Genomic DNA, 103,398 nt, shown 5'->3' on the forward strand with positions numbered 1-103,398 from the left:
GGCTCGCTGACCTACTCCTGCCCCACTGAAACCTGGGCCGGGCCAGGGCGTGAGATGGGTGGGGGTGAAGCCCCAGATCCTTGTCCCCGGACACTGGCGGGGGTCCCGCCCTCAGCTGCATGCGGAAAGCAGGGCCCTGGGTGGCCCCACCTCAGTTCAGGGAGCGTGCTCTGGGCCCCTCCCCCTGTGCCTCAGTTTCCCCTCCCCGTGTGGGTGTGCCGTGAGGTGTCTGGGACGCTGGGAAGGGGGGCTGGGTGAGAGAGGGTAGATGCAAGCCCTAAGGTTTCCCCCCTCCGGAAAGGATCCGGGACCTGGAGCCGGTCGAGGTGGCGTCGTGGTGGGAGGCGCTGGCCGGGCCCAGGCTGGCAGCGGGGCGGCGAGCAGAACCAGGCCGGACAAGCGGGGCAGAGGCTCTGCTGAGGGGCGCGGAGCAGGTAGGAGAGGGCAGGGGACCAGCCAGCGCCCCGGTAACAACCCCGCCCCTGGGCCAGCCGCTGGGGGCGTGGGACTCACCCTGCCCTGGGGCCGACTCTCCGAGCCAAGGGTGGGTTTCCCTTTCCTGCTCCACCTGGCACCGCACCCCGGGACGGGCAGCCCCGCTGGGCCTGCTCTGCCCCCTCCTGTCTTCCCACGGCAGGTGTTCCTGGATGGGCTGCTGTCGCCGCAGGGCAGGGGCCGCACCCGCTGTGCCCGGGAGGAGGTGCCCGCTGTCAGAGGTCCCCTGGGCGAGGCGGCCGGGCTGGCAGCAGGTACGTCGGGGAAGGGGGTGGCTGGGTGGGTGCGAGCTGCTCTCAGCGCCTGGCGCGTTGCCCTGCTGCAGGCTGCGCCTGGCGCCCCCTGGTGGCAGCGAGCCCCGTGGGTAAAAGCTCTACTACTGCTGCCAAGCGTATGGGCACTGGAGATCCCCTGTCCCTGCCCTGTGCCATGCGCCCGGCACCCGTCCCGGGCTCCCTCCCGCCCCCTGCTGCTTCGGCGACTCCGGCTCCTTCTCTGCAGGCGGCTTTGGGGACCTTCCGGCCGCCCCACGGGAGAGCTGCCCCCGCAGCTGGGGGCCGGCCCAGGAGCAGCTGGAGGCCACTGCCCAGGATCTGCAGCGTTCACCGGAGGCTGGGCCGGGCGACGCCGGCCGGGGGCTGGTGAGTGGGCACCAGGTCGCGGGGCATGGCCGAGGGAGGCACTGGCACCGGTGCCTGGGCAGGGCCACGGGCTGGGTCGCTCCCTGGCCTGGCCATCCTGTGTCCCGAAGGCAGAGCCAATAGCAGCTACTGGGGGCGGGCAGCGAGTGCCCAGCTGCACCTGCCCAGTGGTACCCGCTGTGGAGCGCAGTGCGTGGCCATGCTGGGGGAAGGGCGATGGGCAGCCTCCTTTCGTGGGGGGGGCAAGTGCCGGGAGAGCAGCCCCTCCCTCCAGCCGGCTCAGGGCCTGCGGCTGGGGCCCTGCCCACCGCGGCGAGGGCACGCACCCCGGGGAGCCAGGGAGGGGCCGATGGCTTTGCTGCCGGGGAAGACAAGGGGGGGGGCAGGTGCTTTACTGCATGGATGAAACTGGGGCTAGAGGGGCCCAGCCCGCCTGGTTCCCCCCCAGCTCTGTTAGCGGGACCCGGCTGTCTCCTGCCAGGGCATGCAGGCTGGGATGTGAGCTTCTGCCGGGTTTGCTTCCCACAAATCCCCCCTGGCTCCGAGCAGCCAGTTCCCTTGGGGCGAGGGAGCCCTCGGCCCCCCCCTGGCTCTAGCCGGCGTCTGTGGACAGCGTCCCTCTGTCTAACGCATGCCAATGAAAACGCTCTGGGCAGTGCAGGTGGCTCCCGGCCCCTCCTGCCGGTCCATACGGTGGCGATACGGCCCCCGTGACCAGCTCCATCCCCACCCACACTCTCTGTGTCCTTTCGCCACAGGCCGCGACCTCGACCCAGATGGGCCCAGAACCAGCAGCGGCCCGGCCCAGCTCCCGAGGGGCTGAGGGCCCGAGCCAGGAGGGGCTCCGCTGGCAGTCCGAGGGGGAGGAGGCCCGGGATGGTGCCGGAGGCGGCTGCTGGCAGGTGAATGACGGGCCGGTCCCAGCCAGCGGCCACATCCCAGCCTGGCATGTTGATGCCAGCCTCGAGTGACCCCCTGGCTTCGCGGGGGGCAGGGGTGGCACACGTGCCCTGTGTCATCAGAGCAGCCACTAGGGGGCGCTGTGTCCAGCCTGGCCCCCACGGGCTGCCCCCCCACATGCACTGCTCTGGGGCAGGGCTCCCCACAGCTGAGCGGGGGGGCGGAGGGGACCCCGCAGCCCCAGGCAGGGCCGCCGTGAGCTCCTCTGGGCTGGGCTGCGGGGTCCATGTGGTGCCTCTGACCGTGTCCTCTTGTGCCCAGGGGCGCCCAGGCAGCGCGGCCGGGGGGCAGCGGGAGACGCGGGCCCCTGACGCTCGGCAGAGGGAGCCGTGGGCCCTGCAGCCCCAAGAGAAGGGCGAGCTTTGCGCCCGGGACGCACCACAGGCCCGGGAACAGCTCCGGGGACCTCCGCCGACAGCCCGCGGGGGGCTGCGAAGGGAGCTGGGGGCCCTGCCGCCCAGGGAGACGCCGCCGGGGCTGTCGGAGGTGCTGGCCCCGCCGAGGGAGCAGGACGTGGACGCGGGGGCCCTTCCAGCCCAGGCGCCGCACCGGCCCCCAGATCTCAGCACTGCCCGGGAGCCTACGGGGCTGGAAACACCTGAGCCGCCGCGGGGGACCTGCCAGGCCCCGGGGGGGCTGCAAAGGGAGCTGGGGGTCACTGAGCACCCCAGAGACCCTCAGCCCCAGGAGGTTCTGCTGAGGGAGCCCCCAGGACCGAGGGGGCCGCGGGCCCAGGGGCTCCAGGGCGCGCCGCAGACAGAGCGGGCGGCCTTGGGGCCCCCAGGGTGCCCACAGGGGGGGCAGGGGCCCCTTCAGATACAGGGGCCCCCACCCAGGGACCCAGAGGCGCTGGAACCCCCCGAATGGAGGGAGCCACCGGCCCTTCGGCCCCGGAGCGCTCAGCAGGGGCAGGCAGAGGCCCTTGGACCCCCGGAGCCGAGGGAGGCCCTGGCCTCCGAGCTCCAGAAATCGGCCCAGAGAGAGTCCGAGGCCCAGCAGCCCCAGGAGCCTCCCCCGAGTGAGCCGCTGGAGCCCCGTGGGGCCCAGGGGAGCCTGCGAGGGGGGCCAGAGCCTCCAGAGCCCTCAGCGGCCCGGCAGCCCCCGGGAGCCCCAGTCCAGCCGGGGGAACCCCACGGACAGGGGGAGCTGCCGGCCTGTGAGCTCCGGCCCGGGGAAACGCTGGCGCTCCGGGAGCTGGCGGCCGAGGGAGTGAGAGAGCCAGGGACCCCTCAGCTCCGGGACGCCCCACTGCAGGCGCCGGCAGCCCCCCCGCCCTGTGGGGTGCCGCCGAGGGAGCCGGGAGCCGGGGAGATGAAGGAGCCGGATGAGGCTGCAGAGCCCCGGGAGCCGCCGGTGGAGGAACTGGAGGAACTGGAGGCCCAGGGCCCTGCCCCGATGGCGCTGGAGCCCTGCCGGGAACCCCATGGACAGGGGGAGCTGCTGGCCTGTGGGCTCCGGCCCGGGGAAACGCTAGCGCTCCGGGAGCTGGAGGAAGGAGGGGCTCCGGAGCCCCCCGGCCCCGGGGATCCCCAGGTCCCTCAGCTCAAGGGATGGAGGGGGCCCGGGGCCCGTCCGCCCAAGGGGGAGCTGCTAAGGGAGGATCTTGCGCCCCAGGGACTTGCGGGTCGCCAGGTTCTTCTGCCCCAGGCACAGAGGGGACCGGAGGCAGCTCAGCCCCAGCTGCGCCGGGAGCTGGATGCCCTGGAGCCCATGGAGCCGAGGGAGCTGGTGGCCGAGCGGGTGAGAGAGCCAAGGATGCCCCAGCTCCGGGACGCCCCACCGTGGGCTCCGACAGCCCCCCCGCCCTGTGCGGTGCCGCCGAGGGGGCCGGGAGCCGGGGAGATGAAGGAGCCGGTTGAGGCTACAGAGCCCCTGGAGCCGCCAGCGAAGGCACTGGAGGCCCAGGGCCCTGCCCCGATGGCGCTGGAGCCCGGCCGGAGCCGGGGGACGCTGCAGAGGGAGCCAGCAGGTCTCGGGCTCCAGGAGCTGCGGGCCCAGGAACCCCCGCATGGGAAACGGGGGGCGCGACAGCCCCAGGAGAATCCGCACCAGGGCGGGGAGGGGCCGCGGGCCCGTCGGCTCCTGGAGCCCCTGGAAGGCGGCGTGCCTTCCTCAGCCAGCCCCGGGCCTCCTGGCCGCAGCCCCTGGGACACCCCGGCGTGGGAGCAGGCGGCCCTCGGCGCTGGAGGCGAGCCTGGTGGGGGAGCTACGGGGCCATGCTGGGTAAGGAGGGGCGGTGGGGCCCACGGGAGGATGCCAGCCCTATGGCAGGGGAGGGGGCGTGGCCTGTGCCATAAGAGGGGGCGTGGCCTGTGCCAGGAGGGGGAGGGGCGTGGTCCATGGTGGGGAGGGGGCGTGGCCTGTTCCTGGGAATGGGAGTTCTCGTGCTGGGAGGAGGGATTGGGGGCCAGGGTGGGGCCAGGGCCGGGGCTCTCCCCTTGTGACCCGCTGTCCGTGCCCACGCAGGACACCTGGCGGCTCGCGTGGGTGGCTCGGGCAGATCATGGGAGACTGGCATTGGTCACACACCAGAGCACAGGGCACCGGGCGGGAAGAGGGGGCTGTGAGCTCGCCATGGGGGGGGGGGGGAAGCGGGACCCCAGGCCGTGCAGAGCAGGGGGGAGGCGGGCCACGAGCCCTCGTCACAGCGGCTGTGAGCCTGCTGCTGCACCCCAGAGGTGGCTGCATTTCAAGGCTGGGCAAGTGAGCCCTGGGCAGCATTGCTGGGGGGGGGGCCAGCTGCTGCACCTCTGGGGAGGGCAAGCTGTCTGATCCGGTGTTCCCCACAGCACCACAGCCCTGCGCCCCCCTGCCGGGAGCCCCCCCTCTCACGGGGAGGAGAGCGGGGGTCCACGCGGCCCCAGGCAGGTAACGCAAGGAGAGCTGGGGGGCAGGATCTGCCGCCGGAGCCTGACACCCCCCCTGCCTTGGAGACAAGAGGGGTACGCAGCCGCCCCCCACCGCAGCGGGGGGTCCATCATGTCCTGACTCCGTAGTGTCCCCTTGTTCTGGGGGGGTAGGACCTCGTTCTGGGGGGGGGAGGTGTCATGGATCCACCGGGTGGGGGCGAGCCCCCAGCTTAGGAACAGGCTCTAGGAGGAGCTCTCCAGTGGGCCTGGGGTCCTGTTCTCCCCCCCACCCCGCCGGGGGCCGAGACTGACCCTCTGCACCCCCCCCCCCCACTTCACGCCTTGGGCTCTGCCAGCAAGGCCCAGCCCCAGCGACTTGGACACTCGTCAGGGAAGATCACCGCCCCCACACCCCACCCCGGCCTGCATTCCCCCCCCCCCCCCCCGCCCCAGACTCTGAGCCTGCGCTGAGAGCAAATGTAGGGGGGAAACTGAGGCACCCGGGGGGGGTAATAAAATCTCACACGGGTCCCACAGCGGAGGGGGAGGGGGGCGATGCAAGGTTCCGCGGCGGGGCCCGGAGCTGGTAGCATTGGGCGATTCGCCCTGCCTGCCCCCCCCCCCCCCGGATCGGGCCCGCTCGGGGGGGGGGGGGGGCCTGGGTCGCCTGTTGCGGGCGAGGCATGGGGGGGCAGGGTCACCGGGGCGGGGGGGGGGCTCCCCGTCTCGCGTGGCTAACCCCGCGGATGCCCCCGCAGCCCGGCCTGGCCCCCCCGCCCGGCCGGCCCCACGGCAGCCCCCTGCGCCGGGAGAAGGTTTTCCTGCGCCCCTCCCGGGCGGAGCAGCGGGCGGCGGTCCGCAGACTGGTGCAGCTGCAGGCGGAGGGGGGGCGCAGGCAGCAGCGGGACAAGGAGCGGCAGCGGCTGCGGGTGAGGCTGGGGGGGGCTCGGCGGGGGGGGGTAGGGGGCACCCCCTGGGGGTGAGGCTGCGGGGATCCGGCGGGGGGGGCAGGGGGGCACCCCCTGGGGGTGAGGCTGCGGGGGTCCGGCGGGGGGGGGGCAGGGTGAGCCCCTGGCTGCCCCCTGGCACTGCCCTGTAGACGGGGCGGGATCCCTGGGGCACGGACTGCTCCCCACACGCCGCTGTGTCCCCTGCCCTGTCCCGTCCAGACCTGAGAACCCCAGTGCCGCCCCCCCCCCTGGGTCTCCCCCAGGCTCCCATTCACGGCCCCCCCCCTTCCCCGCAGGTCCAGGCGCGACTCTCCATCGCCAGGCACAGGTCGGCCGAGGAGCTGCCGGGCCTTCGCCAGCCCCCCACAGAGCCCCCGCAGCAGGCAAGGCCCCTGTGCCGAGGGGTCCAGCCCATGGGGGGGGGCGATTGCCCCGGGGTGGGGAGGCAAGGGGGGGACCAGCCGCGGGGGGCGTGGTGGTCAGCTGGGGGGGGTGGCTGGGGGGGGGTCCAGCCCAGCATGGGGGGCCGGAGGGGGTGATCGCCCCAGGGGCCAGGGCCCGGCGGCACCAGCAGCGTGCGATGGAAGAGCCCCGTTGGCGCTTCCCTGCTCGGGGCAGGGGGCTGCTGGGCCGGGGCACCGGGGGGGCTGCCTGGGTCCCACGGAAGTGGCCTGCCCCCCTGCCCTGCTCCTCCAGGGGTGCCCCCCGCAACGCCCCCGGGCCCTGGCTGGCCCAGTGCGGCTGACCATGCCTGGGGGAGGGGACTCAGCCATGCCCGGGGGAGCTCAGCTGTGCCGGGGGGGCTCAGCCATGCCCGGGGGGCTCAGCAGTGCCCGGGGGGGGCTCAGCCGTGCCGGGGGGGCTCAGCGGTGCCCGGGGGGCTCAGCGGTGCCCGTTCCCCTGGCAGGAGGCCCGGGCACAGCAGAGGCTGGCGCTGAAGCAGCAGCTGGAGCAGGTGAAGTGGGCGCGGACCCAAGGCCTGCAGGCCCGGCGCCAGAGGCAGGTGTCTGTGGGGCAAGGCGGTGGGGCAGAGGGGTGGCCTGGGGTCGCAGCTGTTGCTCCAGCCAGCTGGCTGCTCCCAACCAGGGCAGGGGTCCCTGCCCTCCTCCCTGCCCCACGGACATCTCACTCACCCCCTGTGGGGCCTGCCTGGAGCAGGGGTGGGGGTGAGCAGAGCAGCAGGGCATGTGGGGGAGGGGTGGGGCCAAGGCCCCCAGGGCTGGCCTGGGCCATCTCACCCCCTGTGCAGGCCGTTCCCCCCCCCTCCCGGGCTTTTTATGGCCCTGGGCCATCCCCCCCCCCCTCGCTTGCCCCAGCTCTGGCCCACCACAACCCCCCCCATTACCCTGCTCACCCTGGGCTAGCTACCTCCTCCCCCCCCTGCTGGCCCAGGGCTAGCTGCCCCTCCCCCTCGGCTGGCCTCGGGCTGGCCCTGTGTCCCTCCCCCACACCCCCGCTGGCGAGGGGGGGTGCTGTCCAGGCTCTCCAGTGCCAGGCTGACCCTCGCTGGTCTCTCCCCAGGAACACGCTGAGTTTCCAGGAGCTCTTGGAGCCGCTGGTGGTGCCGGGCCAGGAAGGCAATGAGCCGAGCCGAGCTGGGCAGGCCTGAGCGCAGGGGGTGGACCGAGCCGAGCCGAGCCGAGCCAAGCCGCCCTCTCCACTTGTTCCCACCTAGGCACTGCCCCAGAGGCTGCCTGGACACAGCCTGTGACGAAGCAGGGGGGTTTCTTCCTGTGTTGGACTAATAGCGTGTGTGCCTCAGTTTCCCCTGTGTGCCGCACATTGCCCCAGGTGGTGTGGGGGGGCTGATCTTTGTGGCGGCCCCGCAACGCTCAGGCGTGGCTGCCCCTACAGCCTTCGTGTGACTTGGCACCTGGTAGCCGGGGCCCCCCCCTTGGCAAGGAGCCGGCGGGCCAAGGCAGAGGTGAAGGCCAGGTGAGCGGTTTTGCCCATGACAGACAAGAGAGGATGGAGGGGGATGTCTGGCGTGACTGAGGGGGCTGCTGGAAGCAGGACCCTCTGCTCTTGGGATGGGGAGGAGCCCCGGGCTCGCTGGATCCCCCCAAGATGGACTCTGCTGAATGGCCCAAATTTCTGTGCTACCAAGACCTGTTGTCCGCTGGGTTCCCGACGGTCACTGCTGACTGTGCCGTGGTGCCTGGCCCGTTAGGGGCACGTAGGGCTGCCCTGGTGTCTTAGCGGGGCGCTGCCAGCGGGAGCAGGGGTGCTGACCGCACCGAGGGCCGAGCCAGGCGGTGGGGCAGCCGAGGAGCCGTGCCCCACAGAGCGTGTGCCCGCAGGTGGGTCACCCGGCCAGAGCCTCACCCCAAGCGGTACCAGAGCGTGACGAAGTGGAGCTCATCTTGGGGTTTTCTCTCTGAATGCCGGGTGTGTGCCTCAGTTTCCTCATAGGTTACTCCTGTATGTCGGGGATGGGACCCGGGCGTGTGATCGTGGCAGAGGCCATTGGGGGGGGAGGGGCCTTCCCCGGCTACACGTCCGCAGACCTGGCTGGGACCCCCTGCCCCGGCCTAACCAGCTGGAACAGCTTGGGGCAGACAGATCCCAGGAGGAGCCGCCACCTAGGCTGGGAAGGAGACAAAGCACCGGGGAGGGGCTAGGGGACGGGGCTGGGGCTGGCTGGGGGGAAGAGGCAGTGCCCTGTGGGGCGGGTCAAGGGGACTAGGACCTCCAAGCGTGGCCCTGAGTTTCCACTGTTGGTCGCTGCTATAACCTCTAATTAAGCTGCCAGCAATGTCCGTCTGCGCTGTGACCCCGAGAGCTAATAACCCCCGACTCCCTGGCTGGCTGGGTACTGCTGCTGATGGGGGGCGGGGGGTGCCGCAGGGGGGGGGTCCAGGCGGAGCAGGACGCTGCGGAGCAGGACGCTGCGGGGGTCTAGGAGTTGTGTGCCCGGGTTCCTGCCTGGCTCTGTTGTGAGGGGACCCGCGCAGGATCCCTGGGGAGCTCTGTCACGTGTGGGGGCCGCAGTGGGCTCTCCCCCCACGGATGAGAGCGTCTGGCAGTAGGTGATTCGGGAGCAGTGGGGCTAGGGGAGCGTTGGGGGAGCAGCGGGATGGGGGGCACCTCTGGCTCCGTAAGGACATTGCAGCGCCGAGCAGAGACAGGTTTGCGCACTGGAAAGCTGACCAGGAGCAGCTGATCACCCACCCATCTGGAGCAGAGCCACTGCGCCGAGGGATGGACCTCCCCCAAACGGGGTGTCCTGGGAGGCTGGGAGCAGCTGGAGTGGTAGCTGGACATCCTCTGGACTCACATCCCCAGCCAGCAGGGGGGGCCTCATGGCCAAGTCCCCCCCCCCCGGAGGTGGGGCGCTTGGAGATTGAGCTGAGAACAGCAAAGACAATCCGAGAGCAAGGAAAAGGAGACACGGAGGCAGCGCGACGTAGCGTTGGCCGAGCGGAGGGGCAGGGAGATCCCCCCAGGCAGGTGTGGGGCAGCCTCCGGGGTACCCGCTCCGCTGGGCACAGAGACGCTAGTCAAGGAGGGAGGGGACATAGGTGCCGACTTCACTGCCCTCCAGAAGGCTCCTAACTTCCACCAGCTGGACCCCCCAGTGTGGCTGTGTCACCTGTTACCCCTCCTGCCATGGGCATGTTCAGCCAGATGGATGGACGGACGGGGTGGAGACCGGGGGCTACGAGTGGTCCAAGGAGACTGCTGCTCAGCTTTGAGCTGACCCCTGGTACCGGAAGAGATGCTGGGCCGGGCGAAAGACCCTGGGGGTGACCTGCCTGGGAACCAGCACCCTGGTAGGAGATCACTGCCTCGCGGGCTGGCTTGGGGGGTGGGTTACTGTGTTGTGTAACATCAGTGTGTCAAAATCATCATAATTCATGCCAGATACGCCACGTCCGGTCCTGTTCGAGAGGATGTGATGCGCTGAGAAAGCTGGCGATGGGTATGTTCCTGTGTTCTGGCTGTAATGGACGTTATGGACATAGCTGATGTAGCTGTGTTTCAAACTGTGCTGGCTAAGACACACCCCAGGCAGAGGCGGCAGGACAATAGGTGCTTAATGGCCCATCAAAACCTTTACGGATACAAGGGACCCAGGAGGAAACTAAAGGCAACCTGAAGAGTTCCCAGGATTGGCCCATGTGACGCTGGACTCCATTTTAGTTCTTGTGACATCCCACAAACAGCATGGCCAGGGCCAGGGGGTAGATAAGACCAAGCCACAGAATCCATCTTGTCTTTGTTCCTGTCCATCTGCAGACACACACCTGCCTCTGGATCTATTCATTGTGCAACTGAACCGAAGGGCTTAGACCCATCCAGGTGTTGGATGTGAACCAGATGAACTGTACCAGCTGCAACTCCACAATTCTCCCAGAAACCAGATGTATCTGGACTTTCAATCATCTGTATGTATCTGATTTGCTTTGGCCCTTTAACATTTCTCTCATGGTTTGTTTCTTTCTTTTCACAATAAACCTTTAGTGTTAGTTACTGCAGGATTGGCTGCCAGCGTGGGATTTTGGGTAAGATCCAAACTTACATTGCTCTGGTGCTGTGGCTGACCCCTTGGGGTCAGAGGGAACCTTTGTAGTAAAGAGCAGAGAGTTTAAGTAACTGGTCTCTTTACTGGACCTGGTCCTGATTTGGGAGCCAGAGGCTGACATGCAGTAAAGGGGGCTGTGTGCATTTGTGGACTGGCTTCTGTGGGGATTCAGAAGTGCAGTTTGTGGCTGTTTGGGATGCCTGGCCTCAGTGCCACCCACCAGTGCAGGGTGAATCTGCTCTCCTTTTACAGCCTGCCCTGCCCTTGGCATTTTCAGGCGGCTGCCCTGGGCACGGACGGGTCACCCTGGGTTCCCCCGGGAGGTCCTTACAGCCCAGGGGTCCAACGTCATGTCAGTCCTGTCATGTCTGTCCTGCTCCGGTGCTTGTGGGAGAAGTGTGGGGTCCGGCACGCCTGGGCCTCGGCCTGTCACCTTCATCCAACGGGCGGGTGGGGAAGTTTAATGGGACCCTGAAGATGCTGACGACTTTTATGGCCCAGCACCGCAGGCCTGGGACAAGTACCTGCCTCTCCTGCTGTTTGCCTACAGAGAAGTGCCCCAGGAAGCCACAGGGCTCTCCCTGTTCAAGTTGCTGTGTGGGAGGCGAGTGAGGGGACCCCTGGGCGTGGTGAGGGGTGAATGGGCGGGGAAGGCCTCTCCCGAGGCGGAATTGGGGGTGCAGAACATACTAGGCTTTCCGGGAAAAGCTCACTGAACTCACGGGCCTGGCCAGGCAGAACTTAGCCAGGGCCCAGGAGAAGCAGGGCTGGTACGACCGCACCGCGCATGCCCGCTCCTCTGGCGTCGGAGACCAGGTGATAGTTCTCAAACAGCCGAGTGAGGTGAGCTGTGTGGTGGAGCTGGCTAGCCGGGCTCACAGCCACCGGCTGAACCATGTCTACATGATGAAGCCGTAATGTGACAGGGAGGGCCGTGTGTGGCCAGTGGGAGGAGAAGATCCCTTGGTGGGTCTCTGCCCTGAGACGGGAGCCACCTCGCACTGGAATCGATTCCCCTCTGGGCCGGGGGGCTCTTACCAGCTCCTGTTCTCCAGCTGGCTGGGGCCGGGGCTCACTAACCTGTCTGCACACGGGGTGGAGATGGGAGCAAACCCTCCCAGCAGGTGTTCCCCTTCCAGAGTCACTGGGAAAGTAGCCCAGGCCCTGGAGAAGGAGGTCCAAGATATGCTGGCTCTGGGGGGTGATCCAGCCCTCTCCGGCAGTGCTGGGCCCCAAGAAAGATGGGATGATCCGGTTCTGTGTGGACTATCAGGACCTGAATGCCATCACTATGTCTAACGCCTGCCCCATGCCCCGGACGGACGAGATCCTAGATAAGCTGGGGGGAGCTCCTTACCTCACCACCATGGATTGGGGAAGGTGCCCTTAGACCCGGATGCTAGACACAAATCTGCCCTCATCGCCCCCTAGGACTCGTTGAGTTCCTGGTGCTGCCTTTCGGCCTCATGGGGGCGCCTGCCACCTTTCAGCGCCTGGTGGGCCAGTTACTGAGGGGGACGGAGCGCTTCACCCTGGCGCACATCCACGCTATCTACATCTTTAGCCAGACCTGGGGAGACCCTGTGTCCTGGGCAAAGAAGGTGCTGGGTCGCCGGAAGGAGGCAGGGCTGGCAGAGCCGTGTGAGGTGGGGCTGGCCGAGGTTACAGCCCATAGGTTACGCCTGTATGTTGGGGCTGGGACCAGGGCGTGTGATCATGGCAGAACCCACTAGAGGGCGGAGGGGCCTTCCCCGGCCACATGTCTGCAGACAGTAGCCAGACCCCTCTGCCCCGGCCCAACCAGCTGTAACAGCCTGGGGCAGGCAGAGACCAGGAGGAGCCGCCACCTAGCCCGGAATGAGACAAAGCACCGGGGAGGGGCTAGGGGACGGGTCTGGGGCTGGCTGGGGGGGAGAGGCAGTGCCCCACTGTGGGGGGGTGTCAAAGGGAGTAGGACCCCCAAGGGTGGCCCCGAGTTTCCACTGTTGGTCGCTGCTATAACCTCTAAGTAGCCTGCCAGCAACGTCCTTCTGCGCTGTGACCCCGGGAGCTAATAACCCCCCGACTCCCCGGCTGGCTGGGCATCGCCACTGACGGGGCTTGGCCCTTTGGATGTGGAGGGACTCCCCAGACCCCATCCGGGGGGGCGCTGCAGGGGGAGTCCAGGCGGAGCAGGGCGCTGGACGCTGCGGGGCCAGATCGAGGAGTTGGCTGCCCAGGTGTGTGGAGAGCTGCTCCTGCCTGGCTGTGTGGAGAGGGGACCGCGCAGGACCCCGGGGGCTCCGTCACACAGAGCACCAGGCCTGGGCACCCACCAGAGCCACCCCACAGCACGGGGGGAGGGGCAGCTGTGGGGGGCCGTGTCCCTGAAAGGGTTAAGCAGGCTGCAGGCCTGGTGTGTGCATCACAGCCCCAGAGGTGAGCCCTATGGCTGGCTGCCCTGGGCATTGCCTGGGGGGGGGTCAGAGCCCACAGCTGGGTGTATGCAAGGCTGGCCCTGCCCGTCCCTAGTTACCCCTGGCTGGGGGATGGGGGACTCGAGCCCTGCTAGAACCGGGCGCTGGCGCCACGGCGGGCGTGGAGGTGGCTCAGGAAGCCCCCGGGCTCCGTGTTTGGGCAGTGCCCAGCCAGTGGGCGAAGGATGTGCGGGGCCAGCCAGCTGGGCAGCATCAGGCGGTCGTGTTTGGAGCCCCACGGCCGGGGGGGGGGGGGAGGGGGTCACACGGCCACGTCGCGGGGGTCCAGCAGCGAGAAGGCCCCGTTCTTGCGGAAGAAGCTCTCGATGCGGCACTTGGGCGATGGCGGCACGTAGACGTTGGTGATTTTCCCTGAGCAGACACAAAAGGGGAGGGGGGCGGTGAGCGGGGTGGGGGGGGGGGCAGCCCAGAACCTGGGGCACTCCAACCCCCCCCAAGACCTGACTCATTGCCAGCATTTCCCCCCGGCAGTGCTGGGCTCCTGATATCCCGCACCAGGGAGGGGAACCCGCCCCCTGCACGGGTGGTGACACGGCCCTGCACAGGGGGTGGCAGGCCCGGTGAGCCAGGAGGGGACCCCGGTTTTAACCCGAGCCCTGGGCAGAGCCGCTCCCCAGGCTACCAGCCTCTGGGTGGAGGAGCGCTGCCAAGGCCGGGCTGGACGCCCACTATGACGAGGGCAGAGGAGGTGGTCGGGGGGGGGGGGCGATGCTCCCTACGACAGCTGGGGGAAGCTGTTGAGCCAGGCCAGCTGGGCACTGCCCCCCGGAAGCAGATTCAGCACATGTGAGGGCCAAGGGACACGGCACCCCCCGTATGGCCGTGAAATGCTGAGAGCCGGCTACAAAGGGGTTAACTTGGGGAGGGGGGGGCCAGGCTGGGCCCCCTCAGCACCACACAGCCCCAACGCTAGAGCCTCCTGGCTAAGAACCATGACCCTGCCTGCTGAGCCAGAGGGGAATCTCCATCACATCCCAGCACTATAGGGCCTATGACACACCACAGAGCAAACCTAAGCCCATCCAGCAGAGGGCAGCGCCGCCTCGCGCCCAGGTCAGTGCACTATTAGGGGACCCAGCCAGGTGACCCGCTCCCGGGAACCCCCAGCCAAGGCGGCCAGCTGCTCACACCCTAGCTTCGCCCTGTGCCAATGGGCACAGGTCAGCGGCTCTGATTGGCCCAGCACCCTGTGAGGTCACAAGCCGCGTCACGGGGCCATTCCGGAGGCACAAGGCATTGCCCCAAGAGGACAGCGCCCCCTAGTGGAAGCCCCGCCCCAGCATCTGCTGTGCACACCCCAGGGCGAGATGAGCACGGAGCCCACGTGGGCACAGACTGGAGCCACGGGCAGGGCTGGACCGAGCCGGGGCACCCCCCACCCCGCCGTGCCCGGCTCACCCATCTGCCAGCCATAGAGGAAGTTGGTGGTGACGGGGCTGTAGTACTTGTCCTCGGGCTGGCAGGCCTGGCGCAGGCGCAGGTAGCGCCAGCGGCCCTCGCCATCGTGGGAGTTGCCCTGGTACAGCAGCCGCCGCACCTCCGGCGCCACAGGCTTCATCTCCCCCTCCTGGAGGGCCACGGGCCCGGCGGGCGGCTCGGCGGCGGGCGGCTCGGCCTTGGGCACGGGCGCCGGCGGCTGGATGGCGGGCAGCTTGAGCGGCTCCTTGGCGGCCTTCCGCTGCTGGCGCAGCTGCTCCTGCCGGGCCTTGACGCCCGCCCCGTAGCGCTGGTGCCAGCGGAAACGCACCATCAGCTCCTTGAGGTACGCCTCCTTCCAGAAGTCCTGCTGCTGCGTGCCCATGCTCAGCTGGCGCGCCATCCCGGCGCCGGCTCTCCGCGGGCCCTGCCCCACGGGCTAAAGCACTGCCAGGCGTCCCCCTGGGCAAGGCCGAGCTGTGCTCCAAGAGCCTCCCCGGACCGGGCGCCCCTGGGCTCCTCCGGCCACGAGTCTGGGGTCCCGGCCCGGCCGAGGGGCAGCTGGTGCCATTGTCAGCTGTGTTGCCGTGACAGCCGCCTCATGCCCCTGAGCTCACAGAGGCTGGGGGCCAGGGCCTGGCTGGCGCTGCCCCAGCAACGGCTACAGGGGTCCCAGGGCTGCCCACGCCCCCTGCCAGCCAGCCCAGGAGGGGAGGGGGGTGTTGCTGTCACCTTAGCCCCTCTGCTTGCCAACCCCCGTAGGTGGCAGATGCCAGCAGAGGGCACGGGAGGCTGCAGCCATGGCACCTCTGCTCCCTGGGTGGGCAGCTCTGGGAGTCACTCCCCCCCCAAAAGCAAAGCCCAGGGGGAAGGCTCCGGGCCCCACTGAATTAAACCATGGGCCTGCACCCAGGGCTGCTGGAACAACCCCCAACAACCCAGGACTTGCAGAGGGGACTCAGTGCAGACAGGACCAGCCCGCAGATGCCAGCCCCACTGCATGCCCAGTAAGGCAGGACTCCTGGGTTCCCAGCTGTGCCCCACACTCGGATCCTGGGGGGGTCCTTGCCTGGCTCTGCATGGTCAGTGCCTGGGGAATGGGCAAGAGCAGGGACTCGGGGCCAGGATCCAAGGCCCTGCTGGGGGCTCAGCAGCGGCCTCAGTCTGGCAGGAAGCGAGCTGCATGGGGGGCAGGGGATCCCCCAGAGAAGGCACTGCCAGCTGGGCAGGGGGCAGCAGCCTGAGGTGGGGGCAGATCAGTGGCGTGTAGGAAGCAGCACAGGGGGGAGAGGGGGGGTCACCTCAGAAATCAGGGCGACAGCAGATGGAAAGGGAGGGGCTGAACTGAGCCAAGGTCACCCACTAGGTCAGTGCCAACCCCAGGAGCTGCCCGCCAGGCTCAGGGCCGGGCACGGCTCGCCTGGCTCCCCCGCCGGCCAGGCAGACGAGTGCAGACGGGATGGCCAGCCCCACGGGGCTGACGGGAGGGCCGCAGAAGGGTTGCCTGACTCTGGCCACAGGAGTTAATACCCCACCGGCGCCGGCAGGGCAGGAGAGGGGCTCTGTGGCGATGAACCAGCACCGTGGGAACAGCGAAGGCTCCTGGCTGGCGGGCAATGCCCACGGTTGAATGTGCCCCGGCCAGCGCAGGGAGCGAGAAGCCGGGGGCTCTGGGCACCTCATTGCACCCAAAGCCGGCCACGTACCTGGGGGCTACGGGGAGGGCTGAGCCAGAGCTGCCTGGGCCAGAAGGGCCCCTTGCGACTGCCTCGCCAGCCCCCAGCTGGAGAACAGCCCCACGGCAGCTTGGCTAGAGAAAGCTGAGCTCGTTGTGCAAGGGATGCCCACACCCGGCCCTGCCACATTGTGCCCATGGTTCATTCTCCTCCCTGGCAAGCACTGAACTGGCCCCCGGCCCCCCGCAGCGCTAGCCCAGCCCCACGCCCTCCCGGCTCATGCTACGTAACCCAGCACCCCCAGTGCAGCAGGGCGGGCTGCCAAGTGCCCCGGATCACCCCCGCCCGCCCTCTGCTCTGAGCCGGCCAGCCTAGTCCTTCCCCGGCCCCTGCAGGTTCCTGCTGGCTGCATCAGGCTGGGCTGCGTGGAGCCAGGCCCGGCCAGGGCCCAGAGCCAGAGCTGCCCGCAGGTCGGGGGGGTAGGCGGGCTGGGACTGGCTGCAGCTGTCCCAGGCAGGCGGGGAGCCAGCTGGGAGGGGGCAAAACCAAAGCTGGAAGGCAGGAAGCAGCCGCTGGCAAGGAGACAAGCAGGCAGGTTCCAGGGGTGCTCGGCCCTTCCCCAAGGTCAGGCCCAGAGCGAGGGAGACAGCAGCACCCCATGTCAATGACACCCCCTCCCTCCCAGCTTCAGAGCTGCAGAGGCACCAGCCACCCACGCTCCCCCCCAGCTCCTGCATTCCTGAACTAGCTGGTGCCAGGGGCTCTGCCAGCCTGGAAGGGCAGAGGGCACAAGGGCCTGGGAAGCTGCCAGTCAAGCCCCTGCCCTGCCCAGCCATGACTCCCCCGTCCAGTTCCCCAGGCCACCGTGCAGAGCAAGCACCACATGCGGCCTGGTGCGGGTGCCCGCTGCCCTCCCCTCCCCCACCCTGGGGCAGGGCAGGGCCACTAGCCGGGCCAGCCCGGATGCTGCCACGCCACCTGCCAGTTGCTCAGAGCCGCGTGGGGGTGAGTTGCAGCCACTTCCCCTTTTGCTGTGATGGGACGGGCTACTCAGCCCCCCCCTTCCCTCCGGGCCAAGCCAGCGCCCGCCTGGAGACAGGGAAGATGTGCGTCAGTGTCACTGGGAGTGAAGGCTGCTGGCTGCTGAGAGCCGGCAGGGCCCCCAAGGGCAGGTGCCCACAGCCAGCAGCCAGGACAGGCTGCACCCCAGCAGCAGTTGCAGGTGACAGGGGGAAAGGGGGCAGGGCAGGATTCCCCCCACCCCAGTATCCCCACTGCAGGCAAGTGACCTGCATGGCCAGAGAGCCCCCAGCAGGCAGGAGAGGCCAGCGAGCTGAGCTGGCAGCAGGCCGGCCCGTATGGGCAGGGAGACAAGCAGAGGACAGCTCCTCCGCCCAGGGCAGGCTCCCGGATAGGATCCAAGCCTGGCTTCCCCCCCGCTGGCTCCATGCCCCCACAGTGGGTTTGGGGCACAGCCTCCCTCCCCCCCAATGAAGGACAGGAATCAGGGTCTCCTCTGCTTTAATGTAACATAGCTCGGCCCTCACACAAGGTGGCTCCATGGGCAGCACGGGGGCGTGGGCTCTGGGAAACAGGAGGGCTGGGGCCAGTTCCAGCACCAGCCTTGCTGCCGCCCCCACACGCCCCTGCTCCCCAGCACACAGGGCTCGGGGAGGGCAGCAGCAGAAACGAGATGCAGTGGGCCACAGCCTGAAGGGCTGCAGGCCATTGCATCAGCTGGTGGGAGCCTCATGGAGCCCCCAGAGGGTTTTAGAGGAAAGAGAGGAGGAGAAGGAGCCTCAACATCCATCCCCCGGGGGCGAGCCTGTGCCTGGATCCCACAGCACGGGTGGGGTGCTGCAGGTGGCATGGAGAGGGCCCAGCTTTTCATTGCCCCTGGGCCAGGAGATGAGGTGAGGCTGGCCGGGCCGGGCTGGGCTGAGGGTCGAGGGAAGGCGTGCGGGCGCTACACAGCAGGCGGGCGGGCACTGGCCGGGCTGGGGGTCGAGGCGAGGTGTGCGGGCGCTGCCCTATCGCAGGTCTTCGGCGGTGAACATGCCCTTGGCGCGGCGCAGGATGGAGTCCTTGGTGGCGTCGTAGGGGTGCTCCTTGGAGGGGATCTCCAGCACGGCGGGCAGCGAGCGGGTGTGCGCGTCCAGCGCGTGCCGGATCAGCTCCGCCACGAACTGGTTGATGAGCACGATGCCGATGTCCTCCCGGTTCAGGAAGCTCCTGCGGGGAGGGGGGGGGAGGGAAGGGAGGAAGCGGGGATGGGCCAGGGGTCAGGGGGGCTTTGCCTGCCGCCTCCCCAGCCAAGCACAGCCAGACTCCTGCGTCCTCCGCAGCCCGGTCCCGGCCCCCTAGCCCATCCTGGCCTGAGCTCCCCCCCCCCGATGGTCTCGTCCGGCCTGCTCTGCTCCCCCGCCCCCGTGCCCGGTGGTCCAGCCCGCTCTGCTCCCCCCCGTGCCCGGTGGTCCCGCCCGGCCCGCGCGCACCGCTCCCCCCCCACCCGTGCCCGGTGGTCCCGCCCGGCCCGCGCGCACCGGAAGGTCTCCTCGATCTCCGTCAGGCTCGTCTCCTTCTCCACCACCAGGAAGTTGGGCTTGCGGTGCTTGTTGAGCTCGCCCACCCCGCCCAGCAGGAAGCCCGTCACCGTGTCCTCGTCCCCCAGCACCGCGATCAGCTTCCCCCGCCCGGCCATGGCTCCGTCCGCCGCCGCCGCCCGCCGACTCTTTAACCCCGGCCTCGGCGCGCACGGCGCATGCGCGACCGGCCCGGCACCTGCATCAACCGACGGCGCGTGCGCGGCCGTCTGCCCCCCTCCCCCCCGCAGCCCGCCCCAACGAGCATGCGCATGGGGCACCCACCGCTCTGAGCCCGGCCGAGCCATTCTACGCATGCGTCTCGGCTCTGGAGGCTGGCCAGTCTCCTGCGCCTGTGGGCGGGACCCCTGGGGCCCCTCCCTCCTCCCGCGTGAGCCCCGCCCCCTGCACACCAGACCCCACCCCACAGCCAGGGGAGAACCCAGGAGTCCTGGCCCCACCCCCATACACCAGACCCCACCCCCCAGCCAGGGGAGAACCCAGGAGTCCTGGCCCTGCCCCCCACACATCAGACCCCCCCCCCATCTGGGAGAGAACCCAGGAGTCCTGCCCCCCCCCCCGCAAACCAGGCCTGGAGTCAGCCCAAGGAGGGACAGATGGACGGACAGATGTCCTGTGAACGTGGGGCTCCCAGCTGGGCTCCGGGCTGCCCCCAGTGGACCCGTAGGCCGGGCGCCAGCGAACCACTAAACATGCTGTCCTGCCAGGCTGGGGTGCCCCCAGCTGAGCGGGGGGAGCCGGGGGCTGCAGGCCCAGAGCTCCAGGTGGGGCAGCAGGGCTTATCCTGGAGGATGAGCAAGACCCCTTGGGGGTCCAGCGCACTGAAGGGCTCCTCCCCAGAGACTGATGCAAAGCAGAGGCCACAGCACCGGCCCCGTGGAACTGCAATTGACCCCGCTCCCCTCCCAGAGCCAGGAGAGAACCCAGGCGTCCTGGCTCCCAGCCCGGCTCTCACCACCAGACCCCCCTGTGACACGCCGTACCCCATGTAGACCTTTACGCTGTGATTTGTGTAGCATTCGTGTTCACCCTTGCCGTGTCACTGTGTGTGGTCTGATGCGACGTGTGTCACAGCAGGTGTTTCTGGAATGCTCCTGGCACACTGACCATTACTGTTGTGGTTGCGCGTTTCCTGCAATGTCACGGCTGTGGCGTATCCCCAGAGGCGCGTTTCACGTGGTTTGAACAGAGCCAGGCAATCCCCAAGCAGAGTGCGGGGCCGGGCCTGGCAGAGACAGGCCGACAGGAACAATGGCCTGGCCTGAGAAGGCGCCGCTCATTTGACTCACGTGGAAGAAATCACGCCCCTGTCTGGACAGGGCCGATCCCCTGAGCCCAGGGGCTGGCGGGGAAACATGTTAAAGGCGGAAGCGTCTTTGTCTCTGGAGCTATCCCTTGGAATCCAGCTACCAGCAACTGACAGACAGACTGACGGCCGGGAGGGGGTGGTGGGACTGCAGGAGTCAGCCCAGCCAGCCTGTGGGGTCAGCTGACATCAAAGGCCGAAAGGCTGCTAACAATTTGACTTTTGCGTAGGACGCGCTTTATCTTTGAAGGAATTGTGATCAAACCTTGAGTCATATTTTTCTGGCTTATAATCGCTTAGCATCTGGCTGTGCTCAGTAAACTTGTTTTCTCTAAAGCAGTGCCCGTGGAGTGCGTGCGTGCAGAGACCTCACTCAGCGCGCCGGGGCTGGTGTGTATCAATCTCTGATAAATGGACGGCCGAGTGTAAATGAGCGTGTCGGGTGCAGCACTGAACCCCGCAAGAGGGCAGTTCCCGGGGTCGCACCTGGGACTGGGGGTGTTTGCTGGGGGTCTATCCCATGAGCGGCTGGCCAGAAACGCTGCTTCACTGGGTCAGGGACCCGCCGGAGGCTGGGCGTGGGCTAACCCTGGAGTGGGTGGTTCACACAGCAAAGCAGAGTGAGTCAGGGCCCAGGCACGGGGGATCAGGGTGACTCAGGCCGGATGGCAGGGGGGGAATATCACACTCGCGCTCCGCCCACAGCCGGAAAGAACCCAGGTGTCCTGGCTCCCACCACCAGACCCTGCTCCCCTCCCAGAGCTGGGCTGGGGCCCAGGTCCACGTGGGGCTGATCTGTGGGGGCTCAGCCGCCCTGGGGGACGGTTACGGAGGCTTAGTGTATAGCCAGGGCCTCCTTCTGGGCCCCACGTGGTGATGCTGTCCCGGGTGAACGGGCTGGCAACCCCGGAGAGCACCCCCCCGGGAGCCTGGCGTGCCCGCTGTGCCAGGGGGGCATTGATGCCTGGCAGCTCCCCGAGCCTGAGGCGGAAGAGCTGGGCCCAACCCTGGCAGATGGGGAGAGAGGCAGCGACAGCAGCATGCTACGGCCCAGGGCCCCTCACCCTCCTGGGTGGGGGGTTCAGACCAACCCGCCAGAGCCCAGAGGCTCCTGGATCTTCTCTGCCCCCCACCTCCCGGCAGCTCAGTGGGTGCTGGTGCGTTGGGGGGACCCCACTGGCTGTGTGAGGTCTGGTGGGGTCTCCTGTGATTGGCATAGGGCTGGACACGCCTGGCACTGGGGAGCCACATCCCCAGGGCAGGGGGGCAGCCCCGGTGCTGGAGACAGAGTGAGGTGCTGCCAGAGGAGGGCTGGGGGGAGGGGGGGGGCTTTCCCGTCACCGCATGGTGGCCCTGGGGGGTGCGCACGGCGCAGGACAGAGACAGCAGCACGGGGCACATCAGCAAGTCACTTTATTTCCCCAGCAGCTTGGCTGGCCCTGGCGCTTGGCAGAGAACAAGGCCGGGGGTGCCAGGGGCTCCCCTCCCACGTAGACCCGGAGGCACCCTGCAGATCGCGGGCCGGGGGGGGGGGGCCTTTGTAGGGGGCTTTTCTTTTTTAAAAAGCGTCAGGAGCCCTGCTTCGCCCCCAGGGGTCACACGCGGGCCCCTTTCCCACGCCGATCTAGCCCGTCGCCAGCCTCCTCTGCCCTGCCATGTCCTTCGCCCCGGCCATGCCCCCTGCCGCTCTGCACCCTAACCAGGCCCTGGCTGTGCCCCAGCCATGCCCTGCACCCCACCTGCACCCTGGTCACACCCTCTGCCCCTCTGTGCCCCATCTATGCCATGCACCCTGCCCTCTGCCTGTCTGTGCCCTGGCTATGCCCTGCACCCCATCTGCATCCTAGCCATGCCCTCTGCCCATCTGTGCCCCATCTATGCCCCATCTATGCCCTGTGCCCTGGCTGTGCCCCAGCCATGCCCGCCGCCCCTCCAACGGCGCTGGAGGAAAGAAAGAGAAAATGCTGAGAAACAACTATAAAAAGTGCCTCTCTTCCCTTCGCCCAGCGCGGGGGCCCCCGGCACGGCCCTGCAGCAGAGCATTGTGGGTAGCCGGTGGGGGCCCCGGCCTGGCACCGTTGGGCACGACCAGGCTCCGGTGCAGGGCAGCCCCGTGGAGTCTGTGGTTGAGCCGGTTCTTCCCCCGCAGGCCGGCCGGGCGGGGCACGGGGGGCGGAAGCGTGCGCGTGCGAGCGTGCGTGTGAGAGGGGAAGGGGGGGGCGGGCGCGGCCTAGGGCACGGTGACCTGGAAGGGGCTGCCCGGCACGCCCTCCTCGCCCCACTTGAGGATGAGGACGTAGTCGCCCGTCTCCTTGACGGTGTAGGTGACGTTGTACACCCGGTTGCCCACGTGCTTGACGTACACCTCCTCGCACGGCGTCTTGGGGCCGTGCACGCCCACCATCAGCATGTTGGTGCCTGTGGGGGGGGGCAGAGAATGCATGGGGGTGGGGCCAGGGAGCACGTAGGAGGGGGTGAAGAGGCCGGGGTGGAGCCCAGCGGTGCCCAACGGGGAGCAGCTCGGACCAGGATCCCGCAGGGCATGGTGCCCCCGTCACCAGAAACCCCATAGAAACTGGGGTCCCCCACAACCCTCATTCCCCAACTCTCAGGGACTTACACTGACCCCCAGTGGAGCCCAAAGAGACCTGGGGGCTGAGGGTTACCTCCTGCACCCCACGCTGCTCGCCCCACGGATGCCCGCATTGGCACCCCCTCCCCCGCCCCGTGACCGGCTGGCCCCGCCCCCTGCTGGCCAGGCCCCTCCCCTCTCCCCAGGCCCCGCCCCTCCCGTACCAGCCTTGCTGCAGTCCACGGTGAAGGTGTTCTTCTGGCCCACGAAGGCCTTCGTGAGCCCGGGGCCCCGGGCCACCACCTTGCTGGCGTCGGAGGAGAACTTGGGCACGGCCCCGTAGCTGCCGGCCACGGAGGACGACGACTTGGTGACCGTCTCCACCAGCACGGTGGACGTCTCGTGGAGGCTGTGGCCGCCGGAGAGACGTGGCCCTGGGGAGATCAGTGCAGACATGTCACCAACCCCATGTGCGCGCTTCCAGCCCCCAGCCAGCCAGCCCCTGCCGGGGAGGGGCTCCAGGGAGGGGCACAGTGAGGGCAGCAGGATTTGGGGGCGCAGGGGGACAGGTGCTCAGAGACCTAGATCCACAGCGGGGGCAGCCGGTTCATGCCAGACATCGGGATGTCGTCAGCACAGAGCATCGGGCATGGCAGGGGGGACGAAGAGAAGATATTCTTGGGGCTTTCTCTGCGTGCTGTGCGTGTGCCTCAGTTTCCCCACAGGTTACTCCTGTATGTCAGTGATGGGAGCCAGGCGTGGGATCATGGCAGAGCCCACTAGAGGGGGGAGGGGCCTTCCCCGGCCCCACGTCTGCAGACCTGGCCGGGACCCCCTGCCCCGGCCCCAGCAGCTGCAACAGGCTGTGACCAAGAGGAGCGGCTGCCTAGCCCGGGAAGGAGACAAAGGCCTGGGAGGGGCTGGGGGACGGGGCTGGGGGTGGCTGGGGGAAGAGGCCAGTCCCCCCGGGCGGCCTGGGGGGGGAGGGACCCCGAGAATGGGGCTCTGCGGGCGGTTGCTGCTGTAACTCCTAGTTAAGCTGCTAGCAAAGTCCGTGTGCGCCGTGACCCCGAGAACTAACAGCCCCCGGCCCCCGGCTGGCCGGGAATCGCTGCTGAGGGGGGTGCAGGGGGGCAGGGAGGGACTCCCTGAGACCCAGCCGGGGGGTGCTGCAGGGGGAGTCCAAGTGGAACAGGGGCGCTGGACGCTGCGGGGCCAGGGGCAGGAGGCTGCGGCGCTGGGGTGGGGACCCTCGAGAGACCTGGGCTGGCTGCCCCCAGCCCCAGCGTGGCCAGGACCCTCTCCCCACCCCCAGCCGCCAGCACAGCTGGCCCCCCCTTTCCCCCCAGCAGGGCCGTACCTGTGACCTTGGCTTTGAAGGGGCTGCCCACAATGTGCTGGGGCCCTCCGTACTTGATGGAGATGAGGTAGCTGCCGGGCGCCATGGGGGTGTAGGCGACCCTGTGGCCCTCGGGGCACTCCTGGCAATCCAGCTTCACCTTGGAGGGGCCGTCGATGGTGACGGCCAGGGCCCCCGAGCCGGCGTTCAGCGTGTTGACGAAGAACTCCGAGGACACGCCTGGGGGCAGGAAGGAGGGTGAGGGGGCAGCGGAGCAGGGCCTGCCCGAGCCGGCCCCCCTGGAGCAGAGACGGACAGTGCCCAACATGCCCGAGCGTCCCCCTGCTCCGCCGCACCCCGCTTCCCGCGGCAGGGCTCCCTCCTGGCCCGGCCGTTCCCGCGCCCCCCGTCCCGTCCCCAGCTGCCAGAGCCGGCTCCGGCGCCTGGATCCCCTCCCTCCTCTCCAGGGGCGCAAGCTGGGGCCGTGCTCTGCACCCCCGTGCGGCGCAGCCGGGAGCAGGGGGCGGGAAGCCGCAGCCAAGGCCGTTTTAAGACCTTCGTAGGCCCCCGACCGAAATAACTCATTTGATTTGAAGCTATTAATTGAAGCACATGAACTGTGAGGTTTTGTGGCCCCTGGTTATGCTGCTCTGAGCAAAACGTCAAATACAAATTGTTCAGAACTGAAACCTGCATTTAACGCATTCCCTTTGGCTAATATTGTAACCGTATTCCTTCAAAGCGGAGAACACTGTAAATCTGGTCACAGAATTAAACTCACGCTGGATAAATACAATAGCAATTTGTACCGTAGATAAAGAGATTTCCTTTCAGAGGCTATGAATTTCCATTTTATCGTTTGCTTTTCCAGTTTTCGGATACATTGTATTTTAGTTCACAAAACGTTTCTAGGCCCTGCAAGTGTCGTAGGCCCTGGGCACTGCCCCTGTTGCGCCTAATGGATAATACGGCCCTGGCCGCAGCCCTACCTGTGATGCCGCCCTCCAGGCCCGGGCCGTACGCGGAGACGAGGCCCGGGTCGCCGGCCTGGCTCAGCTCCCCCACCCGGATCTTGAAGGGGCTGCCGGGAATGTGGCGCCCGTTGAATTTGACGTCGATGGCGTGCACGCCGTTCTCCCGCGGGATGAAGCGGATGGTGGATTTATCTGTGGGGGGAAGAGGGGGGAGGATCAGAGAGCCCAGCTCGGACCCCTCCACGGCGCCCGCCTGCCCCGGCCCACCCGGCCCAGGCTGCAGGAGCTGCTCACCTTGGTCCGGGCCCCCTCTGGGACCAGGTCAGACTCCGCAATGCCCTGTCTCCGGCCCGTGGCCAGTCCCTCCCGCCCGCTCTGAGCCCCTGGCCCCCTCACCGCTGTCCAGCTCCGAGACGTAGCACTCCTCCACCGCGCCCGAGGGCGTGTGCACCTTGGCGTCGATCACGCCCCGCGCCCCGTTCAGCTGCACCCCGAAGGACGCCGGCTGGTCGACCTTTAAGCCCGTCTCCTGTGACGGCAAAGGGGGGGTGAAGCCGAGGCCGGGGCAGTTCTGGGCATGCCGGGGGCCCTGTCCCAGGGGGAGACTGTCACCCCCCCCAGCTTGGAGGGGAACCGGGGGGCGGACCCGCAAAGCCCAGCCCCCTGCTAGAACTGCACCTCCTCACCCTGGACCCGACGGGCACAGGATCGTGGTTCAGGGATCTTCACAGGCTGCAGGGCCCACGGCTCCACTGCAATCGCCCCATCTGCTGGGGGGCAGGGGCACGCAGGGGGCTGCGGGTCGGGAGTGAGGGGCACCGGCGGGGCCGTGGCTCGCGTTCCTCACGTCTCAGCCCCGTGCGCTGGCCCCTGGCACCGAGCCCCCCCCGGGTGGTACCTGGAGGCTGGTCACGTTCAGCCTGCGGGCGTCGTCGGAGAGCGAGGCCACGGGCACCACGAAGGGGCTGTCGGGGATGTGCTCCTCGTTGAACTTGATCGACACCTCGTAGTCCCCTGCGGAGCCGAGCCCACGGGACGGGGTCAGGCTGGGCCCGGCAGCCCGGTGGGCAGGGCACTGGGGCCAGGAAGCCGAGCTGGGTCCGGTGCCAGGCTCCTGGGGCTGGGGCAGGGGCAGGGGGCAGCTGTGGGGAAAGGCAGAGATCCCCGGGGCCGGGGAGCGATGTGCGCAGGAGGGAGCCTGGGGGTTGTCGGGGGGACCCGCGCCCTTGTGCCCTGTGAAGGTCGGGCCCCCTGGATGGGAGGGGCTGTGGCAGGCCCTGTTGGCCCCACGCAGCTGGGCTGAGGCGGGGGAACGCGGCCCCCTGTCCCGGGGCAGGGGCCGGCTGGAGCCCTGGAGCCGAGCATGGGACGGGGAGGGGGGTGTGGTTGCCCCACAATGGGGCAGGAGGGCTCAGACCCAGGCATGGCACCGGCCCAGGCGGGCAGGCAGGGGGGGCCCCCACCTGGCTCCTGGACGATGTAGGAGACGCCGCAGGAGCCGTCCTTCCTGTCCTCGAAGGAGATCTCGGCCTTGCTGGGCCCCTCGACGGCGATGGAGAGGCCTCCGGCGCCTGCCTCCCGCGTCCAGATGCTGAACTCGGCTGGGGACACAGAGAGCCGTCAGGGGGTCCGGCGCCCCCCCCCCCCACCTCCCTCCTGCCAGCGCCCGGCCCAGCCCCGACCCCCTCTGGTGCCCGCCCGGCGCAGGCCCCGCTACCTGGCACTCCGGCGACGCCGCTCTCCAGGCCGGTGCCCCCCGCCCGCACCTTGTGGGCGCCACCCTCGCCCAGGGGTCCCACGGTGAACTGGAAGGGGCTGCCCGGCACGTGCTGGCCGCGGTACTTGACGTGCACCGTGTGGGCCCCCATCTCCTGGGGCACGAAGCGCACGCTGTAGGCGCTGTCCTCGCCCTCGATGATCTCCGCGTCGGCCGTCTGCCCCGACGGGCTGGTCACCTGGGCCGTCATGGTCGGGGGGCCCGCCTCACCTGGGCGACGAGAGACAGGCGGGGGCATCAGCCAATTGCAGACCTGCATCCTCCCGCCCCCAGCCGGGGCGCTGCACCCAGCATTACCATGCAGCCACCTCTGTGGCAGAGCACTGCCGGCCTGACACCACCCCCTGCACAACGCTGCGGCCCCATCCACCACCACAGCGCCGGCGGGCACAGGGTCTCCCTGCACACGTGGGGGCACTGCACCCGCCCCCCCCCCTCACCCCAGCAGCTTGGGACTGGAAGGGAAGGAGGGTCCTGCACTGAACAGGTCCTGCGCTGCTGGTAGGGGGCAGGGAGCGGGCATGGGGTCACCTGCCCTGGGATCTGGGCTAATGCCCACCTTGGGGTAACGGGGACAGCGCCCCCTGGTGAGCCCCCCTGCTCCCTGCAGCACGGCGCAACCCCCAGCCCCCCGTGGGTCGCGCCCCCGAAAAACGACACGGCCACGCTTGTGTGAGACACGTGTGCAAAACCGACGTGCCCTGAGACACCCCCCCTCCCCTGTTCACACCCCCGTGCCCGGCACGTACCCTCCTGGGGCCGGGCAATGCTGCCGAAGGAGCCGAGGCTGTCGCGGGCCAGGAAGTCGCCGAAGACGTTGTGGAAGGGGTCCCCCCCCACCTGGGTGGACTCCTCCACCCGCACCTCCCGCGTGGTCTCCCCGCCGCGCGTCTTGCTGATCTCCGTCCGCTCGGTGCGCGTGTAGGTGTGGCTGCTGCGCGTGAAGGTCCGCGTCAGCCGCTCCTGCGCCGACACCATCTGGAACCAGTTCCCTGCGCGGCGCCGGGGGTCAGAGGGGAGGGCGCTGGGCCTGGAGCGCCACCCTGCTGTCCCCCCCGGCCGCTCTGCCCCCCTGCGCATCCAGGCTCGGAACGAGTCAGTGACCGGTGCCTGCTCCTCCCCAGAGTCAGCAGCCTCTCACTGGCGGGGAGGAGCCCTGTGCCCCCGCCCCCCGGCCTCTGAGCCCCACGGGGCCAGGCAGGCTGCATGGCTGCAAATCCATGCCCCAGGTGGCCCCCCCCCAGCCATCAGCCTTCCCTCCTGTCTGGGGGTCCAGGGCGTTTCCCCAGGCTGGAGGCAGAGTCCCCGTCCCCCCCATCCCCCAGCCCCGGCTGTACCTGGGATCTTGAGGTTGAGGTCGCAGGTGCTGCCGATGGCGGCGATGGAGGGCGCCTGCCGCCGGCGCGTGATGCTCTCCCTCATGCGCCCCTCGCCCGTCACCTTCACCGTGAAGGGGCTCCCTGCGCACGGACACGCCGGGTCAGCCGCGCCCAGGGCACGCAGCCAGGGCCGCCACACAGCGCCTTCACACCGCTTCAGCTGGGGGCGTGGCCCTGGCACCTCCTACCCCCGCCCCCCGAGGCGGAGGGGAAACTGAGGCACCGTATGTCCTCACCCAGGAGCCATCTGGGAGGGGTATCTCTGCCTTCAATGGCAGAGCTGGGGAAAGAACCCAGGCGTCCTGGCTCCCAGCCCCCCCCACTCTAACCAGTAGACCCCACTCCCCTCCCAGAGGCAGGGAGAGAACCCAGGCGTCCTGGCTCCCGGCCCCGCTGCTCCACCCACTAGACTGACCCGCCTTCACCTTGCCCGGCTGCCCTCCCCGGGGGGCTGGTCCCGGCCTGGCCATGCCCCCTCTTTTCCCCGTACCTGGCACGTGCTTGTCAGCGAATTTGATGTTGATGATGTAGTTGCCCGGCTCGGTGGGGCAGTAGGTCACCTTGCAGGTGCCGTCCTCCACGTCCTCGCAGTTGATGTCCACCTTGCTGGGCCCCTCGATGGACAGGCCCAGCCCGCCATAGCCTGGGGAGGGGGGAGCGGGCGTGAGCGCAAGGGCCCCCAAGACCCCCCCACAGCGCCAGCCCCACTCTGCCCTGCAGGGCTCGGGAATGACTGGCCGGGGCCAGCCTGCGTCGGGGGGGGCCGGGCTCCCCGGCCCGATTTCCCACTCAGGACGTCCCCCGATTGCCCTGCCCGGAGCCCCCCCGGGGCCGCCCCCTCCCCCTCCCGGCCGGCCCCCGCGGCGAGCGCCCACCTGCCGTGCGGGTGTCGACGATGAACTCGGCCACCTCGAAGGTGCGGCCCTCCACCAGCCCCTTGCCCCACACCTTCACCTTGCTGGCGTCCCCGATCTCCGACGGCCCCACCAGGATCTTGAAGGGGCTGTTGGAGACGTGCTTCCCGCTCTTCCGCACGCTCACCACGTGCTCCCCCACCTCCTTGGGCGTGAACGAGATGCCTGGGGGAGATGGGTGGGCTCAGCGCCGGCCCCATAGCCCCCCTGCCAGCCCCCCATGCCGGTGCCACGGCCCGGCCAGCCCCGTATCCCCCCTCCTGGCCCCCATGCTGGAGCCACGGCTCAGCCAGCCCCGTATCTCCCCTCCCAGCGACACGCCGACCCCACGGCCCAACCAGCCCCGTATCCTCCCTCTCAGCCCCACGCCGGCCCCACAGCCCAGCCAGCCCTGTATCCTCTCTCCCAGCCCCATGCCAGCCCCACGGCCCAGCCAGCCCCATATCCCCCCTCCCTGCCCCCCACACCAAAGCCCCGGCCCAGCCAGTCCCGTCTCCCGCGCTGGCACCGATGTGGCGGTTGGGCAGTCTCTTGAGCAGGCAGGGCTCCTCGTGGCCGGAGGGCGCCCGGATGCCGGCCGTCAGCAGGCTCAGGTCGCTCTCGCTGATCTTCAGGGACACGTCGGTGGAGGTGCCCACGTTGAGCTGGGACGTCCGCATGGAGTCGTCCCCTGCGGGCAGGAGGGGGCCTGTGAGTGGGGCTGGGCAGGGGAGAATCCCGGGAGATGGGGGTGTGTGTCAGGGGCAGGTGCTGGGAAATGCAGGGGGCTGGGTGGGGTCACCCTGGGGGTTGGGGGTGTGTGTTCGGGGGGGCAGGGGCTGGGTGGAAGGGCCCTGGGGGCAGGTGGATTGTTGGGGGGCTGGTGGGAAGTTGAGTGGCAGGGGCTGGGCAGGGCGGACCCCAGGGGCCAGGGGTGTGTGTCGGGGGGCAGGGCAGGGGCCCGGTGGGGGGCTCACCGGTGATCTTGGCGGAGAAGGGGCTGCCCAGCACGTGGTGCTGGTCGAAGCGGACGATGACGGTGTATCACCAGGCGTGGTGGGCAGGTGGATTGTCGGGGGGCTGGGTGGGGAGTGTGGGGGGGCTGGGGAGGTGTCAGGGGGCTGGGTGGGGGGGCAGAGGGGGTGTTGGGGGGCTGGGGCCGGGCAGGGGGGCTCACCGGTGATCTTGGCGGAGAAGGGGCTGCCCGGCACGTGGCGCTGGTCGAAGCGGACGATGACGCTGTAGTCGCCGGGCGCGGTGGGCAGGTAGGACACGCTGCAGGTCCCGTCTTTGTTGTCCTTGCAGGTGATCTCGGCCTTGGACGGGCCCTCGACAGCCAGCGACAGCCCCCCTGGGGAACCAGCTGTCAGGGGCGCCGGGACCAGGGCCCCCCCTGGCCCCCTGCCCCTCCCCCACCCACCTCCCCCTGCCTCCCTCCCCCCCCCGTACCTTCGCCGGCGTCCTTGGTGACGATGGTGAAGGTGGCCGGCTTGTTGACCATGCCGTGGCTGAGGCCGGGCCCGTAGGCGCTGACGTGCCGGGTGTGGACGGCGTCGACGTAGAACTGCAGGGGGCTCCCTGGGGGGAAGGGGGGGCAGGGGACCGTGACCGGGGGCTCGTGGGGTGGGGGGGTGCTGGGGGGCAGGGAGCCCGTGAGTGGGACTTGCAGGGGGTTTCCTGGGGGGCAGGAGCTCAGGGGGCTGGGCCAGGCTCTGAGTTCTGGGACCCCAGGCCAGCCGGCTCCAGGGACATGGGGGTCGCTCGGCCCCAGATGCGGGGGCTGTTCTCCAGCCCCACTGCCCCCAAGGCTGGGGTTCTCTGGCCCCCCGAGCAGCCAGTTCCCTGCAAACAGGCCAGTGCTAGGGGCTGCTGGCTCCAGGGTGGGGGCAGGGAGCTGGGGGGCTGGGGACCGGACCCCCCTCTGGCCACACCAGGCAGGGGAGGAAAGAGCCATGGAGAAGGGGGCACCAAGGGGGGGGGACCGTGTGGGGCCAAGGGGGGCACTAAGGCTCTCTGGGGCCTTCTCCCCATGGGCCTGGCATGCAGGACAAATCCCCCCCCCCCCGGCAATAAGGGGCTGGGGTGGGGCAGGGCGGGCGCTCCCATCGCCCCGTGGGGAGCCGCGGGCGGGCGGGCGGCCCCTCACCGGGGATGTGGTTCCCGTCGTATTTGATGTCCATCTCGTGCAGCCCCTTCTCCACGGGGGCGAAGCGCACCGTCACCGTCCCGTCCTTGTTATCCGTGATGCTGGGCCGGGCTGTCTTCCCCGAGGGCATGTGCACCTCGCCTGGGGGGCGGCGCGGCTCCGTCAGCGGGCACCCTCTGCCCTGCCCCGGCCCGCCCTCTCCCCCCTGCGCCAGCCCCCCGACCTCAGATCTCCCATCCCCCAGTCCAGCCCCCCACTCCTCCCAGCCCTCCTTCTCCAACCCACCCTGCACCCCGCCCAGCGCCCGTACCGGTGATCTCCCCTTTCTGCACGGTGAGGGGGATGACCAGGCTGAAGGGCCGCAGCACGGAGTCCAGGCTCTCGGCGGGCACCACGGGCTGGTCGGTGGCCTGGCGGGTGGCGGGAAGGGGCAGAGACAGAGAGCGAGAGAGAAAGAGAGAGAGAGAGAGACGGGGTTGGCGTCGGAGGCAGAGCGCCCGAGGCGGAGCAGGGCAGGAGCAGAGTCAGAGCTGGCAGAGAAGGAAGGCGCGAGGGCGTGGGGCAGGACAGGCGGAGCTCATTACGGGGGGGGGGGGGGGGAATCGCTGTCCCCAGGCTTGGGGGGGCCCCTCATCCCGCCCTGATCCTGTGGCACCGGGAACCCCTTAGTGAGACAGGCGGCCTCTGGCTGCCCCCCGAGCCTGGCACGGCCGCAGCGCCCGGACCCAGCTGGCTGCGAGAGGGGCACAACCCAGGCGCCAGCCCCACACGGCCGTGGCGCACCGGGGGGCCGGGGGATTCGCTGTGCGGGCACCCAGGGAGGGGAGCGACGGAGGCGGGCGGGTGCTCTGCTGGGGGAAGGGGGCGTCCGGCCCGAGAGAGCCCAGGGCTCGGAGCCGAGAAGCGTCCTGGGAGAGGCAGCAGGACAGAGCAGAGAGAGAGGCGAGGGGGCGAGGGCACGCCTGGTACCCAGCGTGCCGGGTAGCCGCCGGCCTGGTGCGGAGAGAAGGGCTGGCGCAACTGCAGCGAGTCGCACGGCTCCTCGATGTGGGGGATGGTCTCGCACGCCTGGCGGGAGGCAAGGAACTGGTTAATGCGGGCGGCCACGCCAGGCTCCGTGTCTGAGGGGGGCGTCTCCTAGGCGGGGAGGGCTGTGCCACCCTGCGGTCCCGCAATGCCTAGATGCAGGGATCGCTTGCCCGGCACCAAAATGCAGCCATCTCTGGGGTGGGACGTGGCAGCTGGCTGACAGCCCCGCAGCAACGGAGGGTCCCTGCAGCGAAGGCAGGGGATGGGGGCAGCTGTAACGCCCGGGACCCCCCCCTCCCACCCACTGCTCCCCCCGCTTGGCTCGCCCGCCCCCCCCGGACCTACCAGCACGTGGAAGGGGCTGTTGGGGATCAGCTCGCCCCCGAAGCGGATGGTGATGACGTATTTGCCCGGCTCGGGGGCCGTGTAGTAGATGTCGAAGGTGCCGTCGTGATTCTCCACCACGTCGACGTCCAGCTCGGCCCCGTCCGGCGTGGACACCGTGCACGTCACCTTCCCTTTGCCCGCCGCCTTGGCGTCCACTGTGATGACCGTCTCCTCCCCGATCTGGATGGTGGGGCCCAGGCAGGCACCTGTGGGGGGGCGGAGGGATGGGGTCGGCCAGGCGGTAGCGAGCACCGGGGCCTGTGCCCCACGCTGTGCCCACGGGCAGGGCCAGCGCCCGGCCCGGCAGCCCTACCGGCACCAGCCTGGCCGAAGGGGGCTGACCCCTGGCGAGGGGTGGGGGGGGGCTGTTGTAGTGGCCGTGGCCAGCCACTAGAGGGAGCCGTGATCCCTGCCCTTATCCAGGGTATTACACCTGGCAGGTCTGGGGTTCAAATCCCGCCCCAGAAGTCGGGTTCACCCCAGCCCCCAGAGGCCCTGGCTCCAGGCCGCGTCTCCCCGTCTAGCCTGGCTGTGCAGGAAGGGGGGGAGGATCGGCCCAGCCCCCCGCCCCCGGGGCTCACGATGGCCAGGCCTGGCCCCCAGCCGCACAGAGCGGGACTTACCCAGTCCATGTCCCCCAATGGACACTGCGAAGAGAGGGGAGGAAAACGTGTGAGAACGAAGCCGGCCACGGGGCCGGGGGGGTCGGGGGCTGCGGGGCGGGAGTGAGGGGCACCGGCAGAGCCGGGGCAGGGGAGCCAGGGCTGGGCTAGCAGGGGGCCGGCGTGGGGGCTCCGCCCCAAGGGACAAGTGGGGTGCGGGGGGGCTGTGATCACACTCCAGTCCCAGGGCAGGCGGAAAGCCGGAGCTGGGGGAGAAGCAGGGTGGGGGCTGGAGGCCGCGTGGGGTGGGGCCGGAGGATGTGTGGGGCAGAGGCAGATGCTGGAGGCCGCGTGGGGCAAGGGAGCGGGAGCCGGAGAACGTGTGGGGCAGAGGCTGGAGGCTGCAGGGGGCCGGACCCACCTGTGAGCAGGCACTTGCTGGCGTCCCCGCTGGGCTGGGCGAGGGTGCGGAAGGGCGAGTAGGGGATCTCGTCGCCCCCGTACTTGATGGTGATGGTGTAGCGCCCCGCCAGGTCGGGCACGTAGGACACCGTGTAGGTGCCGTCGCCGTTGTCCCGGATGTTGGCCTTCTTGGGTTTGCCCTCGGGGTCCTGGCAGGGCACAGACGGGGTCACAGCTGCCCCCCCCCGGCGCCCCCGCCCCGGGCAGAGGGCAGAGCCTGGCCAGGGCGCCTCCCTTCTCCCAGGGGGTGGGGTCTGGGGATGGACCCTCCATCAGAGCCATGGGCCCCCCAGCCCGGCGCCCCCCATTGGAGCCATGGGCCCCCCAGCCCGGCACCCCCCATCGGAGCCATGGGCCCCCCAGCCTGGCGCCCCCCATCAGAGCCATGGGCCCCCCAGCCCGGCGCCCCCCATTGGAGCCATGGGCCCCCCAGCCCGGCGGCCCCCATTGGAGCCATGGCCCCAGCCCCCCAGCGTCCGGCGAGCAGGGCACCCCGGGTCGGTGCTGGGCACTCACCAGGATCTGGACGGTGAGCAGCCCCTCGCCGGCGTCACGGGCGTCGATGGTGAACTCCACGGGCAGGCTGGCGGGGATGCCCGCGGGGCTCAGGCCGGGCCCGCTGGCCCGCACCTTGCTGGCGTCGTGAGCCGGCAGCGCCTTGATCTTAAACGGGCTGGAAACGGAGAGGCCGGAGTGAGAGCCGGGCCGGGCCAGAACCGCCCCGGGAGGAGGGACGGTCCTAGCGGGGCCGCGGCCCAGCCAGAGCCGCAGGCTGGCGTGCGGGGCCGGGGCGGGCCGGGCACGGCTCCGGCAGGGACGAGGGACGGGCACAGCCTCGGTCTGAGGGTTCTCCGGCCCCGGCTCACCTGCGCGGCACCTCCTGGTCGGCGTACTTGACGGCCACGGCGTAGGGCCCGTCGCTGGCCGGGGTGTACCTCACCGTGTGCGTGCTGTCCCCGTTGTCACGCACCTCCACCGGCTCCGCCACACCTGCGGCAGAGGGGCTCAGTGTGGGGCGCCGGGGGCGGGGAGCACCCTGCCCACAGCCCTGGGGGCATGGGGAAGGGCCCTCCGGGGAGGGGGACCGCCCCAAGTCCCCCCACAAGCCATCCCATCCCCCGCCCCCCACGAGCCGCCCCACCCGTGAGCCGAGTTTGATGCCCCGGTCCGGTACCTGAGGGTCCGAGGACCTTCACCTCCAGGGGCGCCAGCCCGGCCTGGCTGCAGTCCACGGTGAAGGTCTGGGGCACGCGGGCCCGGACGCCGGCCCCCAGCCCGGGGCCCGAACACTTCACCTTGCTGGGATCCACCAGCGCCTTCACGGGCACGCGGAACGGGCTCCCTGCGGGGAGAAGGGTCACGCACCGGGGGGCACCGCAGCCAGTCCCCTCCTTCCCCCCAGTCACACCAACATCAGGGGGACGGGGACGGACCGCAAGCCCAAGGGGCCGCCAGCCCGGCCAACTCCGCCACGAAACCCCCCGCCCCGGATCAGAGCCACGGACCACGTGGCAGGACATGGAGGTGACCCCTCACCCTCCGGCCCAGTCGTGAGCCCAGCCCCCCGGCCCAGTGACCCTGTTTCCCGGCCCCGGCTGCGTCCCCCGGCCCGGGTCCTACCGGGGATGGGGCGCCCCCCGAAGCTGATGTTGACGTCGTAGGGGCCGGCGCTGAAGGGGATGTACTCCACGCTGCAGCTCCCATCCTTGTTATCCTTGCACGACATCTTCGCCTCCGAGGGCCCCTCAATCGCCAGGCCCAGCCCGCCGGTGCCCGCGCCCCTGCCAGGAGAGCCCCGGGCCGCTCAGAGCCCGCCCCAGCCCTGCCTCAGCCACGGGCCTGAGTAGAGGTCGTGGGGGAGAGGGGTGTCTGGGGCCATGGCTAGGAGTGCAGCCGGGTTGGACCGCACCGCCCCGTGGGAATGGTGCCAGGGAAGCCCCCGCCTTGCCCCAGGCCCCTGGTTATCTCCAGGGAGGCTGTTCTGAGCCGGGATGGTCTCATTAGCCCCAGGCTCCAACTTGCTAAGATCCTACTCGGTTCCTGGTTGCCAGTGGCAGGGAGTTCCACAGGCCGTTCCACTGGCCGTTACCCAGAATTGCCAGGCCGCAGGGCCCACCGGCAGTGCCGGGATGGTGTCTGCCCCCCCACCGGGCCAGGCCCGTCACCTCTTGGGGATCTCACGCCACGGGGTCTGGCACACGAAGCCGCCCCCCTCGTGGGGCAGGCAGGTGGGAGCCGAGTGGGAACGGGACCTGGGGAGCAGCACCCCCCCACCCCGGACCCCGGCGGGGGGAGGTACCTGGTCTCCACGGTGAAGCGGTTAGACTTGTTCACCAGCCCCCCCTCCAGGCCGGGGCCATAGGCGCGCACGCGGCTGGGATCGCAGCCCTCGGTCACGGCCACGCGGAACGGGCTTTTGGGGACGGGCACCTCGTCGTACGTCACCTCCACGCGGTGCAGGCCTGCCGCGCCAGACGGGGCGGGGGTCAGGGAGCTGCCCCTGCCCCGCCCTGGCCGCCCCCACCCCATCTGAGTTGCCCCCTGCCCCGTCCCAGCCATCCCCACCCCCAGGTCCAAACAGGGATCAGGAAACTCCACCCCAGCCCTCCCACCCCTATGTCAGCTGTTCCCACGGGGTGCTGCACTCCAGGCCCCACTGAGGTTTGGAGCCGGGGGGGTCCTGGTCCCTGCTCCCCTTCCCCATCCCCCCGCAGCCCAGGCTGCCCCACGGGGTACAGGGGCCCCCAGCACAGAGCTCCCAGCTCTCCCGACGGTGCCTTCCTCCTGCTCCTCCACGGATGGGCCAGCACCGAACCGGGCCAGCGAGAAACGGGATCAGATCAGAGTGGCCAGGGGACTCTGGAAAGCACCAGGAGCCAGGACACCTGGGTTCTAGCCCCCACTCAGGGAGGGGAGTGGGGTCTAGTGGTTAGAGCAGGGGGGGCTTGGGGCTAGGACTCCTGGATTCTAGTCCTAGCTCTGACCCGGAGAATGGCCTCAGGCCAGTTGCTGCCCCCCCTTTGTGCCTCAGTTTCCCTCTCAAAGACAGGGATAATGGCCTTGGCCCCTGCCATGCAGTGTTGTATGAACGTGTGGGGTTATGGCACGCTTCCCCCGAGGCAGGGGTGGGCGCCGGTGCCTGTGTGGCTGAGCCGTGGGGGCGCTGGGTGGGAGGGGCCGGGTCGGCAGGCCGGGCTCCTCACCGTCCTCGTAGGCGGTGTACTGGGCGCGGTAGGTCCCGTCGCCGTTGTCCGTGACGTAGGTGTCCGTCTTGGCGCCCGAGGGGTTAATGACGCGCGCCTTGACGTGGCTGCCGCCCGTCTTGGTGAGCGAGCGGGCGTCCACGGTGAACTCTGTGGTGACCTCCCGCAAGACGCCTGGCGGTGGGACAGACAGACAGACGGTGTCTGGGGATAACTAGACAGACAGACAGACAGACAGAGGGCATGTCTGGGGATAGCCAGACAGACAGACGGATGGATGGTGTCTGGGGATAGGTAGACGGACAGACAGACCGAGGGCGTGTCTGGGGATGGATAGTGTCACACGGGTTAGATGGGGGGGGATTTGTCATTGTGTAACATCAGTGTGTCAAAATCATAATAATCCCTGTGAGATTTGCCATGTCGGGCACGGTTAGACAGGATGTGATGCGCTGAGAAAGCTGGCGATGCGTATGTTCCTGTGTTCTGGCTGTAGTGGACGTTATGGACATATCCGATGTAGCTGTGTTTCAAACTGTGCTGGATAAGACACAGCCCAGGCAGAGGCGGCAGGACAATAGCCGCTTAATGGCCCATCAAAACCTTTACAGAAGCAAAGTGCTCAGGAGGAAACAAAAGGCAACCTGAAGAGTTCCCAGGATTGGCCCATGTGACGCTGGACTCCATTTTCGTTCTTGTAACATCCCACAAACAGCATGGCCAGGGCCAGGGGATAGATAAGGCCAAGCCACAGAAACCATTTTGTCTTTGTTTCTGTCCAGCTGCAGACACACACCTACCTCTGGATCTATTCATTGTGCAACTGAACCGAAGGACTAAGACCCATCCAGGTGTTGCAGTTTGTACAGTTCCTCTGGTACACATCCAACTCCACAATTCTCCCTGAAACCGGATGTCTATGGACCTACAATCATCTGTGTGTATCTGATTTGCTTTGACCCTTTAACATTTCTCTCATGGTTTCTTTCTTTCTTTTTGCAATAAAGCTTTAGTGTTAGTTACTAAAGGATTGGCTGGCAGCGTGGGATTTTAGGTAAGATCCAAACTTATATTGCTCTGGTGCTGTGGCTGACCCCTTGGGGTCAGAGGAAACCTTTTTAGCAAAGAGCAGAGAGTTTAAGTAACTGGTCTCTTTACTGGACCTTGTGCTGATTTGGGAGCCAGAGGCTGAAATGCAGTGACGGGGGCTGTGTGCATTTGTGGACTGGCTTCTGTGGGGATTCAGAAGCGCAGTTTGTGGCTGGTTGGGAAGTCTGGCTTCAGCGTCACCCACCAGTGCTGGGAGAATCTGCTCTGCTTTTACAGCCTGCCCTGCCCTTGGCATTATCAGGTGGCTGCCCTGGGCACGGACGGGTCACAGACAGATAGACAGACACACGGTGTCTGGGGATAACCAGTCTGGCAGATGGATGGATGGATGGATAGATAGGGTGTCTAGGGATAGCTAGACAGACAGACGGCGTCTGGGGATAGCCGGACAGACAGACAGACGGTGTCTGGGGATAGCCGGACAGACAGACAGGCAGGGATGAGCGGCCGGGGGACAGGAGTCTCACCTCGCGGCTCCACGCCGGGCCCGAAGACCTTGACGGCGCTGGTGTCGAGGGCGGGGTCGACATTGACGCGGGCGGGGAACTTGGGCACGGCGTGCCCCCCGTACTTGATGGTGATGGTGTAGGTGCCGGGGCAGGCCGGGCTGTAGGTGATGGCGTAGGTGCCGTCCCGGTTGTTCTGGATCACCACCTCAGCCTTGACGCCCGAGTCCGAGATGATCTCGATGGTGAGCTCGGCCTCGCCCGCCTTGGAGCAGTCCACCAGGAAGGTGGCGGCCTCGCCCGCCTTGCCGCGCTCCAGCCCGGGCCCGCTGGCCGTCACCTTGCTGGGGTCGAAGAGCGGCTTGATGTCCGCCTTGAAGGGCGAGCCGGGGATGTGCGCCTCGGCGAAGAGGATGTTGATGGCGTACTCGCCCGGCTCCGTCGGCAGGTAGGACACGGAGCACGAGCCGTCCCCGTTGTCCTGGCACTCGATCTTTGCCTCGCACGGGCCCTCCACCGTCAGGCCCAGCCCGCCCGTGCCCGCGCCCTTGGTGTCGATGGCAAAGGGGGCCGGCTTGCCCACGAAGCCGCCCTTCAGGCCTGGGCCGTAGGCGCACACCTGCAACGGGAGCGGGGCGCACGTCACTGGGGCGCCACTGCCAGCGCCGGCTTCTCTCCCCTCCGGCCACGAGGGGAGACCGAAAGGCTACCCGCTCCTGGGCGGGGACGCGCCTCCCTGCGTGCCAATGGTGGGGCACCCCAGATCCTGCCCCCCCACAAGGCAATCCCGGATCCAGCCCCGGGGATCAGGCTGGGAAGCTGCCTGGCATCTCCTTAGACGGGTGGGGCCCGCCTGTGACCCGTGGTGCCCGCTGCCCGCCTGGCACGGTTCCCCTTGCCCCGAGCACGGGGAGGGGGTGTCACTTCCCAGCCCGCATCCCCGCCGGCGTGCGTCGGATCAGGCCCACGCTCCGGTCTGTGAGAGATGGGGGCTCAGCCCCCCCCAGGGCAGCCCCAGCCCCAGTGCAGACAGGGGCTGACCCGGGGGGCGTCTCGCCCGTGTACGCTAGGCCCCTGGGGGTCACAGGGCGGCAGGAGATGGTTCCCGGCCCGTGGGCAACCCCCGCCGCTCACCTTGGACGGGTCCGGAGGCATCACCCCCTCCACGGCGAAGGGGCTGCCTGGCACGGGGTGCCCGTCGTAGGCCACGTCCACCTTGTAGGGCCCCTCCTCGGGGGGCATGTACTTGACGGTGTGGATCTCGTCGGTGGTGCCCGTCTGCACCTTGCAGGGGATGGGCCGGCGGGAGGGCGAGGTGATCTTCACGTCCACCTGGCCCTGGCCTCCGGCGCCGCGCGTGTTCACCGCGAACTCCTGGTCCTTGCCCACTTCCACCTCTGCGGGGCACGAGTGTCAGGGACACGGAGCCACGCCCCACGGAGCCGCCCACCCACGCCCCCGGTGCCACCCAACTGCCACGGGCCACGGGGCCACCCGCTCGCCTCCCACGCCCCCCCCCCGGTGCCACGCCTCCCCTGCCGCACGTCCTGGTGCCATCTCCCTCTCTACACACTGCTCCCGCAGGCCGTTCATTCACCGGCGCCTCCGCATCCTGCCCCTTCCCATTCACCCGGCCCCCAATCGTCCCCCTGCCGTTTTCCAGTCCCTCCCCGTCCATCCCCCGGGACTCTGGGTGCAGCCTCCCCCCGGCCCCACGGGGCCCTGCCCCACTCACTGGTGTTGAGTCCTTGCACTTTGACCTTGCTGAGGTCCAGGGGGGGTGCCACGCTGACGGGGAAGGGGCTCTTGGGCACGGGGTCGCCCCCGTACGTCACCGTCACGGTCAGAGTGCCCTGCCCGGGGAGAGCAACCGAGTCAGGGGCCGGGCCTGCGGGGGAGGGGGAGGGGCAGACGATGGGGGTGGGCCGGTCCCTCACCTGCTGCACGGCGGTGTACTTGACGGTGTAGGAGTAGTCGTGGTTGTCGATGATCTCGAAGTCCCGCACGGCCGGGCCCTTGGCCGCCCCGGCAAACTGCACGTCCGGCTTGGCTTTGCCGGCGCCCTTGGTGTGCACGGTGAAATGGGTGGGTTTGCCGACCTCCACTCCTGGAAAAAAGGGGGGGGGGGCGAGACGGCAGGTCACTCTCAGCCGCGGCTGCTGGCCCGAGGGGGGCTAGGCCCCTGGCTGGGGGTGGCACCCCAGCCTCCCGCCCTCCCGGATAACCCCTCACCTGTCCGGCTGAGCCCCGGCCCCTCAGCCTTCACCTTGCTGGCGTCGTGGGACGGATCCACCTTGATGCGGAAGGGGCTGGTGGGGATTTCCTAGGGGGGCACAGGAGAGAGGGGGCTGAGCGATGGAACCTGGGGCGGGGGGGGGCCAGATCCCCCGGAGGGCAAGGTGGGGGCAGAACCTCCCGCCCCTCATGCTGGAGCCCCGCCCCCGGCCTGCCTGGCAATTGCCCAGCACCAACATGCAGCCCCCTCTTGGGCGGCACGCAGCAGCTGAGATGGGGCGAGGGTCCCCGGCGCTGCCCTGGCCAGGCCCCTCTGTCCGCACAGACCTGTCCCCCCCCCGCCCGCCACACCTGCTGTCCACCACCCCGCCCCCAGGGCCCGCTCCTGAGCCTGGGAGAGCAGCACGCCCAGCCCTGAGTCTGCCCCACGGCCTCCCTCCCACCCCCCGAGGGCGATGGGGCACCACTGACAGAGTCACGCCCAGCATCCCCCGTGCCGGGCTGGGAGGTCAGAGGGAGAATTCTGCAGGGACCTTGAGCCGGTGACAATGGGGCCTCTGGGACGCTGGTCTGTGCCCCCGCCACCGGGCGGGACCCGGGCAGCTGGAGCTGAGCTAGCCCCAGGCGCCATTGGGCTGCCCTGGGCCCGGCGCCAGACCCATACCTGGCTAGGGAACAGCACCAGGCTGGCGTAGCGCCCGGCACCAGCCCCGTACCTGGTTGGCGAAGAGCACCATGATGGTGTAGCGCCCGGCGGCCGGCGGCAGGTACTTCACGGTGAACGTGTCGTTGTCGTTCTTGATGATGTCGAAGTCGATGTCGGCCTCCAGCGGCCCCACCACGCCGGGGGCGCACTTGATGCCGATGCTGACGTCCCCTGCAACACAGCCCGGGCGCCCCGCGTCACGGGGGAGCCAGCCAAGCCGCTGCGGGGTGGGGGGCAGCAGGAGGGCTGGCACGCAGCGGCCATCCGACCGCAGCCTGTTCCTGCTGAGCGGGACTGGATTCGAACCCCGGCCCCGGTGCCCGGAGCAGAACCGGCGGCCCGTGAGCCGGTGCCATCAGGCGGCCTGGCCGTGGAGGCCGCGTGTTGCCTGGTGGGGGTCATGGGGGAGCAGAGCCCCCCCCCTGCCGCCCGCCCCGGCCCCTCGGCTGGCCCTACCTTGCCCGGCCTCGCTGCAGTCCACGGTGAAGTAGGTGGGCTCGCTGGCCTTGAGCCCCGTCTTCTCCACGCCGGGGCCGTACACCTTCACCTTGTCCGGGTGGCTGCCCTCGCCCACGGCCACCTGCCAGGAGCAACGCGCCGTGTCCATGGGCTCTGGCCAGCCAGGGAGGAGCCCTCCACCCCCCCCCCCCCCGCAACCTCGGTGGGCGGGGAAGGACGCCGGGCCAGCTCCACGGGGAGGGGGAGCCATGCGGGGGGGGCTTGGACCCCCCACCGCCACCCCCAAATCCCGAGCCCCCTCGGCCGAGGGGCAGTGCTCTGCAATGACCTCCCACCAGGCCACCGCCACCCTCGGCGCGCCCCTGCTCGACGGCGCTCCCGGCCCCCCAGCGAGGGGCAGGGGGGTCACTCACCCGGAAGGGGCTCTTGGGCACGTTGACCCCGCCCCAGGAGATGATGATGGTGTGCTTGATGGCCTTGGCGGGCACGTAGACGCAGTGGAAGGTGTTGTCCCCGTTGTCTTTGATCTTGATGTCGATGGGGCAGCCCTCGGCGTCCTGCAGGTGCGAGGGGAGCTCAGCCGCGGGGCGAAGGTCACCTCCCTGCCCCACTCTGCGGGCCAGGAGACGCCCCCCCCATCCTCTGGTTCCCCCCGTTCCCCGGGGAGCCAGGCACCGCACAGGACAGGTCTGTGGCTGGCACCCCACTGGTGCCACGTGGTCTGGGGGATCCGGGACAAAACAGGTCGCATTGGATTGGATTTACGGCGTGTCTGGCTCAATGTCCCCACCCCTCCGCTGCCCCAGATCAGACCATGGGCCCATCTGGCCCGGTATCCTGCCTGCCGGCTGCTTCAGACCATGGGCCTGACGGATTTTACAGTAAAGATTTGATCATTTCCGAGTAAAAAGAATCCTAAATGAATCCAACTGTCTCTCCGGAGAGAAATCCCAGCCTTGACTAATAGGAGAACAGCGGTCGAGATGCAAGTAGGGATGTATCACTGACCACCTGTCCAGGATGGTGACAGCGGCTGTGAAATGCTCTGGGAGATGACAGGGGCTATAAAAATAGAAAACCCAGTAATAATGGGAGATTTCAACTCTCCCCATATTGACTGAGCACGTCACCGCGGGACGGGATACAGAGATAAAATGTCTTGACACCATAAATGTCTGTTTCTTGGAGCAGCTTGTCCTGGAAGCCGTGAGGGGAGAGGCAAGTCTTGATTTAGTCCTCAGTGGAGCACAGGATCTGGTCCAAGAGGTGAATATAACTGAACTGCTCAGGAATCGCGCCCAGAATAGAATTACATTTAACAGCTGTGGTCAGAGGGCCAAAAAAGTGCCACCAGGGCTAAACAACACAGTGAAAGAAGCAGAGGCAAAAAAAGGCATTGGCACTGAAATCCTGCTGAGGAAAATAGAAAGGAGCATAAACTCCGGCAAGTGAAGTGTAAGAGGATAATTAGGCAGGCCAAGAAAGAATTTGAAGAGCAACTAGCCAAAGACTCAAAAATTAACAGCAAAAAATACGTTTCAGTACGTCAGAAGCAGGAAGCTGCTAAACAATCAGCCAGGCCGCTGGACGATCGAGATGCCAGAGGGGCACTCAAGGAAGACAAGGCTATTGTGGAGACATTACATGAACTATTTGCATCAGTCTTCATGGCTGAGGGTGTGAGGGAGAGTCCCAAACCGGAGCCATTCTTTTTAGGTGACAAATCTGAGGAACTGTCCCAGGCTGAGGTGTCACTGGAGGAGGTTTTGGAACAAACTGATAAATTAAACAGTAATAAGTCACCAGGACCAGATGGGATCCACCCAAGAATGCTGAAGGAACTCAGATGTGAAATTGCAGGACTACTAATTGTGGCGTGTAACCTAGCATTTAAATCAGCACCAGATGACTGGAGGATCGCTCATGTGATGCCATTTATAAAAAAGGCTCCAGAGGCGACCCCAGCAATTACAGGCCAGTAAGCCTAATTTCAGTACCAGGCAAATTGGTTGAAACTATCGTGATGAACAGAATTATCAGACACACACATGAACATGATTCATTAAGGAAAAGTTAACATGATTTTTGTAAAGGAAAATCATGCTTCACCAATCTACTAGAATTCTTTGAGGAGGTCATCAAGCATGTGGACAAGGGTGATCCAGTGGATATAGTGTACTTGGACTTTTAGAAAGCCTTTGACAAGGTCCCTTATCTAAGCCTCTTAGTCAAAGTAAGCGATCGTGGCATAAGAGGGAAGGTCTCCTGGATCAGTAACTGGTTAAAAGATAGAAAACAAAGGGTAGGAATAAAGGGTTAGTTTCCACAGTGGAGAGAGGTAAATAGCAGGGTCCCCCAGGGGTCTGTCCTGACCTGTGCTGTTCAACACATTTATAAAAGATCTGGAAAAAGGGGTTAACAATGAAGTGGCAAAGTTTGCAGATGATACAAAAGTACTCAGGACAGATAAGTCCAAAGCAGCCTGCAAAAAGTTACAAAAGGGTCTCGCAAAACGGGGTGACTGGGTAACAAAAAGGCCGGTGAAATTCCATGTTGATAAACGCAAAGTAATGCACATTGGAAAACATAATCCCAACTCTACATATAAAATGATGGGGTCTATATTAGCTGCTACCACCCAAGAAAGAGATCTAGGAGGCCCCGTGGATAGGTCTCTGAAAACATCCAGTCGATGTGCAGCAGCAGCAACAACGCTAACAGAATGATAGGAACCATTAGGAAAAGGATGAGAGAGAAAATATCATAACGCCTCCATATAAATGCATGGAAAAGGTGCTGAGAAAGTTGATAAAAATAGTTAGGGGTGGGGAACAACTTCCATGTGGGGAGAGAGTAAACAGATTGGGGTTGTTCAGCTTGGAAGAGAGCCGACTAAGGGGGGTTATGACAGAGGACCAGGTTGCAGAAAGTGAATAGGGAAATGTCATTTACCCCTTCACATAACCCCAGAACCAGGAGTCACCCGATGAAATGAAGAGGCAGCAGGTTTCAAGCAAATGAAAGGAAGTCTTTCTTCACACAACACACAGTCAACCTGTGGAACTCCTTGCTAGAGGATGCTGTGAAGGCCAAAAATATAACTGGGTTCGGAAAAGAATTAGATACATCCATGGACGGTAGGTCCGTCAGTGGCTATTAGCCATGATAGTCAGGGATGCAACCCCATGCCCGGGGTGTCTCTAAACCTCTGACTGCAGGGGAGGGATCACTTGAGGATCACCTGTTCTGCTCCTTCCCTCTGAAGCACCTGGCGTTGGCCGCTGTCGGCAGACAGGACACTGGGCTGGATGGACCATTGGTCTGACCCAGTCTGGCCATTCTGATGTTCATCTCCCCTGGCCTCCCGCCCCCCTGCTGCACCAGATCAGCCCCTGGCTCCATCTAGTCCAGGCTCCTGGTCTCCAGCAGTGGCCAACGCTGGCTGTGAAATTCCCACCATGCACCCCCCCCGGTGCAGTACGGTCCCCACGGAGAAATCCACCCTCTGGGTGATGCTTCGTTCATCAGCAGGGACCACTGCCCAGGATGCCCTGCCCAGAGCTCCCAGGGCTGGCCCCCGCGCTGAGACCCCCGCCGCGGGGGGCCCTCCTACCTGGGCGTAGATCTTGAGCTCGGCTTTCCCTGCTCCCCGCGCGTCGATGGTGAACTCCGCCGGCTTGTCCACGATGCAGCCGGTGGGCTCCAGGCCTGGCCCAAAGGCCTTCACCTGCCACGGGAAAGTGCCGAGGACTCAGGCAGGCAGCCCGCCAGGAACGCACGGCCGGGAAGGGTGGGCTGGGGTGCACAGGGACCCCCTCACCCCGTGGAGCATCAGTGCTGAGCTGAGAGGGTGTCTGTGCTGGGGTGCATGCGGGGAGGGGAGGGGCTGTATTGGACCTGGCATCCCCTGGAGGGGAAAGTCCCCATGTCCCATTCCCCGCCGCACTAAGCCAGCCAGGGCCCCCAGAGAGGATCTTTCCTCAGTTTCCCATCTCAATTTCAGGCTCCGGAGAGGGGACCCCAACGCCCGGGGAGGCAGGGGGAGAGGGGACCAGCCGGTGTGGGGGAACCGGCAGGCGGCCAAAAGGCGAGACAAACCAGGGACAGCTGGGGGGTTAACGAGAGCCAGGGGCAGGGGGCCAGGCAGCCTGGCATGGCAGCCGCCCTGGCTCCGTGGCCGCCGTGGGGATGGGTGAGCAAGAGCCCCACCAGGGGGAGACGCTCCGGTGGAGGCGAGGGAGCAGAGATCCAGCCCCCGGCGACCCGGGCAGCGGGTGCTCCGTCGTGCCCCTCAGCCAGCATCTCCTGGCAGCCATGGCGGGGCCCAGTGGGGGGCCCACGGGCCAGGGAGCTGCCCAGAGATGGGACGACTGTGAGTGCGGATCTCCCCACAGTGGGCTGGATGGCCGGGAGACACCGGTGACGCCATGAAGGGGCTAGAGATGGATGGGATGGGACCTGCTCGGCTACAGGTCATGGGCCCCGTACTGCACCGAGCTAGTGGAGAGGCTCAAGTGCCAGGGGCCGGGGCGGGGGAGAAGCCCCCCATGGCGGCTGGGGAGGACCGGGCAGGGCCGGGGGCGCCGGTACCTTCTCCGGGAAGTACTCGTTGGTGGCCGGCTTGATGTGGGCGATGAAGGGGCTGTCTTTGATGTCCTCGTCGTCGCAGATGACATGCACGGCATACTCGCCGGGCTCCGTAGGCCAGTAGCGGACGTCGCACGAGCCGTCCCCCTTGTCGTCACACTCGATCTTGGCCTGCGACGGGCCCTCGATGGAGAAGCCTGCCAAGGGAGGCGGGGAGCCGGCATCAGCAGCTGAGATGGGACTCCCCCCCCCCGTGCCACAGCCAGCCCTGGAAGGAGCCGACCGGCCATGCCTGCCCCAGGAGGATGGCTGAGGTCTGCAAAGTCCTTCCGTGCGCCCCGCCCCGGGCCTCGCCACCCGCTCGCTTACCCAGCGTCCCCACTTCGGTGCCAATCGCCTCCACCACGAAGTCGGCCGATTTGCCCACCATGCCGGTCTCCAGGCCCGGGCCCCAGGCCCGCACTTTCTGGGTGCCCGGCTCCGGCGCCACCTGCACCTCGAAGGGGCTGTGGAGGAGACAGAGGGTCAGAGCCCAGGGGCCGTCTGCCTGGCGACCGTGGCGCCACTAGCGTGACGAGCGTGACAGGGCTCAGGCTGCTCCCTGGCTCGGGAGCACAGAAGGAAACGGGGCAGGAACCTGCCAGCTCCCACCCTCTGCTCCCGCTTCACCCGGGCGTGCGAGGCTCCGGCACTAGCCCAGGGGCCCATGATGCGCCGTGGGGATCAGCGTGGGCGCCGAGTGGCCCCTTACCTGCGGGGGATGCTGCAGCCGCCCCAGGAGATGGACACCACGTATTTGCCGGGCACCACGGGGTAGTAGTCACAGGCGTAAACCCCGTCGCCAGCCTCCCGCACCTTCACCGGCTCCTCCGTGCCTTCTGCAGAGAGAGGGGCGCGGCGGCGGTGAGAGCCGAGCTGAGCCGGGCCACGCCCTGCCCTGCCTTGCCCTGCCCTGTCCCGGCAGCTCCCACAAGCCAAGTGCTGGGGGAGCCGGCCAGCTTTTGGGGAACGGGGGGTCAGTGTGACATGTTCCAACCAGCAGGGGGCAGCAGCATCACACAGTGACAGCTCTCCTCCGCCTGCCGCCCAGGTGACTCAGTTTCCCCAGGGCTCTGGCCCGGGTGCTGCTCCGCCCCGGCCTAGGGCAGGCAGAGGGAGCGGGACGGGTCTTTCCCATGATGCTCCAGGGCCCTGGCCCTCCCCACTCCTTTCCCGGCCATGCTTGGCTGGACCCACGGCGCCCGGCACAGCCTCCCCTCCGGCCCGGCACTCACTTGGCCCCTTGACCACGACCTTCAGCTCGCCGCTGCCCGCGCCCTTGGTGTACACCTTGAAGTCGGCCAACTCCTTGACCCGCACGCCCTTGGGCTGCAGCCCGCGCCCCGCGGCCCGGCAGGCGTTGGGGTTGCAGGCTGCAGGGAGAGAGAAAAGACCTTAGTGGGGGGCGGGAGGGGCGGAGTCTCAGGCCCCCAACCGGCCCCAGCGACATGCACACATGGCTGGGACGCTACCCAGGGTCCTCCAAGGCCATGCAGCGCCCCCTCCGGCCCCCAGGGGGGGATCCCTGGCGCTGGTGCCAGTGGTCTACCAATGGGTAAACTGAGGCACGGAGCAAGCCAGGGTGAGGGCGCCCAGCTCTGCTCCGGCTGCTCGGCCTTGCTGCCTTCTGGGAGCGGCTGCATTTCCCTTTGCTCAGTCAGTGCCCCTCATTGCTGCTGGCCCTGCCCCCCAAGCTCTGTGTCCCCCCTGCCCTCGCCAGGATGGGCCCATCTGGATCTGTCTGACTCCCCCCCCGCTGGAAGCTGCAGGGTGGGGGGCGGTTTACTCCTCCTCCAGCCCCTGCTCTGTGCCCATGGCCGCCTGGATCCTGGAACCGGGACACAGCCTCCGTTTCGTGCGATGGGCCAGGCGCCAGGGCCAGCCAGCCACTCTTTACCCCCGGGCACGGGTGCCCTCCCCCGGCCCCCTGCCGGCACCCCTGGGGGCAGGAGGCGTCACGCAGCAGGGCCCGAGGCAGGCTGCCCCCCTCGCATTTGCCCCGGCCTGGCAGCGCCCTTCCCCCTGCTCCTGCCCGTGTCCCCGAGAGCCCCCGGCTCACTGCCCTCCTGCGGCACTGGCGCCGGGCACCACAACCCCAGCCTGGCGCACTGGGCAGGAGCCCAGCTCCCCAAGGCCTGGGGGGGTTGGTATCATCGGGGGCCTGACTACCCCCCCGCCGTGGGGCTGAGTGTGACTGGGGCGCGGGGAAGCCGCTAGAGGCCCCTCCCCTCGGTCTCAGGCGGCCGGGGCAGCAGGAGGAAGCCGCGGTGAGTCAGGGATTCCTGTTTGCGCAGCGGGGCCGGGGCCGGCAGGATACGGGGGGTCACCCGGGGTTTCCAGGTCCCAGCACAGCACCGAGCGCCGCCTCCCAGGGACAGGTGCTTCCTGGCCGGCCAGGGGTCAGCACCCCACGGGGGGGAAGGGGGGATTGTCCATGGCAAGGAGTCCTCCAGCGCAGGGATGGGGAGGGCCCGGCATTGCCAGAGCCCAGATGTGCCCCAGATGTGCCCACCCACCCCTCAGGCTCGGGGGGGGCAGAGGCTGTCTGGGGTACAGAGCCGTGGAGTACCGGGGGGCGGGGAACGTCAATGCTAGCCCGAGGCGGCCCCCCGGCCAGCTGGCGGCTTGGCGCAGAACGCGGGCGGCGGCCGGGCACTCACCTTCCGAGACGTTGACGGCGAAGGGGCTGCGGGGGATCTGGGCGCCGGCGAAGGTCACGCAGACGGTGTGGGGCCCCTCCAGCACCGGCCGGTAGGTGCAGCGGAAGATGCTGTCTCCTTTGTCCTCCAGCACCACCTCCACGGTGTCGGTCCGGCCCTGCGGGTCCACGATCACCACGCCCACATCGCCCGTGCCCGCGCCTGGCGCCAGACACGCAGCGTGAGCACCAGCCCCCGGCCGGGCGGCCCCAGCCCCCTGAGCGCCCGCCAGCCCCCTCCACCCGGCCTGCCCCCCATCCCCGGGCGCCTACCGGCCGTGTAGATGTCGAAGTAGGTGGGCTTGTTGGCCACGTTGCCCACGGGCTCCAGGCCGGGCCCCCGCGCCGTCACCTTGTTGGCGTCTCCCAGCGCCATGCCCACGTTGACGTTGAAGGGGCTCTTGTCGATGTTCTGCCCGGCAAACAGCACCGTGACCTGGGCCGAGAGAGAGCCCCGGGGTGAGCTCGACCGTGCCCGGGGGGGGGGGTACTGTGGCCGGGGGGCACGGCCCCATGGCGAGGAGGGGGCCGGGCTGCTGTTTGCATCGGCCCTTCGGTCCTGGCAGAGCGCTTTCCAGCCTGAACGCTCCTGAATGCAGCCACCTCTGGGGTGGGGGACGGGAACACGGCAACAGGGGCACGAAAACCCTGACCCCGGCACAACTAACCACCCCCACCCCCCTGCACGTGGGGGGTCACCCCCCAACCCTCGCACAGGAGCTGTGTAGCTCTGGATGGTCGGGTGCTGGCCAGAGGGGCCTGATGGTCTGGGGGGCCAGGCCTGATGGTCTGGGGGGCTCTCCGCACCCCCTGGGGCAGGCGGGGGGCTCCGGCCGGGCGGGGGTCTCACCTTGTGGAGCCCGGCCACCTTGGGCACGTAGGTGACGGAGTACGTCCGCTTCTTGTCGTTGTTGGCGACCACCTTGGCCTGCGGAGGAAGGTCCCGGAGGGGTGAGGCTGGCGCCGTGGCCCGGGGGGCTGCAGGGGGGGTCTGGGGGCTGTTCACCCGTTCCCCGCCCCATGGAGAGCCCAGGCAACACCCTGCTGCGTCACAGGGCGCCTCGCGCCACCGTGCCCGGGAGAGAGAGGAGGAAACTGAGGCAGGGAGGTAGAGGAGGGGTTGATCACACGGGGAATCGGGGTCAGAGCTGGGGAGAGAACCCAGGCGTCCTGGCTCCTAGCCCCCCCCCCCCCCGGCTCTAACCAGTCAACCCCACTTCCCCCTCAGAGCTGGGGAGAGAACCCAGGCGTCCTGGTTTCCAGCCCCCCACCACCATCACACCCTGCAGCGTGTCCATGTGCCCCACCCGCTGCAGAGGGGGGATTCCCTGGGAAGGGGGAGGGGGAGCGCGAGGCCGGCCCCCCGGGGCCCCTACCTCCTCGGTGTGTCCCTCGGGGTCCTCGATGTACACCAGCACCTCGCCCAGCCCCGCCTCCAGGGTCTCCACCGTGAACTGGGCCGGCTTCAGCACCGTGTTCCCGTGCGGCTGGATCCCTGCAGCGCCGGGCACAGGGGGCTCAGGCGGGGGGGAGGGGGCACCCGCCCGGGGGCTGCTTCCCCCCTGACCTGCCCGGAGGGTTTCTGGCCCCTTCCCCTGTCCCTTCCCCGCCCCCAATTCCTGCCCCCTCCCCTCCGTTGTGCCCTGCCCCCCTCCCTGCAGCCCTGCCCCCCAGGCACCCGTGGGGCGGATCCCCCTGCCCCAGGTGCACCCCCCGGGCGTTCCAGGCTGCGGGGGGCCGGCCGGGCAGAGGGGTACCGGGGCCGTAGGCGATGGCTTTCTTGGGGTTCAGCTGCTTGGAGCGCAGGGGGGCCCCCGGCTTCAGCTTGGCCTTGGGGAACTGGGACAGGTAGGTCATGACGGAGTGTTCGTCCACGTCGGGGTCCACGATCTCCTCCGGGGCGATCACCTGCGGGGCCGGACGCGGCTCAGGGCCTGCCTCAGAGCCCCCCGCCCCCCCCAAGAGCCCCCCGCCCTGACGTGTCCCCTGAGAACCCTCCGCCCCCGACACCCCCCCGAGATCCCCCTGCCCCAACCCACCCCCAAGAGCCCCCGCCGCCTGCAAATGGGGCTCCGTGTGTGCCTGCCCCGTGGCCCCCCTCCCACACACAGGAGGGCCGTGCCTGGCCCATAGCCTCCCACACACGGGGGGGGGGTACCGTGCCCACCCCGTCGCCCCCCACACCCAAGGGGACACTGCTTTGCCAGTGACAGGCCCCCAACGAAGCTGCGGTGACACCCCCAGGCTCCATGGCCAGGGACAGGCTCCCCCGGGGCGTCCCCCCGCCAGGCCCTGCTGGTTCCCGGGGTGCTGGCTGTGGGGGGCCGTGCCCCTCGCCTGGCTTCCTGCCCTGCCCCCCAGCCCTGAGAACGGTGCCCGGGGGTCCCGTGTGTCCCCCAGCGCGGCGGGGGCCCCGGTACCTGGGGCACGCCCAGCCAGTCGTCTGCCTGCTGCATGGCTTCCCGGGCGTTCTCCACCGGCTGGTTGGGGTCCCAGGTCTCCCAGTCCGGGCACAGGCCTGCGGGGAAGGCAGGGGGCAGAGAGAGTCAGGCGGGCGGCGTGGGGCGGGCCCGGCCTTGGAGGAAAGATATGTCGGCCGGGAGAGCTGAGGACAATGGGGCATTGTGGGCTTCCCCGGCACCACCGCGGCTCTGGGTCGGGGGACGCCTGGATCACCGGGAACCCCTCCGGCACGGGAGCCCCCCCCACACACTTTGGAGGGGGGGGGGAAGGAGCAGAACCGGAGCCAGATTCCTGCACCCCCCAGCATGGACCCCGGACGGTTTCTTCCCCGCTCCTCTCCAGCCTGTGGAGGGAGTGCGCTTAGCCTGGCTCTGGGCGTGCCTCAGTTTCCCCATCTGTGCCATGCAGTGGGGAGGGGGGTTGTACTAGCCCGGCCTGGCCCCGCCCACCCCCCAGCCAGGCTGAGAACATGTGGGGTGCCCTGAGCGCCCAGGCAGCGAGGGGCAGAGAATTGGCCTGTTCTAAATAATAGCCCCCCAGAGCCACCCACCGCGTGGTCCCATGTCCCCCCCCCCCCGCCCCACGGCCCCCACACCCCCCAGCACTGAAATGCAGCCCCCTCTGGGGTGGGACGTGGCAGCTGCCTGCCAGCGCAGGGCGGGATGGGGAGCTGGGGGACCCCCCCCAAGCCATGGGTGGGCGCGCCAGGGAGTGGGCAGGGGCAGCGCCGGGGTGGGGGCTCGGCTAGGCCCCCAGCACGGATCGGGCCTGGCATAGCCCCGGGGCTCAGCGCCCGGGCGCCAGCCTCCTGTCTGCACTGGGAAGGGAAGCCCGGGGATTTCCCCACCGCAGGGCAGGGGGCCGGCCCGGGGCTGCAGGGGGGCGGGCGGCCGGGCGCTATCTACATATAAGGACCCTTCGCAGCTGCTGTTACACACGCAGCCCTGGCGAGCGGCCGGCGCTGGCTGCGGAGCCGGGGAGCCTGGCTAGTGTCTGCCTGGCTCTGGCACGGTGCCCACCGCCGGCATGGGCAGGCCTCCAGGGGTGGGGGGGCGGCCACGCCTGCGTGTGTGACAGCGGGGGGGGGCGCACGTGTCGGGGGAGCTGATCTGCACTGGAGTGTTCTGGGGGGGGGGCACCTGTCTGGGGGCCCATGGCTGTGTGTGGCGTAGGGCGACGGGGGTTGGTGTGTGTGACCGGGGGGTGTACAGGCGCTGTGTGTCGGGGGGCAGAGGGGGACACGGTGGGGGGTACCGGTGGTGTTAGGGGGCGTCTGCGGGGGTGAACAGGGACTGTAGACGGGACGTCTGCAGGGTTCTTTGTATAGGGCGGGGTGTCCGTGGGGGGAATTTGTAGGGGGGTTTACGGGGGTGTGTACAGGGCAGCTGAGTGTACAGGGGGTGTACATGGCAGGTACAGGGGTACAGGGGTACAGGGGATACAGGGGGTGTATGGGGTGAGGACAGGAAATGTACAGGGGGGCCAGGCAGTGCACCAAGAGGGTGTATAGGAGGGTGTATGGGGGTACAGGGTGGGTACAGGGGCTGTATGGGGGTACAGGGCGGGTACAGGGGCTGTATGGGGGTACAGGGCGGGTACAGGAGATGTACAGGGCTGCAGGGGGCACAGGAGATGTGTTGGGGTACAGGGGGCATATGGGGGTGCAGGAGGGCGCAGGGGGGGTGCAGGAGGGCGCAGGGGGCGCACGGGGGCGCACTCACCCGGGGCGCAGTTGTCCACCAGGGCCCCCAGGGCCTTGCCGTCCTGCCAGTCGCGGTGGAAGTTGGTGATGGGCAGCTGGGGCACCTTGTTCTGGATCCAGCCCAGCAGCCGCTGCTTGGGCGTCTGCTTCTTGGCGTCGTCCGGCTCGTCCTCGTCCTCCCACATGGGCATGGAGATGGAGTAGTGCAGGATGAGCGTCCACACCAGGCCCAGGATCAGCTTCAGGTTCCCGTCCACGATGGCTTTACTGTCTGCGGGGCAAGCGGGGGTGAGTTGGGGGGGCCCCTCACTCCCAACCCGCAGCCCCCCAGTAGCCCCTCGCCTCCCCCGTCCGGCTGCCCGACCCGAGGCAGCTCGTTCAGCCCCCCATGGCCAGTGCTCCCCCCACCCCAACAGGAGCCCCAGACTGGGCAGCTGGGGGGCTCCCCCACAATGGCCTGGCGCCCCCACCCCCCAGCCGATGGCTCCCCAGGCCGGCCTCCAGCTGGGGCCATGGGGTGTTGTGGGATCTGGTCCCCTCCCCCAATCTGCCCCCCCAGCTCCTGTCCTATGGCCTCCTCCTGCCCCTGGATGAACCCTGCCCCCCCAATGTCCACACCCCCCAACAGCCCCTCCCACGGCGACACTCCACAGCCTCCCCCTTGTCCTGCTTGCTCTGCCCCTAGGTGTGGGGGGGGCAGGGGGGGACAGGCTGGCCATGGGGGCAGGGGCTGCAGACCAGCCCCCTGCATATGCTGGCAACGACCCGCTCAGGGGCTGCGGGGGGTGCAGGGCAGGGATGTTCCCCCCCCCCGCCGGTGCTGCTCCCTGTGCTCTGGCCCCGGGCTAGCCCCAGATTCCAGGAGCCACGCGGGCCCCGTGGGGCCGGGAACAATGCGCGGCCCAGACCCCTCCTCCTCCTCACTCTTTCCATAAACACGCGCCCGGCCCAGCAGCAGCAGCCGGCCAAGAGCAGAGCTGGCGGGGGGGGGGGCACCTACCCGAGCTCTGGACCAGGGACCCCCCCACACACCGGGCATTAGGCTCAGCAGGGAACAGGGGGTGCCCCGGGGTGGGTGGGGGGGATGAACACCTCTAATCCAGCCGGGTCCCAGGAGCTGCCCCAAGGATCCCTGCCCCCCCCCCACTGCAGCTCCTGCCCCCTGCGACGATCTCCTTGTCCCTTTATGTCCACCCGAGCCTCCGTTCTCTGCCCCCGGGGACCCCACTCCACGCTGTCACGCCGGCCACCCACCCTCCCACCCCCCACCGGGCCTCCTGCTTCGAAAGGCCAGGCTGCGAGAGAATCCCCGGCAGTGCTTAGCGCTACGGGGCCTCTGACACACAGCTGGAAAGTCCTGCTTCCAGCCAGCAGAGGGCTCTCCCAGCAATCCCCAGCTCTGCGTCTCTGGGCCAATGGGGGAGCCTGAAATGCCGACGCGGGAGGAAGCAGCATTTCTCGGGGGCTGGTTCCTGGGCACCAGGCGGGTCGGGTCAGCGCTAGCCCAGTGCCTCGGCCATACAGGGGGTGCCCCCTGGCCAGGCCGCTCCTGCTTGGTGACGGTGCCCCGAGTGTGGGGTGTGGACCCTGGATGCCGGCTCTGCCCTCCCAAGCCCCCTCTGCCTGTCTCACACTGGGAGCGTTACGTGGCGGCTGCGCCTCACCCCAGAGGTGGCTGCATTTCAGCGCACACCCCGGGGGCCGTAGCTCACCCCGTGCGTGTTGTTTTTCCAAGGGGAATTAGCACTAACAACACCCCCGTCCCCCCACTCCCACCATTAGATTTCACTCCCCTCCCACAGCCAGGAACCCAGGAGTCCTGGCTCCCAGCCCTTCCGCTCTAATCACTAGACCCCCCCACCCGCTATAGCCCCTGGTCACCAGCCCCCCTCCCCCTGCAAGGCCTGGATCTCCTCCCTCCTTGGCTCTGTAGCCTCCCTCCAGCTGTACCATGCGGGGCATGGGGGAGGGGAGCCGGGAGGTAGGCGAGGGGGGGCTCTGGGCCGTGGCACCCCAGCAGGTGGGGGAGGGGCAGAGGATTGGATTTGGCCCAGGGAGGAAATGGGCTGCAGATGTTCCCAGCTGGGCTCCATCGATCCCCTGTGGGGGGGGGGAGGGTCAGGGAGAGCAGGGGAGGGGGGCAGAGCAGGGGAGCCGTAGCTGAAGGGGACCCCTTTCCCTGCCCCCCCCCAGCAGGTGCAGCGGGGCTGGGTCCTGTGCCCAGCACTGGCCGGGCATCCTGCCCTGCCAGCCTCGGTCCCTCTCCGGCCGGGGGGTTCCCCTGGCCCAGAACCGGGAGCTCCCCTCCCCCCCCCCAAAGAGGAGCACTGCTGGGGAGGGGAGCGCTGCTGGGGAGGGGTTCAGGCCAGGATGGGGCGACTGGGGAGGGTGGGCCCAGAGCGCCCCCCCCCCGCCGCCCCGAGCTCCGGCAATCACAGTGCCAGGGATTGAAGCCTGATTTGTTCCGGCTGGGGGGGCTGGGCTCTCGGGGGGGGGGGGGAACAGCTGCAGTTCCCAAGCCCCCCCCCAGCAGCCACAGCCCACCAAAGGGAGCCGCTCAGCTGTTCACTGCAGAGGGGCCAGCAGCCGGGCAGCAGCTGGGCCGGGGGTGCCCCCGAGAAACTGGCCCCTTTGTTCCCAGGGAGCGGGGCTCAGTCCGGGCCGGCCCCATGCCCCAGCTGCAGCGACCCCCCCTCCTGCTCTCAGGGCCAGATCGAGCTTGTCTCCATCTCCTCCCCCTGCCCGCCGCCCCCAGGCAGCGTTACTGGTGGCTGCCAGCCGGCCGCTGCATTCCACCCCAGAAGCGGCTGCACTGCAGTCTGCAACGTGTCCTGTGATGAACAGCTCGCTGCAGGCACAAGACACGAGCCCAGCCCTCACGGTGGGGGGGGGAAGTCGGGGGGGGGGGCAGGTGCCCTGGCACAGCCCAGTGTTAGGGGCACCGTGGGTAAACCCTGCCGGGGGAGCCCCCCCTTGAGCTACACCTGCTCTGGTCCTAACCCCCCCAGACACACACACACGGGGGGGGGGAGGCCACAGTCAGATCCCCCTTTTCCTGCCCATCCACGCAGTGGGAGGGTCCCCCCCGAAACCCACGTCAGGAGAGGGCGGCGGCTGGAGACAGCGACCACCTGCGCCCAGCTGGGCTGCGGGGTCCCCTGCCCGGCCCCGCGGCTGCATTTCTGACGGCTGATTTCATACGGGCGTGTGAGCCGCTTGGCAGGCCCCGGCGCCAGTGCCACGCGAGGCCCCCCCCCCCCATCCGGCCCCCCAGAGCTAGGGTTAGACCCACGGCTGCCCAGGGTTTCCCCTCCAGGGTCCGTCCCCCCCGCCCCATCCAGGTCCCCAACACACCGGTTCCATGCGTGGAACGAGTTTACAAGACTCAGACACACCAGGCTCAGGGGGAGATCACGGGGGGGGCGGCTGGCACCTGCCTCTTGTCAGCGCCCATGGGACAGACAGACAGACAGACAGACAGACGTGGGGCAGGCAGGGGGCAGGGGAGAAGGGCCAGGCCAGACACCAGAGGGTTTATGGCCCAGCTGGGCCGGGAAGAGGCGCTGCCAGAGCAGCCGGATGTGGCGGGGGGACCCGGCGCCTCCAGTCCTGCCCCGGCCGACGGGTCCATCCCGGCCCCGCGCTCGGCCCAGCCGGGACGGGCCCGGGGCGAGCGGCCGGGAGACTTTCCCAGCCCCGGCGCCAGGGGAAGCTCAGCTGTCCGGCCTCGCGGCTCCGGCCGCCCCCTCTCATTGCTGAGGCCTGAGGTCAGCGCGGAGCGGCCCGGCCCGGGGGCGGAGGGGCCTGGCCCGCGGCACGACGCCCCCGCGCCAGGGGAGACACGCGGCCGCTCGGCGTCACCATCTCCCGGGGCCCACCCCACCCGGGGCACCGCGGCCCGGCTGCCTGGCACGGAAGGGCGGGGAGGCAGAGCCGAGGCAGCGGCAGGGTGGGATGGGCCCAGGGTGAGGGGACAGACAGACGGAGGCGAGGGGGGTGGGGGATGGACAGACGGAGGAGCCGGGGGACAGATGGATGGACAGACGGACAGACGGAGGCGCGGGCCCTTTCGTGTGTCGTGGCCCCCCCTGAATCGCCCCGTCGCTCAGTGGCTCTGCGGGTTCCCCCGGGGGCCCCAGTGCGGGGGGGAGGGGGGGGACCCTGTGCCAGGGGGAGGAGCCTCTGCCCCCCAGCATGACCTGCCCCACGCCCCCATGGGGCAGCAGAGCCCACACGCTCAGCCCAGTGCCTGGCTTTTAACTCTGCCCCGGTGCTCGCTAACCAATCCAAGTGCAGTATGTAAATGAGCTACCCGTTAGCAATGTGCTGATTGGCTCAGTTTCCTCTCACATCACAGACCCACCCCATTGCTCTCACCAATGAGTCGTGCCCAAAACTGCCCCTCTGTCTGACCCACTGCTCTTACCCCACCTGCCCCACGCACCCTGGAGACCCCACCCCCGCTGCCAGTCCCCGCCCCATTCCCCATGACCCCGCCCCCGCTGCCAGTCCCCGCCCCATCCCCAGGGACCCTGCCCCACTGCTCATCTCAGCCCCACCTGCCACCCACTCTCTGCTCATTGCCCCATCTCCCCCCCTCCCAGCCCCTGCAGCCCCCGTCCCGTGGCTCCTTGGCTGGGGAGCTCCCAGGCCGGGAGGGATCGGGGCTGGGGGGGAGGGGGGGCACGGTGTGGGTCGGGGGGTGGGGAGACTCGGCCTGGGGCCAGCCCAGCTCAGCTGCTCGTGGCAGCTGCCTCGAGCGAGGGCTGGGCCTGCAAGGGGAGTGAGCGGCGGGATTAGTGCGAGAATGTCCCTGTGCCCCCCCCCCGGCAGCCCCCGCCCGGCCTCACACGGGGCTCCCCCCTCGGCCAGGCACCCGCCCCCCCCAGCCTCAACCGGCCGCGCAGGGGCCGGGGCACTGAGACCCCATGAGTGCAGCATGTCCCGGCACAACCAGTCCCCCCACCCAGCCCCCTGTGCCCCCAGGGCCAGCCCAGCCCCCCCGTACACACTCCACAACCAGCCCCCCCACCAGCACTTGCCGTTCTGTGTCCCAGCCCCACAATCTCTCAGCCCCCCCCAGTAACCCCAGATAACTCCAGACACAGCCCCCCGTGGCAGCCGCCCGCAGACACCCCACGGCAGGCCCGGGAACCCACCAGCCCGGCCCATTAGCCTCCCCCCAGCTAGTCAGAGAGAGGGAGCCCCAAGCCGGGGGGGGGGAGGGACATGTCAGGCTGCTCCAGCTCCCTGGAGGCCCCCCCACACACACCTGGCTCTCCAAGCCACATGCCAGGCTGCGGGAAGGACCAACCCTGCCCCCCACCCCCCAGGGGCTGCGTGCAGCACCTAGCCCTGTACCGCAGGATAGTCCCTCCCTGGGATACCTGGAAGGGGGCGGGACACTGGGGTAGATGGGCCTGTGGGGCAAGGAGGGGGCAGGACACCGGGGTAGACGGGCCTGTGGGGCAGGGAGGGGGTGGGACACCGGGGTAGACGGGAGGGCTCTGGGCAGAGAACGGAGCCGGGACAGCTGCTGGGGGAGATTCCTGGAATTCCAGCCCCACACACCAGCCCCCCCAGGGGTTACTCACTCCTGACCCACAGCCCCCCCCACTAGCCCAGCCCTGGGCTCCCCCCAGCCCTGTCTTTCCATCTCATTCCCCGACTGCCCCCCCGGCCCGGGGCCATCACTGCGGGGTGGGGTGTCTCTGCCCTGTCCAGGTCCCCGCAGGCATCCCGCCGCTGGGAACCCTCTGGCCCCAGCAGGCGGGATTTCTGTGGGGCTGGACACACACCAGCCCTGCCTAAGGTCCGCACCAGCCCCCCAGCCCTGCAGTGGGGTCAGGGGGATCCATCGCACGAGCCTGGTGCAGCCCCCCCTCCCCAACTCTCTCTAGAGACCCAGCTGCCCTGGAGTGTGGGGGGGAGAACAGCCCAGAACAGAGCCAAGGGAGGCCTGGGGCTCAGCGGGGCAGGGAACGGGGGAAGCCAGGCGTCTACCCCCCACATTGGCCCAGAGTCTCCCACCTCCCCTGTCCCCCCTGCTCCACGGCAGGACCCACATGGGACACATGGGAAGCCAGATTTAACCCCTGCCACTGCACCGCAGGCCGGGAACCCACTGGCTGTGGGCTCACCCCCACCCTTCCAATGTGTGGGGCTGGTCCCCTCTCTCCCTTATGACACCCCTGGGGGGCACCAGGGCCTGCGGGAGCTGAGTTTGCCCTGGCGCTGCCCTGTGGGAAGAAAGAACCAGAATTCCCGGGGCTCGGTCGATCTCCCTGCCAGGGAGGGAGGGCGTCACGGTCCCACAAACCGAGCTGTGGGAACGGTGCCCCGAGCGGGGGGCTGTGGGGCCGTGAGGCTGGACCGGCGGGTCACAGGGAGCCCCTTGGACAGGTCTCTGGCTGGGAGACCCAGAGCGGCCCCTTCCCAGCGCTGTGCCCAGTTAACCCCCCCTGCCCTGCTCTTTGAAACAAATTCCCCTTTAAATCCATGGGGCTGGGCCCCAGGGGGGGGAAGCGGGGTGCAGCACCCCCAGGGGCCAGGCCCCAAGCTCAGGCGCCTTCACACACGAAGGGCCGTTCGCTGCTGGGCTGATCTACGCAGATGCTGCAGCGGGGTTCCCCCCCCACCCCCCCGCGATGCCTCTGGCCCCTTCTGGCTGCCGGCTCCTGGGGGCTGCCCTGAACCACCCAGCCACCCCCCTCGCATCTCCTCCCGCCCTAGGTGCTTTCTGCCCCCCAGGCCCTTCCGCACGGCGGGTTAAGGTTCTGGCCACCAAAGAGTTAACTCCAGTGGGCTAGTCCCGGGCCTCCACAGCCTTTTTTAGGCTTTAAGCACCAGGCTCCCCCCCCCACGATGGAGGGAGAACAATACACCCGGCCTCCTGGAGCCAGGCAACAGCTGCTCCAAACCGGCTGGGCGCAGCCCCCGACCCCAGGGTGGGATCTGAGCGAGGGTCCCGGCCCTGCTACCCCTGCCCCCCGGGGAAGGCAGCCGGGTTGGGGGGGGGTCGGGCTTGGCCCGGAGCTCTGTCCTCGCTCAGGCAGGAATGAAATCAGAAATGGACAGTCACTGGGTGTGGGGGGCGAAGAAGCGGGGGGGGGGGGGCCTGCTGCCTCTGCACGCAGCGCTGGAATGCAGCCGCCTCTGGGGTGGGCCCTGGCAGCTGTGTGAACAGCCGCTCTGCGTGGCCTGGGTCCCCTGTCGAGGCAGCGCTGGGCAGACCCCGGGCCAGAGCTGGGTCTGGATCTGCCCCATGCGTCGTGGGGTCTCTGGGGGGGTTTTGCACGGGGCCCCCTGGGCTAGCTCCGAGCTAGCCCCACATCCTGCTCGGAGCAGCCCAGGGGGTCAACAGGGAACAAGTGGCGGGGTCGTGGGGGGGCTACGGGCAGGCTGTGGTTGTAGGCAATGGAAGTTTGACTGCTGCTGACTGGGGTGGGGGGGGCTGTGTTTGCTGCCCCCTCTCACTTTGCCTCCCTCCCCCTGACGCCCGGCCCCTGTGACCTGGCAGACAGCAGCACCCCCCGACGCCCCGGGCAGGCCCAGCCGCCCCCCTCCCCCGCCGGCCTGGATCCCACCTTTCGCTCCCCCCACGCCAGCTATTCCTCTTACTTCCCCGGGCCGGCCCCCCCCCCGAGACAGGCAGCCGGTCCCAGGGCTCTGGGCAGGAAGCTGGCCCGGGCCGCTGCGCCGACCTCCCGCCATGGCATCCCCCCCCAGTGCCAGGATGGGGGCCGGCTGGCATGGGGGGTGGGAGCCCCCCCCCACGAGAGGCAGGCGGGGAGAGTTTCACTGTCCCACCAGAAGAGGCAGAAACAAACCCAGCCGAGGAGAATCAGCTCATCTCCGGCCTGCCCGGCCCGGCGGAGGGCGGCACTTGGCAGGCCGGCTAGTGAGCTAGTGTGAGTGTGTGTGACACAGCCCTGGGCGGGCGGTGTGTGTAAGCAGGTCATCGGCATGTGGGAGAGGGCGCAGTCAGTGTGAGCTGTGTGTCTGTGCACAACCCGGGCTGGTGTGTGTCGCTGACACAGAGATCAGTGGGTGTGTCAGCCAGGGCGTGCGAGAGAGATCTGTGTGTGTGAGCGGCACCCGTGTGTTAGCGAGACCAGGAGATCAGTGTGTGTGTGACGGTTACTGACACACAGCTCAGCCTGCGTGTGTGGTAGGAATGTGTTAGTGACACACAGCGAGCGGGTGTGCGAGCCGCTATTTCAGTGACACACGCGGAGCAGCGGCTGTGTCGGGACAGACCTCAGTGTGTGAGAGAGCAGCAGGTGTGTCAGTGGCACCCACAGGGGGGTGAGGGACAGGAGTCAGTGTGCGAGTGACACACGCGGAGCGGTGGGTGTGTCAGGACAGCACACACTGTGTGAGTGAGACCCGGCTGGTGTGTGCGGGTGTCACACCCCGCTGAGTGTGCCCGGGGCAGAGCACCGGCAGTGTGCGGCGGGTGTGCCCGGCCCGGCGGTGAGCGTGCCCCCGCGTGCCCCCGCGTGCCCCGCTCACCGATGGAGACCAGCTTGATGCGCTCCCGCTCCAGGAACTCCAGCGCCACCGAGACGTTCTCCAGCTTCATCTGCCTGAAGTTGGGGCGCGGGTGGTACTTGCGCAGCATCTTCTTCTGGCTCAGCACCTCCAGCAGCGCGATGAGCCGCAGCCCGTCGCCCAGGTCGCGCTGCAGGTCGCCCAGCTGCTTGTGCACGGCCCGCAGGTGCTCGTTGCACCAGCGGGTGAAGGTGTTCTGCTGGATCTTCTTCCACGGCGCGTCCTCCGCCAGCTCCTTCTCGGCGGCCGGCGGCTCCTCCGGCCCCTCGCCGCCCATCTCGGGGCCCGGCCCGCTCAGCATGCCGCGCCGCGCCTCGAACCCGCCGCTCTGCCCGCTCCGGAGCCGCTCCGAATCCGCTCTGCCCGCTCGCTCCGGAGCCGCTCCGAATCCGCGCCCGGCGCTCTCTCGCTCGCTCGCTCGCTCCCTGGTTACTGCGGGGCCCCGGCTCGGGCTCGGCTCCCTGCTCGCTCCGTCCCCACCCAGCGGCGCAGCGGCGGCGGGCCGGGGCGGGGCGGGGGGTTTTAAAAGGCGGCCCCGCGTCACGGAGCTGGACTCCCAGGAATGCCGGGGCCGGGGCCAGAGACGAGCAAGGAAACTCCCCCCCCTCGGCCCCCCCGGCCGAGATAAGGCCCGGCCCGGCCCGGGATTGGGCGCTGAGGACAGCGGGGGGCCGGGATTGGCTCTGCCCCCCACCCCCCCAGCGAGGCCGGGGCCATCTGGCCGCTATTTTTAACCTGCCCCAGAGCAGGGCTGGGGGGAGGAATCGGATCCTCTCCTTGGACAATCGGCCCTGAGCCCCCCCCCACACACACCCAGTCCCAGGGGCCGTGGGAAGGAGACGGGACCAGCAGGTTGGGGCTGGACGGGACCCCCCACCCCGAAAGGAGCCGGACCCTGGAGTCTGGGCCCCGGCCCTGGGCCAGCCACGTGGTGCCCTTCCCCTCGGCGCTCCCTGCCTCAGTTTCCCCATCCGTCACTGGAAGGGGGGGAGGGTGGCTGACTGGCATGGGCGGGCCAGGCTTCATTCATTCGGGGGCAGGCGGGATCCCAGGTGGAAGGTGCTGGAGCGCCAGCGTGTCGTCAGCGGGCCCGAAAAAGCCCCTCTCATGGACAGCCGTGGCCCAGCCAGGAGCCGCGGGGGAGGGGCCTGGCCCAGCGCGCCGGAGGGGGCAGGGAAGGGGGAGTTTCATATTTCTCTCATGATGCAGGGCTCAGAATAGTCCATGAGCTGTGTGGTCACGATGAACCCGCCGGTCGGTGCGTGACGCGACCGGGGAGCCTGGCCGAGCGACGGGACGGCGGCCGGGGCCTCGCCTGGGAAATGGCTCCCGCCCCACCGGCCGCCAGGGCAGGGTGGGCAGCCCGGCGCAGGGCACCAGAGCCCACCAAGCTGCGATCTTCCCCGCAGGGGAGGGGGAAGGACCGGGAGCAGGCAGCCAACCCCGAGGGACAGGCCCATGGCACCAGGCCTGCCGACCCCTGGTGTGCGGGGGGCATCTCCCCTGCTCCCGGCAACGCCTCCGTGCCGCCTCCTGGGACAAGGGGGATCCGAGGCCCCTGGGTGCTTCCTGATGGGCGTGTGGGCCTGGCGCCTGCCTCAGCGTCAGGGCCACTCCAGCCCTGCTAAAGGACCTTGGAGGGGGCCCGGAGGTAGAAATCCGGTGTCAGAGAGGAGCAGGAATCGCTGAGCCAGCCCCTTTCCCCGGGGGGGAATGAATGTCCCTCGGCCCATCCGGGGCCCTCCCGGCCAGGCCTCGTTCACAGTGCTTCCTCAGGTTCCCTTTGCTCTGGGGCTCGCTGTGGGACCCCGGGGCGCTGGCGGGGGGCATTGTTCCCCACCCCTGTCCGAGCTGGGTGCAGCACCTGTGTGCAGCTTCCCCAGGTGAGTGCTAGCGGGACGTTAGTCGGTGTCGCAGCTGCTCCCCTCCCGCCAGACACCTTCGCGTGTGGGCCTGTAAAATCCACTCCCTCCCTGCCCGGATGCGCCCGGAAAAAATCCGCCCCGGGGAACAACGGAAGAGCTGCTCCCCGCGAGTCGCGGAGGGCTTGGATTTCAGCCGCTCTGGCGCTCGCCGGACGCAAACTCCCCCGAAGCGAATCCGGGTTGTGATGGGACCCGAGCCGCCCGATTCCCCCAGCTCCCCCGCTGAGCTTCACCCCCTTTTCTTCTGTGTCAGCCCTGCCCTTTTCCCTCTCTTCCTGTGCCCGGATCTGTGCCCAGTGGGAACCGCCCAGGTCCCCTCCCGCCCGTGCTCCGGCCGGCTCGGATCGTCCCTGGCGGGTGGGAGGCTCGTGCGGGGCGGGCGTTCCACTCGGCAGCAGAATTCCCGAGGCAGCAGATTGCATTCGACCCAGTTTTCCCGGATAGAAATAACCTGCCTGGTCACCCAGGCCTGACTCAGAGCAGATAGAATATCAGGCTGCGTTTCCTCCGGGGACAAAGGCCGTGGTGTATCTTAACCTCCCCCCTTCCCCCCCCGTATCCCCAGCTCCACCCCAGACGGCCCTCGGGGGCCATTCGTTCCCACTCTCTGCCTCACCTGCACCCTAAACAAAGCGGGGAGAGAGCCGGGACGCTGGATGCTGCGGTGAGGGGCCCTGTGGGTGGGTGTGTGCGAGACACTGCCACACACACACACACACACACACACACACCTCGCTGAGCGTCCTTGCGGCCCTGCCCCGATGACAGCCGGTGGGATTCTCCCGCCGGACCGGGGGGCCGGGGCATCTGGGGTCTAGCACCCCCTAAGCCCTGGAGTACCAGGAAGGGGCTGAAAAGGCAGGGAGGTGCCCTGAGGGCGAAGCAGGGGAATTCCTGCTCTGGGCTGGGGGCTCAGGGACAGAGGAGGAGAGGCCGGGGCCTGTGGGTCCATCCCAGGGTGTCGGGGCAGCCGTGGGAGAGGCGAAGGGGAAGCGCGGAGGCCCCGGGGGAGCCGCGCCAGGGACGCACGTGTTACTGCCCTCGTGCGAGGCTGGGAGGGGTCTGCGAGTGCTATAAATACACCGGGTGGGGGAGGGTAAACGCCAGGGAAGAGAGAGTGACGCGAAAGGACGGCGCTGGCACAAGACCAAAGGGGAGCGAACTGGCCAGGCGTGAATAAGACGGTCGGGAGGCCAGGAGTCGGGACAGGCCCGGTTGTTTCTAGGGCTAATGAACATCCCCAGCCCCATTTAGCTGGGATAAAACAGCCAGAGCCTGGGCAGGGGGAGACGTCGCCCCAGGGGAGGGCTGGTCCAGAACCGCCCACCGGGGGTTCTTGCCGCCCCGTTACTCGGTGCTGGGTACAGCCCTGTGACCCCTGCACACGGGCGTGGGGGATCGGCCCTGGTGCTGCCTTCTGAGCCGGGCGGCCAGCGGGATCAGGTGTCCCCATTGGCTCCGGCGTCTCGCTCAGGCAGCGACTGGGGTTTAAAGCCGCCCCGGTGGCCAGGCCGTGAATCTCCCCTTGGCCCTGCCTTGTTACCCAGCCCCTCCGAGCTCCCGGCAGACCCTGGAACTTCCCGCTCATCCAGAGCCAGCCTGCGCCCGGCCACGGCAGAGGGCCGCAGGCACCCCAGTGCCACAGCCGCAGGGGCCTGGAGCTGCCCCGCAACCCCCAGAACTGGGTACTAAACGATCCAGGCGCTGTACAGGGCGCGGCAGGGGGGAGGAGGCAGCATCGTCTAGTGAGTAGAGCAGCGGTGCTCTGGAAGCCAGGACTCCTGGGTTCTATTTCTGGCTGGTGGAGGGGAGTGGTGGCTGGTGGTTAGAGCGCGGGTGGGTGTCAGGACTCCTGGGTTCTATTCCCCACTCCACTCCGCCCCCACTGGGTGAGACCCCTGCACACCCTGCCTCGGTTTCCCCCGCTGCGGTACAGGGGCTGCCCTTGCTGGGGGCACGGATCGCTGGCCAAGGGTGCTGGTGCCGGGGACGGCCCCCTCAGCGTTTCTGAGCCAAGGTGACTCCTCGGCTGGCGCCACAAGCTCCATCGACCCAGCCGAGCAGAGAACCGGAACAAATCCGCAGCCAGCCACGCGCCTGGCTGGAGCACAGGGGTGTACGGACAGACGGTGGGGCGGGCGGGGAGGTGAGCGAGAGCGGCCACCAAGGCGGGGGGCGGCTGGTCATCCCACCAGCTGCCAGGCCTGCAGGGGCAGGAGCCAGGCTGTGGTCAGGCCCGTGCTGGAGGAGCAGGGCCCCGTCTGCCCAGGAGCCATGGGGAGCGGCCACGCTGGGGCGAACCCCACGTCCTGGACACGGGAGTGGAGTCACCACGATCCTGAGCTCCATCTGTTGCTCCCCCTGACACAGCCCTGCCCTTGATGAGAGCCGCGCTGCCCCCCAGCTTGCCCAGGGGCTGGACTGCCGGGCCGCACCGGGCCATGGGTCCATCGACCAGCAGCGCCCTCCACCCTGGCACTGGATCAGGCCACTGGCCCAGAGAGCCTGTGTCCTGCCTCCGGCCAGGCTGGCCAGCGTGGTACATAGCGAGGGGACCCCTGCGGTGGCCAGCTGCTGCCCCGAAGTCTGAGTTGTGACCCGGCCGTGCCCGGGGCAGCCCACCTGAAAACGCCAGGGTCCGGGCAGGCTGCAGGAGGAGAGCAGGTTCTCCTGGCCTCCGATCCCCGCCCTTGGTATCATGGAGCTAACACAAAAAAACCACCCGGCCCCTTTACTGCGTTTCAGTCTCCGGCTCCATCAGCAACTCTGAAACGCGCGTCCCTTTGCCAGAAATGTTCTTCTACCCCCAAAGGGCAGCGGCCACGTAATCACCAGATCAATATTGGTACGGATCTCGCCCGAAGTCCCACGCTGCCAGCCCAGTAACGGAGCGGCAGGGCTCGTATAAGAGGAGAAGAGAGCTGTTAACTGGGCAGAGCAAGCGGAGATACATGGGACTGGAAAGCCGCCCACGGAGGGCAGATTCTCAGCAGAACTGTGGCGTTTGCAGGCTGGGCCCGGCCCGGCGCTCCGGGGCACATCCCGTACCTGGAGGGGGCTCAGTCCTTTGTTTCACAGCTTCAGTTCGTGGAGGACCCAGAGGTCGGAAGCAGCAATGAAGACAAGATGGGGCTGGTGCAGCTGCCTTTTATGTCCCGTTGCCATGTGGCGTGTCCCAAACACAGCCACACACGGCATGGAAAAGCCGCCGAGTCCCCACATGTTCACAGGCCCCGGTAATTCACAAGTTGTAGGCCCACCGGTTACCTGTGAATTCCCCTGACGGGCCATTAAGCTGGCTGGGGCGTCGCCCAGACACACACACACACACACAGCACTGGGGGGATACAGATGTCCCAGACACATTTAGAACTTGTAACACACAATCGATACCTGCCTATAAACGTGTTTATCTGTCCTAGCGAGTCCTGACCTCTCCAACGGCCCCGGCCTGGCCCAGCTCGTACCATCATTGGAATTTCACACCACTGGTATCAACCAGATGCGAACTGGTCACCCCTGAGCCAGACAGCATCACACGAGCCTCGACCATCCTTACCGCAGGCTGCACAGCCCAGGCACAGCATCCCCTGCTGCAAGGAGTTCCCCAGATCAGCTCCAGGCTGGGCGAAGAGGAGTCGCCTTGTGCTTGCTCGACACCCGCCGCCCTGGGGGTGTCCTTTCCATGGGTTGGGGGTGAGGAGCCGGGGCCCAGTGGGATCCTGACCAGCTGCTTCCCCGGTTCAGCTCTGGAGGAGGGCGGCATCCCCGAGCAGAGCGTCACACGAAGACCCGTTGTCCTGAGGACAGCCCCCGTCTCCTGCCAGGGGAACCCTGGGGGCCAAAGCAATGCCTGGGCGTAGCAGGGGGCGGGGGGTGTGCACCCCAGTGGCTGCCTTGGGACCAGGATTGGGCCCTCATCTCACACCAGTGTCTGGCGGGGCCCGAGCGCAGTCACCCCAGGGTGGCTGGGAAGCAGAGGGCGGAGGCCTGGGCGAGGCGTGAGGGGCAGAGTCGCAGATCCAGGCACGGGGTTTCAGGCCACAAGGGTCGGGCCCATCGGATCGTCTGGTCTGACCTCCCGGCTCACGGCCCGTTCCCTCCGTACCGAGCCCGGTAACTTGCGCGCGGCTAACGCCTCTCCCAGCGAGGCCGGGCAGCTCTCAGGAGTCGGCGATTCCCGCCCGGCCTGCAGGACTTCGCTCCCGGCTCGCCCCGTTCAGAAGTTGTGCCCGGTTCCGGATTCGAGTTTGTCCGGTTTTAGCGTCCAGCCAGGGCAGCTTCTGGCTTCTTTTCCCAAACCTGGGAAGGGCTAATGGGCGAAGCAGGGGATCAGTGGCCAGGACGCCTGGGTCCCATTCCTGGCTTGCTGGGTGACCTCGAGCAGGTCACCACCTCTGCTCAGTGCCTCAGTTTCCCCCCCCTGTACAATGGAGAGCTTGGCTTGGCCACCTCCTCCAGGGCTCGCTATTGGCTGGCGGAGGGACATGTCTGCTGGGGAGGGAGCTGGCCAGGGAGGGACCAGGAGGCTGGAAGGACCTGGCGGGTCCAAGCCCCGGCTGACCCTCCCCCATGTCATTATATCCAGGCTGCAGCCCCAGCACTGGGCCCATCAGGCAAGTCCAGCGCTCCGTGCTCCCCGGGGGGTCGGGGAGCGTCTCTGCAGCCGGCTGCCTGGGATTCCTCAATGGCTGGGAGCAGTGGGAACCCGAGCCGGGGCCGCTATTAATAAAGCGCCGAGTCAGAGCGGGCCGGGCATCAGCAGCCAGAAATACCCCGCGCCCTTTGCACACTCACGCCAGGCGCTGGGGAGGGGCAGAAAACAGGGGCTGCTGCCTGTGGGGCCTGTGCCCGGCCAGAGCCTGTGCCCAGAGCAGAGCCGGGTGTGCTCGCCCGTTAGCGGCCTGCCTGCTGCACTGAGACATGCCCGTCCCCGGGGCGTCGGGCACCCACGTGACTCAGAAATGGGGGTCGATGGATGGATGGAGGATGATGTGTACGGGCTAGATTGGTCACTCACGGGGGTAGGAGGAGAGACGGGGCTGGATCGTTTCTCTCCTTGTCTCTAACTCTCCCGGCTGCACCAGTCTGCACGTCCCAAACACTGCCCTCATTGCTTAGCCTGGCCCCATCCCCCCCTGCCCACCCCTCCGAAGGGGCCGAGCGAGGCAGGGGTGCCGGGGGGTCCTGGAGATTGGGATGCCCCCTACCTGATTGCTACAGTGCCCGCCGGGGTGCCAGTGCCACAGGACGTGCCCTGGACTTGTGCCCTGGTTGCCAAGAAGGCTAGCGGCATACTGGGCTGCATTGGTAGGCGCACTGCCAGCAAGTCGAGGGCAGTGATTATTCCCCGTTCGGCACTGGGGAGGCCACGTTCGGAGTATGGCAGAGGGGTCGCCGTGTTAGTCTGTGCACAGCAAAAACAACGCGAGCCTGTCGCACTTCAAAGACTAACACATTGGATTTCAGCAGGCGTGAGGTTCAGCTCACGTCCTCACGAAAGCTTCTGCCTCCTGAAATTACATCTGGAGTATTGTGTCCAGTTTTGGGCCCCCCACTACAACAAGGATGTGGAGAAGTTGGAGAGAGTCCAGCGGAGGGCAACAAAAATGATGAGGGGCTGGAGCACAGGACTTATGAGGAGAGGCTGAGGGAACTGGGCTTGTTTAGTCTGCAGAAGAGAAGAGTGAGGGGGGATTTGATAGCAGCCTTCAACTACCTGAAAGGGGGTTCCAGGGAGGATGGGGCTAGGCTGTTCTCAGTGGTGGCAGGTGACAGAACAAGGAGCAACGGTCTCAAGTTGCAGGGCGGGAGGTCTAGGTTGGATATTAGGAAATACTTTTCCCCTAGGAGGGTGGTGAAGCACTGGAATGGGTTACCTAGGGAGGTGGTGGAATCTCCATCCTTAGAGGTTTTTAAGGCCCAGCTTGTCCAAGCCCTGGCTGGGATGATTTAGTTGGGGCTGGTCCTGCTTTGAGCAGGGGGCAGGACTAGACACCTCCTGGGGTCCCTTCCAACCCTCATCTGCTCTGACTCTATGCCCCTCCTTCCACCCAGAGCCGCCAGGCCCCAGGCCTGTGATCCGGCCTCGTCTGTATCTGGGCCGGCCCCACAGTGGTGTCTGCGAATGGCCCGGGCTGTGTGCCAAGGGTTGCCATGCCAATGGCACCTGGGCTGCCCGGCACTTTCCCGGGGGTTCGAGTGAGGCGCCAGTGTGAGAGTGAAGAGCCCGTCCCAGCAGCACCGAGGCCCCTGGCTTGGCAGAAGAGTGTGTCTCACCCAGCCGCTGGGTACCCAGCCAGGGCACGGTGGGGAGCCAGCCCCAGCTGGCCAGCGAGCCAGCGCCCTGACCCCACCACCACCTCCAGAAAGGCCCCGGCTGGCTGGGAGCAGGGCAGTGCCTGGGCACCTCTCGGGGCCCCAGATCAGCTCGGGGGAGTCTCAGACAGATCCTCTGAGGCCGATCTGCCACTCAAGGCTCCAGCCTTGAACATGCTCAGCCCCCCGGGCTCTTGCGTCGGGGGGGGCCCAGCCCCCGGGAGCCTGGCACCATCAGACAGTCACACTCTGTGCCTGACCCTGGCAGCTCAATATAGCAGCTGAGCGCTGGCCCGAAGCACCTGGCTGGCGTGGCCGGGGCTGAGTAACACGCTCCCTGCCAGCCGCAGAGTACACCGTGTGCTCGGCAGCGGGGACCAGCCAGACGACCCCGCAGCCCTCCGGAGAGGGGGAGGAGGTTGTGGGAGCCGTGTCCTGCGCCGGCAGGATCCCAGCACAGCCCACCGGGCAGCCTCTGCCCACATGGGGGGAGCCAGAGAGAAGCTGGACTCGCGCCAGCGCTTCACAGCCCAGCTGGCCTGGCCCAGCGAGGTCTGACCCACGGACCCCTCCTTGAGCCCCACTGGCTGGACAAGGACGGGCTGGGCTAGGAACCCCGAGCTGGGGGAGCAGCGGTGGACGTGTCTCATGCGAGGGGCTCAGGGTCCGTCCGGTGCTGGCTCTGGGGAGGAGCCTTGGAGCCCCATGACACCAGGCTGGGGTCCCCGCCCCCGGCCCGGGCAGTGACACAGCTGTGCCAGCGGGCAGCCCCCGAGGAAAGCGCCCCTCCCGTGCCCCCTGTGCGCTCCCAGCGGGGCCCCAGCCACCGCCAGGGCCTCATTCGTGGGGTTGGCTTTACGCTGACTTTGAAGGTGCCCATCCCCAGGGCGTCTGGGCCACTCTGGCCAGGGCTCACGCTTCCCATCTACTTCACCGGAGCAGGATCCTGGCCCAGGGCTTCTGGCAGCTGCCCCGAGGGCTGTCCCCCAGTGCAGGCTGGGCCAGACCCCTTTGGGGTCCCCGGAGGTGGGGCCTGCTCAGGCCAGGCCCTTGCTCTACCCCCCCCCGGCAGCGCGAGGCGACCCCCAGCACAGACCCAGGGCTCCATGGCTTTAGAAAGTTCTTTTACCAAGTGACAACATAGAACAACCACAAGGAGGGAGTGACCCCGAGCGAGCGAGTCGGGGGGACCAGCCGCGGTTCCAGCCGCCTGCCTCGACCGGAGGGAGAGCAGGTACGCAGGGCTGGGGGGCAGAACAGGAGCCGGCACCCAGGGCAACGGGGACAGCTCAGCCCCCTGCGAGCCAGGAGCAGTGGTTTGCAGACTGCATGCCCAGGGAGGGGGTTCCCAAGCCCCCACGAGGTCACCTTTCTCTTCAAAGCCACCGTGGCCCCCGTGAGCGTGCGAAGGCCACCCACCCGGCCTAGGGCCAGCACCCACGGCTTGCACAGCGGGGGCAGAGGACGGGGCTGGACTAACACCGACAGTGGAAGAAAGAAGGTTTGTAACCGGGGCCCTCAGGGGAAGAGGTGACAGCGAGAGACACATGCCGGGGTGGAGACGCCGAAACCTATGGATATAAACGTATCTATAGGGCTTGCCCTGGCCCTGGGCCCGTCCTCGAGGGATTCCCCCGTTGGCTCAACCCTGCCCGTGCAAGGAGCAGGAGGGGACAACCGGATTTTAAATATTGCCAGCTAAAAACAGTCGCCCAGCCTGGCCCGCTGCTTCAAGCACCACGTGACCTTCCTGGGTTTCCAATTTATTGCAAAGGATCACGCCGTGCGCCGGGGCAGAACAGGGACGCCGGCCGGGGGGGCTGGGTTCTGGGGGGTGGGGCGGGAAGTGCGGCCACTGGGTATTGGTCTCTGGCGCCCCCCTCGGGCCGACCTGGAGAGGCGCCCATGGGCGCTGGAGAAGGGAGTGGGGAGAAGCGGGGGCTTTGGTGAGGGTGCGGGTGGCCGTGGCCCAGCCGAGCAGAGGAGGCCTGGCAGAGGGGGGGTGGCAGGCTGGCGGCCGGTCTCCCTGCCCTGTCCCAGTCTGTGAGATAACAACGCCCCATGGCGGTGGCCACAGGGGGGCACCGGGCGACACGCAACGTGAACCCCCCTGCTCCCCGGCGGGGCACAGCTCTGGGTGCAGCGTGGGTCGCCGGGCTGTGACCCCGCTTAGCGCCGCAGATGGAGCCCATCAGCGTGGACTGGGAAAGATCCCGGGCTGGGGCTCCTTTTGGGATCCCAGCCCCCGATTTGCCCCATTCCAGCTGTGGGCTGGGATGTACAGGGGGCCCGTGGGGGCCGGGGCGCCACTGGAACAGGCTCCGTTTGGGGAGTCTATGGCAGGGAGCCCCTGTGCAACCCCCCTTCACTGGCCTGGTGCCAGGATCCGCAAGGGGAATGGGACCAGACCCAGGCCAGATTGGGGGGAGCAGGGATGGCTGGGGTGCTTCCCAGGGAGCCCCACACTTGCCCACTGTGGGGGGGGGGGTCTCTCTTCCCTGCCCCACAGATGCAGCGTCCCTAACCCTGAGCCCCTGAGCATGGTGAGGGCCAGTAACCTGGGGGCAGATGCTGCCATGGCGCGACTGACCAGGGGGTGTGTGTGGGGGGGGCAACCTCCAGGTGCTGGGGGGGCTGGAGCAAGGGTCTGCCTCCAGCCCACCCAGTCGCAGCAGGCCGGGCCGGGGGGGCTGTGTGCAGATCTGGCGTGCCTGCGTGGCATGGCCCGGGCGCCGCGCTGCTCAGGCTGGCACGGAGCTGGCGCAGGACCTCTTCAGGCAGGGGTACAGGAGCAAGACGGCTGCAGCGACTGCAAAGAGGATGACGGGCTTCAGCCCCCCAGCTGGGACCTGCGTGGGGCAGAGAGGGGGGAGGGGTCAGTGCTGCGCCCCACAGCCCAGCCCGCTTCCAGCGACAGCCATCCCCAGCCCCACCTGGGCACTCGCTGCTGCCCCCCTGGGGCGGCCAGGCCGGGGGGTGCCTGGAGCCCATGCCAACGCGTGCGCCCGGGGCCCAGTGGGGAGCCCAGCCGGGCAGCAGGGGCGGACCCATTTACCAGCCGCCACGCGGGGCTACTGGCGAGCTGCCAACGGCCTGGGGGCGGCTTTCCCGAGGGGGAGACGGGGCCCCTGGCTCTCACGCTCCCCCTCTCTGGGGGCTCTGGGATCAGACCCAGAGGGTCCCTGTCTCCCAGGGCAGCTCCCCCTAAGGCCAGGACTGCCCCCTCTCATTTCCCGCTGTGGCCCGAGTGATGGGATGCTGCCTCCTCCCCCAAGGCCAGCCCCTGGCCTAGCCCTTTGGTTCCCGGCCCTTGGGGGGGCCACGACCCAAACGCTGTCCCATGAGCCTTGGTGGGCAGAGAGGATTGTGGGATTGGAGTCCTGGGAAGGGGCCCTGGGGGATGCTGTGGGGAGGATGGGGGGATGGTGAGGGGTCTAGGGCATGCGGAGGGCTGGCTGCTTAGCACGGGGGGCACATGCTGGCTTCTCTGCCCACGGGGTGCTGGCAGTATCACAGCCCATCGAGGGCAGCTCTGACCGGCTCCTGGGCGGGCTGGCGGCTGGGACTGTGTGACCAAGAGGAGATATCCTTGGGGCTTTCTCTGCGTGCTGTGCGTGTGCCTCAGTTTCCCCACAGGTTACTCCTGTATGTCAGTGACGGGATCATGGCAGAGCACACTAGAGGGGGGAGGGGCCTTCCCCGGCCCCACGTCCGCAGACCTGGCCGGGACCCCCTGCCCCGGCCCCAGCAGCTGCAACAGGCCATGACCAAGAGGAGCGGCTGCCTAGCCGGGGAAGGAGACAAAGGCCTGGGAGGGGCTGGGGGAGGGGCTGGGGGTGGCTGGGGGAAGAGGCCAGTCCCCCGGGGGGGCCCGGCGGGGAGGGACCCCGAGAATGGGGCTCCGCGGGCGGCTGCTGCTGTAACTCCTAGTTACGCTGCTAGCAAAGTCCGTGTGCGCCGTGACCCCGAGAACTAACAGCCCCTGGCCCCCGGCTGGCCGGGAATCGCTGCTGACAGGGGGAGGGGGGCTCCCCGGAACCCATCCGGGGGCTGCCGCAGGGGGAGTCCAGGCGGAGCAGGGGCGCTGGACGCTGCGGGGCCGGGGGCAGGAGGCTGCAGCGCTGGGGTGGGGAGACCCGGGGGGCAGATGCCGAGCGCTAGTCCTGCCCGGCTGTGCCCGAGGGGCTCGAGGGCACCATCCCCGTGGGACTCCGTCACACGCTGCCTCTCTGGCGGTGGGCGGCGGGGCGGACGGAGGCCGGGGCAATGACGGACAGGGCTATGCCCGGTGCTGAGGGCTTCACCCCCCAGCCACTCAAATGTGCTGCCAGTGCACAGTGCCCCCTGCTGGCCACCTGGTTGGGGGGCAGCAGGGGAAGCGAGTGGGTTGCCCAGACCCCACACAGGGGCAGTGCCCGGGGCTCCGGCAGGGTCACCTGTTGCCCGCAGCAGTGGGGGCGAGGGGCCGCTTATCTGATCTTCGAGGCACGGGGGGGGGGGCGGTGCCTGTCTCTGGCACAGCCTGGGGCCAAGCCGGGCCAGGGGGAGGGAATCTAGGCATGGGGCCAGGGCGGGAGGGGCTGGCCGCTCATGGCTGTGCCCGGGAAGCCAGTGTCTCTGGGGCGGTGGAGAGCCGAGGGAGGATGAGGGGGAGACAGGAGGGTGCAGGGAGCAGGCAGGCACGTGCAGACACAGCAGCGGAGGGTGCAGGGAGCAGGCTGCTGGGCACAGAGCACGGTCCCAGGCCGGGCCGAGGGGACGGGGGGAACCAGTACCTGATTGGCATTAGGAAGAGGTCTCGGCCCACCAGCACCAGAGCAGAGCCACTAGAACAACCAGTCCTATGAGGGGGAGGGAGATCACGGGGGCCTCGGGGGCGGGCCGGCGCTATGGGGGAGCAGGGAATGGAATGGGGCGGCAGCCGCAGCCGGAGGGGGTGGGGGGATGGATGGAGATGAGAAGGGAGAGAAAAGAGAGATTAAATCGCAGGCAGCTTCCCCTCCTCTCGGGGTCTCCCCAGCCCTGCCCCAGCGGGCTATGGGGAGCCAGGCCCCACGGCCACAGAGACGGGGAGAGGGGCATCTGCTAGGGGGCTGAGCCAGAGGAGGGGAGTGGGGGCAGGACTGTGGGTCAGGCTGGGCTGCGGGGATGTCAACTCTGCCTGGGGCTCCCTGGCTGAGCGCCCTAGGCCCCGTCTGCACCAAGAGCGTCCAGCACATCCGGACGAGCCCCCGTTCAAACCGCCGCCGTCCGGGTCCAGGCAGCTCCTGTGCCCAGCAGGTGCCTCCCCCAGAACCGCGGTCACTGGCTGAGCGCCCCCCACGTCACCCTGCGCAGATCTCCCACTGGCTCCCTGCCCCAGGACTGCAGCCGGCTGGCGGAGCAGCACCCCGCCCAACACCGACCGGAACCGGCCTCAGAGGGTCCCGCCAAGAGCAGAATCTTTGGGAAAGCCGTCGGTGTCGCTGTGGTGATTGGTGGCCGGGTGACACAGATGCCCCAGCTCACCATGGCAATCACCCGCGAGGTGGCAGCGTGGCACAGCCATCGCCCACAAGCCGCTTCCTGGCAGTACGGCACAGCCATCCCGTGAGGCCCCCGGGCTGAGTTGTGGACCCTCCCGGGGCAGCGTGGCACAGCTGTCACCTGCAAGGCCCCTCTGTGGCAGAGCCATTACCCGTGATCCACCCTCCCCCATGGCAGCCTGGCACTGCCATCCCCCGCAACAGTCCCGGGGCAGTGCGGTACCCCCATAAGGCCACCCCACCCTCGTGGTACACCTACCCGGCCATCAGCGGGGACAGTGCCTTTGAGTCTCTGGATCTCCGCCCGGCACAGCCTCAGCTCCTCCTGCAGCTGCTGGCGTTCCTGCTGGATTTCCCGGTACTGCCGCTGCAGCTCCCGCAGCTCGTGCTGCATGTTGTCACACTGCGCGGGCAGAGAGAGGGGCGTGAGCCGCCGTCCGCCCAGCTGGGCCCCCGTGCAGCGGAGCCAGCTGGGGGGGAGCCCCTGGGGAGAGACACGCCCCCCCCCGCCCCGCAGGCCGGGCCCGCCAGGAGCTCGGCACCCAACGCCACATAGCGGGACGTGGCCCGAGAAGCCCCGGAAAAGTCGCTGGGTCTCGCTCTTCACAACGCGGCAAAAAATGTCACTAAACAACATTTGCACAGGATGCTCCAGAGAAGGCTAAAGAGCCGGGACCGAACATACGCTGCTTGGATACGCTGCAGACTGTCTCTAGACCCCACCGGCGCTTTGAGGCTTCGGCAGACAGCGCTGAAGGGCGTACCTGGCCATGTCTGGGAAGGACGCGCGTTCCAGGGCTGTGAATGAGGAAGGGTTTGACTCGCGCTCCTGGTGGCAGGATAACTGGGGCTCCGCTTGGAGTCCTTGGTGGTGGGGAGGGGGTGAAAAGCTGGATCTAATGGGGAGGGGGGAGCAGAAGGGGAGAGGATACAACTGCCCCTAGGGGGAAAAGTTAGGATCTTCTGCTTAGCGCCCGGGGCAGGCGCCCCTCCCTGGGCGAGGAGGTGCAGGACAAACCATTTGTCAACAGCTCTTTGAGCCTTCGGCCACTGAAACGACTGCTCCCAATCCGGGCGGCTTGTCCAGCCGGGCGAGTCCTTGGGACTCCGCTGCCCCTGCCCGTTGCTAGCTTCTGCGCTCGCCCTGCCGGGGCGGGAGGCAGCTCCAGGATGCTGAGCAGAAAGCAGCAGCCAGGCTGGCCGCCCGCTCTGGCTGGAGAGCCTGGCCAGCTGAGTGTGCTTTGTTACCACCGGCCGGCTCTAGTGGTGTTGCTCAGCAGGTAGGCGGCTGGCAGGGGGTTTCTGGCTGTCCTGGTAACACATGGCAGGGCTGGGGTCCCCCCTACTTCTTAACCTGGCATTTGGCTGCCCCTCCAGCCCTGGGGGCGCAGCCCAGAGTCCCTTATCCCCTGCAGGGATGAGCCAGCCCCAGCAGAGCAGACGTCGTCTTAAGACAAGGCTCCCGTGGAACTCATCCCATGCTGCCCAAGAGGGGAGTTTGGTCTCTCCACCCACAGCAAAGGTTATTCTTTGCACCGATCAAATCCCCTAAATCCAAGGACTCAGCTCCCAGCCAGCCAAGCCCCAGACCGGGCTGCGATTCTGGCTCTGAATTCTCTGAACGACACTGCGACTCTCGGCCTGCGCACCTTTTGTCTGCCCGGGGTTTCGTTGTCTGGGGAGGAAGGAGGTCAGGAGGGGGAATGGAACAGGTGGGATCTGCACATTTCTAGGCAACTCGAACGACAGCTCACCGGGAGCAAACATCCAGAGCATGAGACACAAAGGGGCCGTTGCTTCGGCATGAGATTCATTCAGGGAGAAAGGAAACGAAGCCTTTCCATTAAGGAGAGGGGAACTCCAATGTTACAAAGTGACGAATGTTAAGAACGGGGGGAAGGAAAGAGAATAAAAGGAGACGAAGAGAGCAAAAGGCTCGGCAATTTGGTGCTGTGGAAAGGGTGACTTGCACCACTTCCTCAGCCTCTTTCACCCTGCCTGAAAACACCGGTCTGCACTGCTGCTAATTACCAGCGTGTTCGCAGGGAGTCCCACGCCTAGAAGCAGCCTCGGGGGCACCCGTGTGAGCGAGCCGCTGAGCGGCGCTTGAATGAACTGCAGCGAGGGCGAGACAGATGAACGAACAGCTACATGGCCAGGGGTAAACCAGTTCCCAGCCCTCCCGCCACTGCAATCTGCAGACAAGGAGACGTTTGTGGAGGCGACTGATACTCTGCTAAAGCCGGCGCGCTTTGGAGACAGCAGCACGTGAGCCGGGGCTTGGTTTGACGCCAACGCGGCGTCGGCAGCGGGGCGGGATGGGTACCTTGCTCTGGGCCAGCTGCACCTTCTCCTCCTCACTCTGCAGCTTGAAGCGCAGGCTCAGCTCGCACTCCTCGTCCTGGCTGCGGGGCTCCTTCTTGCAGCCGGGGGAGCTGATGGCCCTTGTGTCGTCCACCGACTTGCCGGAGACGCTGCCGCTCAGGCGGGGGCTGCCGCGCCGGGGAGAGAGGGTCCGGCGCGCCGGGGGGTGGACCACGTCCGACTCCGTCGACTTGTGAGACTCTTCCGACTTGCTCCTGGATCTGGAACGAGAGCCCGCGGGCGCCCTGGGCAAAGATTGCAGAGCCGCTCCTGGCCCTGCCCGGCCCCTGGGGCCCAGCCAAGGGCAGAAGGCACCCGGCCCAGCGCGGCCCCGACCGGCCCAGCCAGGGGAGGTGACGCCCGGCCTAGCCCAGCTCCAACCGCCCGGCCAGGGGACTGCCCACTTGCCCGCAGATCCACCCCATGGACCGCACAGGGTCTGAGGCTGGGTCCCCCTGGCCTCCTTTGCGCTGCTGCCCCGCCCAGCTCCCTTACCTGTACTTCTGGGCCTCCAGGTTCTCCAGCTGGTGCATCATGACTTTGTTGCTCTCCTGCAGGGTCTGGTACTCCTCCGCCAGCTCCCGGTACCGCTCCCGCAGGGACAGCAGCTCCTCTGGAAACACACAGGCCTCAGCGGGGCACATGCCCCACAGCGGCCCCCGCCGCACAGGAGACCCACCCCCCCACTGGGCCCCTCACACACCCATCTCCCGGAAGACTCTCACCGCCACAGCACCCCCAACCCCTGCCTCACAGGAGACCCTCATCCCCACAGCGCCCCCCACGGCACCTCACAGCAGACCCCCACCCACACAGCACCCCCCCACCTCCCAGCAGACCCCCACCTCCACAGCTCCCTTGGGCTGCTTTCCAAGCGCCCAATCCATTCCTATGGTACCAGCCCGCGGCGTCCTGGGGCAGTGCCTGGCTCAGCCCTGGGGCTGGGGGGCTGGGGTCTCTCCCCATCACCTCCCTGCTGCTAGTTCCCACGCAGGCTGCACAGCTGGGAACCAGCAGCTGGGAGCAGCATCCATCTGGGTGAAGAGGACACAGGGGCTGTGCCAAGGGAGAGGGGGCAGCAGCATGCACCCCCCCCACCCCCAAGCTCTGTGCTGACAGACAGGAGAGCCCCCCATTCTGGGCTACCCATCCTGCCCCTGCAGCACAGCGCCCCCCGGTGCCAGGCCGGAGCATTGCAGACAGCACAGAGTGCGAGGGGAGCGTGCCCCCAGCTGAGCCCCCGCCCCCTGCGGCACAGCACCCTCTGGTGCCAGGCCGGAGCATTGCAGTCAGCACTGAGTGCGAGGGGCACGAGCCCCCCGCTGAGCAGGGATCCCAGCTGCGGCACCTTGGAGCTTGGCCACCTCGTCAGCGAGGCCCTCGGCCCCGGCCTGGCTGCCGCTCTTCATCATGATCTCGGCCCGCAGCGTGGTGGTCTCCATCTCGTACTCGTCGCGGACCTGCTGGACGCGCTGCAGCTCGGCCCGCAGCCGGCACAGCTGCTCCTGCAGCGCGGCGATCTCGTTCTCGTGGATGGCCGCTACCTCCTCCGCCTCCAGCTGCAGGTTGTGGATTTCTTCATTGGCTTCCTGCAGCTCCCGCTCCACCTGCTCCAGCTCCGACGCCTTCGTCTCCTGCAGGACGCCGAACTCGTCCTTCAGCGTGCGCATCTGAGCTGCACGGAGGAGGCGGGGGACGGAAGGAGGTGAGACCCTCACGCCAGATCATCATTACTGCCCCCTTCGCCCTGCCCAGTGTCACAGGGAGGGGCGCCTTCGAGAGCCTGAATGAGCCTAAAGCAGCGTCCAGCCTGCATGCGCTAGGATCACTTCGCCCACCACTGCAATGCAGCCACCTCTGGGGTGGGAGGTGGCAGCTGCTTCACAGCCCACAGCCCTATGCATGGCAGTTTGGGACAGGAAGTGAGGCATAATCACATATCCGGTTGAATCTCTGGGCAGGGGAGCCAGGGAGGCAGGATGGAAAACGGGAATGATGTGCCCCTCCCAGTCCGCACAGAACAGCTGGGCTGCCCTCACCCCAGGGTGCCTTTCCCCACCCACAGCCTTCCATCCTGACACCATCTGCTGGCTTCCACGGGGCAGGGGGAGCGATGCCTGGGGAGCACTGGCCGGGGGGTGTCCAGCAGTGAGGGAAGTGGGTGGTATGGGGAGCACAAGCCGGAGGCAGGCAGTGGGGGGGGCCCTGGGGGAGCTGCAGGGGGGGATGGATATAGGCAGGGCAGGCTGTGGAGGCAAGGTGTGGGGGGGGTGTGGAGCTGGGGGGGCCCCAAGCGTGATGGTGGTGAGGGAACTGTGGGGCAGCGGGCGGGTCCGCTGGGGACACGTGTTTGGGAGGGGGGGAGAGGGTGCGTGTAGGAGGAAAGAGAGCCACGGTGGGTGCCGGCGTGAAGGGGGGGCTCTGGGGGATTGGGGGGCACTGGGGGGGCAGGGAGTGCTCCCTGGACGGGTGACCCTGGGTTTGGGTGCCAGGTAGGGGTCCCCGAGGAGGGGTTGCCAAGGAGGGTTCGCTGGTGGGGGGATTCCCAGGGCAGGGGTTGCTGGGCAGGAGAGTCCTGCGGGCTCTGGGAAGGGTGATCTTTGGGGGGAAGGTGGCTCCTAGGGGGTCTCCAGGGCTGGTTGCCAGGTGGGGGATCCCCCGGGGGCAGTTTCCGGGCGGGGGATCCCCAAGGGCGGTTGCTGGGCAAGGGGCCGCAGGGGCAGTTGCCAGGCAGGGCAGCCATGGGGGTGGGACACTCAGGGGGCAGTTGTTGGGTGGGAAGGTCGCTGGGGGGTGGTGGCTGGGTGGGGGTCCCTGGGGCAGTTGCCAGGCGGGGGATCCCCGAGGCGGTTGCCGGGCGGTGGGTCCCTGGGAGGGGCCACTGGGGGGGACCTAGGAGAGCAATTGCTGGGCACAGGGGAACCCGGGGGGGGCAGTTGCTGGGCAGGGGGGGGGTTGCTGGGGAGTGGTTGCTGGGCAGATCCCTGGGGGTGCTGGGCCCTTGGGGCAGTTGCCAGGGCTTGGGTTCTCTGTGGGGGGCAGTTGCCGGGCAGGATCCCAGGGGGGGGTTGCCAGGCGGGGTTGCTGGGGGGCGGTTGCCAGGCAGGGTTGCCGGGGGGGCGGTTGCTGGGCGTGGTCCCGGGGGGCGGTTACACTCACTGCCCACGGAGGTGGAGGGCGTGAGCTCCATGGCCACCCGTGTCCCCTGGCTCCAGGCCGGGCCGGCCCCTGCGTGCAGCCCGGGGGACCCCGCGCGGCTCCGGCTCCGGCTCGCGCCCTCTGCTGGCCGGGCCCAGTCCAGCACCGCACCGCACGGACCCCCTGGTTACGGGCCCGGCACGGCCCCCGTGGGCAATTGACCTGGGCACGGGACTGGGGCACTGTCTGTGGCTGCCTGCAGAGGCTGAGGCGTTCACACCCCATAACTGGCTGGGGGGATTGGAAGCCCAGCCGATTTGGGGTCAATGCCCTGGCTCCTGCCGGTCTGCCCTGAGGTCGAGACTCGTGCTCCTGAGTCACCGCGGGCAGCGTTACGTTTTAACACGGCCAAATGCAAAGCCACACAGCGGGGAACGCACACCACAGGCCATCCTGACAGGGTGGGGATGTGACAACGGGGGGGTTTTCTGTCGTGTTTTTACGACCCGTTGGCACAGGCCATAGGACTGCTCTGAATTCATGCCGGCCGCACCAAAAGCAGATCTGTTAGAAAAACATCCGATCTTGATGTAAAAATGGCCAGTGATGGAGAATCCGCCACGACCCTGGGTCAGTTGTTCCAAGGTTTCCCTACGCCTTATTTCCAGCCTGAATCTGCCTAGCTTCAACTTCCAGCCATTGGATCGCAGCACACGTTTCTATGCCAGACTGGAGAGTCCATTAGCTCCTATTTCTTCCCCCTCGAGGTGCTTATAGCCGGTGATCAAGTCCCCCCTCGACCTTCTCTTTGCTAAGCTGGACGCACTGAGCTCCTTGAATCTATCGCTGACCCAGACCACAAGAAGGGCGAAAGCTCGTGCCTTTCACCGACGGAAGCTGGTCCAATAACAGATATTACCTCGCCCACCTTGCCTCTTCTAGCACCATAAGGCGGGTTTTCTAATCCTTTGATCATTCTCTGGCCTCTTCTCTGACCCCTCTCCGATTTCTCAATATCCCTCTGGGACTGTGGGCTCCAGACCAGGAGGCAGGATTTGCACCAGTGCCAAACACTGACATAATTTAACCTCCCCGCGCCTAGTTCTGCATCCAAGGGTCGCATTAACCCTGCATCACCCTGTACCAGGGTGGCTTGCTGCTTAAAGGCAGGAGGGCCTGGGGCTGGCAGAATTAAAGAGACACCCCTGGACCGGATCGGGCGATTCCGGTAAACGGCAGCAGGTGACCGGAGCGAAGGGTCGAAATAAGACAGGTTTCTGTAGGGAAGATCCTGAGGACCAGGGGCTTTGGACGCCACAGCCAGGATCTGGAGCCTGCCAGAGCTGGCAAGGAAGGCCTGGGGCAGGGTGAATTGGAGACCGCTGGGGTGGGCGTGCTCCAGCCGAAAGACCCGAGATACGGGGTTTCCCAAGCTTGGGGGGGACCTGACGTGAGGCTCACATCAGGGGACCATTCTGGGGCTCTGAGTTTCGTTCTGGAGCTCGATTTAGGTGAATGCCCCCGGAGCCCTGCGAAGGGCTGGTGGATGGACAAGAAAACCCCTGGGAGTTTGTTGAGAAGCCCTTGGTGGGGGGAATTAGCAGGGCACCGCAGAGCCACCCCAGGCCAGGAGCGGGGCCCTGGAGGCAGGCCCTGCAGCTGCATCAGCCTGCGGGGGGGGGGGGGGTGGACGGGGACAGGATGCTGGGCCAGCCCTTCGTGACACACAGGGGGTGTGGGGCACAGGAGGCTCTGAGAGCCCATCGTGAAGGGCCGACCTGGCGCCCCATCTGAGCCAGCGCCGGGCTGTGGGGCTGGTGCGGCGGGTAAGTGCGGGGGGGAGGGCACGCAGGGCTGGCCCTTCGTGACGGGTGGAGGGGGCAGGAAGCTGAGGGGCGGCTGCTCCCGCTTCCGCTCCTGTGCCCCCCCCCCCCCAGCACGTCGTGAACCCCCACCCAAGACAGTGCCAGGCTGTGGGGCTGCTAGAGTGGGGGTAAGTGCAGGGAGGGGGGCCATGCGCAGGGCCGGCCCTCCGCAACAGGTGGGGGTTGGAGGGCGCAGGAGGCTCTGAGAGGCACCCCTTGGCGCCTCTCCCCACCCCGCACGTCCTGAAGGGCCGGCCCAGCCCCCCTCCCCAGGCTGGGGGGTGAGGCCGCCCCCATCTGAGCCGGCGCTGGGCTGCGGGGCTGCAGTGGGGGAGGTGGACACCGCGCACTGGGTAAGTGCAGGGAGTGGGGGGCGGTGGAGCAAAGCCTGCATTTGTGCCCCCCACACCTTATGCCCCCCTCCCTGCAGGTACAGACCCCTTCTCCCCAAGGCAGCCAGGAAGTGGTGCCAGGACCCCTCCTGCCCTACGCTGGGGAGAGGGGGGCATGAGGTGGGGGAGGTGCAAATGTAGGCTTGGCCCCCGGGCACCAGAGACCCTCCGTATGGCACTGAGACTTGGATTTCACAACAGCTCCCGGCAAGGAGTTCCACAGGTTAACCGTGGGTTTTGTGTGAAGAAATACTTCCTTGTGTTCATTTAAACCTGCTGCCTATTCACTTCATTGGGTGACCCCTAGTTCCTGTGTTATGAGAAGGGGTAAATAACACCTCCTCATTCCCTTTCTCTACACGCTCATGATTTTATAGACCCCTATCATATCCCCCTTAGTCGTCTCTTTTCCAAGCTGAAAAGTCCCCGTCTTATTAATCTTGTCTCATACGGCAGTTGTGGGACTTACACCTCAAAAAATAGCTATACTGGAATTGGAACAGGTACATTAAAGGGTAACTAAAATGATTAGGGGTAAAGAGCAGCTTCCATGTGAGTGATGGAGTGGGAATTATCTGTGGTGTTTTGTCTAAATACTGTGGGTGCCTCGGTTTCCCCTATGTGCTGCATGAGTAAGTAGGTGGGAAAAGGTTGTTGGAGGCAGTGAAGTCAAGGTGCTTAGCCTAGTGAAAGAGCGGGACCCTGAGGGGGCTGACACACTGAAGGGGTGCGTGCCAGAGCTGTTCCAGATCACCGGCCCCGTGGATCTGTGACAACGCCTCCCTTTGAAGCGTCAGGTGCCGGCCACTCTGGGAGACAGGGCCAGGCGATAGGGGCCATAGGTGATGGGTGCAGCAGGGGGGGGGGATGCTGGGCTGGACGGACCGTCCCCTTCCCCAGGAAGCAAGGGCCTGAAGTAAGAGAGGCTGGCACCCACATACCCGCTTGCCCGTGCCCCGCTGGGGGTTACCTTGGAGCCTCTGGATCTGTTTGGTGAAGATCTCGGCCTGCTGGGCGCTGGCCAGTCGCTCGTCCTCCAACAAGCCTGAAGCAGTGAGCGCAAGGTCAGCAGGGAGCGCGCAGAGCCCCTGCTCCTCCCCGTGCCCCGCGATGCTGACGGGAGGGATGCAGCGGCAGGCCCTAGGGGCGTCAGCAAGCCGTACCCCGGGGCACAGAAAGGACGTGCTGCGGGGACCTAGGCCCAGCTGAGCGGGAGGGTCACCCCCAGCCACCCCATGAGTGCCTGCTGGAGAGAGGCGGAGGGGACATGAGGAGGCCAAGGACAGCTGTAGCTCTGATCCCCTCGCTGGAGGGGCTGGGAGCCCGGCAGGGACCCCAGCCTGCCCAAGGGCAGGGGAGAGCACATGGCACCGACGGAGCCGTGCACAGGAACCTGTGCAAGCACGAGCCCCCCGTACCCCACGGTGCTCACGAGAGCGTGAAATACGGCCTGGTGCCTCCTGGCATGATGCCCCTGGTGCCCCACACACAGGCACCGCACCATGCCACGGCCCGTGGCGAGCTGACGCCCAGCGCACACACCCGAGTCACCTTCCCGCGCCCTCCTGCTCCCACGACTCCGCGTGGCCCCGGAGCGGCGCGCGCCGCCCTTACCCTGCAGCTCCAGCGAGTCGTCCTCATGCTTCGCCGCCAGCTCCCGCGTCTCCTCCAGCTCCTCCAGCAGCTGCAGCACCTGGGCCCTCAGGTCTTCGACCTCTGGGTCCGTCAGGTCCAGCTCTTCCTCGTCCGCTTCCAGGGAGCCCACGCCCTCTGCATCCTCCTCATCCTCCTCTTCCTCCCCTGGGTCCGGGGCATCGCCGTCACCTGCTGAGGATCTCTGCATGAGCTGCCTGCCGCTGGCCTCCAGCCTCTGGCAATCCAGGCTCGGTGCCCTCCCCCGGGCCACAGCTTGGCTGAAGGTGCAGCCTGTGCCTCCTGTCCCAGGGAGCCAGGCCATGCCCCTGATATGCCCTGCCCAGGCATGCCCCGCACACGCCACCCACTGGCCCCACATGATGGCAACGGGCCGAACTTTTGGAGCCAGCTGGCTATCGAGTTGGGGCACCCTCCTGGTGCCGAGACATGAGATTCAAGCTGCCGGGGGATGGGAAGGGGAGAGGCACCCCAAGGTCCACCGGGAGCTGACCCCAGGGGCCTGGGAGAAATGGCTCAGCTGGAGGCAGAAGTGGGGCGGGGGGGGGACTTTCCCGAACCGCTTGTTAAAATTCTGCCCCCCTGGTGATGGGGGGAGGCTGTGCTGGTGTCATGGACACTGCTGGAGTTCCCCCTCCTAAATGCTGCTAACCACTCCCATGCCAGGCACCGTGCACCCCTGGCAACGGGCAGGCATTTCCCAGGGGCGTGGGGTCCCCCGCACAGTCGCCCGTCTTCCACCCCCCCATGCCCCAAGCGTACACCATGGCCCCGCCTTCCAGGACACTCCAGTCTCTTCCCCATTCGGTTTCCTGGTCCACAAGCCACAGGGCCCAGCCCAGGCCCTTGCTACCCTACGGGCTCATCCCCCAGCAGCGGCGAGGGGGGCGAGGCCGTGGGGCAGGGGCAAAGGGCTGGGCTCCCCCTCTCAGTCACGCCCCACCAGACACACCCAGGCATCAAGGGCAAAGGGCAGCTTTTTCTTGGCCTGGTCCCCATTCTGCCCGTAACGCAGGCTGCGGCAGCACCCCACTCCCAGCGGCGGCAGGGCGGGGGGCGTCAGCTGATGGTGGGGAAAAATGAAACACGCTGGGCCCAGCGCTCTGACTCCGGCCCGCTCGTTGGCCAGTCGAAAGCCCCTTTGCCCCCCCTGAAACGGGGGATACTGCTAACTGCCCAGGCAAGCGCCTTGGCCTGCCGCTCATCACCATGATATCTGGGCACCTTCCACATAAAATCGATAGCACCAGCCAAGTCCTTAGTGGGCTTCGGGGAATCTCTGGCGCTTTTCCCTCGGCGGGTGGGGTGGGTCTAATCTCTGCTTGGGGGTGGCTGCAACTAGCTAGTTTACGTACGTAGACCTGGGAAACCCAAGCTACTGCAGCGGCAAGATTACAGAGGTTGGCACCGATCCTGCAAATGCGCGCGCAGGTGAATAACTTTCCACCCGTCAATAACCCCCGGGGGACCAGTTACTCACAGGTGGCATGTAAGATCAGGCCTCGTTCACGCAGAGCGTCGGGACAGCCCAGAGTGAAGGCTCTCCGAGCAGCACGCAGCTCACCCGCACGGCCGACCCAGGGCAGATTCTCCTCTAGTTTACACTGGCATCAGTCTGGATTAACTCCACTGACATCAGCAGCATTGCGTCAGGGTTAAAGCAATGTGAGAGGAGAATCAAAGCCACCACCGAGATTACTAACGTGCTAGGGACACGTAGCAGCCTGAGCTGAACGGACAAGGTTATGGACAAAGTTTTAACTGGCCAGTATATGAAATAGTAGGTCCGTGATGTTACACTAGGGATGGAGTCGGCCCAGTACATACACTGGGAATGAGTTATTGTTGTGGTATTCCTGCCTCACTGTGTTTTAAAGAGATGACTGGGGGGTGGGGGGGATAGGACAGAGGTCTATAAAATCACGACTGGGTGTGGAGAAAGTTATTTACCCCTTCACATAATACACGAACCAGGGGTCACCCAATGAAATGAATAGGCAGCGGGTTTAAAACAAACGAAAGGAAGTATTTCTTCACACAACTCAGTGGAACTCCTTGCCAGAGGATGTTGTGATATCCAGAAGTATAATTGGGTTCAAAGAAGGATTAAATAAGTTCCTGGAGGATAAGTCCATGAATGGCTGCTAGCCAAGATAATCAGAGATGCAAGCCTGTGCTCTTGGAGTCCCTAGCTTCTGACTACCAGAAGCTGGGACTGGATGACAGGGGAGGGATCACACGATAATTCCCTGTTCTGTTCATTCCCTCTGCAGCACCTGGCACCGGCCACTGTCAGAAGACGGGACACTGGGCTAGGTGGACCATTGCTCTGATCCAGTATGGCCGTTCTTATGTTCTTAAAGCGACAGTGTCAGATTAAAACCTTTTTTTTTTTAATTAGGGGACAGATTTTCAAAGACACAAGGGAATGACATGCCCATGACACAGAGGCCGATGGGAGCTGGGGCATTTGCCTCCCACTGGTGCCTTTGAGAATCCCTTCTGAGATAATGGAACCTGTCTGTTCTTCCAGCCCTGTTTCCTTCCCCCTCAATTGTTTATTTTCTGTGCTTTGGTCCTCTTGGGAAATGAAACCAGGCGAGCCTGGGTCAATTCTCAGGGCCAGGTTACAGACTCCGCAGGAGAAAGTTGGTGTTCTTTAAAAATCTGTTCAAACTGGAACTAAAAGAACAAGAACCAGGAATAAACCCAGAGAACGGGTTCTCTTGGTCCCACAGCTGCTCGAAGCCTCTATTTAGAAAACCTAGATTTGGGGCAGATTTGACGGTCCCTTTAAATTTACAGAATTCTCTCCCTCCATTCAGCTGAGCAGGGCGACTGGTTTTTATTTGGATGGCCCTGTAGGAAGAGACTGAGACGATATCTCTGTTACCCCAAGGGTGGGGGCAGCCCTTTGCTAAACAAGCGAAGGGTATTTGTAAAGCGTGGACAGGTGCCCACTTTGATTATTTACGATAAAGAGGCTGGGTGGGGAGTTGCTTCTCCCCCCGCCCCGAAAAATAAGTTGTTTCTTCTGCCTGCTTTGACTGGACAAACTGTAGGAGGTCTTTGGGAGATGCAGGTGGTTGGCGGGGGGGTTTGAAACCAGTCTTGCTCCCCTAGGGGGCCCACAGCACAGCCCGTGACCCGGCCCTACAAGGACAGCGCTCACCTGCATCTGTCCCAAGATTCACAACTCGTATCATTTTGGGAAGGGGTTTCAGTAACGTCTCCCCTATAGCAGGTGGGTGACTTCAGCCAAAATGCCACGCCTGCACTGAGCCGCTGCTCAATGACGTGCTAGAGGGTCTGCATCTCAACTGTCACCGATACTGGAACGAGCCGGCGGGATGTCCGCGTCAGGACGGCGCAACCATGTGTCATATGCACTATACTGCTAGCAGCGAGTGGAGAGTCTCCTTTAGCTCTGCAGCCGATGCATTTGGAGCAGGAGGAGCTGGGCGCAATCTCTGCGGCTGCTGGAGAGCTCTGGGAGTCCATGGGGGCCCTGGAGTCATTGCAATAATTTTTCTACCTGCACATTTCATACATTGGAACAGCAGCCAATACACCAGTCCCTGCCCCGCACACGCTTCCCGCAGACGGACCCGAGGTCCCATCACTTCTCCCCCCAAGGACCTCTGATTAGCAATGTAGGCTGTGGGCAGGAGGGGTGCGCAGCCCCCCAATGCTGTGACAGCCCATCCCCCTTTACAGTGACTCTCCCTTTGTTAGCCGAGAAAGGAGGGGGCCAGCCGGCTCCTATTCTGACCCAGTCTCCTTGGCAAGCTCCATCCCAGAGAGTTTCCCAGCTCTGCCTCGGAGAGCAGGATCTTGTGGCAGCCCTAGGAGATAGGCAGCCTGGGGCTCTGCTACTGACTCTCTCTGTGACCCTGGGCAAGTCCTTTCACCATCCCATGCCTCAGTTTCCCCCTCTGTAAAATGGGGATAAGGATCCTGAGCCGCCTGCCATGGGGGGCTGGGAGGATGAACTCCTTAAAGTGCGAAGGAAGAGAAGGGAGTAGTCAGTGAAAACCAGTGTCACGAGCAATGCCGGGGCTCAGTCCCTGTTCGGTCCATCAGAGGGACATTCGGTGTCTCTCCAACGCGCTCCTTGAAGCCAGGCCTCTGAGTGCTGTTAGGTGCGGGAGCGGGACTGGCTGGCTCTCCAGACCCTGTTCTGGCTCTTTCCCCTTCTCTGCCCCTGGCTTCTGAGTGAAATGAAGCCCCTGCCACAGAAGAGAAGACAAACCATGGCACGCATACGGCATTTGCAGCCACCAGCTCCATCATGCTAGCTCTTCTCCCGCCCTGGGTCTGTCTGGTCTATTTCCAGTGTCAGCTCTTCAGGGCAGGGACTCCGCATTTGTCCAGCGCCTAGCATGCCGGGGCCCGATCTCAGGTGGTCTCTAGGCACTGCCATAATAAACGGGGGGGGGAACCATAGATTTGGGGAGAGGGGGCCCCTCTCCTCTTTGAAAGGCAAAGTGAGACTGCAAGGTTGGCTTGGCCGGCGCTGGGTGACAGGCCCAGCCCTGAGCTATGGATCCCTTCCGCAACGAGAGAGAGAGAAAATAAAAGGAACGAGCGCATCGCTTCTTTTTCCCCTGTGAAATCTCTGGCCTGCCCTGCCCGGAGGACCTGGGCACTGATGATAACCCCAGCACGAAATGCCTGGCACTAGATTTCGAAGCACGTCCCACAGGAGGTCAGGGTAGGCAGCTCCTTCTGAGAGATCACAGAGACACCGCGTGGGGAACTGACGTACCAAAGACAGGACCCAGAGCTCCTGGTTCCCAGTGCAGTGCTCTGTGCTCCAGGGCACATGGCTGCCCCATGGCCCCGGGGGAGAGGGTCTATCACCTCGCGATCCAGGTCCTCCTGACACCTGGCCAGGCCCCTCAGCAATGAGGCGGTGGCTGTGCACAGATTCTGTACCCGTTTGACTGTGCCACGGGGGAGGGAGGGGATTTTTCACCAGGTTAGTTACAGCCCCTCTCGCAGACCTAGTTACACCAGCATAAAGGTGCTCACACGGGCATAGCTTAGCCCCTTCCGGGAGAGGAACATACTTCACCAGCAGGAGCAGTCTTGTGCCAGCGTCGCTGTGTCCACACAGCCTCACTGCGTCCACACCGGTGCGGGTGATACTGGAGTGACTGCACCAGCCTCGCTGCGTCCACACCGGGCGGGTGATACTGGAGTGACTGCACCAGCCTCGCTGCGTCCACACCGGGCGGGTGATACCGGAATGACTGCACCAGTGTTGCTGCGTCCACACCAGGCGGGTGATACCGGTGTGACTGCACCAGCCTCGCTGCGTCCACACCAGGTGGGTGATACCGGTGTGACTGCACCAGCCTCACTGCGTCCACACCAGGCGGGTGATACCGGTGTGACTGCACCGGCCTCGCTGTGTGCACACCGGGCAGGTGATACCGGTGTGACTGCACCAGCGTCGCTATGTCCACACCGGGCGGGTGATACCGGAGTGACTGCACCAGTGTCGCTGCATCCACACCGGGCGGGTGATACCGGAGTGACTGCACCAGTGTCGCTGTGTCCACACCGGGCGGGTGATACTGGAGTGACTGCACCAGCGTCGCTATGTCCATACCGGGCAGGTGATACCGGTGTGACTGCACCGGCCTCGCTGTGTGCACATTACGTGGTTAGAGCAGTACCACCACGTCTGTGTTTAGACAAGGCCCCAGGGGCAGTTCGGAGCCTGTGGGTCTGCCTTCACCCTCTGCGGTTGAGCTCAAAGCCTCTCTCTAGAGATTCCAGCATCTTGCCCCTTCCTGAACCCGGCTCCCCATCACCGCCCCCCAAACCCCGTCGCCTCGGCCTCTGCCAACTGTCAGGCAGTCTGCGAAGCAGCTGGCAGGCCTGGATGTGAGAGCTGGCCTGTCTCAGGGTGGCCTCGCTGGGGGTGCTTCCAGCTGGAGATGAGACCCAAGTGGTCCGAAAAAGCAGCTGTTCTTAGAGGGAGAATGTCCCCCGTTGAGCGAGTCGGAGCTGGGAGCAGCCCGCCCCCCCCCTCCCCTCCCCCCCCGGGCTGACTGGAATCTAGGAGAGGTTTCTGGCATCTCGCTCACATATTTCATCCCTCAGTATCCCAGTTACCCCTTGCACCAACCCTCCCCACTGAAATGCAGCCACCTCTGAGGGGGAAGGTGGCAGCTGTTAGAAGAGCCGGAAAGCCACACGGCACCCGCAGTGCAGGGTAAGATGTTAAGGCAACTCCCGTATCAGGGAAATGGCCGGAGAGGGTATTTAGGGAGGTGGAAAGGAAAGCCCGGTTGGATGTCTGCTAGGAGACTGGGAGAATAGCCTGACCTGGGGGAATGGCCATGGGGTCTCGGGTGACTCCAGACAGCCGGGCCCTTGTTTTTATGTCTCGTGGCACCTCCAGCAGCTGTGCTGAGGCAGTGGGGCGAGCAGAGACTGAGCGGGGAGAGCATCCCGTCTGGTTCCCCGATCCTCTGTCCGCCCCATTGCCGTCCCGCGTGCTGGGCCCGCCCCACTCCTGCACAGCAAATATTCACAAATGTGGGGCCCACGGCCTGGATCAGGGCAAACAACGAGACCTCCTGCCCCCAGCCAAGGCCTGTGTTGGGCTTGTCGCCCCACAGCGAGAGGAGAATGGAGATCGATGGGTCCAAATCGGCGTGTGGGAAACGAGGCCTGACGGGGACCCAATAAAGCAGGGCTGGGCCTTCAAGAGAGAGACTTTGCAGGCAGGGATCACGATGCTGGCAAGCTTTTCCCAGCGTGCGCCACCGCCTGGGCCCCCATGGCGATGCCCACTGGGCCGGCATTGTCTTGAGACGTCCTGACGAAGCCAGGCCAGAGGGGAGGGACTTCCTCCGGCTTCAACTTAGTCCTGAACCGCACCTGGAACGTGGGTCCCCCCTCGACACCCTCCTTTGCCTCTCCTTGTCCCTCTCCACCGCGTCTCTCCTCCTTCCTCCCTCTCTCCTTCGGGCCCCTGCGTGATACGAGTCCGGCCACGCCGTGAGCAGCCCGCCGCTGGCCCAAGCGCGCCAGGTCCCCGCGGGCGGATCAGGGCCTGGGAGCCAGAAGCTGCGTTTTCTCTTGGCTGGTCTTTTCTCTCCCATGCGGGTGAGTTGGTCTCTTTCGTCTCCCAGCAAGGCGGATGGGGTGTGCACAGCTGCAGCAGTGACCGACGGGTTTCCTGCTTTTCTGGATCTCTCGGTGGTGCCCTGGGCCGAGGTTTCTGCACTGGGAACCCCCCGTCACGCTGGACTGTTTAGCGCCGGACGGGGACTGGGTCACGTGCAGCCATCGACCCGCCGGGTCCATTTATTCCATCCAGATGAACGACCTGCCTCGCTCCTAACCCCCCCCTCGCCCCACTTGACTGCAGCCACCTGCATTTGCCCAGCTCTCCCCTCTGACTCCTGGCCCAGCTCTGCTCACAGCCTGGGGGGGCCTGACTCCACGCCGAGCCGAGCTGCAGAGCAGATGACCAGCCCGTCTGCAGCATAGATCAACCGAGGATCCCAAAGCGCTCTACAGTCAGGGCTGGGCACAGAAATCGGGGCTCTGAGGGCAGTGCCCGCGCAGCGGCAGCCTTCGGTGCCAACCCGCGGCTTTGGGTAGAATAACCGGGCCGCCGAAGTATTTCGACTCGCAGCCGCTGCCGCTGTGCCTCGTGGGAGTCGTAGTCCCAGTGCCCCTGCTGGGCTTCCAGCTGGGCTTCATTTCCCATGATGCACTGCCACCCCTCCCCATGCAGGGTGACCCTGGTGCATCATGGGGGATGTGGTCCAACCAGGGAGCGTGGCCCACGGAGGAGAACGGGAGCACAAGACCCCTGTACCGCGACTCCCATGGGGCACTGCAGTGGCACGGCCACAGTCAAATGTTTCGGATTTTGATTCTTCACCAAAAACCTGCAATTTTCTATGGGGGAAAAAAAAACCCAAAACCATTTTCCAGCCCGCTCCGTTTACAAACCTGAAGGAATTAAGCCTCACAACCCGCCCCCCTCGCACGTGAACTAACAAGCTAGCTGATGTGTGTGGGGGCCACCATCACCCTCTGCTGGAGGGAATCGGAACTGCTCGATTGTGTGTCACAGGCCCTATACTGCTAACAGCCAAGAGGGAGTCGCCGTGCGCTCTGATGCTGCTGCTGCCATAACAGCTGGTGAATGGCCACCGGCACCTGGGCAGGGGATCGGAGCCACCAAGCACCACCGTGACTGGCTGAAGGGCCCATGGCGCACAGCAGAGCTGGGGATAGAACCCAGGGGTCCTGAGACTCTGCCCCCAGCGTTAACCTAGAAGCCAGGCTCCCTCGCCGTGGAAGCTGGGCCTGGGACAGGGGAAAGTAATGCATCTCGTTGTGTGCCCAAGAGGCCAGTTTGACAGCCGGGACTGTGGGGGGAAGAGGGGTTTGTCTGTGACCCATTCGGCCCCCAGCCTCTCTACAGAGGCTGACCTGCACCCTCCATTTGCTGTTCCAGTCCTGGGTGCCCCACCCAGCTCTGCCCCCCCAGTTCCACCCGGCCCCCTCCGACCCAGCGTTATTTCGGTCCTGGGCCACCCAAACCCGGGCTGGGCAGAGCCAGGCAGAGGCACCAGGGACCGAGTCGGGCCCATGCAGGGTGGGGGGGACGGACGGACGGAGGGGTCAGGCTGTAACTGAGACGTGCGTGGCCCATCCCCGCGGACGGGGCTCGCCCTGTGATGCTGCCATCCGGCCCAGGCCTGCCAGCGGGTCCCGCTGGGGGGCACCGAGCTCCCAGCACCCACAGCTCAGGCCAGACCCCACGGGGGAACCGGGGGGGGGGACGACGACGAAGCCTCGTGTGACACCAGGTTTGGGCTCTGGGGAGTCCAGGCAGGCGGGGGAGGGGAGAAAGGGGGAGGGGCAGGTCTCCGAGCTCCTTCATTCGTCCCCTCCCCCACCCCTCACCTCTTTGCCATTTTTAACACTGACCTATTTTTAGCACCGCAGGGGGGGGTGTCCCCAGTGGGGGCAGCTGTCAATCACGCTCCTGTTCCCATGACAACCGACATCAGCTGCTGGAGCTGGCAGGACTATCAATCCCCCCCCCCCCCCTCACAGTGCAACAGCTCGGCTTCCCCCCCCCCCCCCCGCCCGGCCCCTGGGGGCATCCAAACAGCTCAACACATGGAGCAGCTGATAGACCTGGGCTGAGGGGCAGCCCCTCCCTCACTAACCCAGCCCTAGCTTCCCCCCACCCCCTGGGTCGCCCCCCAGCTCTGCCAGTGCCCCTCTGACCCGCAGCCCCCTGCCAGCCCAGCCCTGGGTCCAAGCTCTGCCAGTGCCCCTCAATCCTGATCGGCAGCCCCTTCCCCCCCCCCCGGCCCCGCTGCCCCTTCCTCAGCGGAGGCTCTTCCCCCTCGACAGACACAGCGAAGGGTTTCACAGGGGCAAAGCGATGCCCTGTGAGATGCCCTGTGACGGAGGGGGCGGTGGGAGCGGGGGACCGGACGGGAGGGGACAGCGACCGTAGCAGAAGAAGGGGAGAGGAGGCGGGCACACGCAGGTGCCCAGCCCGGGCCAGGCGGCGCTGTGAGCCGGGAGATTTTCCCGGGTGATGCTGTGGAATCGACAGCTGGGTTAAAAACCAGCCGATCCCCAGGCCTGGCGGGGGCAAAGGACCCGTGCCCGGCCAAGTGCCACCTGCCCGCGTTGGCAGGCAGCTGGGTGCGATGGGTACCCCCACCAGCCAACCCGGGGGAGCACGGACTCTGAAACCTAACGAGGGCAGGTCCGCAAACAACCTGCGGCTCACCGTGGGGCAAGTGGGTGGGGCTTGTGTTGTGGGTGGGGCTTGGGAGACTCCCGCCCCTCTCCCTTATTTTTTTTCCAAGCTGACCCCTGGTGCAGAGCTGCTGCCCAGCAAGAGAGGGACATGATGGCAGCAAATCAGGCCGGGGCCATGCCCCCCATCATACACAGGCCCCATGCACCAGTGGGAATGGGCAGCTCAGACCCCACGCTGACCCCAGCCAGGATGGTGCAGTCAAAGGGCCATTCTGCCGTCCCCCCCACCCCCGTCCCCTGCTGGCCTATGGCAACACAGATGGGGTGTAAGCTCAGGGACTCACCCCCAATCTGCCCCCCTCCCAACACACACGCCTCGGGGGTTCTGTCCTCAGTGCCGGGAGGGGAGTGGTATCTAGTGATTAGAGCAGGGGTCTGGACTCCTGGCTTCTATCCCAGCTCTGGGAGGGGAGTGGTGTCTAGTGGTGAAAGCAGAGGCTGGAGGGCCAGGACGCCTGGGTTCCAGTCCTGTCACTGGTGCTTCTCATCCTTCCTTTGGGGAGGGCGGAGCTCCCTGGGGCATCCCTGAGGTCCAGGGAGCGCCCACGTTCCTTACATCCCCGGCTCCCGCGCCGTTCCAGAGGGGGAGCACGTCCAACCCAACTGCCTCGCTGCCTGTCCAGCCTGAGGAACCCACCGTGCCGCCACCACAGCCGAGGGGCACCCGGCCTCCACCCTGGGGAGCCAGAATTAGAACTCGCGTCCCTTGGCTCCAAGCAGCTGGGCTGCTCCAAGGAGAGCTCCCTTAGCCCGCGTTGGCAGGGGGACCCGTAGCCCCTCGGAGCCGCAGAGCCCTCCACTGACAATGCCACGCCGCGGTGCCCCTCGGTGCCCATCCCCATGTGGGCAGGGCAGCCCCATCCAGACGGCGCTTTGTGCCAGGCAGTCCCGCCCCCGCTCCCAGCCGGGCACCCCCAGGTCACCGCAGCCCAGCCCCCACTCCCAGCCGGGCACCCCCGGGTCACCGCAGCCCAGCCCCCGCTCCCAGCCGGGCACCCCCGGGTCACCGCAGCCCAGCCCCCGCTCCCAGCCGGGCACCCCTGGTCCTGCCGCTCACTCCCCTGGCCCTGCATGGGGGAAGTAACGCACCCCTGGGTGCTTGGGGGGCTAGAGGAGGCTGGGTAGGGGTTGGGGTGCCGGGGGGGGGAGGGGAAGCCCGGCATGGGGAGGAACCAGAGATGTGGGGGGCGTGTCTGGGAGGGGAAGGAGAAATACGGGGGAAGTCGGGGGTGGGAATGGAGAGATGCAGGGGGCCCCAGGGGGATGGAGAGATGCGGGGGGGAGGCAGGGGGATGGAGAGATGCGGGGAGGTGCCGGGGGGGGGGTGGAGAGATGCGGGGGGGGGGGCCAGGAGGAAGGAGAGATGCAGGGGGCGGGGTGGGCAGGGGGATGGAGAGATGCGGTGGGGCGGGAGGAGCCGGGGGGGGGAATGAAGAGATGCGGGGGGGCGGGGAGTCTCGGGGGGGAAGGAGAGATGCGGGGGGTCCGGGGGGGGGGGTGCAGCCCCACTGACCTGCGCGATCCTGCCCCCGGCCCGGCCGCTGCGCCATGGCCGCTGCCCGAGTCCCGAGCGGCTGCGGATCCGGGGCGGGGCGGGGGGAGCCGCGGGGAGGGCGGGGCAGGCCCCCCCTTTTGGGGGCGGGGTCCCCGCAGACGAGCCTGCTGCGGGGCGGGGGGGGGCGCCCCGGGGACGGGAGCCGGCTCCAGGAGACCCAGTTCCGGGTGCTGTAGCTGAGCCGCCCCCCCGCTTCCTCCCGGCTGCTCTGCGGGGGGGGGGCACCCATCAGTCTGCCCGGGACCTTTAACCCTCCCCCGAGCCCGGCAGTGGGGCAGGTGGCACCCGGAGCAGGGCAGGGCAGGGCCGGATCGGGGCCCCGGGACTGTTGCGCGAGGTGCAGCTCACCCCAGCTCCCAGGATCGCTCCCCCCCAGGGGAAATGCAACCGCCTCTGGGGTGGGACGTGGCCGCCGTGGCATGGCTCTGCGGAAGCACCGTGCGGGAGCCCGGGGGGGGCAGGAACGGGGGCACATCCCCGTGTCCAGCTGGAAGGGCCAGGGGAACGGTGGGGCCGGGGCCGTGGGGGCTTTGGCCAGGGGTGCAGAATTCACAGCCCGGCTCCGTCCCATGGACTAGGCCAGCAGGCAACCTGTAATAACCACCAATGGACGGGAGCCCCCCACCTCCCGCATCACTGCCCAGCACCCCCTTAGCGCGGTGCCGGGGCAGTGGGTCACACTGACTGCGAGGGGAGAGCGCCCCTCTCACCGCAGCACCCGCCCCTTCGCACTGCGCTGGGTGTTCGTCTGCCGATGGCAGCTGACCACGCTTCCTTGGCAGAGAGTGCGCCGGTCCCTCCTGAACGCCACACGCGGCTCTTGAGTCCTTATTGTAAGATCCTTAGTGCTCACGCTTGCAGAGGAGACCCCAGGCTCCCAGACCCAGTCAAAATCTGCTCTCTGGCTTGCAGGAAAATGAGTTGATTTTTAATTCCAGATTTTTCATGTGCTCAGACACGACATGGGCCAAAATACTGCCCGCAGGATCTGCCACGTTTTCCAGGGGGAACGTTTCTTTTCCTTTCGCTCCTTTTTCCATGTCCGAGGGCTAGTTTAGATGTAAACCCGCGCTGTTTAGCCATGCAGGCGAGGAGATTCTCGTTTCTACCTTGCGTTTTCCTGGTCAGTTCTCTGAGGTGGGGGACTAGACCCGCCAGGCAGGCAAGTTTTGCTCACATGCCACGTCAGCGATCAAGCCCGGGTATGAGGATTCCTCTAAAGCTAAGATTTTTAAACTCGTCTCTCAGCTCATCCGAACACGAGAGAACTTTCCCATGGACAAGCCCGTGTATTTCTATGTGCAAGCGTAAACGCTGGTGTTCTTCCCCCATTTCCTCACACAACAGCAAGGAAAGGCAACGTTTTAAGGACCGCGATTTTATTAAATTCACTGTCTTTCTGCTCCGTCTAACAGCAAGGAGCGTTATTCCGGCAGTATTTCAGTCACAAAAGCTTCATGGTGCAGGGAACAGTGGGGCACCAGCACATCTGGATTTGGCTCTTTGGCCTTGCTTACGAATCCCTTCACTTTGCCAGTCGTGGAGGCAGCCCCATCTGTGCAAACACTTAGGCCTGGTCTGCACCAAAGACTTTTGTCGACCAAAGTCAGCTTTTTGCACCAAAACAACGGGGTGTACACGCTGCGATCTCCCCCTCCCGGCCGACCCAACTCCCTGACTTTGCCAGAGAATAAAATCACCTCGACAGAGGCATAGAGCTTTTTGCTCCAAACTTTTAGCAACGAAACATCAGTGTGGTCACCACATTTGGTTCTGTCGCGGTAAATGGCCGCCAAGAGGTGTCTCACAATGCCCATTCTGACCGCTCTGGCCATCAATTTGAACTCCGCTGTCTGCAGCCATCGGCCCCTTCCCCTTGAAAGTCCTGGGAATTTTTGAAATTCCACTTCCTGCTTGGCGGGCGTGGAGCGCTCACATCGCATCTTCCCAGCCAACCGTGGTGGCTCCACGCATCAAAGGCTGTCCTGCTCGGAGCACACCGGAGCGTCTGGATCTGAGCAGCATTTGGGGAGAGGAAGCTGTGCAGTCCCAGCTCCGCTCCAGCCACAGGAACTCTGATACGAACAGTCACATTTCTCCTTTAATGGTGGAGAAGGGCTATGAACGGGGCACGCTGCAGTGCCGGGCGAAGATCAAGGAGCTGTGGCAGGGGTACCAGAAGGCCAGGGAGGCAAACCCTCGCTCTGGTGCACAGCCAAGGACCTGCCGCTTCCATAAGCAGCTGGAAGCCATCTTCGGGGGCGACCCCGTCTCCACCACCAAGAGACCCGTGGATACCTCCGCGGGCCCTGAGGCAGCGGACACCGGAGTCAACCCTGACGAAGAAGTCGTGGACTAGGAGTCGAGCTGGAGGACGATGTGGAGCAGGGGACCGGGTCGTTTGCTGACATGGGGAGCCAGGACCTCTTCTCGACCCTGGAGGATTCAAGCCAGCCCCAGTCCTCCAGCTCTGGCGTGCAGGATGCAGGAGAGGGGAGCTCGAGTAAGTGATTTTTTTGAGGTGATGCCGCTGGGTGACATGAGGGACAGCTGTCCTCTGCTTTGCTGCATGATACAGCTGGTTGAAGGGATAGAAATGTACAACAGTAGCTGTGTTTGCATGTGCTCCCCATTCCCCTGTTCTGCTAGGCAGTGCGGTGGAAAAGTGTGTTAATGCACAAAGCTTTCCCAGGAATCCTCCAGAGAGATCTCTAGGGAACTCCTGGAGGTACTCGCCAATCCTCTGCTGGAGATTCCTGGGCAGAGCTGCCTTGTTTCTTCCCCCCTTGTAGGACACGTTCCCGCACCAACTGGCAGTCACTTGTGCAGGGACCAAAGCGGCACACAGGCGAGCAGCAGAGGGGCCTGGTTTGAAGCTGCTCGCATGGAGGAGATGCACCCGAGCATCCCGGCTTACTCTCAGGAGTGAGATACCGGCTTCCATGGCCCCTGCCTGTGGAAAATGGTGACACCGATTTGAAACTTTGTCCTTATCTACCTGCATCAATACCCCAAACAACCACCCAGAACCTTTTCCCCAGCTTGAGTGCCCCCTCCCCCCAGGCACAGATCACCATGCTCTGGGCGTTCGCTGAGCTGTGTGCTTGCCAGCAGACAGCGAGAAAGTAATTTTACAGTAATTTTACATTTTGTATTTTACAGTAATGAATCAGTGCTGCTAGTGCATGGACCATCATGCTTCTGTTCAATGTTTATTGTGCGTCTACAGATGTGCCGCCGAGGGGAAACCCCTCCACACCTGCCGAGCGCCCGTGGCTGGTAAGAAAATGACACGGAGAAGCAAAGAGGAGATGTTCCAAGAACTCTTCCAGTCCTCTGAAGCGGAAAAAAAGAAAAGAAAAAAGGGCCTGGAGACACATTGTGTCCGAAAATCAGAGACCTGATAGGCAGGAGAGGAGGGAAAACCAGGAGCGAGTGACAGCGGGTTACGAGCGCGTGATAAAAGCCACGGAGGAGCAAGCAGAGCTGCTAAAGTCACTCATAAAGCTGCAGATTGAATTCATGCGTACTCGCCCCTCCTTGCAGCCAACACAGAACTGCTTTCCATGCCCTCCCCAAACTCCACCCACACATTCCCACCAAACTCCCGGCCCGTCTCGGTGCCCCATTCACTCCAGCCCTTCAGACAGCTTCCAGAACAACGGCTGCCAAAAAGGGCCTGCGGTTGACGCGGGTGGGCACAAGTCTTGTGTCACAAATGAAATACAGGCTGATAAAAACGTGGGATGAATTGCTTAAAATCTGATTGGCTGGGCCCGCTTTCAAAGTGCTACCCCACGGGGGGACCGTTGTAATTACACCGCTTTTTGATCATCGCTGTAACTTGTGTCGACAAAACTCTCTAGGGTAGACAAGGCCTAACACAATTTTTCCAGTGCACTTCTCCCTCCTCAAGGTGGGCCATTGTCACCCTGAAGATTTCCTCTCCAGTTGTGTGACCTGGCAGTTGTCTGCATTAGCCAAGAGATGAGCAGGCCTACTGATATCTGTTGAGTCATCAAGTTGCAGGGCAAATTTTCCACTTAATTTGATTTTTTTTCCTCAGTGCATAGTCTAATAGCAACTGATGTCATTAACATGATGACTTATCAGAGTATCTGGAAGGGGAACTATTACCATTTCAGTGACTGCATTTGCACCTAACGTTACAGTCACCATTTCTTTGCACGCTGGTAAAATTAATGTTTCTGCGACTGTGTGTGGCTTTTTCATCTTCGCTACAAGCTCAGTGACCGAGATCATAAGTAAATAAGAACGGCCACACAGGATCAGACCAGTGGTTCATCCAGCCCAGTCTCCTGTCTTCCGACAGTGGCCAATGCCAGGTGCTTCAGAGGGAATGAACAGAACAGGTAATCATCAAGTGATCCATCCCATCAGCCATTCCCAGCTTCTGGCAAACAGAGACTAGGGACACTTCAGAGCATGGTTTTGCATCCTTGCCCATTCTGGCTAATAGCCATTGATGGATCTATCCTCCATGAACTTATCTAGTTCTTTTTTGAACCCTGTTATAGTCTTGGCCTTCACAACATCCTCTGGCAAGGAGTTCCACAGGTTGACTATATGTTATGGGAAGAAATACTTCCTTCTGTTTGTTTTAAACCTCTTAATTTCATTGTGTGACCCCTAATTCTTGTGTTATGAGGATAAATAACACTTTCTTTTTTACTTTCTCCACACCAGTCATGATTTTATAGTCCTCTACCATATCCACCCTCAGACATCTCTTTTCCAAGCTGAAAAGTCCCAGTCTTATTAATCTCTCCTCATATGGAAGCTGTTCCACACCCCTCATCATTTTTGTTGCCCTTTTCTGTATCTTTTCCAATTCCAATACATCTTTTTGAGATGGGGTGACCAGATCTGCATGCAGTATTCAAGATGTGGGTGTACCATGGATTTATAAAGAGGCAATGTGCTATTTTCTTTCTTATTATCTATTCCTTTGCTAATGATTCCCAACATACTGTTAGCTGTTTTGACTACTGCTGCACATTGAGTGGATGTTTTCAGAGCACTATCCACAGTGACTCCATGATCTCTTTCTTGGGTGGTAGCAGCTAATATAGACCCCATCATTATGTAGGTATAGTTGGGATTATGTTTTCCCATGTGCATTACTTCGCATTTATCAACACTGAATTTCACCAGCCATTTTGTCACCCAGTCACCCAGTTTTGTGAGATCCCTTTGTAACTCTTCACAGTCAGCTTTTGACTTAACTGTCTTGAGTAATTTTGTATCATCTGCAAATTTTGCCACCTCACTGTTTACACCTTTTTCCAGATCCTTTATGAATATGTTGAGCAGTACTGGTCCCAGAACAAACCCCTGAGGGACACCGCTATTTACCTCTCTCCATTCTGCAAACTGATCATTTATTCCTACCCTTTGTTGCCTATCTTTAACCAGTTACTGACCCAGGAGAGGACCTTCCCTCTTATCCCATGACAGCTTACTTTGGTTAGGGACCTTGTCAAAGGTTTTCTAAAAATCTAAGTACACTATATCCACTGGTCACCTTTGTCCACATGCCTCAGAGAATTCTAGTAGATTGGTGAGGCATGATTTCCCTTTACAAAAACCAGGTTGACTCTTCCCCAACAAATTGTGTTTATCCATGTGTCTGATAATTCTGTTCTTTACTGTAGTTTCAACCAATTTGCCTGGTACTGAAGTTAGGCTTACCGGCCTGTAATTGCTGGGATCACCTCTGGAGCCTTTTTAAAAAATTGGCATCACATTAGCTATTCTCCAGTCATCGGTTACAGAAGCTGATTTAAATGGTAGGTTACATACCACAATTAGTAGTCCTGCAATTTCACATCTGAGTTCCTTCAGAACTCTTGGGTAAGTCCCATCTGGTCCTGGTGATTTATTACTGTTTAATTTATCAGTTTGTTCCAAAAACCTCCTCTAACGACACCTCAATCTGGGACAGTTCCTCAGATTTGTCACCTAAAAAGAATGGCTCAGGTCTGGGAATCTCCCTCACATCCTCAGCCGTGAAGACCGATGCAAAGAATTCATTTAGTTTCTCCACAATAGCCTTGTCTTCCTTGAGTGACCCTTTAGCATCTCGATTGTCCAGTGACCCCACTAGTTGTTTAGCAGCTTCCTGCTTCTGATGTACATAAACATTTTTTGCTGTTATTTTTGAGTTTTTGGCTAATTGCTCATCAAATTCATTCTTGGCCTGCCTAATTACATTTTTACACTTCACTTGCCGGAGTTTATGCCTTTCTATTTTCCTCAGTAGGATTTAACTTCCATTTTTTAAAGGATGCCTTTTTGTCTCTAACTGCTTCTTTTACTCTATTGTTTAGCCACGGTGACACTTTTTTGATCATTTTACGATGTTTTGTAATTTGCGGTATACATTTAAATTGAGCCTCTATTATGGTGTCTTTAAAAAGTTTCCATGCAGCTTGCAGGGATTTCACTTTTACCACAGTACCTTTGAATTCCTGTTTAACTAACTTCCTCATTTTTGTGTAGTTCCCCTTTCTGAAATTACATGCTACTGTTGTGGGCTGCTTTGGTGTTTCCCTCCCCCCGCCCACAGGGATGTTAAATTTTATTATATTATGGTCATTATTTCCAAGTTGTTCAGCTATATTCACCTCTTGGACCAGATCCTGTGCTCCACTTAGGAATGAATCAAGAATCGTCTCTTCTCTTGTGGGTCCCAGGACTAGCTGCTCCAAGAAGCAGGCATTTAAGATGTTCAGAAACTACATCTCTGCATCCCGGCCTGAGGTGACAAATAACCAGTTAATGTGGGGAGAGTTGAAATCCCCCATTATTATTAAGTTTTTTATCTGTATAGCCTCTCTGATCTCCCTGAGCATTCCAGTCACTGTTATCATCCTGGCCAGGTGGTCGGTAATATACCCCTACTGCTATATTTTTATTATTCAAGCCTGACATTATTATTAATAGAGTTTCTGTGGCAAAGTTTGGTTCATTTAAGATTTTTACTTCAGGCTTTCTTTCACATATAGTGCCACTCCCCCAGCAGTACGGCCTCTTCTGTCCTTCCGATATATTCTGTACCCTGGTATTACGGTGTCCCATTGATTATCCTCAGTCCACCAAGTCAATGCCTATTATATCAATATCCTCATTAAATACAAGGCACTCAAGTTCACCCAT

At 65.9% G+C, this 103,398-nt stretch overlaps 4 protein-coding genes across 7 annotated transcripts; all 4 read right to left on the reverse strand.

Moving 5' to 3' along the window:
• Positions 1-13,138: 13,138 nt before the first annotated feature.
• On the reverse strand, positions 13,139-14,828 carry SPMIP1 (sperm microtubule inner protein 1). Its single transcript, XM_067534909.1, has 2 exons — positions 14,296-14,828; positions 13,139-13,248 (listed from the first exon to the last, which is right to left on the reverse strand). The coding sequence occupies exons 1-2, from the start codon at positions 14,714-14,716 to the stop codon at positions 13,139-13,141; spliced, it is 531 nt and encodes a 176-aa protein (XP_067391010.1). The 5' UTR covers positions 14,717-14,828.
• Positions 14,829-17,493: 2,665 nt separating this feature from the next.
• Positions 17,494-18,760, reverse strand: ATP6V1F (ATPase H+ transporting V1 subunit F). The gene is made up of 2 exons (XM_067534954.1): positions 18,533-18,760; positions 17,494-18,221 (listed from the first exon to the last, which is right to left on the reverse strand). The coding sequence occupies exons 1-2, from the start codon at positions 18,688-18,690 to the stop codon at positions 18,020-18,022; spliced, it is 360 nt and encodes a 119-aa protein (XP_067391055.1). The 5' UTR covers positions 18,691-18,760; the 3' UTR covers positions 17,494-18,019.
• A 2,534-nt stretch (positions 18,761-21,294) lies between these two features.
• FLNC (filamin C) lies at positions 21,295-62,134 on the reverse strand. 2 transcript variants are annotated; one of them, XM_067534912.1, is made up of 48 exons: positions 61,621-62,134; positions 53,126-53,377; positions 51,362-51,459; positions 50,699-50,849; positions 50,318-50,436; positions 49,792-49,869; positions 49,215-49,377; positions 48,904-49,104; positions 47,479-47,616; positions 46,956-47,082; positions 46,574-46,710; positions 46,208-46,401; positions 45,231-45,344; positions 42,031-42,174; positions 41,615-41,738; positions 41,169-41,329; positions 40,450-40,540; positions 40,155-40,324; positions 39,953-40,070; positions 39,352-39,614; positions 38,239-38,836; positions 36,662-36,835; positions 35,758-35,920; positions 35,079-35,239; positions 34,633-34,800; positions 34,325-34,448; positions 33,975-34,131; positions 33,418-33,607; positions 33,018-33,041; positions 32,353-32,600; positions 31,948-32,046; positions 31,289-31,388; positions 30,979-31,119; positions 30,282-30,410; positions 30,010-30,183; positions 29,362-29,523; positions 28,815-29,018; positions 28,430-28,582; positions 27,898-28,020; positions 27,310-27,552; positions 26,501-26,770; positions 26,247-26,384; positions 25,682-25,797; positions 25,180-25,312; positions 24,799-24,975; positions 23,831-24,049; positions 22,695-22,904; positions 21,295-22,316 (listed from the first exon to the last, which is right to left on the reverse strand). In XM_067534912.1, the coding sequence occupies exons 1-48, from the start codon at positions 61,958-61,960 to the stop codon at positions 22,129-22,131; spliced, it is 8,169 nt and encodes a 2,722-aa protein (XP_067391013.1). In that variant the 5' UTR covers positions 61,961-62,134; the 3' UTR covers positions 21,295-22,128. The 2 variants fall into 2 exon arrangements, with proteins under 2 accessions (XP_067391013.1, XP_067391012.1); XM_067534911.1 differs by lacking the exon at positions 31,948-32,046.
• An 8,879-nt stretch (positions 62,135-71,013) lies between these two features.
• Positions 71,014-96,374, reverse strand: CCDC136 (coiled-coil domain containing 136). Of its 3 annotated transcripts, XM_067534871.1 has the most exons (9): positions 96,178-96,374; positions 84,801-85,013; positions 84,157-84,231; positions 79,140-79,466; positions 78,287-78,404; positions 77,754-78,012; positions 75,687-75,830; positions 74,678-74,789; positions 71,014-72,751 (listed from the first exon to the last, which is right to left on the reverse strand). In XM_067534871.1, the coding sequence occupies exons 1-8, from the start codon at positions 96,212-96,214 to the stop codon at positions 74,688-74,690; spliced, it is 1,275 nt and encodes a 424-aa protein (XP_067390972.1). In that variant the 5' UTR covers positions 96,215-96,374; the 3' UTR covers positions 71,014-72,751; positions 74,678-74,687. The 3 variants fall into 3 exon arrangements, with proteins under 3 accessions (XP_067390972.1, XP_067390971.1, XP_067390970.1); XM_067534870.1 differs by lacking the exon at positions 74,678-74,789 and having other exon boundaries at positions 84,801-85,010; XM_067534869.1 differs by lacking the exon at positions 74,678-74,789.
• Positions 96,375-103,398: the final 7,024 nt, after the last annotated feature.

The sequence above is a fragment of the Emydura macquarii genome, unplaced genomic scaffold (assembly GCF_026122565.2).
Source record: "Emydura macquarii macquarii isolate MOO-44397 ecotype Brisbane River unplaced genomic scaffold, CSIRO-AGI_Emac_v2 contig_3470, whole genome shotgun sequence".
NCBI lineage: Eukaryota > Metazoa > Chordata > Testudines > Chelidae > Emydura > Emydura macquarii.

What these genes read in the sequence shown, in the direction of transcription:
- SPMIP1 (XM_067534909.1), bottom strand. Translation starts at nt 14,716, where the DNA reads ATGGCGCGCCAGCTGAGCATGGGCACGCAGCAGCAGGACTTCTGGAAG. An exon ending in CCTCTATGGCTGGCAGATGG is followed by an intron (nt 13,249 to 14,295) that starts GTGAGCCGGGCA and finishes GTGTCTGCTCAG; the next exon opens with GGAAAATCACCAACGTCTAC.
- ATP6V1F (XM_067534954.1), bottom strand. Translation starts at nt 18,690, where the DNA reads ATGGCCGGGCGGGGGAAGCTGATCGCGGTGCTGGGGGACGAGGACACG. An exon ending in GAGATCGAGGAGACCTTCCG is followed by an intron (nt 18,222 to 18,532) that starts GTGCGCGCGGGC and finishes CCCTCCCCGCAG; the next exon opens with GAGCTTCCTGAACCGGGAGG.
- FLNC (XM_067534912.1), bottom strand. Translation starts at nt 61,960, where the DNA reads ATGCTGAGCGGGCCGGGCCCCGAGATGGGCGGCGAGGGGCCGGAGGAG. An exon ending in TGGTGCTCTTCGCCAACCAG is followed by an intron (nt 40,541 to 41,168) that starts GTACGGGGCTGG and finishes GTGCCCCCCTAG; the next exon opens with GAAATCCCCACCAGCCCCTT. An exon ending in CATTGGGGGACATGGACTGG is followed by an intron (nt 32,601 to 33,017) that starts GTAAGTCCCGCT and finishes GCCCCCCCACAG; the next exon opens with GTGCCTGCCTGGGCCCCACC.
- CCDC136 (XM_067534869.1), bottom strand. Translation starts at nt 96,214, where the DNA reads ATGGCGCAGCGGCCGGGCCGGGGGCAGGATCGCGCAG. An exon ending in TGCAGCTGGCCCAGAGCAAG is followed by an intron (nt 75,831 to 77,753) that starts GTACCCATCCCG and finishes CTGCCCGCGCAG; the next exon opens with TGTGACAACATGCAGCACGA. An exon ending in CTGTCCCCGCTGATGGCCGG is followed by an intron (nt 72,752 to 75,686) that starts GTAGGTGTACCA and finishes TGCCCCACGCAG; the next exon opens with GTCCCAGCTGGGGGGCTGAA.